The sequence below is a fragment of the Gouania willdenowi genome, chromosome 7 (assembly GCF_900634775.1).
Source record: "Gouania willdenowi chromosome 7, fGouWil2.1, whole genome shotgun sequence".
NCBI lineage: Eukaryota > Metazoa > Chordata > Actinopteri > Blenniiformes > Gobiesocidae > Gouania > Gouania willdenowi.
Window position 1 is genome coordinate 19,669,617 of NC_041050.1, and position 116,357 is coordinate 19,785,973.

Sequence of the window (116,357 nt, forward strand, 5' to 3'; positions counted from 1 at the left end):
TGGCAAAGAAATTAACAGCTGCTTTCAAGCTTTCTACCAATCTTTATATGAATCAGATGTTGAACCTAACTCTGAAACCCTGATGCATACGTTTCTGTCAGCTGTCAATCTTCCTCAAGCTTCCCAGTCCCAGAAGGATTTGCTGAACAGGCCCATTTTACGTGGGGAAGTTTTGTGTGCTATTAATGATATGCAAAACAACAAGGCCTAAATTCTGGCCTAACCCCAGAATTTTTTTAAACTTTCCAGAACCCGTTGGTCGATCCTCTACTTAAAGTGTTGTCTTATTCATTTGAATCTGGCCATCTCCCAGACACGATGATGGATACCGACATCTCGTTAATTCTGAAAAAGGGCTGACCACCGGAGGATTGCTCTTCATATAGGCCAATTGCTCTACTCGATGTGGACAGAACGCTTATTATGAAAATTATGGCGACTCGATTAGAAAAAATTCTTCCAGACCTCATCTCAGTTGACCAAACTGGTTTCATTCTAGGCAGAAATTCCTGTAATAATATTAGAAGGTTGCTGAACCTCATCCAGTTTAGCAGCGGTTTGAAGGCTAAAGCTATTGTGGTCTCACTTGATGCAGAAAAGGCTTTTGATAGGGTTGAGTGGCCTTATCTACTGAGTGTACTGTCCAAATTCGACCTGGGGGATAACTTTATTAAATGGATTTCTCTTTTATATGACTCCTCGAGCATCAGTTTTTACAAATGGCTGGAAGTCACCGACATTTCTGGTTGGGTGTGGCACCTGTCAGGGATGTCCTATCTCTCCGCTTTTGTTTGCTCTTGCAATAGAGCCTTTGGTGGAGGCGATACGGAGCAATCCTTTGGTTACAGGTATCAATATAGGTCCCTTTAAACATATAATTTCGCTTTACGCTGATGACATTTTGTTATTCATAAGCAACCCTGAAGTTTCCATCTCAAATGTTATCGAGATCATTGAAACTTTCGGGCGGTTCTCAGGCTATAAAATTAATTACACCAAATCAGAGGCTATGCCCCTGACTCATAATAATTGTTGGACATCAGTTAGCTCTGCCCCTTTCCGATGGTCCTCTTCTGGGTTTGTCTATTTGAGTATACATATTACTCCGTCCCTCTCTGGTCATTATAAAGCAAACTTTCTGCCTTTAATCCGCAGAATTGAAGACGATCTGTCACGCTGGACCTCCCTCCCATTGTCCTTTCTGGGTAGAATTAATATTTTTAAAATGAACATACTCCCTCGGCTGATTTATGTTTTTCAAATGATCCCATTTCTTCTGACTAGAAAATCGATTTCTATTCTAAACAGTTCATTGACTTCCTTTTTGTGGAAGAATAAACGAGCTAGATTGAAACTACAGAAGCTACAGCTTTGGTCTGGATTTGCCCAATATTAAATACTACCAACTGGCTTGCCTGGGCAGGTATCTTTGGGAATGGGTTAGAAATGACTCCAAATCTACATGGCTGAATTTAGAAGCTGCCCCCCTGGACCAAATCCCTCTGTAATATTTTATATGTTTCTAAAAAATGGGTTTCAGAAAGAATGAAGGGCAATTTCCTCCTCCTGAACACTTTGAAGGTATGGAGAGCCATTAGGAAGATAGAGGCTCAGGAAGACTGTCTTTCTACTCTTACCCCCATTTATCTAAATCCAGACTTTCCTCCTGGCATTGTAGATTCTGCATTCTCTCCCTGGACAGACAACGGTATCTGCATCATAGCAGACTTAATGGCTATTGGTATTATTAAAACTTTTGACCAGCTCAAGGTTCAGTTTAGCCTTCCCACCACACACTTTTTCCGGTATCTACAGGTTCAGAGCTTTGTCTCCTCAAAAAAAAGGCTACATTCAGGGGGGGTTTCTCAATCTTCTGTAGAAGAAGTACTGCAGGATCCCACCGCTAGAAAATTAATAACCAGGTTTTATAATGCTCTTTGTCCACGAGCAGAGGGTGTGAGCCCTCTGAAGTCACTATGGGAGGCTGATCTTGGTACAATAATCTGGGATGATGAGTGGAGGCATGTCTGGCTGGACTCCTCTGGTTGTCTGTCCACTAACAAGGTTAAGGAAATGCAGTTCAAAATTATTTACAGGCTTCAAATTACACCACTGTTATGGAATAGATTAAATCCTAATTTTTCAAAATATTGTAATAAATGTAAGGTCATTGAGAGGACATTCTTCCACTGTATCTTTGTCCTTTCATTAAAATGTTTTGGGAAAATGTATGTAAAGAAATTTCTGTAATATTTGGTAAAAATTTAGATGTCCTTTTGTTTGGTGCTAGAAGATGCATTTTACTTAAATGGATCTCTGACACACCTCCTCAGCTCTCAATGTGGGTACAAAGTATAATAGAACTCTTACCCCTGGAGGCAATGACCTACTGGCTCAAGGACAAACCCTCTTCATTCTATAAAATATGGGACCCCTTTCTAACTTATGTCGGACTATCGAAAGCACAGACTTTGCGAAGAGGCCTTTACGGTCTTACTTGGACAGATATTCCTAAAGAGGCTCGTTCTCAACCCATTTTCGACCCTTGATCAAGTGGAAAAGCTGTTACTCTTTACTGCCTGAAGTCTTAGCTATGTAGCCATTTTATTTGTAATTTTTTATAATCTCTTGTTATTGTATTAGCATTTACTCTTATTCATGTGTTTTCGTGTTTTTTTTTTTTGTTTTGTTTTGTTGTTTCCTTTCTCCTCCCACATTACGCTTTTGTGATACATGCTTGCTTAATTTTGCATTATGTGGGTTGGTTATAATTTTTACTTTTTCATGCCTGTACTGTTTAAAAGCTGGTAATTGATCTAACTGTTTCTTGCTTTTTGTCTTTAAATTGAAAACTAATAAAGATATCTTTAAAAAAAAAAAAAAATTTCATTATATTCCACTTTTGGATAATGTTCCGGTGCGACAACGCTACCGACGAGTCCCCCCATCAGACTATGAGATGGTCAAAGAGCACATTAACCGCTTGACTCACAGGTGATCAGGGACAGTCCTTATGCATCCCCTATCGTGCTCGTTAAAAAGAAAGACGGCTCCCTCCGAATGTGTGTCGATTACAGGCAGTTAAATTACAAAACAAGAAAGGATGCTTTCACCCTTCCTCGCATTGACGAGTCCCTCGGGTGCCCGCTGGTTCTCCACTTTGGACCTTGCCAGTGGGTATAACCAGGTGCCAGTGACAGAGGTAGATCGGCCTAAAACAGCCTTTTGTATGCTGTTTGGACTTTTCGAGTGGAACCGCATGCCTTTTGGGCTTTGCAATGCTTCACGCACATTCCAGAGACTAATGCAGCGCCTCTTTGGTGATCAACAGTGCCAGTCTTTGCTCTTGTATCTTGATGATATTGTGATTTTCTCCACCACAATGGAACAACACCTAGCAAGGCTAGATTTGGTTCTGGGGCGGCTGCAGCAACAGAACTTGAAAGCAAAACTGGGGAAGTGTGCCTTTTTCCAACCGGAGGTGAGCTACTTGGGCCATGTGATTTCCCACAGGGGTGTCTCCACTGACCCACACAAGGTAGAAGTGGTGGCTAACTGGCAGCCTCCCACTACTGTGGCAGAACTCCGGTCGTTCCTTGGCTTTACCAGTTGTTATCAGCGTTTTGTGGAAGGGTTTGCCAAGTTAGCAGCCCCTCTATACAGGCTTGTGGTTGCACTGGACACGAGGGGGTCCAAAAAGAAGACTAAGCGCATCTTCCATGAGTACTGGACAGATGAGTGTCGCAGTAGTTTTGAGTCACTCAAAACAAAACTGACCACAGCTCCTGCCGACTTCTCCCTCCCGTTTATTCTGGAAGTGGATGCCTCTTATGGGGGGCTTGGAGCCGTTCTGTCGCAGGAACAAGCGGGGCAAGTGAGGCCAATTGCTTATGTCAGCAGAGGTCTTAAGCCCACTGAGCGCAATAGTGCTAATTACAGCTCCATGAAGTTGGAGTTTTTGGCACTTAAGTGGGCCATGACAGAAAAGTTCAGGGAGTATCTGCTGGGCCACAAGTGTTATGTCTATACAGACAATAACCCACTTAGCCACTTGTCTTCTGCAAAACTGGGTGCCACTGAGCAGCGATGGGCAGCCCAGCTAGCTTCATTTGACTTTGAAATCAAGTATTGATCTGGAAGAAGCAATACAAATGCAGATGCCTTATCTCGTCAGCATCCTCCTGAACCGCTGGTCATAGAGGCTATGCTTCCTGGTATAGCAATCCCCAAACCCCTACAACGGGCCTTGCATAGTACCAGGCATCTGGAGGCAAGTCAATCCACTTTTTTTGCTCTGCCCTCCCAGACATCCTCTGAGCTTGTTGCACTTCGACTGCTCGACCCAGTTCTGCGGGAAGTCTGGGCCTTTTGGAAAAGGAAGCAGCGGCCCAACCAGGAGCAGCGCAAATGGCTGAGTAAGCCTGTCTTGTTTGTACTCCAGCAGTGGAACCGCTTGGTTGAAAGGGAGGGAGTCCTCTATAGGAAAATATTCCGCCCTGATGGTGCAGAGACTGTCCCCCAATTGTTGCTTCCTGCTGCCCTGAGAGACGAGGTGTTGACCGAGGTTCACCAAAGGCACGGCCACCAGGGTGTTGAACGGACCCTGGAACTGCTCCGACAGAGGTGTTTTTGGCCAGGCATGTCTGCTGAGGTGGACATTGGTGTCAAACATGTGAGAGATGTCAATGTTAAATGATGTCATGTTAAATACGCCAAAGAAAACCAACCCACTGTTCGCAGCTCCATGGGCCATTTGTTGGCTTCCATGACCAACGAGCTTCTACTGTAGGTCAAGTACTGGTAACAGAGTGGTTCTCAAAGTTTGGGGTCCCCGCCCGGTTGCATTCTGATCAGGGTCGCAACTTTGAGAGCTCTCTCATTCGCCAGTTATGTGCCCTCTACAGCATTGAAAAATCCCGGACAACGCCATACCATCCTGCTGGCAATGACCAGTGTGAACGGTTTAATCGGACCCTTCACAATATGCTCCGAACTGTGTCACACAAACGGGATTGGGGTTCCTGCCTGCCACATCTCCTTTACTCCTATAACACCACACCCCATCAAGCAACTTGAGAATATCCGCACTTTTTAATGTTTGGTCAGGAGCCAAGACTCCCGATTGACTTCTTGCTGGGTTCCTGTAGCTTTGGGTTTTTCGCTGCATTGGTGCCCGTGCTCACTCTCCGTGGTGCTGATGTGCACTTGCCTTCTGTGTGTGACAGCTTTTGAAAACTCTGGGTTACCGCTGTGTACGCCTCTCCTTGCTTCCTGCTGTGCGCTCTCCTTCAGTGCTTGTGAGATCGCCTGAAAGGTATGCTTACGGTGGAATGTGTTTTTAGACCTCACGATTGACGGTACTCCTTTATGGGCTGTTTTATTGTGTAGCTGTGGCTGTGTGCGCCCTCCTCGCTCTCGGCTGCGCCGGAGCGCATCTGCCTTCAGCCTATGACAGGTACACACACCCCATGTCTGCTTCCGCTGTCATTAATTCAAATATTATTTCTAAATAAAGGTTTGTGTGACAGGGTTGTTTATTGGAGTGAGTTTGAGACCGCTGCTGCTTTGCTTTACTTCACGTCGCTGCTCTGCTAAACTGAATATCTGTGGAACTGTGTGTGAGTCCAGCCGCCCTCTTTGTGTCCCCGTGCTGAGGGACTGGACTTCCCTGTGACTCGTTCCGACGTGTACCTAACTCTGACCGGCCCACCACGCCACACCTGTGGCTACCGGTTGGAACTGATTTCACATATCTTTATATAGTATTTAAGTTTAATAGAATTTGATCTGTTTATTTACTCATTTTATAGTTTGTATTTTATTTCTGTCTACATCAACCCATTTAGTGTACTCTTTTTGATATCAAGATGTTATTTCTCTTTTGTAAAATACTTGTTTAACCTCTGGTTTGTTATTTCAGTTGCTGAGAGCCAATAGTGGTGGTCCTGGTGGAGGGTTGTCGTGTGCTGTGCTGTGTAGTGCTTGTTTCTTGTCTCCACGTGTTCCTGAGTGTGTGTGTGTATTTGTCACCTTTTAGGTGAGTATTGTCTTGGAATCTCCCACTTTGAACCATTGTTTCCACGCTGGTAAGCCTCAGCACTGGTCATTGTTGTAAATTTACTTTTGTTTTATAAAGACTGTTTTTAAATATATTTTTGTAATAAACATGTTCAACTGGGAACACGTCTGAAGCTCCTTTAATCAACGGGCCTGAGTGCCTTGGGTTATACACTAATTATTTTCTCTGCAAATAATTAAGTACCCTATGTTCTTTTAAATAGTACTATTTCCTTGGGTGAAACTCCCAAGGTGGCGTTGTCATTACAAATAATATTTCCATTTCGCCACACTACAAAAACAAATCTACAAGTTGACAGACAACCAACAGCTAAGGCCAATGCAAAACCTTTGTGTATCCTGTACCAAAACACACACCAACTTCACAAATGTCCAAACCTCAATAAAATGTCTCTGGAGGATAGAAGGATGTACGTTAGAGACAATAAACTGTGTTACGGATGTTTGAAACAAGGTCACAGTGCTAAAGATTGTCAACGTTGCCTCACCTGTGACACCTGCACGAAAGCACATCCAACCTGCCTACATGACACAAACTACTTCAGAGATCTGAAAGAAGAGAGACATGTGGGTACAGAAAATACAACACAGAACAATACATCAGAATCAGCAGCTGCAACGTCCCTAAATGTTGCCAGAAAAGGGGAATATATCAGCACCTCAATGTTCGTTCCAGTGTGGGTGTCAACAACAGGAAATCCATACAAAGAAAAACTTGTTTACGCTTTACTAGACACTCAGAGTGACACCGTATTTATTGATCATGATTTGAGCTGTGAGTTGCAAGCAGATGTTTGTCCAGTCAAACTTAAACTGACTACCACGATGAGCATAAATGCAGTTGTAAACAGTGGAAGGGTCTCTGGTCTCTGTGTAAGAGGCTACAGCTCTGGGACAGTTCTCCAACTCCCACATGCATACACAAAAGATTATATACCTGCAAACAGAGAACACATTGCAGATGAAGTCCTGCCCCTTCTCAGTTGTGATGTAGGTCTTCTGATTATATGAGTTATAACCATCCTAAAGTGCTAGCACCTAAACAAGTGATACTAGGTGAAGACAATGAACCATATGCTATTCACACAGAACTGGGGTGGAGCATAGTTGGCAACTCAATGTCTTACCTTGAGAATTATATAAAATATAGCAGCCTCTGTCATCGCATTGCTGTAAAAGAGATCCCCCCAGCGACTCCTATGAATGTGATTTGGTGCTTTAGAAAGTGACTTCAAAGAGGTCAGTAGAAGTGACAAAACAGTGTCCCAAGAGGATCTCATCTTCCTACACAAGCTTAAAGAAGGCATAAAGAAAACAGAGCAAGGGCATTACGAAATGCCGTTACCTTTCAAAGAAAGACCACAGTTGCCAGATAACAGACAACTTGCCGAAGCCAGATTAAACCAACTAAAGAAAATATTCAACCGAGATAGCAGATACAAAGAAAATTATGTTAAGTACATGAACGACATCATCAAAAGAGGTGATGCCGAAGAAGTTCAGGATAAGGGACTCCCTGGTGGAACATGGTTCATTCCACATTAGGGATGGAACGATTAATCGTAAGGCAGTTAAAAATCGATTCATAGGTATCACGATTGACATCGATACTTTGAAAATTGAATCGCAGTACTTTTTATATATATTTTTATCCCTTCTTTTGTCCAGCAGTGTACCGGCGGGCGGAATCTGCTACTACTTTCTTTCTGGCCGCCTTCTACTGTTAAACATGTTAATAATTGATTCCTTACCCCTTTAGCAACGAAAGAATATCTGTAATATTACGTGAATATCTTTAAAAGTCACGTTTTTCTATTAGTTCTGTCTGCTAGCATAGCATCTCTTCTTCACTGCACAGAATATCTGCATGCCAACCAACCACTGGGTTACCAGCGCCCTCTGCTGGTCCAAACAAATATCTGATGTAAATCAGTGCAATGACTGTTTTTTTTTTTTGTTTTTTTTAAAGTCCAATTGTTAAGGCACAAAATACATTTTCAGTTACACTTTTAAAAAAAAAAGAACTATTATGCAGTTTTGCATTGTTTACTATAGAACCAGAATTAAAATAACAGGCTTCTTCTTCCTTTGTATTATTCCTTTATTTATTTCATTCAAGATTTATATAATTGTATTGTTTTGAATAGTTTATCAAGTGATTCTTTTGACAATGAAAAATAAAAGGAAAATAATAGTGTTTTCTATTTTCCCCCCAAAAAAATAAATCATCATTTGACTACAGTCCTATTTTGTAAAATAAATCGTGAGAGAATCGTATCGTGAACCCAGTATCGTGAATCGAATTGTATCGGGAGTTGAGTGAATCATTACATCCCTATTCCACATCATAGCATTTATCACCCGAAGAAACCAGACGAGCTTCGTGTGGTATTTGACTGCTCTGCGAAGCACAATGGGACATGCCTCAATGAACATCTTATGACTGGTCCAGACTTGATAATCTAACAGGTGTTCTTGTGCGCTTCAGACAGCACCAAATAGCAGTGATGTGTGACATTGAAAAAATGTTCCACCAGTTTCATGTACAGGAAAATGATCGTAACTATCTCTGTTTCCTTTGGTGGAAAAATGGAGATCTAACCACACAGCCTCAGATGTACAGGATGACCGTACATCTCTTTGGAGCAATTTCTTCACCAGGGTGTGCAAACTACGGATTAAAACATCTGGCCAAATAAAACCACCTTGCATAGCCATCAGGCTCTCAGGTCATAACCAGAGATTTTTATGTGGATGACGGAGTGGCCAGCACAGCGTCAGTGAAAGAATGCATACAACTTACACAAGAAGCACGTGAAGTGTGTGCTAAAGGTGGATTACAGCTACACAAGTTCATATCAAATAGCAAAGCCGTTCTAAACAGCATACGAACATCAGAACATGCGGCAGGCATAAAAACAAAGGACCTTACATTTGGTGATACTCAAACAGAGCGAGCTTTAGGTATTCATTGGAACATCGAAAAGGACTGCTTTACATTCAAAGTCACACTGAAAGATCAACCTCCTACACGACGTGGGGTACTGTCTACTGTTGCAGCTATATACTGTATGACCCTCTTGGATTTGCTGCTCCTTACCTCCTCAGTGGGAAGAAAATTCTGCAAGAGATGTGTCATCAAGGCACCAGCTGGAATGACCCACTATCTGATCATCTTAAGCCACGGTGGGAGCAATGGAGAAAAGATCTTGTCAATCTTGAGAAATTGCAAGTAGCCAGATGTTATGCACCCGCTAAATTTGGAGCAGTCGTGAAAAAGGAACTGCATAACTTCTCGGATGCAAGCATTGCTGGATATGGACAGTGTTCATACCTAAGACTAATTAAAAGTCTCTCAATCATCAGTTCTGGCCTACTCATTTCGACCTGATGCTACAAGAGGCTTTTGTTTTATCCAAAGCAGTGTTTATACAAGGGCAGTTGGGGTAGGCTGGATTCGAACCACTGACCCTCTGACTACAAGCCAGCTTCCTTAAAGGAGACATATAATGCTTTTAAATCCTTCCTTTTTACATATAAATCATACAGTTGTGGTCGTTGAACTAGTTAAACTGGTTCAATGCTTAGCACTAACAGCAGCTCCTCTTATCAGCCACAACCAACATCTACAGCTTCAAATACGCCAATGAGAGTCATGGCTCACTCTGAAGAGGCCCTTTAAGGTGTGCAAGGAACAGCATCTCACCATTCTCCACCACTCCATCCGTGACACCTCCAACACAGTCCTGACAGTGAGCCCTGCTTCTATCAAAGTCTACCTCAACCGACCCATCCGTGCACAGTGATGTTAAAGGTGGTAAAGATTCTCATTCACCATGGCAAGCGAGTCATTGAAGCCCATGCCATCCTAGACGACGGCTCGGAGAGAACGATCGTCTTATCGCCAGTCCTTCAGTCCCTCAAGCTTTCTGGGGTGCCAGAAACACTTCCCATCCAGACAATACACCAGAATGTAAATTGATTAGAAGGCATGACAGTCTCCTTCGAAGTTTCCCCGCTTTCAAGGCCCAATGAGAGGTACCACATATCCAATGCATTCTCTGCTGATGGTCTATGCTTTGCAGAGCACAACTACCCAATCGCTGCTCTACAGCAGGCTCACAGACAACTACGAGGCATCCCACTTCAAGCAATCGACCATGTGCATCCACTAAGCCTCATTGTTTCGGACATGTGTCACCTCATTACTCCCATCCAGCCAATCATCCAAGGCCCCCTAGAAGGTCCAGTTGCTATTTGTACACGCCTTGGTTGGTGTCTCCAAGGACCAATGACTCCTATCTAGAGCCCTCACAGTGCAACCCAATGCCTGCACATCATTACAGTTGCCACCAACACAGAGTTGCTCTAGCACGTACAGCATCTTTGGCAACTTGACATCTTACCATACTGTGAGAGGATGGTCACCAGGTCAAAGCTCGACCAGCAAGCCCTCAACCTTCTCCAAACATCTACGGTTAGAGTGGATACAGGAGGCATTCAACGCTACGCCACACCACTCCTCCGCCGCTCTCCACTCACGATTCTCCAAGCACCCAAAGAAGCAGCACTACCAAGTCTTCGCAACACTGAACGTTGACTTGTCAAGGATCTACTGTTCTGAGATTAAAAAGCTAGAGTCAGCGAGCTACGTAGCGAATATCTCATCTGAAGACGCACACAAGTCTACTGAGTCCTGGTACAACCATAGCGTGCACCACAACGGCAAGGATTGCATAGTCTTTAACTGCTCCTTTCAATACAAAGGTCAAACATGAACGAGGAACTCCTCCCAGGACCTACCCTTGGGCCAACATTGTTGGGGGTGCTCCTGAGATTTCGCCAACACAGTGTGGCCATCAGTGGTGACATTCGAAGTATGTTTCACCAAGTACTTCTACTAGCTGCAGACAAACCTATTATGCGCTTGTGGAGAAACATGCAGCGAGTGGAGGAACCCATCATCTACTAGTGGCAAGTCCTTCCCTTTGGGACCACATGCAGTGTATGCTGTGCAACTTATGCATTGCAACACCATGTCCAAGGCTCCCAAGTCGACCATCCCGGTATCACCGAAGTTGTGACCCAGGCCTTCTATGTTGATAGCTGCCTTTACGGCACATCAGATCCAGCCCACACTGAGGCTGTCAAATGATGGACTGAGGAAACTTCTTGCGGAAGGTGGTTTCGAGATCAGGCAATGGGCAAGTAATCTGCCGTCAGTTATTGAACACTTATCCACAGAAGCTAGATCTGTCAGCAGCGAACGGTGGCTGTCCCGAGATAGTGCTGACCTGGACGAGCCTACATTAGGCCTGCAGTGGAATTGCCTTGATGACACCATGGGTTATCGTCAATGCCCTTCAGAGCCTCTTCAACCTACACTGAGGAACTTTTACAAGATGCTCGCAAGCCAGTATGACCCATTAGGGTTTGTCATACCGTTTCCAACCCGAACCAAAGTTCTCATCCAGGACATTTGGAAGCAAGACCTAAGCTGGGACGATCCTATTGAGCATCAACAGATTAAAGAGCAGTGGCTTGCCTGGTTTAAAGAGCTTTCCTACCTCCTTCATGTGCAATTTCCCAGAGCCTATGCACCTCCAAATGCGGATACTTCGACAGCAACCAGACAGCTCTGTGTGTTCTGTGATGCCTCAGAAAGAGCCTATGGCTCAGTCGCCTACCTGAGTATGACTGACAAGCAAGGTAACCACATCGCATTGCTTCTAGCCTGTTCAAGAGTAAGCCCCAAGGAATGCCTCTCTATGCCTTGGCTTGAGCTCAGCGCAGCACTAACTGGTGCACAACTCGTAAAACTGATAGAGTCAGAACTCACTATCTCGATCCTTCAAGTCATATGTTGGTTCAATTCCACCACTGTCCTTCATTGGCTGCAATCTGAGTCATGTGGGTACAAGGTTTTTGTTGGTATGCGGGTAGCAGAAATTCAGACACTGACCAACCCCACAAGCTGGAGGTACGTTGACTCACCTCGCAACCCTGCAGACCATATTACTAGGGGTCTTACCCTTAAGGAGCTGCAGAGTCATTGACAGTGGAGATCTGGTCCTTCCTTCCTACTATCTGAAACTCCAGAACGGTGGCCAACTATGCCCAGCGCTGCTGCAGAAACTGATAAAAGTGAGCTCAAAAAGAGTGCCTTCATAGGAGTTGTTCAATCACCATCTTCCTCCCAACTACCTGAAGCCAGTCAGTTCCATACATGGACAGAACTTGTTCGAGCCACTATGCAGTCCCATCACGGGGCGGCTACCGCTGATCCTTCAGACTTCATCACAGCTGAAAGGCTGAATCCTTTCCTGCAGAAGTTAAAGCATTAAAGACACTCAGTCCAGTACCTTCTGGCATCAGGCTTGGTTCCCTCACTCCAGAGTATGAGACAGCAACTGGCCTCATCCGTGTCGGGGGCAGGCTTTGGCAAGCAGTTGATCTGGAAACTGAAACAATTCACCCAATCGTTCTTGATTCTAGACATCCTACCACTAAACTGCTTATTAGGGAATGTGACGAAAGGCTCCATCATCCAGGTACAGAGCAGAATTACGATGTCAGTATTGGATCCTGAGGAGGCGTGAGGCAATTCGCAAACACCAGTACAGCTGCCGTGAGTGCCAGTTTTGGCGTGCTAAGCCTCAAAATCCAAGAATGGCAGACCTCTCACTTGCTCGACTGTGGCTCTACAAACCTCCATTTACTCTGCTGGAGTGGACTGTTTCGGCTCATTCCTGGTGAAGATCGCCAAGAGAAGAGGTGGGGCGTTCTATTCAAAAGATGTTTGCACATCGACCTCCTCGAAAGTCTGGATTCCGATGCCTTCCTACTCGGTCTTCGCCGCTTTATAGCACGTCGAGGCAAACCATTCGAGATACTTTGCGACAATGGTACAAATTTCACCAGTGGTTGTCGTGAGTTACAAGAACCCTTTCAAACTATGAGTCTAAAGCTCCAAGAACAGCTTGCAGAGCAGAACATCAGGTTTTGGTTTAATCCTCCAGCTGCTCCCCACTTCGGAGGGATGTGGGAGAGGGAGATCAGATCAGTGAAGGCTTCCCTAACCCGGGGCTTCTACTGGATACGTCTCCGCAGCCCCATGGCACCGATCTGGTATTTCACCGCTGTCCGCCGTCCGGTAATTCACACAGGTTACGTTTGGAGTGCGCCGCGGTGTTCTCCGTTTGAACGACTGTGACGTCACGAGACAGAGCAGTTCTCACGATATTTATATAATCACGCGAGAACGCAGTTAAATGTATGTCTTATAAACACAACAATAAACAGATAAACAGGTCAGTGTTCCTAACGGAGGAGAACTAGAAGGTTGGACTCTGGATTTGTCATAGACACAGCCAACAGAGAAGAGATAAAACTGCACCAGTAAAACACGAACTAAATCAAAGTTGCTGCAGTTTACAGTGTAGTTACAGTATGAGAGGAATCAATATAGTGGATGTGAATTTGTTTTTGCACATTATGACGTTTTGGTGATGTATTTACTTGAAATATAATCTGAAGTGTTTTATATTGAAAAGTAACCCGATATTTTATTGCGGAGTACGTGCTTAATTTCCTGTTTAGCTTCATTTGCTCTGTGCTGATTGATGCGTCGTGCTCCGGTGTCCGCCAGAAATAGAAGCCCTGCGTATATCTGGCGCAGGGCACCGGACTACCGCATCTGGGAAGGAGCTGACATGCACCGCAGCGGACCCAGTGGAAATTATCTCATAGACTAAAATGGAAACCTATCAGCTCCGGTGACGCGGCGGTGACGTTCTGCAGCGGAGCCGCATCCAGTGGAAATTGGGGGTAAGAGTTATCTTAAAAGAGCAAGTTGTCCCGGAGCCAGTCCTACGCACCATGCTCACTGAAGTAGAAGGCATCATGAATGCCAAGCCACATGGGTGCGTCTCGGCCGACATAGCAGATCCTGATCCCGTAACACCGAACATGCTACTCATGGGTCGCAGAGATTCTTCTCTTCCACAAGCCCTCTACGACAACGAAGACCTGTTGGGGAGGCGCCAATGGAGACACAGTCAGGTGCTCGTCAATAACTTCTGGTCTTCCTTCACCCGCCAGTACCTTCCGGGCCTACAAGATCGTCAGAAGTGGACGACCAAGGTGAAGGAGCTCCGTGTTGGACTGGTGGTCCTCATTGTCGATCCACAGTTCCCAAGAGCATCCTGGCCATCCTGGGTATCGTGACTGAGACTTTTCCTGTCCAGATGGTCGGGTACATACAGCTTCTATTAAGGTGAAATCAAAGATCTACACCCGTCCGGTCGTTCGGTTGATCCCTCTTCCTCAGTTGGCTGAGGAAGAAGATGGTACTCCAGGCAGTCTTCCCGGGGATGTACAATTATCCTGACTGACAATTGGGGGCGGCTGTGTTGGGAAGACTGGGGGGAACTCATGTTTGTTTGTGTTTCTACATGTGCCTCTTTAAGTGTTGCACATTGTTCCATGTCCTGTTCTGACAGAGCTACCATGTGTGCGTCATCTGTTCTAAAGTAAGTTAATTTACTGTTTAAATGTTCTTAATTTACCTTTGAACATATATTGCTGATGTCTGTGTATATTTTGCTGACACTGACTGCTGTTTGGACAGACATATTGCTTTAATTAGTGGTTTATTCAGGCCTGTCCGCTGACATCTGAGCTAATGCTAACTTAGCATAGGATTGCTGCAGTGCTTGTTCAGGCTGTTGATAAAGCTTAGTTTCTTCTTGGCATATGTGCATGTGTAGGCTGCTAATGTAGCTTGGTTTCTGCTGGATAAATGTTGTGTTCTTATGTTTATCTTTGTTATTATCTTGCTAATTCATTCTCACATTCTTATATTTCTAGACCACACACATATACAAATACATATGCACCTACATGAAAGTATATACGCTGTCATTCTGGAACAATCAGCTGTAATCATTAAAGAAGCATGCTTAAATCATCTAGTCCTGATTCTCTGACCGGAATCTCCAGTCCATCCTGGCCCCTCCAACCAGTGTTATTTAATTAATTAAAGTGGGAAATACTACAACGTCATGTTCACGTATTTTGTCTAATCCCAGCCTTCCCAACCCTAATACCTAAAGCGGGATTAACTGAAGCTGAATAAACTGGTTTTCCATGTAAACGTCAGTTCGAGAATTGCTATTTCCATTTAAACACGAAGCAGAACACTTTAATTCCGAATTATTTAATACAGAATAACTCATTCTGAATTAAAAAAAACATTGTGTCACTGTGGCCAGTGACACAATGTACTACCCTTTAGTGGTGAGCAAGTCCATTACATGACCAGTCTCCCTGCTCTCGCATAGACCTATTTCACAGTTTCATGGTAATTCATATGTTGTATTAGTGCTTTATGTTCAATCAATAAATGCTTGGTAGATTTATTTTCACTGAAAATTCCAGTAGGCTAATTAATTAAGTAAATCTAGTGATCATTCTGAATACAATGTTTTCTTGTGTGCTTACAGATTATTAATCTTTTTTTTAAATTTTGTTTTAGTTTATTCCTCAACAGTGTAGGTATAATTCAGTGACAAATTTCACTGTATGGCTACATTGTATATGGCATTACATTATTATGTTTTTACCATGGCTTCAGGTAAAATGTCTGAAGGGGTAAAGGAATGTGAAAAGTTTGGGAACCACTGCTCTACGGCATAATTGATCCTGTGTCAATAATTTACAAGAAAGGCCAGTGTTTTATTGAGCATTATTATGAAATGTTTGTCCAAAAATACAGCCTAAAAAACCACGAGGAACGTTATCCTATTTTATTTTATTTTTTTAATTGATTGATATAAAAAAAAATTAAAAAAATCATGTACCCCTAAGGCAGGGGACGCCAACCTGCGGCTCTGGAGCCTCATGTGGCTCTTTGACTCTTTTGGCTCCCTATAGCTTTCAAAAATATTGAAATAAAAATGTATTTTCTTACAGAGGGTATTATGATTAATGATTTTGACACCAAATAAAATCACAATATAACAATTTGTCAACCTAAAAATAAATCACATTGTGCAAAAACTTCCACCTTCCTAGTTCACCTCCTGAAACATCTACAGACCATTAACTTTTCCTGCACCTGTGGTTAATCTTAAATTTTAAATCCCTGGTAAGATAACTAAATCAACTAAAAGACTATCCTGGAAGTAAATATACATTTGAATTGTGTGGGGACAGATTCATTTAACTGCCAACATGCCAGCTGAGCTAAATATGCTTGATATGTGGCAAGAAATTAGCAAGTGTTGACTGACATTATGTGTTATCAAATTCAAGTTTGTTTATTGTTTTTTTTTTTGTAGCCCTTCGATTAAATTATCTAAAAAGAATATTCTTTACATAACATTATCCAATATAATTTTAACTGTATAGAATTTTAAACACTATGTTGTCTTCATTAAAACAGGTACTTTTTTCGGCTCCAGGAGGACTTTAATCCAGGTGAGATGAGGCAAAATGGCTCTTTTGGGAGTAAATCCCTGCTCTAGAGGTACGTGTTACCTTTGGTGCGCGAAACTACAGTGATTGTCAATGTTCCGAGTGACAGTGAACGCAGCTTGTCTGAAGTCCCACCGCGCATGTGCAGAACACAGAAGAGCGTGCTGGCGCCAAACGACTGTGTGCTCTTATGTTTATGTTCAGATTATTTAGCTCATCGTAGACAGCGGCTTCTTTGTTGGCACTAACAGTTCAGAACGACGGCATTCTGCCACTAAAGGAGTAGCTCGTTGTTACATGCTACCGTTCATGTCTCTGTAGCGCTGAGTCAAAAGTCAGGATGCCTTTACTGACCATAAAGGGGGTGACGGTGGATTTCCCCTTTCCTCCCTACGACTGTCAGACAAAATACATGGAAAAAGTGATGGAATGTCTGCAAGGGGTAAGAAGCATCGGGAACATGTAACTGTGACAGACTGAGTTGTGTTGTTTTTGTTGTGTTGTCCTGTTAAACTTTGACATAACGTCACTTGTTCGTTTTTTTTCTAACCTGTGGTGTGTAACAGATGATGCTGACCACCATTACCATAATGCCCTTACTGTGCATATACCCACTCCTACACACTTAATTACATAATAATGTAATGTCATGTACAACGTAACCCTACAGCACAAACCTGGCCCTTTAGACCAGTGGTTCCCAACCGTTCTTTTCTTGTGGACCTTGTTCTTGAGTACCCCCCGTCACTCATACGTGTTCATGACTCTCCAAATGTAGAACATAACACAACTGAATATTCAACACAAGTCATTTTATTTCATTTCTTTAAATTGAACAGTTAATATTCAGGCATTATCTTATTTACCTCAAATTAAACATAAAATGACGTTGCCTTCAAGGCAAAACAAATGATAAATATAAGATTATAGAAAACGTTTGTATGATTAATACTGTATTATTAATACTAACATATTATGATTATGATTATATTGTTATTAAAAAATAATAAAGTTGAAATGAGAAAAAAAAAAAGTAATAAATAAATACAAAACAAATAATTGACTTACCTGTGTCATATATAACTTATGACATTTACCACAAAAGGAGCTTCTTTGACAATGTCTCTTTTAAACAGGCATTTCAACTTTAAAAACAAGTCATAGCGCACACGTACCATTTTACTGACGAACTTATGAAATGACTGAGAATATTTTTTATTATCTCAGAAATAAATTCTTAATTTTTCCAAGTGCCCCCTGCAATGTGCTCACGTACCCCTAGGGGAACATGGACCCCTGGTTGAGAAACACTGCTTTAGACCATCAATATCGGTTTGCAAGAGACAGTTAAAAAAAACAGAAAAAACGAATTATTGTTCAGATTACTAAATAATTCAGTTGTTGATAAATCAGCTAGGATATCTCAGATATCTAAATGCACAAATTCAATGTATATTCCACAATATTTGGAGAATCGCAATTTTCCCATGACTGCAGTCATTTTAAATTTTAAATTGTTTTAAAAAAAAAAAATCAAATTTTCTGCAATTATTTAACACAATTTCCACAAATTAAATTAAAATTGGTCACAAAATTAATTAAATTTGAAAGAGCAAATCCTGCAGGAACTTACTGCTTGGATATTGTTGGTGCCATACATACTTTATGTCTGATTTATATGTTGTGTAAAGTACAAACTAGGGTACATCAATCAATAGTACCCCCCATGACAGTTTGTGTACCCTTGGAGGTACCCGTACCCCAGTTTGGAAACCTAGGCCCTATTTTATGTTACCCTGCTTCTAAAAGCAGCCGTAGACCACTGTAACACAGAGCATGGTCAGCAAACAGGCACATTTAAGTATTACTCAGCATTGCTTAATGCGTTAACCAGCCTGGTAGTTTGAAAAGTCCATTCTGAATAATGAAGCCTGACTAATAAATCCAGAAGTAATGTGCAGTGGAAGCCATCATTGTGGCATATTTACTGAAGAATCAATATATAAATTATTTCGTTAATGTGTGATATATTAAATGACATTTAATTGCTTGCACACAGTTAAACACGATAAGCAGATTGGCGTTTTACTGGTGAGCGAATGATTGAGAAAACTTGTATAATTTTACAATTGATTTCTTCGCACAACCAGCCAACACTCTGACCCAGCCACTTGATAAATGATGCACCAGTTGAATTTAAACATTACTAAAGGCACTAATATTTTAGTGTAGTCTTTATTTGAGGGGACAACGCATAGAGACATTAAGATCATAAAAGACAAAGATGTTCTACACCAGAGTATAGCTAAACAGCTAGTTTCCATCTGTTGTCCCTGGTTACCTGTATAAAACATGCAATAACATGCAATAAATTACAATGGTTAAAAAAAAATGTTCAAGAACAGTCAATTAAGAACACTCAGAATGTGCACTGACACTGACCCACGCACACACACGTACAACATCACACCTGTACATTACATCCACACCTCTCATTTACAGCAACACACCTGGACAATAGATTCTATCATTATTTATAAACACTAACCACAAGTTCAATACAGTACATTTCATAAAATACACGTTAATCCCATTCATGAATATATACACATCACCGGTAAGTTGTAATGTGGTTCAAACATAGTGTCCACAACTTTTACTAATGTTCAACTTCATTGGTGCACATAATGTGAGTGTTACTCAAGTGAAGGGCTTTACTGTCCCTTAACGAAACAAAACAAGAGAGTGTCTATTCGTACGGCAGCCGTAGGGACAACCCCCAGTGCTATTTGTACGTTTACTGAAGTACAAGTACGTAGTGTCTTTGGGGTTAGGGTTAGATTATGTGTGAATATCACAACAATTGATAAATACGTAGCATGTCCGTAACATACAGAAATACAAGTATGTAGTGTCTTAGTCACGTGACCTAAACTGGCCAATGACGGGCGCTACGTTTGGATAGAATGTTGGTATATAGATACGGCCACCATACAAGTAGCCACTGCCAAAAAAACTACATTCCTTTAACCATGCAGGATAAACAAAGTTTCATCTTTATGTGATGATATATCTTGGTAAACATGCACTATTTGTGTTGAATGACAAATGAAGGAGTCTGATGACATACTTGATGATGGACAGAGGTACACGAGGATTGGTCCAAGAGAAGCTGGAGAGGAGCAAAAGAGCCATACGTTGCTCAAGGAGTGCATGATGCAAACCCCTTTTATGCTCCTAGATATCCCTAGATAAAAATTAATCAAACCAGAAAGTATTTAATTTTCACCACAATTACATCATATTCAGATTGCTTTAATGTTTCCATCACTAGTAGTAAATGCTCATTGTGCCAAATAGTGACCCAAAGCTTCTTCTGTCTATAATCATGATGAACAGATAGAAGCACCAGTTATTTATTTCTAAACAGCTGGCCTTGTCAGATTATAACTGTCACTAAACATGAATATATTTGTTTATTGTTTATTTGTATTGAAGCTCTTTGCTTGAATGTTTTAGAGGCAAAATGGAGTTCTGGAGAGTCCCACAGGAACTGGGAAAACCTTGTGCCTGCTGTGTGCCACCTTGGCCTGGAGGCAGTGCTTTAAGGACACCATCTCTGCACGCAAGATATCTGAGAGGCTGGGGGAGGGGGAGATGTTCCCAAACACCCCACTCTCATCATGGGGCACAGCTTCCACTGACGGTGACAAACAAAGTGGGTCAATGCAGGAACACGTTCACTGTCTAATGTCAGCAACACACACAACACACGGTGGTTCTAAGCCATCAGGAAACAGCAGCAGAGTAAAAAAAAAAAGATGAAAATGCTGTAAATTACTTTTTACGGACAAGCCTGCTAAGGATCTTCCTGAGCTCGTGTTATTCACAAATGACCATATGATCCCTGACGTCGCCAGCCCCATGGTGCAATTGTAAACATGTCTATTCAGCATTGCTTAATGTACGACTAAAGAAAAATCTAGGGATTGACCGATATTGATTTTTTAGGGCCAATGCCGATACCGATTTTTTTTTTTTTTTTTTTTCCATCAGCCTTAGCCGATGAGCCGATATTTGGAGCCGATACTAGTTTTGCTCCCTCAATTTACATCATAAAAATTACACAATGATGATGACAAATGGTACAAGTTTTAATTTAAAAAAAAAAAAAAAGAAAATGAACAAATAATAAAAACGGTATGCAGAACAAGTAAAAAATAGTGAGACATTTCATGAAATATTATGAAAGAGAACTGTTCGTCCTTGTCCTGAAAATAGCTTTGACAAAAGTTGGCCTGACTTAAGTTATAATTTATTAACAGGATTATTGAGTATAAAGATATATAATTATACTATTACACAGCATAGCCATGCATGCTGATGAATAGTTGACTTAACTGGCGTACCGTGGTTTTGTATGAAGTAAAGATTGACAATGACTTGAGATATTTGCTAAATGTTTTAATGTTTTAGTGACAATATTATGTTTTTCTGCAACAAGCAGTGGCTGAAATAACAGGTCATTTATTTTATATAATTTTAAAAGACGACGTAACATTTAAAAAAAAAAATAACAGCAAAGCATAACAACAGGTTCTGTTTTTTTTTTTTTTTTTTCAAAAAGGCTGTACTTGAATTAAATTAACAGTAGCATAACCAACTTAGCATCTGCATTGCTTCATCCCATGGAATTCAATTCAGAGGGTCCAGCTGATAGTGGGGTCTCCTAACCCTCTTCCCCTGGTCAGGGGTCTGCAACCTTTACTCTACAAGGAACCATTGAACCTCATCTCACCTGGATTAAAGTCCTCCTGTAGCCAAAAAAATACCTTCTCAATGAAGACAATACAGTGAAATACGTTCTATAAAATTTTATAGAATAATGTTTGATTTTATTTATATTGATCATGTAAATGGAAACTTAAAACCAGTTTAAAATGAAATAAAATTAATTGATATCAAGAAATAAAACAGTATCTTGCATCTTCAAATTCTTATGCATCTCAGTTTACATGAACTCAGTGTTATATAAATAAGTATTTTTTTTAGTTAATGTATTTTAAAGGCTACAAAAGGTAACTTGAATTTGATAACACATGACCATATGGTCAACACATGCTAATTGCTAATTTCTTGCCACACATAAAGCATGCATATTTAACCACACAATTAAAATCTCTATTTTCTTCCAGAATAGTGTTTTTGTTAGTTTAGTTATCTTACCACGGATTTAAAACTTAAGGGTAGACACAGTTGCAGGAAAGTTGATGGTCTGTAGATTGAGTCATTGCACAACGTGATTTATTTTAGGTTAACAAAATTGTTATATCTTGATTTTATTTGTCATTAATCATTAATAGCCTCTGTAAAAAAATAACTTTATTTTAATAGTTTTTTTTTTAAAGCTATAGGGAGCCATTGCAAAAGAGTCAAAGGGCCACATTAGGCCCCAGAGCCACAGGTTGCGGACCCCTGCTCTAGGAGAACCACAGCTGAACATCTGTCCTGGCATCATAGTCCATCAGTTTTGGTCCCTCAATGCTGGTTCTGATGAGCGTGTACACTCTGTCACTGAGCTCAGCACGTTCTTCCTTTTTACTGCTGCTCTCATTGTGAATGTGCTCTCAGTGAAGCACTCGTTACATCTGGCTCCGTTTGCGGACCACACACACTCCAAAGGAGCACATTGGTGTTTATACTCTGTGCATTCACCGTTGAATTACCCGCAGCCAAGTTGTGTGAGCGCGCACCGTCTCCTCGGCTCACCCGCTGCGCGGAGCGAGAGAGAGAAAGAAGTGCACTCTGTGGAACGTGACGAAGCGCTCAGCCGCTCCATCCAAAATAATGTCACTCGTACGGATGCGACATATAAAAATTTTCATTGGCACACTCTGAAAATATACTCGCATATGCGACCATTTTGGTCGCAGTCTCTCTCCCTGCTATATGATGTAGTTAAACCCCATGATGATGGATGTGTTTTTTCTTTTTTCTTCCAGGTTACTACACTGATATCCCCAAGATAATTTATGCTTCCAGGACACACTCTCAGCTGGCACAGGTCATCAATGAGTTAAAGAACACGTCATACAGGTAACTTTGTACACACAGTGATATGCATTCCATTAGAAGAATGCGCTAAGGATGGTAGGTCTAAAGCCAAATAATAAAACTTTGTATCTTTGAGTCATTTATATCAACTGTTATCCTTTAGCTACACTAACAGTTTGGGTCAATTTCATTATTGTCAGTCAAAATCAAACTAATAAATGAAAATATTAAATCAGCATCTTAACAGAAAAGTATATCAATTTGAAACGCACACATTTGCAAAATGTAACCTGACACAATCAAAAACCCTGTGTATTCAATGTTCTTGAACACAGTTTCCAGATGTTTCACAAGTAATCCACCGAAACTTTGTCCCACAAACTAAAAATGAATTAATGCTTTTTGACAACATTGTAATGGCAGCAGTTTAAACAAACAATACACTAAACCATTCAGCAAGACTGGAATCTCCCATTTTGTTTGCCTAAATCAGTCTGTCAGGTAAAGATTGGAGAGCTGGTTCACTTTGGCCATCACAACACGTAATATCCCTTTATAGCAGTTGTTCTCAAACTTTTTTGGGTGTTCCTCACTTTAAACGAAAGTGAGCTTTCAAGCTCCACCTCCGCCCATTGCCCCCCAAATGATCCTGACAAATAACATATTTTCAAATATTGAACTAACAAAACAAGTAACGTCATATTTCATAATTAATCAAAAACTAAATTAAACTAATTACCTGCATAAAAAAACAAATGTAAAAGTGCACTAGTCCAAAATACTCAATGCATAAGTCACATTGCTGATGAACTGGTGAATAGAAACATTATTTAAACAAAAATAAATCAAAACAAAAAATGGATGTCACGAAAATCACACATCATCCAGAGGTAGTGTATAATTAATCTACTGGTGCTCCCTGTTTCTTGTGATCAACGTCCATGTGTGTTGACGACTGCCATTAGTGGCTCACGGTATTATGGAATTATAACGTGCAAAATAAATATATTTACTGCCCTCAACAAAGCTGTGTAATGGTTTTTGCAAAAGTGTCAAATCGTAGGAATTTTAACATCTATTGTTCCTCAAACCAGCCTCACAGTCGATAGTCAGTCACCTGATTATTTGGATATTAATTGGACCATAACAACGCAACACAAAACATGAACGTGAGCATCTTTTTACGAGCTAAAACATCCATTGACTGTATGAAAACAGGAGCAGGACCAGAAAACTGCTGACATAAATTCTAAACAGTCCTATTGTGTGAGGAGATTTGGTCCAGGACCTGTGGAGGGAAACCAGGTGCAGTGGACTTCAGTTCTCGCTCTAATTTCCCCATAAATATCCAAATATGTCACAAACAGAACAATATAATTTTTTAAACAGAAAAACGCTGCTTATCTGTATTTCTGTTTTGGTTTTAAGTCAGTAAAACAAAATGACCACACCGTTTATTTGTTATTTTGATTTGGTTTTAAAACGGAAAAACCTGAAGAGTGAAGGGTACAGGGATTCCTTCATGTTCAGCTATTACCTTCAACCTTTTCAACTCAATTCAACTATTTCAACTTTTTCAACCCATTACAACCTTATTGCTAATGTTCAGCTAATGCTAGGTTAGTGTTAATGCTCGGCTAATCCTAACATTAGGCTATGCTAATGCTAGGTTAATGCTAATGTTAATGCAGTGCGACGTGGGCCAGCACCTGCATCCTCACTTGCATTTCCTTCCGGAAATGCAAATACTCTAGTTAATGTTGTTGTCTTGCTGAGGGGGCTGTTTACTCCTGTGCTTCCTACACAGGACAAATGATTCAAAATAGAAGGTTCTCGTGCGTGTCCATTATTCTGATACTTAAACTGACTGTGTCTGTGTGTGATCAGGCCGAAGGTGTGCGTACTGGGCTCGAGAGAACAGTTGTGTATCAATCCAGAGGTCATGCGCCAGGAGAGTCACCATGTAAAGGTCAGCCAAATCCTTCCCACTCTGAAGACGCATAAAAGTCCAGTCAGTGTATGTGCTTTTATAGACAGGTTTCTGTGCAGCGTTATCACGGATATGTGCCCGCAGAAAGCAGGGACATTCTCATTGTTTACAAGTGGAGTCGAATAAAGTAAATGACAAGGAGTAGGTTGTGCTGTTAACTGTACAAACAGTATAAAGGATGGATGGAAATGGTATAATATCCCGAGGGGATCTCATGCGTTTGCCAAAAGATGATGATCATTATGGCTCCAAGTCTGAGCTTTTCCCCCCCCGGTTGCGCACATAACTAGTATTATTTGTATACAATAAACCCGTCTATGGTTGCTGAACAGTGTCAATGCACACATTTATTAGATCACCTTAATGTCCAGAAAACATCTGGATCGTTTGTGGTTATGGATTAAAGCTGCAGTTTGTAGAATCGTGAGATGCTCCACACTCCCCCCTCCCCTCCGGAACAAAAGTTACCGGTCTTCTTGTGGACGCAGAAAACATCTGGATCGTTTGTGGTTATGGATTAAAGCTGCAGTTTGTAGAATCGTGAGATGCTCCACACTCCCCCCTCCCCTCCGGAACAAAAGTTACCGGTCTTCTTGTGGACGCACACGCACACTGGAACTCTTTGCGACTGTTTTCTCCATAGAGACTAGTAACAAATGTGGGGACTTTATCTTGAGTTATTGGAGAGTTTTCTGATGTTTTAGAGACATGAAAGCACGTATCACTCGCTGCTGTGAGGACAGTAACTAGACTCTCAGAGCTGCTCCTCACATGAGCAGCTGTGCCCAGCTGATCAGAGCAGACTCACTCCACATTGCAAATAAATTGGGTCTGTTCTCTCCACCTTAGATAATGTTTCTCTTAGATTTACAAGCTTTGTATCCCATCTGTTATCACTCTCTTTCTCTCTGACTCGGTATGTGGGGCGGACTGCATGCTGACTGAATGCGGATTGCGCGCAGTCCGCCGCGCAAACACAGTTAGAGGAACCTTCGCGGAGTCTGTTCCTCCTGAACATGTTTAAGCCTTGAGAATGTTGCTTCTCCACCTCAGTCTTCCTTTTCCCTCTTGCTTTGCCGTGTAACCGCTGTGCCAAAAGCCGCGTTAGAGACTTCTGTTTGAATATCATTTGAATCCTCTATTCATGTCGAGGCGCTCTCTGATGTTTTTACATCTCTACGTCTTTAATTAGATTTACTATATAATGACTTGTTTTCCAGGTGCACATGTGCAGATCAAAGGTGTCCACCAGATCATGCTTCTACCATAACAATGTTGAAGGTAATGTAACTTTTAGAACTAATGTTCTCATCTCGTTGGTCAGGACCTTAAAGTGTACGTGCATTTGTCTTAGTAGAAAAGGAAAAATGATGTTGTGTTTTTTATTTTGAAGAAGATTTATCAATGCAACTGAATATGGGAAGCCGTTTGAGCATAAACTTTATCAGTGTTCAACCATTATTAAGCTCTACTAGTGCTCTATTTTGGAGTACATGTCCTCAAATTAATTTTACTAGTGCGTAAGTAAACTTTAGTCGAGAAGTAAAAACTGCCACTAATGCTGCTAGTGACGCAAAAAGTGAAAGTTTTTCATTTCAAAGTCTACCTTGTGTTTTTGAAAAGCATCTTTTGGCTTTAGAATATAAAAGTATAAACCTTTGAAATAAACCTTTATTTTGTTGCCCACGGTAATTTTGTGTTAGACAGAATCTAATGTAACGTTTTTATTAGAAGTGTTAAAGTAATGGAATGTTGTTCTTTTTTGTTGTTGTTGGCTATGCTACAGGCATGTAAAAACATCTTCTGTAGAAAAATACACAATAAATATGTGATGTTTATAATGCAGTCATTATATTAGCAGAAATGTAACAATAAAGAACACTCTGGTCACTAGACCTTTTTTGGAGAGATCATGTAATAAATAGTTTAATAACATTACAGTTAATTAAGAGGAATCAAAGAAAACAAACGTATGTTTTCCATATATGCTGCTGAATGTAGTGTTTAGAAGTTTTGTTTTAATTGTGCCGGATCAATTCCTTCTTTCTTTTCTTAGAGAAGAGCACTGACAGAGACTTGACAAGCTCCATTCTTGATGTGGAAGATTTGGTCAAATTTGGCAACAAACAAAAGTAAGATTGCTGTTCTTGTTTCTGCATAGGTTCTAAAACCTTTATTTTCAAAAAGTACTTTTGTGTTTATTTAAAAAGAAAACTTCTGTTGATTTCAATTATTATTAAACCCTATACTTACAGCATTATAGAAGCAAACTCAAGCATGGTAAAGGAAGTAGCAATGACAGACTTGTTGGTTATAGGAATACACTATTCACTTAGCAAATATAACAAAGCAGTTTGAGTTCCAAAAACCTGATTTTTTTCTTTAGAGATGAATAAAGCAGTTGTTGGTTTCTTTAATGTGATGCACAGGCCCAGGGTTCATGCAAGGATTAACACAGGCTTAAAAACATTGAAATCTAATTGTTGGTGCTTAACTCTCACAGCTGTAGTGCTTTAAAAAATAAGTATGCTTAAAATAAAAATACATTTTGTTTTTCACATCCTCATTCATGAATTCAAGCCCCAAGCTGCCTGATATTTAGTAACAAATAAGTTAATACAGTTACAGATATTATCATAACCAAAGCACACATTTTATTCATACAATCTGCATTATTGTGAGCAAAGTGAGAATTTTTAATGAAAACAACATACATTTTTAATGATCTGAAGGATGGGCATCAATAAAAACAAAGTTGTGTCAGGATGATATAATGTCAAAATGAGGTTATGTGTTTAAAGAAGTATTAGTAAAAAAGAAAAAAAAAGTATGCAGTAAAAAGTAATTTCAGACTCATTAGCCAACACAACAGAATTTATTAACACATCTGGCCTTGCTAATTACTGCACAAAAGGTTATCAGGTATAGTAATTCCTACTATTGTATGTTCCAAACTAACATTGGCTCTTAATGTTTGTATGCAGGGTGTGTCCATATTACCTGTCCATTTCCCTCAAACAGCAAGCAGATGTTATTTTTATGCCTTACAACTACATGCTGGATCCAAAGGTGAGTTACTTTAATTCTCTTGGAAAGATGACACAAATGTTGTAGGTAGTTTTATTCCTATCATACGACCCTGAACAAAACTTAAAAAACAAGGGGGAAATGAACAGTTTTGTAATTTTGCATGTTTATTATAACTAGGTAGTAAGGGACAAAAAAAATCAGGCAAATTATTCAAATTGCATTTAGGTTTTTAATCAAAGGCTTTTATTAGTGACACAATCTGACTGGCTTGTCATTTTCTGTCAGTCATTCATTCCATCATGACCCTTAAAGGTAGGGTTGGTGATTTTCGAAAGCTAGCATGATTTTGAATGTAGCTTCACCGACGGCTCCGCCTTTAGTCCCCTCCCCTCTGTGCTCCGTTTCACTCACATGCACGAGCACCGCTGCTCCAGAATCAGACCTCAGCTCATCGCTTGTTGTCTCATTCAGCAGTAAGTAAACACTGAACTTTATCATTACGGTATATATGTTAATAAACGTGACTAAAACGCAGTTTTAAGTCCGTCACCGGTGACACGCTGTGAGTGTGGGCTCGTGCACGTGAGGGGTTGAGAACAAGCAGGGAGACAGGGAGACGTGAAAAGCAGTCTTTTTTCCTTGGTCGAAGTTTTTACAGGTTTACAGCTGCTCCAGATGATAGATTTTCTTTGTTCCTTTTTCAGAGAACATAAGATCTTCATTTCTGTCAGGACATAAAGAAAATTTCAACCAAATACCTTTAAATGGCAAAGCTACAAAGCCTTTATCTGCTTGAATGTGGAAGAATTGTTCAAATGAAGAGGCAACGCCTCTCGTTATGTGCCATCAAAGCTAAGGTTGGAAGTAATTGAGTCATTTTAATTTTCTCCACAAATATGGAAGGTTATCAAATAAAAAGTCAAGTAGTAGAACAGGAGCATCCAATGGTTGTTTATGAAAACATGTTAACTTCCACTCTGTAATCATTAGACGGCCTCTGCGAAACATGATCTCTTCTCTTATTGCTTCACAGAGCCGCAAAGCACACAACATTGATCTGAATGGCGCTGTGGTCATTTTTGACGAAGCTCATAATGTGGTAGGACCAGCTTTTACTTTGTAACATCGGTCAGCTTTAATGTCCATAGGAGGCTTGTAGTTTCAGTTTTTACTAATGACTTTTAAACTAATCAATCAGCCTTAGACCTGCATGTGCTGCTGCTCCAGTTGTCATTGTGTTTGATTTCTATAGGAAAAGACCTGTGAACAATCGACGTCATTCGATCTGACTCCCTATGACTTAGCCTCAGCCATCAGTGCCGTGGACAAGCTGCTCGTGGAGCAGGTCAAAGATGTCGACCAGAAAGACTCTGTGTCCGAAGACTTCAACGTTGAAAACCTCATGGGTTAGGGTTTATTTTGCTATCATCTCAGAGACATACATAAGGGTGCAGGAAGTTGGAGTTAAAGTCCTGTAGTGGAGCAGTACTGCACTTTTTCAATCCGAGGAACATTTTTCATACTTTCATTCTTGTGGGAGAAAATAATCCCCCAGTACTCAGATGATGACTAAGCTCATTGCAGCCTTTTTATTAGCAATTTTCTTTAAAAAAAAGTATTGTTTTTTTGTAAGAAGTTAATCTATTTTAGTATTTAAGTTTTTAAATAAACTCTTAGTAAAAATGTTTGTTCACTATGAATTTATTTTGCTTTGTTGATTTGGTTTAATTAAAAAAAAAAAAAAAAAAAACATTTTTATAAAAACATTAATAACTTAAGCAGTACATTCAATATATTAATACAGAAATATAATGTAAATAAAATGACTGATATTATAAAGGATGATCTGTAAATACAGTTGATGATAAAAGGGAAATTTTGGTGGAACAAAGCTTTGGGTGGATCACTCTAACTACATTTTAGTTTATTTCAACATTAAAAGCCAAAACTGTATCTGTGTGAAGCATCATTAACTTAACAGCGTTATCCCCATTGACTCACTGCATACAACTATGACAGGTTACAGACAACTGTAGACATTCACACACATTTAATTTAAACTCACAGTTTAATCAAAATAACCAACGACACTTGCTTTCAGAATATGCAAATGTTTTTTCATTATTTTCAAATCTTTTCCTCTCTTTCAGATTCTAATATAAGTGTTGAGTCCATCGCTAAAGTCAAACGTAAGTTCTTAGCGATGAACAAATACTATTAAATTTTACGTCTGTGCTACAAACTGCAGTTGGTCTGTTGTCCTCAGGTATTCTGTTGAATCTGGAAGCTGCCATTGATTCCTATGAAGTACGGAGTGACAAAGGCATCACAAAGCCTGGAATGTAAGTCTCTGTAGCTAATTACATACAGTAGAGGTTGGCAACATTTATCACAGCGGGGCCACAAAAATGTGTTTGTTTGATCAGAGGGCCACATGATCTTCATTCATGTCAGCATTTAGAATAATGAGTAATCTGAGCATTGATACAGGAAAGAACAAAGAGTTTTCATAGTCATTTTGTGTGTTTTCCTGTCATTCTGTGTATGTTAGTTGTTGTCTTGCTCGTTGTGATGCATTTTGTGCATTTCTGTTGTGTTATTGTGTGTTTTTCCTGTAAAATATGTTTTTTGGGGCCATATTGTGTATTTGTGCTGCCATTTGGCATTTTTTGGAGTAATTTTGGTGTATTTTTGTTGTTGTTTTGCTTGTTTGTTACTAATGGGGATTTGCAGAGTAATTTTTTCGTGTTTTTTTTCGTCTTTTGGTGTCAATTTCTGTAATTTTGTATATTTTTCTGAGTAATTTTGTGTATGACTGTTGTCATTTTGTCCATTTTTGTAGTAGTTTTCTGTGTATTTGGAGTATTTTCTGTGTTTTTCTTTTGTATTTTATTGTGTTTTCCTGCAATGTTGTAATTCTTTGTCTTTATAATGTAATCTTGCTTCTGTTTGTGTGCTTTTCTGTCATTTTTTACATTAACTTCGGGTGCAGCATAAAATTAGATTGAGGGCTGCATGTGGCCCCCGGGGAGCCAGTTGCCTATTGCCTATACAGCATGTCCTGAGTTCTCGTCTTAAGTTGCAGAAAGATTCCCAACCTTCTAAATTAATGCACCTCTCTGTTTCCACTTTGTTCTGCCTTGCATCTTCACTAGTGTGCTAGCATACTGATTATTCTTTTAGTTTTGTTTAACTCATAAATATTGTTAAAATATTGTTGAATGAAGAGCAACATTTATGTTAAATAAAGCTGTGTAACATGTAACATTTTGTCCAAGGTTCATCTATGAGCTGTTGGAGAGAGCCGGCCTAAAGTACAACAACAAGGCAGCGATCTCTGAAGCCCTGGAGCAGATCATGGGATGCCTTGCAGGAAGTCAGTGTCCCTTAATGTGTTTCCATTTTTTTCAGGCTTTACTTTCCTGTGCTAGGTATATATTACTCATTATTCCTGTAACTCATTATGTGTATCATGTTTTTCATCAGAGCATGGAATATTCCATAATGCAAGTGGACTGCAGAAGCTCAATGACATCATTCAGGTATGTCATGGAGAAATGTAGTTGGTCATAATTAAATAGTGAACTTTGCATTTGCCAAGTTCCCTAAAACGTTTGGAAAAATGTACTGAAGTAAGTGTACCGTGAAGAGCTGATGCTGTTCTCAAAAGGATTGCGCGGAGTTTGCAACACTAATCCGGTGAAAATGAGAGAAAAAAAATGATATTGTGCGATGCACAGAGCATACGCAAACTGAGATATGGATGCAAACTGCTCAGCCGCCACCAGCGCCGGTCTGATTTTAATGAATGTAAATGAGGGAATACTCATTACTTCTGCACAAATTTACCACCTTCGTATGGAATTAAGCCTCGGAGCAAATAGGACCTCATCCGCAAACACCAGCGCTATTTGCCACCGGAAGTTAGAGCAGCGCAGTTACCGCCAAGTGAGATCCGTGCATTAAATCAGTGCAATTTCACCTTTTCTCACTCTTTCCCTCAGTGCAGTGCATTAAGTGAGTCGGTATCAGGGTTGGGGTCAATTACTTTTTTAACTTACAGCTTTGGTCTTCAATTATCTATGTTCAATTACAACTCAATTATGATTACGTTGCCCAGCATTTTTTCCAATTACAATTGAAATTACAATTACTTCTCCCTGAAATTAATTACAATTATGTTCTCAATTACTAAAGTTCAATTACAATTACTGAGCATTTAATAAATGACCCCATAAAACGTAACCTTCCTTTTGTGTTAGCTTTCTGTTAGCATCTCTTATGATAATGGGTCAGTTTGACCCATATCTTGAATCAGCTGTAAAATACACTAAAGGAATATCATCCATCCTTATCCATGAAAACATTGGTATTAATATTTTTGATGTGGGCGTCTGAGCCTTTTTTTCTGTCAGTTTACGTAAATGACAGTTTCTATAAAATGTTCATGCCAATTACAATTACAAAGTCAATTATCTGAACTCAATTACAATTACAACAGCAACATATTTTTCAAGGACAAATTCAATTATAACTACATTACATTACATATAAATGTTCTCAACCCTGGTCGGTATGCCACGGTATGCAGTACCTGCACCCACCTTCCCCAAACCTGCTCATTATTCAGGGGCGTGACTCAGAAAGATGAACCTTGCAGACTAAAGAGGCAAAATGGCAGCTGAAGGGAGGGAGCAGGGAGGAGAGATTCAAGGTAGAAAATGGAAGGGTGGGGAAGAATTGATTATTGTAAAGTGAGAGTGAGATGTAAAGTTGTAGGCATGAGGCTTAGGTATAATGGTGGTGGCTGTGGACAGAGGGAAGGAGTGAGTGGTAATACCTAAAACAGGTATTTGGAATCAACATGTCTAAAGTTAAGCCCACTATGAGTGTTATCCCACAGTCCAAGGCATGCCAGTGCATCGTAGATCCCCCCACCCCCTTCCAAGGGCCCAGCCAGACCGCCACACCGGCATGCGGCGCGTGCAGACTGGAGGTGGTCCATCTCCAGACCTCGGCCTCACCGGGTACCACCCAAGCAGGGGCCATCCCATGCCGCACCCACTGGCATGCAAGAGCGCGGCCCGCGCCACCCACCCCGGAAGACCCCCGCCAGGACCGGCTAAGCCAGCCGGCCAAGCCCGTTGGTCCCCAAGAGCACCCCGCTGGGACCGGTAACCCCCAATTGCAAGCCCCCGGGCGAAGCCCATCGGGGCGCGCCCCCCCACCCCAGCCCACGAACAGCAGGAGGACCGCTCAAGCCCAGACAGTGCAAGGACAGTAGCCCAGGCCCCACCGGACAGCGCAAGCCACAAGGCAATGCCACCCACCGGCACGTGAGCGACCGGCGGCCGCCACCGCAGGAAGGAGGCACTCCAACGGCACCCACCCGGTGCAGAACAGCAGACCCCTAGTAAGGGTGCCCCGGACCCACCCACCGGTCCGCAGATAGCAGGACAGACCTACCAGGCAGCCGACAGCAACCGCAACCACCGGAACAGCTAGCGCCGCCCTCCAGAAAACAGCATCATCTCGAAGCGCCAAGCAACCCCGCCCCAACCCCGTTACAGACGCCAGCACCCACACCGAGGACAGCCCCCAAGGCAACCAGGAGACGAGCACCAAGACACAACTATAGGGAAGAGGCACCCCCATGCCCTGCCGGGCCTACACTGCCCGGAGAGAGCCCACGAAGAGAGCCTCCAGCAACGCCCCCCGAGACCCACTGCCCCACCATGCCCGATGTATTTGCACTCTACACGGTGGCCCATCCATCAACAGAGGGGCCAGGCCCCCACCCGAAAGGCCCAAATATGTGATCCTACCCACCTCCCTGGTGGTCACTTCCCTGTCCCCTGTGTGAATGTGTGTGTGTTTAGTGAATGTATGAGGTGCAATTAAAAGAAAGGGGATGGAGGGGAGCGGTGCTCCCCGTCTAATTTTTGTGTATATATGTGTATGTGGTGCAATAGCTCCGGAGGGTGGAAGTGGTGGTCGCACCCTCCAGGGGGTGGTATGTTGAGGTGCGATTAAAATTGGAGGGATTGGTAGGGCAACTTGAGGTGGGAATGCCACCCCCGTGCCACTACTCAGTAGCACAGGCGGCGGCACCCTTCACCCCAAGCTTCACCATCCAGCCCCCCAAGGGTTGGGTATGGGTGTGTGGTACACCAAGTGAGTGAGCCAGACCAGCTGGGAGTGAAGGGAAGTGTTCATTTAGGAGGCCTGTCTGGTGCAAGCCTGGCCCGTCCACACGGCGAGCCACCGGAGAGGGTAGATGGCGCAGACGGGCACACGGGACAGCGGACCCCAGGGACACGCCGAGCAGCACGGTCGGAGACCCACCCCGCGGCACCCCCCAAACATGTCGGCCCCACGGACCACGGCGGCACCCCCATACCCCAGGCGTGGCCAGGCACCAGCCACACTCCCCAGCAGTCCAGGGGGCGATTCCCACCGCACGTCAGCCCGAAGCCCCCCCCCCCCCCCCCCCCCCCCCCCCCCGCCGCAACAGGGAGTGGCCTGGCCGGAGAGAAGCCCCCGTCTGCAGGGCACCACGATACAGCCCCAGCCCCCATGACAAGAAAGGACATTATCATCCCGCCACCCACCAACCGATAAGTAGGCGAACCCAAGCACCCCCAGCCAGGTGCCGCCAGCAGAGCTCCCCCTCCCCACGGAGGCCACCCCTGGCCACCCACGCGCCGACACGAGACACCCCCCGACGCCAGCACTGCCCGGAGGACGGAGGGCCCCAGGCCACCAGCCCCACCGCGCCAAAGGCAGCGCGGCGCCACACCCAACTGCAGCCAGTTCCCGGGAGGACGGTAGGAGAACGCGCCCAAAACGCCCCACGCAAAGACCCACCCCCGGGGCATCCCCACCGCGGCATAGTGCCCACGGGCCTCGGCGCACCCAGCCAGCAGACCAACCACCCCCGACGCGGATCTGCCAGGGCAAGAACCACAGGCCGCGCCCCCACACACCCACCCAGCACAACTCCAGTGGAGGCCCCTGCATGAGCAAGGCTCCATCCCACCTCCGGCACACGCCACACACCGGCCCACGCGGTCCCCCAGGTGAGCCAAGGGGGAGGGGGGCCCTTGGCCCACCGTGTTAGTGCCCAGACGGGTAGGCGGAGCGACCCACAGCAACACCCCGCCACCCAGCGACCCAGGATGTAATCACCGCCCCCAAGCAGTAGCCACCCCCAGAGCCACCCCCGGGCCAGGAGCCACAAACCCCACCACCCCAGGCCCCTCAAAAGGCCTACTCCCAAGCTAACCCACTGGGTGGACGTCTTAATCTGCTGCTGAAGGAGCTGTTCAGACCGCCCACAATCTGGTGTAGACTTGGGTGAGAGGGATTGTCCATGACAGCACCCAGTTTAGCTAAAACCTTCACCACTGAGTATAGAGGAGAGCTCAGGACAGGACTCCGGCCTTCTTCTGAGGATACGACACCAAAACGACTGCCGGCGCAGGCACTGCGCAAATCGTGGCACCATTAGTGATTGCGTTCCATTATTTGTGGATATGGCTCTTAGTTGTATTTAATTTGATAGTTTTGTCCTAATTTCTCCAGTGCGGATCATGACATTTTGGTTTTAGTTTCTTTGTCCATAAATAAAATGATTTCCTTTCCTTTCATTTGTACTAAATTTTGCAAATCTTTAGGACAGACATGGGCAACTGGCAGCCTGGGGGCCACATGTGGCCCTCAGTCTAATTTTTAGCGTCCCCAAAGCAAATCATCCAAAATTGTAAGAAGTTGAAAGGATTTGTGAAGCCCACAATAATACACTAAATAACTCCTAAAACACAACTCGGCAGCAAAATGCACAAAGTACGCAAAAAATTGAAAAAATAACCGCAACTACTTAAACAAACTGACTACAAAAACACACAAAACAACGCGTTACAGATTAGCTCCAAAGACCCACAAACTGTTAACAAAATTACACAAATCAACAACAATATGCAGAAAATAACAGAAGAATACACACAATTACAACACAAAGATAACACAAACACACAAAATGGCTAAAAACTGACAAAACATCAAAATCAAAGACAAGAAAAAAAAAGATGAAACTCTTTTCCTTCATGTGTTAATGCTGACATGAATGTTGTTGATGTGGCCCTTGGATACAATCCCAGTTTTGTGGCCTCTGCTATATAGAGTTGCCCATCCCTGCTTTAGGACTTGTTATGTAGGTAATTTTTGTTTTCTTGTTGTTTTCCAGCTAGTGTTCTGCGGTGACCAAACAGAAAAAGACAACACGCAGCAGATATCCAATGCAGCTCTTTTCAAGGTTTTTGATGAAAGCTGTATTATCGCCTTTGTTTGCCTTGATTTTAAATTGTGTTAGCTATTGCTAGATTTACGAAAGTTTAACCAAAGGATTTTTGCTGCAATTTAAATTCCTGCCACTGTTTGTTTGGCAACAGGTTCATATTCATAAAGACAACAGCAATCACAAGAGAAATCCAAGCACTGATTTGTGGGCTTCATCATCATCATCATCAAACAAACAAGGTAAATCTTCTTACTATGAAATAAAGTGCTTTGAATGTCTATTTACGATGTGAACTTCATTCATATGTCTTAAGTATTTCTGGTTGAATATTTTTTCTCTACACTATAGGTAACATCCTGAGTTACTGGTGTTTCTCCCCTGGCTTCAGCATGCAGGATCTAATCAATCAAGGTGTTCGCTGCATCATTCTGACCAGTGGCACACTCTCCCCTCTGTCCTCCTTCACATCTGAGATGAGAATGTAGGTTATCTTTTTCACACACGCCTGAAGTAGGACTAATACATCCTCAGTAACATGAGCAAAATTTGTTATATAAATGTCTTCATCCTGTTCTAGTTGAAAATTTAACCAATCACCGATAACTAATGAGTGTCATTTGTCTTGATCAATGTTTCCTGATCCACTAAAAAGATTGAGCTCGTGCAAAATGACAGTTTAACATCGAATTTTGGGTAAATCAGGCCACTGTCTGTTCAGCATTTGACTTCAAGGGTTGGGAAAAACTTGTTACCTCTGAATTAAAGGATTTCAAATAAAAAATAGCTATAACAAAAGAAAACGTCCAATGCATTCAAGGAGTGACTTCCAACCAGGGGTACACATACCCCCTAGTGGTACAGGAGCACATTGCAGGGGTACTCAGAAATATTTATCATTCAATTTAAAAAATAATAGAATGTTCCTAGTTTATTTTTTGGCAATTTTTTTCTTGGACAAATTTAACACAAACTACTTTTAGTTGTTCCAAATAAAATAGCATCCTTGTCATTTATTGAAACAAGATTACAGTAATTTATGCTGTAGAGGGCATTTTATCACACATTATTAGACAATAAGTTATGTTTTACAAAGTAGACAATGTTTACTTATTAATGAAGTAATCACATGAAGGTTTCATTAGTGTTTTTTAAATGCACTGTATTTTCAGTTGATTATTAAGCCATAGGGAACCAATGTTTGAGACACAGGAAGGAGTTCAGCAGAGCTCGCTGGTACACAAAGGAAACGTCATATGACATTATGGAGAGGGTATTTATGATGTGAAGATTTAACAACATTGCAAAGAGGGAACACGGAATTAATAAAATAACTTGGGTCACATCAATTAAATTCACCCTTCAAATTCATCAAAAACCAAAATGTATAGTATTACAGCCTTTACCGTGAAAATTATTGTAGAGCTTTGCTTTTGCACACACTGTTTCAACTAATCATCAAATTCAGTTTTTTGACATAATGTCAGGAACTCATTCCATCTACTGGTACAGATGTGGGGAAGGGTAGGAAGCATTTCAGTAGCATGGAAGGTCATTGAACCCTAATCATCCATTGATTGATAAAAGAAGATTGAAACCATCAGGACTGTTCCTGGACCTAGTCTCCTAGCCATTCTACGCAATTGGGACTTAAAGGCTTGGGCTTTAGTCAGCAAGGTGATTTAAGAACATAAAGGTCACTCTTTGCACATTGTCACTGTGTAGGGAATAGACCCTCCCTGTGGAAAATGGACCCAGGTCAGATTTATGTAACAGTCACTACTTCTGCCAAGAGGCTTTCAGAAACCATTTTGAAGCTACAGTTTATGATGAGTAATAGCTGGGTATTCCATGTGACAGTGAAAGCCCAGAAACGATCTACTCAAACTCAGCCCAAATTATTGCATACCAAATACCAATGTATATTTACAGTTGTGTGCGAAAGTCAGGGCACCCCTTTAAAAACAGCATATTTTATATATTTAAAAAGTTATATTCATATTTACTGTCTCTCTGGTATATGGGGAAAAAAAGACAATATTGTCAGGAAACATTAATGCATAGTTACATTTTATTTTATAAATTGAACAAAATTACAAAAATGAAAAACATAATTTTGGCATGTGCAAAAGTCGGGGCACCCTGAGAGTTTCAAAGTGTCAGATTCTTTTTACAAGCTCAGACCTCTACCAGCTCATTGGTCCTGAAGCATGTGTCAACAATTGTCATTAGGGAGTGCCAGCTGGTGCCAATTTGAGGGTTTCTTAAATACGGCGACTCCACAAACCTTGTACAAACACTCAGCAACCATGGGTTCCTCTAAGAAGCTGTGTAAGACAGAAAAAATGAAAGTAATTGATGCCCACAATGCCGGGGAGGGCTACAAGAAGATAGCAAAGCGTTTTCAGCTTGCAGTTTCCACAGTGCGAGGCATAATTAAGAGATGGCAGGTCAGGGGAACTGTGGAGGTCAAGAAGAGATCTGGAAGACCAAGGAAACTCTCGGAGAGAACAGCTCGTAGTCTGGTCAGAAAGGTAAACCAAAACCCACATTTGACTTCAAAAGACCTCCAGGAAGATTTAGCAGACTCAGGAGTGGTGGTGCACCCTTCCACTGTGCGCCGATACTTGCACAAACAAGACCTTCATGGAAGAGTCTGTAGAAAAAAACCTTATCTACGACCTCATCATAAAATACAACGTCAATAATATGCAACAGAACATCTACAGAAGCCTGATGACTTTTGGAAACAAGTGCTGTGGACTGATGAAGTTAAAATAGAACTCTTTGGCCACAATAAGCAAAGGTATGTTTGGAGAAAAAAAGGAGAAGCATTTCATGAAAAGAACACCTTGCCAACTGTTAAATATGGGGTGGATCCATCATGCTTTGGGGTTGTGTTGCAGCCAGTGGGACAGGAAACATTGCTCGGGTGGAGGGAAGAATGGATTCAATTAAATACCAGCAAATTCTGGAGGCAAATATCACAGCATCTGTAAAAAAGCTAAAGCTGAAAAGAGGATGGCTTCTACAACAGGATAATGATCCTAAACATACCTCCAAATCCACCATGGACTACTTCAAGAAACGCAAGCTGAAGGTTTTGGAATGGCCTTCACAGTCTCCCGACTTAAACATTATCGAAAATCTGTGGGTAGATCTTAAAACAGCTGTGCATGCAAGACGTCCTAGGAATATTGCAGAACTGGAAGCCTTTTGCAAGGAAGAATGGGGAAAAATCCCAAATAATAGAATCCAGAGACTTGTTGTTGGCTATAAGAAGCATTTACAAGCTGTGATATCTGCCAGAGGGGGTGTTACTAAGTACTGAAGGTACTGATGCTGTAGTAGGGTGCCCCGACTTTTGCACATGCCAAAATTATGTTTTTCATTTTTGTAATTTTGTTCAATTTATAAAATAAAATGTAACTATGCATTAATGTTTCCTGACAATATTGTCTTTTTTTCCCATATACCAGAGAGACAGTAAATATGAATATAACTTTTTAAATATATAAAATATGCTGTTTTTAAAGGGGTGCCCTGACTTTCGCACACAACTGTATTTATTTATTAAATTTTTATTCTATACTCTATTTAAAAAAAAAAGCAACAATTGTCTGACAAACACTTCAGAGCTTTTTTCATTGATTTTACTTTAGAAAATTTGAGGTGCTTCTAGAGAACAGCCATGTGATTGAGCGTGACCAGATCTTTGTGAGCATTATCGATCGAGGCCCGGATGGAGTCCACTTAAGTTCAGCATTTGATAGAAGGTTAGTCCTCTCATACTCAATGATTTGTGGTGTCTTTGACTAACTTCTGTTTGACACATATATGCTAACTCAGTGATGCGCAACCATTTTTGGGTTATCACCCCCTTTTTCTACCACAAATTTTGTGATTTTGTTTTTTAGAATTAGGTTTTTTTTCATGCTCGTTATACTGTTGCGGTACAAAGTAGCCAGGATTAGTGCAAAAAGCGCCAATTTTTATTTAATTTTCCCTGATCAGGATATACTGCTACTGCAATATCTTAAAGTGGCCACAGTGAAGATTTGAAACAATGAAAGTATGTATTTTATGTATTATTATTGTCCTTCTCAACTCAACACAATTAATGGGATGGCTGAGCTGTATGTGATGTTTTAATTTGAGAAAGAAGAATACATTTAAAAAATATATATCTTTAATCTATTACTAGACATTTCAGGCAACCCTGTTTCAATTTTACGTGGGGCCCCAACCCTAAGGTTGAAAAACACTGTGTTTGATGCTCACAGAAAGATCCTTCCCAGGAATCAATCCACCGGCCTTTTCTTCTTCTAAACACTGTAATACATACAGTATGTGTAACTCAATGTGACTGAGAGAAGTAGCCAAGTACTAGTGCCAAAGAAATCCTGTGAGTACACTGAGACAATATACAATCTCTGCTCAGAATGGTAAATGGACTTAATTTATGTAGCGCTTTATAACCACAGAGGTCGTCCCAAAGCGCTTCATAATATCAACTCATTCACACTCACTCACCAATGGGGCAGAGCTGCCATGCAAGGCGGTAATTAATCATTGGGAGCAATTTAAGATTCAGTGTCTTGTCCAAAACTTAAAGCCAAGCCTTTAAGTTTTGGACACTGCTCCTCAGGGATGGGTTAAATGCAGAGGACAAATTCCATTAATGTAATAACATTACATGGTCAATTAAAGGCGAAAGCCCCGATTTAATCTTAATCTTAAATTGACGGGCAGCACCACTATTGAACCAATCAACAGAGGATTTATTACATTAGCACACATGTAACACAATAAAAAAACACGCATATCCCTTTGAAAGCAGCGTGCTGGATCAAAAAGGCTAAAGATGCAATGAAAAAAAGTCAGCACAATTGCGTGATTAGCTCCCAATTTTATGTGATTCATGTGATTAACACACATGTACTCAGCATTTTTAGCTCCCATTGAAAGTCATGTTCAACAGCTAGATTATCAAACTGAGTTGTCAATTCAGGAGGGCTTCTGTCATTGGGATACATTGTGTATATTATGTTACATATTGAAGACTGCCAGTGTTTTTTTTGGCTTCACTTCATTCTGTGGTAGCAGTGTTTTAGGTGAACATTTCCTATTCTTTGTTCTAGATTTGTTCCTGAAAATATGGCATCTTTAGGCAACACTGTTGGTAAGACCCTATCATGTCTTGCCTGTCCTACAAACGTTATTTTATCTCCAGCTAAAATGTGTCAATCAAAGCTATTATAATTCACTGAAGGATATGTTTATTGTGGTATGTTATTGTTAATGTTCTCTTGGTACAATTTCCGTTGTGATCTTGTCTGATGTGTTTCTAACCCAGCCAACCTGAGCCGGGTGGTTCCTCATGGTCTTTTAGTGTTTTTCCCTTCCTTCCCTGTAATGGAAAAGACCTTGGACTTTTGGAGAGTAAGTAGGAAATCAACAGTGACATCCGTTTGAGAGATTATATAGGGATTATCATTGTTTAAATGTTGAAATACCGTCTGTAGGGATGCACCGATACCACTTTTTTCCAAATGGATACAATACTGATACTTAGATCTGGATACTTGCTGATCTTGAGTACAGATACCAATACTTCTAATGCAAGAACACACTAAAAATAAAACAATATGCTAAACACAGTGAATTGGGAAACAGGTATTATTTTCTTCTTTATTTGTTAACTTACAACAAATTGTTTATTTTGTGGTGTTAAAAAAAAAAAAAAAAAAAAAATGTAAATGACTGTAAAACTGACTAATAACACTGTGTGCAAATTTCATTCTGAAAACACATGAACCTATAGATGATTTCATTGTGTACAAACATGAGACACGTGACTGACACCCCAAACCAACTTTTTACTGCTGAATACATATGTATTTGGGTATTAAGTAGTGTTGTTGATTGATCCTAGTCCCACTCTTCAGTATTTTATTTTTGCGTATTTAGCTGTAAAATGTCCGGTATACTGGCCACTAAGTGATGAACGCCGACTATTACAACTGCATTTTGCTATTGGCTGAAACGGATTCTTTCAGATTCCCCTGCGTCATCAACTTTCACTGTTGGCCCCGCCCCTCCTATAAAAGTTGAGAGGAGGGAGAGGGTTTCCTTCAATCACAGCCCTCAGTGATTGACAGCCAATAAGGAAGTCCACTGTGTTCTGAGTGCAGTGATGTTTTTGACTCTGTACTTCTATAAAGAGCAGATTCTGGTCTAATCAGAGGGCTCATCAAGCTATGTGTGTATATACAGACACATCTATGCTGTGTGTGTATTCCCGTCTGTTTCTTTTTGATAGCACGCAACCATAAGTCTCGTCTATTCTTCTGAAAAAGGTGCCCACCAGCTGGTATGTTGTAAAATGTAAGTCTTGGATTGTTGGTACTCCTATTTGTGTAATCAACAACGCAACACGATGGCATTTTGTTGTTTTTATACGAAAATAATAGTGTTTCAATCGCGTGCCGATGCTTGTACAATGCAGTTCTCCGGTTGTTTTGCATCGAGTCTGCGTGCGCATTCACTTAATTTAGTATGCTTACGTCACATGAAATGGGTCCAGTCCTTTGACTCAAATGAAATATTAAACTTCAGTCTGCGTGCAATGGTATGTCTCTGAAAGTAGCTTTTTTGGGGAAAGTGAGAGGCGGGTTGTTTGAGATGGAAAGGGTCATTTCTGCATGATCAGCTGTGAGTTTGTTTCTGCTTTTAATCTAAAGCAGCACAGCCCGCATGGACCACCCAGAGGCTGAAGTGTGGAACAAAGTGTGTTCTCCCTGGAGGAGAGGCGGGATAACTTTGAGCTCAGATTTGCATGCATCTCATTCAGCTGGATCAAACACCCTCATTATTCAGGGCCGTGGTTCACTAAGAATAACCTGCCAGAGTGAAGCGGTGGAAGGGGAGCCGGCATGCTCCACAGAAAAATCTCCACGTTGATGCCCGGAATATTGTATCAAGCGAAAACCACTCCTTTTTGTTGTCTTTTTTTAATCGTCTTCACTCATTCACTTGTGCAGCCAGGTTGAACTGTGAGCTTTTACAGAGGCAACTGCAGCGTGAAACTGACAGTTCATAGGCCAACCTGCCTGTCAAACATATGAGTGTGTTTTACATGTGGTAAACTTAATGAAATAATTCAAAAAAATTTAATTTTGAATCTGTGAACATCAGCTGAGAGGACAAGCTTTGCTTAAATACTGCAGGCTGACACAGCTGAACAACACAAATTATGAGCCCCGTGTGGCAAAAACGCAGATGTTTGTGCGTTATCGTAGCACATGCTGTGCTGTGTTCTCCCATAGACTTCCTTACCCGTATCTGTTTAGCTTCCCCTGGCAGCGAATCTCAAGATCTGCGACAGAAATGACAGGCCACCATTGAAAGAAACTGCATGTAATGGGTATCGGTTCTTGGTATCAGTGGACGTTAACGAATACAAGTATATTAGTATTGGCCCGATACCTGTATTGGTATCGTTGCATCTTTAGAAATATCTTTGTTTTACTCATAAAGTGATAATTATATGGTTGTTAAAGTTCCTAATACTACTACCTAATACCTATTTGTAATACTGAATAACCCTAGACTAACACTATCACTTTAAACAAATTATTGAACATGTGTTGTCTACACCAGTAGGATATCACTCGGAGCAACTTCCCCTTCCTTAAAGAGATTTATGTGCTTGTTTGTGCGTACATGTGCTTTCACTAGGCTAATGGTCATGCAGATCGAATTGAAAATGTCAAGCCCATTTTTGTTGAACCCAAAGGCAAGGGGACCTTTACTGAGGTTTGTGTGGTTCTTCCACTTCATGTTTTTATCATTTCCTACGTCACGTTTTTACACATGAGTGGTTTTTCTGATTAAGGATGTCTTTCTCGTCTTTTCTCAGGTTATTGATGGATTTTATGACAAAGTCAATGATCCGTCATCTAAAGGGGGATCTTTTTTTGCTGTATGTCGTGGGAAGGTGAGCGATTGTGTCTATAGATTATAAACATTTAAAGAACTATTGTAGGTACGGCTGGGTGATATGGACCAAAATTCATATCTCTATATTTTTCCCCCACTTAGCGATAGACGACATAAATTTGATATCATTTTTTCCTCAAAATATTTTTACATGGAAAACAGTACTAAGTTAAAGTCACTGAAGGAAAATGTCACAAAGGCCCTTTTATTAATCACCAGCAGGAACAAAATGTGTGAGTAAATTCTGTAGTGGGGCTTCTTTTCAGAGCAGGTCTGATTTGGTGAAAGCAGTTACTAGAACACCGCTTTATCCAGTACTTGGCCCCTTTAAGACTGTCGCAGGAGGGGCCTCGAGTGTGGTGTGTAAACAGAGTGCTGCGAGGTGCTACAAGCGTGGCTTCAAACACAGAGTTTGTGGTGTTACATAGTATAAATAAATGCACGTTTCCTCAAATGTTTCAATGCTTCCCACACTGATAACTGAAGGAGTTTTCACGACATGACTTCTGCACTGTGCCTCCATGTGCATGTCTGTATTTCACCAAACTCAATATTATTAATACAAATTAACATAACATTCTTTTAATGGTAAAGGGCTACTCTCACATCACTGGTTCCTATGTATGTATCTTTCATAAATAAACTTACAAATGGTGCTTTATTTCCTCACTTCTTTTGTACACTTTGAATTGCTAACTGAGCAAAATGACATATAACATCTATATGTATATAAAAAAATAAAGACTAAATGAATCAGCAACTTTTCCTGTGGAATATTAGAAGCCGTTTTCCTATTTTTAAGGTGACATATTGTTCCTTCCAACAGTGATTTTAATTTGTCTGTTGCAGGCTAGTGAAGGTCTGGATTTTGCAGATACCTTTGGTCGAGGTGTGATCATCACTGGTCTTCCATTTCCTCCAAAGTTGGATCCCAAAGTCGTCTTGAAGATGCAATTTTTGGATGAGATGAGCCGAAAGAAAGTTCCTGGGCATAAGGTCAGAGCAGCTGTACTTTAAACGTTGTGTTGTTTTAGTGATTTACACTTGTTTACTTACTGTGTTTGCTTGTGTGTGAAGTACCTATCGGGCCAAGAGTGGTACAGACAGCAGGCGTTCCGCGCTGTCAACCAGGCAATCGGCAGAGTGATTCGCCACAAAGAGGACTTTGGAGCCATATTTCTGTGTGATCAGAGGTCAGATGTCCATTACAAAACTGTCGTGGGTCCTCTTTGCTTTTTACAGTACAATAGAAGTATTAATATAATAATTACTTAATGTTGCTGTATACTTACTATTGTTTTTAAAGAATGAAAAATACAACATTTTGGATTACTAATGGTGTCGAACAAAATTGATTCGGCGATATTACGTCGCGCGATTCTCGGATTGATTCAAAATGCACCCATATCGATTTTTATTTTTTTATTTTTTAACCTTTATTTAACCAGGAAAGTCTTTTCCACTGCAGGAGACACTGTAACTGCACAAAGAAGTGCTCTGAAACCTGGACCATGTTGAACAGCTTGTGTTTTTTCAATAAAATCTAAAAAGAAAGTACTAACTTATACCTCAGTTAAGTTGCATTAAAGTCAAGGTTGGTTTAAAAGCCACAGGCTTTGTTATTTTGTTATTCTTGTATGTTATTTTTTATTTTAAGTTGTTGGCACATGGCATGTTAAAGCCAATGTTTTGAGTGTAAAATATGCCAATAAAATATGTTTCATACATAATGTTCTCATGAAGGAAAACAAGTTTACAGATTAGTTGTTTCTTAAGTCATATACATATATATTAAAAAAAAATCACAATAATCACCTAATACTTTAATATCGGGATATATCCCATCATATCGTGACCTATTTATTGGGATACCAATCGTATCGCTAGATGCCAGGCAATACACACTCTTATGGATGATCTGATAGAATTTTAGAAAGTTAACAAAGCAACACCTGTGTAATCTGCTGAGAAGTCACAGAAAGGAGAAATACATGTAATCTGTGCATACACTGAGCACACACTTTCTCGCTTCAAGCACCAGCAAGTAAAGAAAACACTCAAGCTGCTGGTCGTTACAAACCCATGATGTCTTCAGAGTTGTTGTTATTGACGGTGATTAAGAAGGTTCCCGCCTACAGGTTTAAAAACTCTGACGCCCGGGCTCATCTTCCATCATGGATCAGGCCTTACGTGCGATTATCTGATAGCTTTGGGAATGTGGTTCGAGACGTCTCCCAGTTCTTCAGGGTGGCTCATAAAATGGTAGGTGGCTTTCTTATTGTGCATTATGACACAAAGTGAGTCTGTCCTGACCAACATTTCGACTTCAGCTAAATGTCATCAATAAAATTATTTGTTTATGCACGTTTTGTATGAAGAAATGTAAAGAAAAAGTGTTAAATTCATTGTAACTTGGGGTTCAATAATCAGGGTTAACATTATGGCTGTAATAAAGACTTGAATATTGTGCTTCACCATGGAGACAATTGAGAAAACCTACATGTTGGTTGTCGCAAATCATACAAAGCTGTTTTCCTGTTAATGGTTAAACAATATTCCATCATGGTGAGACAATGGGAATGATGGAACAAGATGCAATAATTATTTTCAAGTTACTTTTATTTAAATATTCTCTATGCTTTGTGACTGTTTATTATTGTTAGAGGCCTGTGGTGGAAAAGAAGGCAGCAACAGAAAGTTGTGAGAACCTGTGTTCATCACAGAGTCGGTTGTCCACTTCCACCTCCTGTTCCTACTCTGAAAGCAAGCACTCCCAGAAGGCCAAGGTGCTCGACTCTCATCTCCCCAGCCTGAAGAGGAGAAGGCTTGGTCTGTGTTTACCTCACATATTGTTCTCAAATGTTTTAATTAATTTTTATTTAACTTGTTTAACCAGGCAAGGACAGATTAAGAACAGTTCTTTTTTTATTACTGTGGTCTGGCAAAATGCAAGGCCTTTTGAAGGGTGCGAAAAAAGATTGAAATGAAAGAAAGAAAATATAAACAATAGATTAAACTAACAAACACTGTATAAAGATATATACAAGACACAGGTAAATTCCGTATACAACACAGCAAAAATGCACTAAACAGCTGGTAGCCATAGGTGAACATTTTTCTTTAAAATGTTCAGTAATAAAAGCTTCAAACACCAGATGGAATTGAGATCATCCAACCTCAATATTGATTCAATAATTGACATAATCCAAGTTAATTAATCACATTTTATCCTGTTACTATTACAGTTAGCGAACAGGTAAACCTAACAGCAACTAAAACAGAAAAGACACAAACTCCTGGAAAATTTTCATACGGACAGCAGGGGCGAATGCTAAGTATGTTTTTACCACAGCAGAGTTGACTAACTAGTGAAAGAAATCATTAAAGAGGAAAAGAAACAGTATCATCATTAGAAAAGGGCAACTTGGCACCACTTGGCCATCTTAAACTCTAAACCTTACCAGATGATTGTTACCTCTTCTCAAACCAAGTTAGTGAAAGATTTTTGTCACTTTTTAAAACGGAAGGTCCATGTCATTAAACTTACCTTCCCACTCTGATCAGCTTTCTAAAGAGTAGCACTGACTAAAGCGAGGTACACTCATGAATTTTCTAAATCTGAAAATATTTATTTAGTCTGTTACAGAGCTCACACTTGAAGATAAAGAATCAGTCATTGAACAGTTTTGATTGTATTGTGTAATGTCAATACAGCACACCACACACAAAACAGTTCTGTCCCACCACTGATCTGGAATCTGTTGCTCAAATGTGTTATAACAAAAACGAAGAAACGCTGAAACACGGCAACAACTGGAAAATGCAACATAGAAGTGGACATGTGAGAGAAGGAAATGATGATGGTTCTGGGACTATGAACTAAGAACTAGAAATAACAAGGGTGTTAGCTTTCTTTTCCCAAGTCAGCTCGCTCCCTGATTGGCTACATTCCATTCTTCACAATTCAGAGTCATCGGTTTTCCTCACACACATGACTATTTTTAGTAGTAAATATTGAACAAGTTTTATATTTATTATTTTTGTCCCTGAGCAATTTCAGAACTGATTAGTGGGACAAATTCACTCTTTGACATGCCTCAGACCACAGGATAATATTATAGGGTAATTTTAGAAAACATAAGATAATCTGGTGTCTGCTGTTCTTGGGCAGGAAGGAGGAAAATCAGGACAGAAATAACCTGATTATGTGTGTACCCTGCTTGAGGTTTTTTTGTTTTTTTTAAAAAAAATATTTCTAACAAACAATATTTTCTAAACATTTGTTATTAACTCCTGTTATCCAAAAGCCAGTTTATATTATTAAACAAATCCAAATATTTAGTTTTTTTCAAATTTAAGTGAAAGACTTGTTATATAGGAATTATGTTACTAGTATCTTAACATCTTATTTCAGGGGATGTAAGCAGTTTGTTTTATGAAATATTTTTAAAAGTCATGTGTCCACTCCACTGGATCTCCTGACATTTAGCCCGTCATTTTTAAAATGAATTTTTTTTTTTCTATTATTATTTTTATTATGAAGAATTAATTTAGTTGTGAATAAAGAACATTAAATATGTCATGCTATCTTAGATTTAACACTCAAGATTTCCTATGTTTATGCTAAGTTGCTGGTTTATTAACCAACCCGGTGCCTTTTTCCTTCATTCTAGAGACACAGGAACCACTGCAGTAACCACAAAGAGAACTTAGTGCGTTGTGTGTTTGTGTTTTTTTCCACGTTGTTTTGTCTCTGGGATCAGATGAACACAGTGGTGCTCGAGGAATGGCCCGAATCTGTGTAGAGTATGAGTGTGAGATGCAGGAGAGTCACAGGAGGCCTGCCAACCTGCTGGATGCTCTGGAGCAAGGTGATCATCCCAGAGGAGAAGAGTGTGAAGCCACTGCAGGAGCAGAGAAGGTGACTGCCTCTATTTAATGAAATGACCTTTAGTTTTCTTTTGAGAGATTGAGACTGTTCTGCTGTTGCTTTTGTCACACTGACAGGATCGTGGAGCCTTTTTACACCTTAAACACTGTTGATTGTTCTGATCTGTTTTCCTTTGAAGGCCAGCCGTTTGTCCACCCTTTCTCTTCAGTATGATAAGAGAATGGACGATGAGCTGCGGGGAGGAAAACGCAAAATCAAGTTGGTACAAGAACAGGTATGTCATGTCTAGAATCTAGAACCTTGAGGTTGGGAATCTTTTTGGGTTCTTTAGATGCTCGATCAGACTAAGGTCCAGGCCATTTACAAACCAAGTCAACATCACAAGCATCCTATTGTGTTCCTACATTTCTGAACAGTGTTTGCTCTGTGTGGTAGGGTAGTATTATTGTGACAGTGTCCACATGGTGTACAACGTGACTGTAGGTTTCCAAGAAACATCTACTGTATGTGCAGTCTGAGGGGCGGATTCACTAAGATCTGAAATAAAGGGTGGTTAACCAGGTGCGTCCCTAAATACTTTGGTGGCGCTGTTTTCTCACTTGCTGTTGGGAATTCACATTGCGTAACATTGCGGCACTAATAGCTGCGCATATATAGACGTGTTGGAGACCGCCCTATTTAAATGAACATTTTGCTCGTTCAACATGGAGAGGTGAGTACGCAGAAGCACAAAATTACATTTGAAGAAGTTCAATTGGGGGCAGGTGGACTTCTCTGTCTGCTGCGCAATCATTTAATAATGTAGAAAATGAAATAAAAAATGAAAACATATATATATATATATTTATTTTATTTTTTTAAAACAAAAACTTCAAAACCTAATTATATTTTTTCCCCCTAATTTATTGTGGCTGTTCCGTCAGGTTTTGTAACTTTGCTCTTATCAGTCCATGAAAAACAGGCAGACTTGGACAGAAACCGTCCTATTGATCTGTTGATGCCATTGATCTGAGTTAATGCACCAACAGAGTCTGTCAATCAGTCAATCAGCACCATTTGAAGATGATCTACTGAGCATCATCCAGCAGGTCTGAGCCCCCGAGCAGAGCTCAGCTGATTCTGGCCTGACGCTCCTGCCATCAACGCGACACGAGAGTTTTGCGGTCAAAACATGGAGAGAAAGACACATGAGCTCATTGGAGTGGTGCATCCGAAACGATATCCATGCAGCTCCGGGCACAGCGACCCTCTGTACCACAGCCACACCAGACTCCACACGTGCCTCCTTCGGTGTCCAGCTTTTTCTTTTTCACACACACTTGTTTTTACTCTGCATTTTCTTATTCAGTGGCTGTTAATATTGACTTTTTTTCATTATTTATCATACTAGAAAGATTAACTGGAGTCTTTTTTTTTTCCATCTTTGCGGTTTTTGTGTCAACATTTACTGCAGGTGATCTCTGAGTGTGTGTTTGCACCTGCTTGTCAATTGGACTATTTTCCGGTGCTAAAACAATCACTGCAAACCGTTCTAGATTTGATGAATTGCATTGCGCATACTGCATTAATTTATTTGCATCTCCTCCTCCCATTTTTTTGCACCCCTTATGAGATCCGCCTACTTCAAATATTCATCAGAGGGAAATGGGTTAAACGGATTGTGGGCGCATTGTGATGCGCAGAAGACGTGCAATCCTGATTCCCTGTGGTGTGTACCCCTTATTAGCGTGTGGAGTGACGTTTGCACACGTTTTAATACCCCTAAACCTTTAGTGAATCCGTCCCTCAAGTAAAGGTGCTTTACTGGAAAATGATCTGAACTTTTAGGAACATCACTTAAGTGAAAGTTTTAAAGGAGCTTATGGTTTGTTTACCTAAAGCTGCAGTATGTAAGGTTTTTTTTGTCATTTGGTCAAATATCCATAATCATCGTTAAGCAAATTGTAATTCAAAGTATTTTGAGTGGACAGTGAATCTCTGCTTCTTCTCTTGGCCCTGTATAAGACATTTAGAAATGTTGTTTTGGGCATTACTATTGGCTGCTCGACTGAAGTCAATGCTCAGTTATGTACCATCGATAGTAAAGTGTAATGGTGGACATTCCAGCAGAATTCTCCATAGCGGTGCCAGGCACAGCGGTTACACGGCAAAGGAAGCGGAAAAATGAAGACCGACTTGGAGAAGCAACAGACTAAAGGCTCAAACATTTTCAGGTGTAACAAACTCACGGAGGTCCCTCTGACTCGGTATGGAGGGTGGACTGCGCGAAATCTGCTTACAGTCCATGTGCAGCCCGCCCCACATACTGACTCAGAGAGGGAGAGTGATAACAGGCGGGACGAATCGCATATAAACCTAAGAGAAGGGTATCCAAGGTGGAGAAGATGGAACAATTAATTTGCAGTGTGGAAGTAGAGTGTCTTTAAAACATCAGAAAACTCTCCAATAACGCAAGATAAAGTCCCTACATTTGCCACTAGTCTCTACGGAGAATAATTTGCAAAGAGCTCCACAGTTGTGCACATTCACGAGGATACCAGTAAGGGACGATAGGTTTCCAAACACGGAGGGGAAGGGGGGGGGCGTGGTTGTTTCTATACAAGATTCACAATTTTACATACTGCAGCTTTAAGTATCTTGGTTTTTATCTGTTTTCATGGAGTGAAAACAATGCCACAGCTTCATCTTAAAGTGAACTGAAACACAAACTACATAACCAAAATCAAACGATGCTCGTATTCCATATGTTTGGATTAGCACAATAGGATCTTCAGTTGGTCTGCCTTTTCCTCTGAAGGATGTTATTGCCAATCTAGGAGATATGTTAATTTTTACATTTTTAATTTCCTTCACACCCCAGCACGGTAGTTCATTGATTTGCACTTCTGCCTCACAACAAGAAAGCCTGAGCGATGGATGAACCATGACTGTTCATAAAGATGTGGTGTAGGTGGAAGCATTACATACAGCCTTCCTTTAATCTGATCAGACATTATTCACAGCCAGTCAAAGAGTAGCTAATTGAGAAGATACTTATAGAAAATGAAATGGTGTAAACCTTTTTTTTTTTCCTTTTTAAAATGTTGTAAAGTAACAGTTTACTGAAAAATAGAATTTTGTCAAACTACATCCATTTTCATTTCTTATTTCCTGTTAATCTTCTGCTATTTTATGTTGAAACAATTTCACTGAACTTGTTTTTGCTCATTTCTCTATTGGTCCTATTCTGAGGGTCATGTCCATTTTTAGTACTGTGTATTCAAATTCTAAACACATTTCTTAAGCATTTTGAGTTACATAAAATAAGTTTTTCCACCCATCTACTTTAGACCCCTCTAATGTTCAGTAGCTTTTCCATTCTTGGGCTTTATATTTTAATAAAAGGTGGATTGAAGCTTTTTGCTTTCCTCATGGCAAAGGAGATGGTCATGGAGCTCAGCGCTTCCTGTATTTGCAATCATTCTGCACGGCTGCCCCACCTGTTTTCATTTCCTGCACCGTTATCAGGAATAAAGAAAGCGTCTCCACTCATTCACCCCAAATATGAAGTAATCCAAACAACTCTGGAAAAAAATTCATAATAACACAGTTAACAAAGACTCCAAATGAAATACACTAATCATAATGAAGATAAGTTTAACTAAAGCTCTCACTGCCTACTGACAATGACAAAGTATGATCTATAGATCATTGGTATCTGGTGAGGCCTGGAAGTGGCCTCACAGAAATGAAATGCATCTGAATTTCCTAAATAATATGAATCAAACTTCCTATTAAATCATGTAATTCTGTTCCTCATCAGTGAGGGGAAACTTGTCTTTTCCCTTGCGGTAACAAATAGTTTTCTGCCAAACATATCAACCGGTTTCACATTAAAGAGCTTATTCCAAGTGTATTCTGGTTTATACAGTGCTGCACGGTGAGTTTAAATGCTGATCCCCTCTCACAAACCCAGGCAATTTTATTACCTCATGCTTTTTAATCCTCTACAAAACTAAATCCATGGAAAATCTGAGACGATACCAAAGTGATCAAGTTATTTCAGGAAGAAGTTGATGCATTTCAGTGTTGGTCTCATTTCTGTTTGTGTTCAAAGATGCCTAGTGTCTCTGTTGAAGATGCGTCAGAGGAGGGTAAAGCTAGCAGGGCTAAAACGTTTCTGGCTGAAATGAAGAAGTCGCTGAGTCAGGTCAGCTTTGATCACATCGTGCAGGCTCTGCAGACCTACAAGAAGACGGACGACCTTGATGTCCTACTCACAGAGACGGCCGTCTTAACTGAGAACCCTAATACTCACAGTCTGCTCCGCGGTAAGAGAAAAGCAAAATACATCATTTACTGCATAGCATTAATAAATAGCTAATTAGGTTGTTCACCACAAATTTAAATAAAAAAAAAAAAAAAAAATCAAAAGACGTCGGTCACAGGAACCTTTTTGCCTCTGCAAAATCATTATACAATCTTAAAGTTTTGTATGAAGTGGTTTGAGAAAGTGATTATTTTTACACTTCTAATGATAAGTGGGAATAATTTGGTTCTAATTTTATTAAGCACAATATTTGACACCATTAAATTAAATATACAACATAATGAAAAGAAAATGTCATCCTGAGTAATAATGACAGTTTTAATTGAGTTGGATGACCAACACAAACACATTTGTTATTCCTAAACTAATCCTAAAGGTAATTTGAAAGAAAATCAATAAATACGCAAATACTTTTTAAAAAAAGAAAAAAATGTGAACAGATTTGCTTAAAAAAACAAATGTTACCATATTTCTTTACAGGTTTTTAAAAAAACAAATGCCTGCAAACCACAGAAAATAGGTTTGTGACCCACTGAGAACCACACATGTATGGTACATGTATGACTACATCAGGCACATCAACACTGCCCTGGCTGACCTCATAGACTAGCAGGTAGTGTCATACCTGTCAAGTTTTGGATTTGAAAATAAGGCAAATTTTCTGGCGCCCACTACGAGCCGTCCCACCTGCCAAACCAAGCTCCAGTATCCCTTATATTTTAATATAGGTGTACAAGAAATCTAAAATAGCCACTTGTCAACCACTTACTAAATAAAATTATGTGATTAGAATCTGATAGGTCGACCTTTATTAACATTGAAATGCTGTGAACATTCCTACTAGGGCTGGGTGATATGAACCAAAACTCATATCTCAATATATTTTCTCAAAATGTTGATATATGATATAAATCTAGATAATTTAATCAAATAAAGTCTGAACAGAAAGACAATTCTGGGTTAAATTTGCTGATTCAAAATGCCACACAGGGACATTTATTAACAAACAGCTACACAACATGTGCACTCATTAATCCATCTAACTGAGCTTTACATGTTGTTCTGAGAAGTAAAAGCAGCGACTCCTAAAACTAGTATTTTGATACATAATAAGCTATTATATATATATATTGATATATGAAATGTTACTGTTTTCTATATCACCAAAATAGAAAACGATACATCTTGAATCTCGATATATCACCCAGCCTTAATTCCTAAATTATAAAACATCCTAAATAAAAACATAAATGTGTATATGAAGCACGTGTGTTTATATAATATACTTACAGTTCATATACAAGTCAACAAGTTGCATATTTACTGTTAATTTCACGTTGCTTGTCTTTAAGTTAGACATTAACATTTTATTTTCATTATATATTTTATTATAATTTTTCATGCTCTCATGTGGTTCTCTGGTATTCACTAATGACTTATTAGACACATTTATTACAGACGTTACATTATTTAACACTTTTTAAAGCAGTGTATATTTGTGGAGCTTGTGATTGGCTGATTTTAGACGTTAAAATCTCAGTTATTAATCTAACAGAACGTGTAAATGTGTCCCATCCTGCTGGTCTTTAGGAAGATAAACTCTCTGTTACATTTTACAACATATTTACAGCATTTCTTTGTTTTTTTTCACCGGAACGTCTTCATTCATCATCTCTGCTCTGTGTTGTTTCCGGGTTTGTTGCCGCTGTCAGCACTAATTTCGCGAGAGCTGCCACCAAGCCAGGCCATTTCAGGTGGCAGTTCTCGCGAGGCTAGTGACGCCGTTCAGTTCAGTAAGGCATCTTTGAATTATTATTACATTAAAATACGGGATATTTACGGGAAAATAATAATACGGGAAGATGGCAGGAAAGAGAGGTAAAATATGGGAGTTTCCCGGCCAAAACGGGATAATTGACAGGTATGGGTAGTATTGCAGGTTATTATGCAGTCCAGTTAGACGCATACCAGGTGGGTGTCCCTAAGCTTTGCAGCAAATTCTGTTCATTGCCATGGCTGGCTGACAGAGTCTCTCATTTGGCAGTTTATGTGAAAATCACAAAGGATTTAGCAGAATGTTGTTAGTTTTCTGGTATAATTGGGACCTGTGGGCTGGTTCTACCTGTAGTAAAGTGTAACTCATTGTTGGCCAAGAGAGAATCAAACAGAGGAAGATGCTTTTTTTTTTTTTTGCTTGTACGTTGAAAATTCAATCAAACAATGGAACAACATGTCACAAAAACAAGACACCAATCAGTAATATCAGTTAAAATGAATAAACTGACAAAAAACATGCTGCCGTGCACTTGCCACAGGTTTTTTCCAGTTTGTTCGCCCTCACCACAAGAAGAGGTTTGATGAGCGATGCCAGGAGCTAACTGGGCAGGGCTGTGGATACAAACCTCATCACTCACTGTCCAAGGATGAGAGGAAAGCAGTGATGCTGCAGAGTGGTGAGAGATATTTATCCTTAAATAAAACACGTATGTGCCTCTGACATAGATGAGGAATGTTAACACCTTCACATTCAGCATTATCAGCACTATTTCATCAGTTCATGTAAACATGGTGGTTTTGGAAAAAAGCGTAGAACCAAATACAAAGACATTCATAGTCTGATTCAGGGTTCTACAACAAAACATTGGGTTGAATTAGAATTAAATAGTAAAATGTTGGAAGCTGAACTTGTTTGGTTTGTTCTTGCCACAGACGGACCAGCTGCTCTTGGTCTGAAGTCATCGTCCACCAGTATCCAGCTCAGCACGCAGCGGCTTAACAAAGGGGGACAACACCTGAGCCAGCAGGGCCTCAAACAACATCAGACTGGTCAGATATTTCCTCTCCTATCAGACACCTTCAATGACTGACTGCATTTTTTGGAAAGGGAAAAAAGACCTTAAGAAATGCAGTTTGTAAAATAACCATGTATTTATTTGACACTTGGCAAACTTACATTTACTTTGGATATAACCTTTTCAAATAAAGTGAAGTGAATATTAGAGGTCGAACGATATTGGATTTTAAAAGGCCGATACCGATTTAAAAAATAAATAAATAAATCAGCCGATATCTAAAGCCGATATTTGAGGCCGATGTACATTTTTTAAAAGCACATTGATTATGAAAGACAATTGAAACACTCATATAAATGTATATATTGGAAATTATATTGAATACACCAATAGAACTCTTAACATTTATTAAACTTTAAATATACCCCGACACAACCATGTTAAAAAAATTACAGGATGGGTAAGTAGCAGTAAAGCATGGCAACAATATACAATGTGCAAGTAGTCGGTTTAAACTAAATACCTGTTTTAGGTAGAACCACTCACTCCTTCCCTCTGTTCACAGCCACCACCATTATACATAAGCGTCACATTTGTCACCATATGCACAACTAAAACATCACATTTCACTCTCACTTTAATATAATCAACTCTTAACCACTCTTTCCATTTCCTACCTTGAGTCTCTCCTCCCTGTTCCCTTCCCCCTCACTTTGCCCTCTGTTCTTATATCCTCCCTATAATAAAGTGATTCTTACCCTTCCTTAGGGAGGGCTGGTAATGTTTTTTTTTTTTTTTTGGCCGATGGCCGACCTTGAAACAAGTCCATATATCGGCCCGATATACAGTATCAGCCAATACAGAATATAAAATCAACAATAACATAGTCAGACTAGTTTTTTTATAAAGTGCAAAAAGTGACATTTCATGTCAGTCTTAAATTAAAACAAGACACAGCTCAGATTTACAATATGGACATGATCTTTTTCAACATTATTAACATGTCTACATTGAGACCTTTGTGTCTTTTTAACTGCAGGAGACACAGTTAATGCCCAAACACTTGGGACAGATGTCGCAGTGATGGAAAGGTTTGCGTTCCCGCCCTCTTCAATATATTGTAATACCACTTGTGACGTATTAGTATCACAATATCTTGTCGTACGATATATCATCCCATAATAATAATATTGACTTGGATTTATAACGCTTTACAGAAACCATTATTAATTCACATTAGTCATACTGGTGGTTGTAAGCTACATTATGGCCACAGCTGCCCTGGGGCATACTGACAGAAGTTGACAAATTGACCACCTCAAAAATTCATGCACGATTCATACGTGGCAGTGTGGGTTAAGTGCCTTGCCCATGGACACAACAACAATGAGTGGGATATTTCTGATCTAGTTCTTTTAATTGAATTGTAGAACTTGTGTTGACAGGCTCTGCTCAGAAGAATGAAGTCCACTCCAACTTTCTTGCTGATGTGAAAAAAGCTCTACCGGCAGAAGAATCTGCTCATCTCTTTAAAGCCATTCACAGCTACAAGAAGACGGACAGCTATGAGCAGCTGGTGAGCACGGTGGTGAGCCTGTTCACTGAGAGGGACGAGAACTTCAGCCTGCTACAGCGTAAGATCATGGGACGGAGCTCATTTTGGCCTTATTTACAGTCTTCTCTCACGGGATCTCAACTAGAGGGTCTGTCTGTTCTACAGGGTTTGGCATGTTTATTCGGCCTCACCATAAGAAGCAGTACAAAGAGATGTTGGATGATTTGATAGGCCAGCAATGCTCTGCTGCAGATGTTCCTGTCAATGAAGATCAGCCAGTTTTAGGTGAAGGTCAGTAAATAATGTTGGATCATCCTTTTCTCTTGGTATTCTATGCGTGTTCAGCATTACATCTACCACTTGTAATGGAAAACTGAACTGCTGTTACATTCTGTTATATGACACACTGAGCAACAAAATGCTAAATAATTACTGAATGAATTAATGTCAAAAGAAGAAAGAGAATATTGCTTTCGTTTTGTCACATTTGATACATTTAAAAGGTTAAGTGTTTATTAAACATTTTTATAGAAGATCATTGGTTTGAAAGTTCAGGAACTGCTCCTTACAAGCAAATTATCTCCTTCAATCATAATTTATGTAGCTTTTTTCTCTTTTAAAATTGAGGAGGCAACTTCTAAAACATTGCGTGTGTCAAACTTTAGGCCAGCAGCACTATCAAGCAGGTAAAATGTGAATTGTCCATTAAGGTTTTAATTATGAAATGTAATTGTGTTGTGAAGCTGCGTGATCTCTTTAAACAACAGGTGTGTGCTCCACTAAGTGTAGAAGTGACAGTGCCAGTGGTGTGTATGTTGTAATAGCGCAGCGGGAATAATAGTAGTGGTTATTGAGCCTCTTAAATGGTGAGTTTATTGTATTGGAGCAAATAAATGTACTTTTCCCATTTGTTTTGGTGCTTCCAACACTGAGGAAGTGGACCATGAGCAGCACCAGGGTATAGTAGCCACTTTGAAATACCTGAAAATAATAATTGCCATTAAGACCCTGTTTACATTCAGACATGTCACTCATAGCCAGGTGAGACTGAATTTCTTAGAAATCAACCTGTGTTCTGCTGAGGCATATCGTCCAGAAAATACAGTATCTGCTCAGGGAATAGTAAAATTATTGCAAAATCTTATAGTCTTTGTGAATTAAACTCACACGTCACACTTTGGGATCAGGGCATCCAGAAATCCAGAGCATTTTTCTATGGCTCATACTGGTTTGCAATAATATTGAATGATAGGATTTTGTCTGTGATCAGACTTTTTCTTCTCTTTCCTTCCTACAAACACTAAAACACATTTTGTATTTTTTATGCATAAATATTTGTGTTTTGTGTATTTCAGCTTCACATTCATCATCTTTGAAGACTCAAAGCAAAATTCATAGTTTCTTCTCAAACAACCAAAGAAAATAAAGTGGTTTCATGAACTAAAGGAGGACGACTGGCAGAAAACACCTACTATCAATTCAAGGAAGGATTCGCTCAAGCTTTGATTTTAAACAGCGTTGTTTTGACTTCACAGTGCTCTTTGTTTAAAAGACATCATGACTTGTTTCTTATGTTTTTTAATTTAAATAAATACATTTACAAGCTCTCACATACTTCCTTTTTCCTCCCCCCAACATCACCATTAAACAGCCTCCAAACCATCACCGATATGCCACTCATGGTCAATGGGTAGAAATTGTTTTCAGAAGAAATTCATGCTTTTCAGACTGGCTAACATGAGAGAACCTAGAGGAGAGACGACAAACTTTGGCCCAAGTCCTCGACTCTCCCAGTGTGAAAGCAGCCTACGTGATATGGTGGGTGTAGTGTTCAACATATCAGTGCTACGGGAAATAGTTGATGATAATTCTTGTTAAATCGTTATATAAATTATATATTTTGTCTGTATCAAGCATACCAAAATGTATTATGTTTGCAGATGACACTTTTTGTGTGTGTGTGTGTGTGTACAGGAGAAGATATATTTGAGTTAAACAATAAGTTATCTTTAAATTAAAATAAAACAAGGTACATTTTTTCAGGTAATAGAACTGTTAAAAATGCAAAACTAATTCCTGTGTTGTTATAGATAGTAAACTGCATTGGAAACCCCATATTGAGAATATTAAAAGTAAATTGCCCAAATCTTTAGGCATACTATATAAACTATGGACCTACTAAACAAAAACAACTTATTTAATATGTATTGTTCTTTGGTTATGTCACACTTAACATATCGTGCAGTGGTGGTGTGAAATGCATGAAAAACTATTATAGATACATAATAAAATTACAAGAAAGTTATTAGAAATATTAAACAGTAGGACATATTGATGCAACTTATACAATATTCAACGAAAAACCTTAATATGGTAGGATAATGTGTATATATATATATACAGTATATATATATATATATATAATGTATTAATATATATAAATGTTCCTAATATAGTATTTAAGACGATCTTCAAAATAAGAGAGAGTAAATATAATTTAAGAGCTCCAAATCCAAGGCTCGGATGGGTCCAGAAAACTATCACTAATTTTTTTGCACATTTTTATTTATTTATTTGAGCGATTCATGAGGATTGCATGGCAAACCTTTGCTTAACAGATTGCCGGGTAATGTAAAAAAAAAAGAAAAGGTTATCCTTCAAATTAAAGTTTTCTTTCCGAATTGTTTGTGTAAATTACTAAAACACAACCTACTCGCGCTGTTTATTTTGGTGTTCTGGACTTTCAGCCAACATCGCGGGATTACAGTGCAGTTATCGCGATAGTTCGGGCACAGCTCATACTCCACCATGGCAGGCGGTAAGTTGGTGCTAGAAGGCAGAGTCAGTGTCAAATGCTTTCTTTTAGGGCTCAGCGTGCTTGTTATACCTTTCATCAAAACCTGCTTTGGAAACCTCGACTGGGTCTTTGATTATTTGACCGAAACACCGGGAAAAATCGCCATTTGTGTCCACATAGCGGTTGTTAACGGCCTCTTGCTAGTATTATACAGAGGACCACTGTACAAGGTAAGCACTGGGGCTACTTAGCACTTCCTGCTAAGCTTCAAATGGTCAAGTTTAGTACAGTTAGTTGGTTTTTAAGCGTGTTATTTATCCCAGACTGTCATAGAGTTGTGTCATTGTGAATAGTATAGTGCAGTGTCGCTAATCTTATATTTATCTAGTGTTAGTGAATCACTCAACTATATGAGTCCTTAATCCTGTAGGCTAAGCAGGAACAGATGGTCAGAGCTAAAACAGGTAAATCTGCACTGGTGAGATGACATTCTATTCACACTGACCTGCTGTAGATCTATGCTGTTCATTTCTATGGCATTCTATTTAGACCTCAGGTTATCAGTTCATAGGTTGGACCAAAAAGTAGGTCACAAATGTGTTTTCAAAGGTTTTTGTTTACACTTTAGTACAGATACAGGTGGAAACCACACAGAAAACATGTACTTTTTTTCATTTGTTTTTATTTGTTTGTTTAGAGCAGGGACAAGAAACTCCAACAGAGAAAACACAAGATGTTCAAAATATTATATACGATCCATGTGCACTTATGATTGCACTAATATTTTACCTTGTCTAAAATGCACTCAATTTCTAGTAAAAGTACTGGTGTTATAAAAAATACTGAAGTAAAACTAAGTGTTGAGTACTAATAACTTTTTTGACCAATGCATGTTGCACCAAGAGCATTAAACTTGATTTATTGTCTAAAATATGTTTCATCACCTTTCTCAGGTGGAAAAATAAAACAGAAATAATACACAAGCATATTTTTTGTAAACAAATGTAGATTTAAACCTGGAAACTAAATGTACAGTCTATGGTGCATATTAAGCTGTTTACACACATTTAGAAGCTTTTAGGCCAAACTTGTAAAACCGTGAAGGGTCACTTTTAACACATGAAAAATAAAAAAAAATGTCATACAAGTATTTGCTGTAAAGTTTCTTATCGCAGTGATTCTTTTGAGATTAGACGTTGATGTCTTTCAGTATTCACAATTTGATGAGGTAATGTAAAGGAAAATTAAGAATTTAATACACTTTACCAAATAGAGACTTTTTCTTAAAGGTAATTGTTAGCTGTTAAAATTATATCTGGTGAGGCTAGACAGTAGGGGTGTGTATTGCCTGGCATCTGGCGATTAGCAGTGTGACGATATCTCAATAAGGTGATATAGCGCAACATTTTTTTCCGCACGATCTATTATCAATATGCACGCGCTAAGTATCAATTTTTTTTATTATTAGTATTATAATGTAATTCATTTTCATTTTATTTTTTCATAGCCTTTTCTGCTTTTTCACTAAAATGTGCAGGTAAGTCTTCACAGAAATGTTGTCACTGTTTTTTTTTGAAGGAACCAATATATTGTTTACTGGAATATTGCACTATAATGGTGTCACTGGTCAGAAAGATCCTGTTTTTTGTTTACAGAAATCACTATTGGAAATACATATTTGTTTACATTGGTATGTTGACACTTATTTACAGAAATGTTGCACTAAAATAGTGTCCCTGTTCATAGGACACTTTTTCAATTTATTGTCTTTCGGAGATGTAAAATAAAATTGTATTTTTTCACTTAATCTTTTTTTTTCTTATGTCATAGATTATCGTAGATTGATTTTTGACCAGTATATCGATAATTGCAGTATTGTCATATTGTGAGATCATCGTTATCGTGAGGTACCCAGAGGTTCCCACCTCTACTGGCGATACGATTCGTATCCCGATACATAGGTAGGGATACGATATGTCCCGATATTAAAGTTTAAGACGATTAATGCGATTTATTTTTAATATATGACTTAACATGCCATGTGCCAACAACTTAAAATAAAAAAATAACATGCAATCTGTCTGTGGCTTTTAAACCAAATTTGACTTTAGCGCAACATGACTTAGTGCAACTTTACTGAGGTATTTGCCTAGAACAACAAATAAATGCAGAAAGATAGTACTGTACTTTTTTTTAGATTTAATTTGAAAAAACACAAGCTGGCTAACAGTAGGTGAGAACCTCTGGGTACCTCACGATACGCGACACAAAGTTCACGATGACGATTATCTCACGATATGACGATACTGCGATCATCAATACATTGGTCAGAAATCTATCTATGATAATCTATGACATAAGAAAAAAAAGATTAAGTGACAAAATACAATTTTATTTTATATTTCTGAAAGACAATAAATTGAAAAAGTGTCCTATGAACAGTGACACTATTTTAGTGCAACATTTCTGTAAATAAGTGTCAACATACCAATGTAAATGAATAAATATCTCCAATAGTGCTTTTTGTAAATAAAAATAGGGTCTTTCTTACCAGTGACACCATTATAGTGCAATATTATAGTAAACAATATATTGGTAACTTCAACAAACAGTGACAACATTTCTGTGAAGACCTACCTGCACATTTTAGTGAAAAAGCAGAAAAGGTTTTGAAAAAAAAAAAAAAGAATTGATACTTAGAGCGAGCATATCGATAATCGATCGTGTGAAATATTGCGATATATTGCCGTATCGAGATATCGTCACACTCCTAGTCAACATGCCCAGGTTTCAGTGCACTTTTTTGTGCAGTTACAATGTCTCCTGCAGTAGAAAATAATTTCTTGGTTCAATAAAGGTTACAAAAAAAAATCAATATGAATGCGATCCAAGAATCGCGCAACGTAATATCGACGAATAGATTTTTTCAACACCCCTAATAGACAGCATAACATGCTTGAGTGTTGGAAGCTGTTACTGCATTTTGTTCATTTGAAGTCCTAATGTCTAGTGCCCTAAAGCCACACCAGTTGAGAATCACTGATTTAGGTGAAATGGAAAGCCAGACATGATCATTCAAAGCTGAATTTGTCCCACGCTGTGTCTGACTACCCCTAATGCATCTTTCTTTACAGACTTCAGGTTAGCATTTGGGCTAGTTAACTGACCGCTTTAACGTTTAGTTTATAGTTGTCATTCTGAACCATTATCATCAGCCCATAACAAGCCACAAATGAAATAAAAGAAAACGTTTGCCCACCTGGTGATAACGTGAGATGATGAGAGAGGAAAGTATCTGTTTCACATTTAATAATTTGGCTTAAACATAGATATTTTGTTTATTGCTACTTTAATGCTGGTAAATACTGAAAAACATTGTGCAGTATTTAACAGAAGTAAAGATCAAATCTTTGCTTTTTACAAATCCACTTCAAAATAAAAGCTCAAAAGCATTTTCACATTCTTTGACCAGGCACATTTTTAATGACCCACTGAAAGCAGGTTTAGGACAATAAGACTTAACCTCCACTCGTTGGTCGGGATCCAAAAGTTGAGAATTTGTCCTTTTATTCCTCCTGAACCTAATAACTAATATTATTATGCCAGTGGTCCTGAATGATTCTGATTGTCTTCATTGTGATCTGGTGATGTATTAGTCAACAATAGTGAAAAGAGTTTCTATCTACTCAAAGATGACTATTTCCTGTGGCTTTGTTTTTTCCAGGTTGCAGTCAGAGCCTGTTTTCTAGGAGTGACTTTTGGCTGTGGCTTGATTCTGAGCTTCTCTGATACCAGCTGGACACATTTTGGCTGGTGTGTATTTCTAACTATTCAAGATACTGCTTTGTACAAATGGCTTTTAATGATCACTTTAACGTACATGTATTTTACTAGGTATGTTAGTGCTTGCAAAGTTTTAGAGTTTTGTGATATTAAGTCTTAGATAGCGATGGCAAAGTGTTATTTAGCTTGTACACCCAACACCTATCTAAAGGAACACGTGTTTAACTTGTACGTGTGCTTCACACAACCTGTATGACTCAGCATCAAGTTGACGTGACAAAGACTAAAAAACTGGGAAGTTAGGGTGTAGTGCGCCCCCACATAGATTGCGCTCTGGGCGGTCGCCCACATTGCCCGTAGCAAAAACCGTCCTTGGCTGAACCACATATTTTACCTCATTTTTTTAGGTGAAATTGTTGAGTATATTTCAGTTTAGTTTATTATTATTTCGTGGACAAACCCCTTTTACAATGAAAGGAGCCGCTTTAGCCTTAGCGGCTAATTTTCTCATACAGACCTCCGTTTTGCTCGCTTCATTGCTGCTAAGTGGCCCCGTGTTGCATGTTTTAGTACGTGTTGCACGTTTGGACACAGTAGTATTTATCGGTTTAAGTTTTAGTTATTCAATAACCGAGAGCATCCCTAGTAAATACTCGGCACAAGCCAGAAAACCTGTAAAACCTTCCTGTGCTGTGTCTCATACACTAACCTGCTCAGTGCTCATCAGTCTGACTAGAGACCGATTCCTTTGTATTCCTTTCAATTAAATACTGTTTAGTGTTAATATGCCACAAGCAGCTCCATCACTTTCTCCCACACATCTGGCATCTAAAATCAGTAGGCTCTGATTGGCTATATCAGATCAGCTGATATTTTCCATTTTATGCAATTAATGTGATCGGCTGTAATGTCTTAATTCGCCGATTGATCAATGGTGTGATGAAACTTTCTGTAGATGCTCCCATTGCATTGATTCATCCGTGTCATTTACACCAAAAGAGTTGTTTGCGCTACGGGACACAGCTCTTTAGTGTTTCACTCGCATTTGTGCACAAACGTGGAAACCTGTGAGCAAACGGCAAAAATGTCTCTCTGTGGGAGCGAAGCAGCTGAGCACCAAACTTCTTCCCCAGTCTACTGGCTCTGAAAGCAGGGGCAACATCCGCTGTCAGTGTCTGTGTGTGTGTTTGTGTGTGCGTGCGCTTGTTTTGTTTATTCAGTCCTAGCATTTTTAAATGTAGAGTCCTAAACCAGAGCAATGCGCTCCCATTTACTTTCACTTTCATGCCGGAGTGTTCTGTCCGTTTCAGGGTGATAGTGGACACAGAAGCATGAGTGTGTGTGTATGCACCCCACTTCATGGAGCTTCTTCTCCAACTCTCTTGTAGTCGACACAGCTGCTGTGCAGGGACTAAATTAAATGGTTTAGCTCACATTTACACCTGCATGTTCTCGGTCTGCATCGCATTTTTAAAAGTGGAGCCATGACGCTCTTGTGTGTGTAGTGTTATGTTCAGGTCCTGCATGGAAATAGCCAATTCTACCACTCCCTCACTGACAAATGGCTCTGTTAGATTTTCCGTGAATCTGTATCTGATAGTATCAAAGGAATTTTGTCGTTACCTAAAAAACAACCCGACTTCATATGATCTGATTGGTGATTGTTTTTTTAAAACTCAGTGATGATTGGTGATCGGCCCATAAATCCTGATCGTGTAAAGCCTAAAAAACAGTAAATTGGTTTTATTATTGATCTCCGGCTGCACATGTCGACCATTGTTCTCGGCAATATTCTTATATTGATATTTACAGAATAAACTAAGTTGGGAGTGGGAGAATCATGTATTAACCAAAATCGAGGCACAGGGTTCAATTAATCATGATTGAAATTTTTGCCATAAATGCCCAGCCTGAGTACCTACATAGCTCAGAATAGACGAGACAATTATCATGGATACACTTAAGATGATGTTCTCTTTGTGCTTTGTTCGTGGTGCTATAAAAGCTTCCTAATCTAGACTTGTTTGCTTTAATATTTGATGACTTTCATTCACTAGTCATGGATAAATGTGTGAAATAATGCTGGTCTTTCTCCAGGTACATGTGCTCTCTCTCCTTCTTCCATTACTCTGAATACTTGGTGACGGCCATCATCAACCCTCGCACTTTGTCGTTGGACTCGTTTCTTCTGAACCACAGTGTGGAGTACACTCTAGCTGCTGTCTCCTCATGGCTGGAGTTCACTGTGGAGAAGCTGATAGTTCCAGGTTGGTCTGTGTGTGTTGCTTTACACAATCAGGATTTTTGGGCCTATCACTGATCAGTGAGTTTTAAAAAAACGATCATTGATCCGATCATATCAATTCAGGTTGTTTTTTTTTAGGTACCGATCAAATTCCTTCAATACTACTGATACAGATTCACGGAAAATCAAATAGTACCATGTTTTGGGGCCTAATTGCATCCTTGTGGCTGTGAGAAAGTGGAAGAGTTGAAGAATTTCCAACTGGACCTGAACATAACATTGCCTCATGGCTCGGCTTTTTAAAATGTGATGCAGACCGAGCACTTGCAAAAAATATAATATTATTAATGTTATATAAAATGAAGTTTCCCATTATTTACTGCATTGTACATCAATGGTCTCCTGCTGTCATGGCATCATTTTTGCAAACGTTGGATTTCTCACCTGAGTTCTAGATGTGTTCCGTTCTATGGTAAGATGTGTTCAGTGTGTTATAAGTGAGTTCTCTCTTTTAGAACTGAAGCAGCTAAGATGGCTGAGCTTGCTGGGTCTCCTGATGGTCCTGTGTGGGGAGTTTCTACGAAAGGCCGCTATGCTGACAGCTGGTTCCAACTTTAACCACATAGTCCAGAATGAGAAGGCTCAGAGCCACGTGCTGATCACCAGTGGGGTCTACTCCTTCTTCAGACACCCGTCCTATGTGGGCTGGTTCTACTGGAGCATAGGAACACAGGTATCATGTCACTGTCTGGGGTGTCATATTGGGGTTTTCATCTTTGATCGTTTGGTAGCTGATGGAACCTTTTCCCCGTGCAGGTCGTGTTGTGTAACCCTGTGTGCATCATGGGCTACACAATAGCCACCTGGCAATTCTTCCGGGAGCGGATAGAGGAAGAGGAGCTTTTCCTCATACACTTCTTTGCTGAGGACTATGTTGAGTACAAGAAGAAGGTCCCCACCGGCCTGCCTTTCATTTCAGGCATTCGGGTCAACTAGTCTCAGGAGCTGGATGTAAGATGTAACCAATGCACTGCAGCAGGTTGAGTGTGATGGGAGTGTCACGTGCCGTGGCAGCTACCACAGAAATGACCACCTGCCACTTACTGAGAGGCTGTAGCTCACAGAGACTACGACAGCGCGCACAGCAGCCAGCAGCTGGACTGCAGCTGTCTACAATCTCCAAAGGAAACCAGTAACAGACCAGATATCCTCTACTGTATTACATGTAACACTTCAGCCACACCCATTGTACTTGTTTCTGTCTGCATGCTCGGTATCTCACTGAACTGCTTTGGGCCACGGACTGTCATATCTCTTCTGAGGTAATAACACTGAAAACTTTTATAGAGACTTTTTATCAGCGCAATCAGAGATTCCCAGTGTTTCCTCACACTTCACTGTCTACAATGTTGTCATTGTCACTGTTAATCATCTCAAACACCTGAAGAAGAACTCACCTGAGCTCAAAGTCAAACCATTCTTGGTAAAAGAGGATCTGTATATCTTTGATTTCACTTTTCTTCATTGATAATCAGGTCTGAGTATGTTTCTGATTCAAATTGGTTCGGGTGCTTTGGTGCTGACTTTGGTTCACCAGGATTTCCCTCAAAGGTTTGTATTTTGTGCCTCCTATCTTCTTTAAGTCATCATCGTCATCATCATCATCACTGTATGCAAGGTATTAGGGTTTTTTCATAAAGGGAGAAAGAGTCCACATGTTACTGCTTTAAGAGCTATTCATATCCATTCTGCTGGATATGAAAATACAAAAACCATATTATTATTATTATTATATATCTCCAGTGCAGCAATCCCACAGGGTGATGGTCCAGTCATGCAGTTTTAAAGGGAATGTTTGGTAGTAGTTGTTAAAAATTACATTGTTTTACAGACATTATAGGGGTACAAATGTTGGCATAACTTGATTGAAAAGGATAGGACAAATTTTACTAAAGGACAACAGTGGGACCAGCTACAGTGGGACATGTAAAAATAACCAAAGCTGAGTATTTGGAGAACTTAACGAGTTGTTTTTCCGCAGAATGAATTGTCTCTATGGCCGCTTTAGGAATCAACAATAGCTTCCAAAACGTATTTGGTTTTTCCAACCATTGCTTCCATAGTCTTAAGCAGCATTTCCAGTAATCAGTGATACTTTCAAAGCTAAACAACAAAAGAATCCCATCTAACAAAAAATGTGTTAATGCCACTGCACGCAGCAAAGTAATCCATGGTTCTCTTCTCTTTCCTGAAACAGTTGCACACAAAATGACAAAAGGTCAAAGTTTGACCTATTCACATTTGGAAAACTACCAACACATGTTATGACGGTCCTGGAATAACATCTGTTCAATCAGATTTGACCCCCACCCCAGCAGAATACCTCCAGCCTTAAAGAAGAAAGTAATAGAAAGCAAGAGGCACCATGTTGTAGCATTACTGGTCAGTGCGCTCAGGTCTGGGACAGTACTAGTATATATTAAAGATGTGTTTGTTAGAGGTGTGTACGTTTCTGATCTGGCAGTCAAACTTGCTATTTCTAGCGTTTCTCACAGTATAAGTGTGAGGGGTGTGATTTTTCTAACTGCAATTGTAGCACGTTTGAGGTGCATAAAAAGAGTTTTGACGGTGTTTCCACTGTGTGACTTGAGTGAGGTGAACGAGCACGACCCATGTTTTTGAACATGTTGCACTTTGTACGGTGCGGTTCATAGCAGGTCTGTCACTGACAGCCTTCGTCTGGTTTAACATGAAGCATTCAAACACAAAGCAGGTTTTCTGAACACTTGAAATAAATAAAGTTGAGAAAGTTACTTAAATCTGTTGTTTTTCATTGTAAACATCCTTAGATGTTTGCGTTGTATCCATGACATTGTATAGGCAGACAGCATCTCCGTCTTTTATGTAGGACTAAAGTGTGAGGTGACAATTCTGCAGTAGAATGCCACTTCTCAAAAACCATGATAGTTTAACCTCTCCAATTGGGTTATTTGTGATCATATTAGTTTTTTTCTTTACATGAAGCTGAAAAGCTTAAAAAACAGCTCAATAATGACAAAAATATATGGACAAATAGTCATTTTTTATAAGATGTTTAAAATTATTCGTATTGCCATTTTAGTGCAAGTAAACAGAACATAATGCCTTTTTGGTTTTATATTTAATTTTTTTATGTTGTTTAACACTAATCATTATTCAAACAACTTTTTTTTTTATAACAATATAATCTATAAAAGCGAGGTGTGTGTGTCTGTCTGTCTGTCTGTCAAATATCTCTGGATGAGAATCAGACTGACCTGAGAGTTTCAACATGGCTGCCGCTTATTCAAAGGTGTGCAATGTCGGATTTGTTTGTTTGGATGCCACAGTGATGATGTCATCAGTTAGAATAATGGAACATTGGTCCCACCTCCAGGGTTGAAAAGTAACAAATTACATTTACTCTAGTTACTGTAGAGTAGCTTTTTTGTATACTTGTAGTTTTTAAAATCTGTATATGCTGCCATGAAATTATTCCAATGTTGAAATATAATTACCAAAAGCCACGAGGATTTTCATACTTCCTACGGGCACTGCACTAGTAATAATAATCATCATCAAAATTTCAAGAAATAACGGCTTCATATATTTCACTTTATGTGTCATGGGTCTATATATCATGCATGGGTTTCACTTTCTAAAAAAAGTGACAAAAAATATGTAACTTTTTGACATTCTAATTTTTTTAGATGTGCCTGAACATTTCTGAGCTCAGTGGTTAGTTCATGTGAATCCATCCGAGATAGATCGTTTGAATCGATGATGCTATGATCGATTTTTACGCATGCGCAGCTCTGGCGCTCCCTTTCTGCTAGCTTCTCCGCCATGGCGCCTAGTGTAAGTGAAATCCCTTACGAAAAATTGTCCTTAAATCATGTTCAGTCAAGTGTGTGAACAAGAAAGACGGTTTAGGGTGAAGTTACACATATTATACAGTAGTTAGGATTGGATTTCAGCTACTAGACTTTGCTCAGAGGGGTTTAAAAGCACTCTTGAATTTTCTTTGGGCCTCCGTCTGTTAGCTAACAGTAGCTCAGTAGCATCGGTAGAAGAAGCTCAGCACGTTGTTCTGTTGGTTTCCTCCGGCATGTGTGTTTCTGTGTTTACTCACACTGTTTGACTGCCAGTGTAAGGTGTAGGGATAACTCTTTAGTTGAGTAATGTACAGCGTGGACACAGTTTTATGTGAAGATGTGGTGTCAAACATGAGGATCGCGATTCCTTTCGAAGCTTCAGTCTGTCCTGGTTAAATATTATTTAATTTTGACAAACTACATTATTAAGCAGCATTTTTAAAACGTTTCAGATCTATGGGATATTTCATGGCTTCTGTCTGTGACCTATAGTAGGAGGACGAGTCTTAATTTGTGGGACATAAACACCACAGTATTAAATCAACATTTTCAGGCTATTTTACACATTGTAGCAGAAATATTTCCAATCTTTTTTACTTTGTAGTTAACATATTATTGACCCTTTCTAGTCAATATCTTCCTTTAAATATATTACAATGAATTGTCATGTTTAAAAGTAAATACAATTTTAAAATAATGGCTTGAATAAACATGTAAATATTTGACAAGTAATCCAAAATATTACGAATGCATTATTTTTGATTTATTTAAACCCCTCACCTGAGCACGTTTAGACTCTTTGGTTAAAAGATAATACTCTCAGTAGTTCAATTTATTTTTTATTTTATTTTTGACCGTCAGTAATTAAGACTTAATAATTCAAAATTACATTTCACACAGATATAATTTGTCCTTTATCTGCCTTTGTATTAATCTGCCCAATGTAGTTTTTATTTCTTTCTTTTTTTCTAAAGTCTAAGTCTAGATAATTTTGTGTAGTTTGGAAAAGAGACGTAAAGGGTGAGGTAGTGCTCATACTGCCTACTCATACTGTAATTATTATTATTATTTACCATTTAATCCAGAGAATTACATTTTTTATGTAGTGATTGAGAAAAGTGATTTATTGATCAATAATTTAGTTTCTATTATTAGCCAAAGTATTTGTAAATTGCAGCCAATAAAACCTAAAATAGAAGAATTCAAAGAGCCACAGTTTGATAAAAGTGTAGGAGGAAGAAAATCTCAAGTGTAATATGATATTTATTACTTTATGTTTGGATAAATATGGTGGACGGTGGTGGTGGTGTAACGATTAAGGAAGGAGGGTCACTGGTTTTTGTGTACGTGTGTTTTCTACTGCTGGAGACATTGTGACTTTTCTTTTGGAGCAGCCTAACTACTGAGCATGTAATTACATAAAAACCTTGACACTCCCAAGCACTAACTTGATGAATATTAACAGTATCAGTTGACCAACTTCAAAAAGTTCCTTACAAATGTGTTGTTTTCTTCATGTTTAGTTTAGTTTTTTCTAACGAAGGTTTTATTTCGTTATTTATTTCAGTTGGAATAATAATAAATCAGTGAATGACTGAATGTCATGTGATGATGTGCATTATTTTTTGGAACTGTGACATATTTCTTGGAGTGTAGGATTCAACTAATGTTTGGGTAAGTTTAAAAAAAAAAAAAATTGTGATAACCGTCACTGTAGAATTGCAATACTAGTAAAATCAGAATTGCAATTTAAATCAAATCGGGATTAAAATGGAATCGTGACAAAATGGTATCGTCCCAGCCCTAGTGTAAATGCGTGATATTGTCCCAAAACATACACATTTTCACAGCCTATAGATTTGGTTTCCAATCACTTATTTTGGTCCTTTTGTATCAACCAAGTGTGTCTGATGAAAATTTTTTATACTTGAATGTTTTTTGTCCCATTAACAGAAGAAGCAGAACACCGGTAAAGGTGGAAAGAAGAAGAAGCAGCTTCTGAAGTTCACACTGGACTGCACCCATCCTGTTGAAGATGGCATCATGGACGCTGCAAACTTTGTAAGTCATCACCACTTGCATTCTTTCCTCCCTCACTCTCTCACACGCTCACTGACTCCTACGATGCAGAGGCTCCAGCTGCGTGAAGTAAAGCTTTAATAGACATTTATGGTGTAACATTTCCACAAATGTGTTTGTAGGAGCAGTTTCTGCAGGAGCGTATTAAAGTGAACGGCAAAGCTGGAAACCTGGGTGGTGGTGTGGTCTCCATTGAGAGGAGCAAAAGCAAAATCACTGTGTCCTCTGAGGTGCCCTTCTCCAAAAGGTAGGAGACCATCACCCTCACTTCATCAATAAATATACTGGAACATTCAACCCTCGGTAGAACAATATCTTACTATTTAAAAACATTAGTGATACAAACTAGTAAAAATCATTTTAATGTAACTATTTAAAGGCTTTTTATATATGACTTTAAGACTGAAAACGTGGTTATTTAATTTTACTTGCATTGATTCGAGTGCAGATCGAGTTCACAACCTGAACCTCAGCAGGTTCAGGTTGTGAGTGCGGTGATTCTACTCTTGATTTATAAACTACTTTCACACATCGGTGGCTCTTATATACTAATAGGGCTGAGCGAAATGGCCTTTTTTAAAAAAAAAAAAACAATATCTCGGTATTTTCAAGCTATATCACGATATACAATATATATCTCAATATTTTGCCCTTGCCTTGAGATGATGCTTTGATGCATAAAATTGAACCAGAATGACAATACTTAATATAAATGAATGGTTTCTCTGTGATGTAATTGGTGTTTTCCCTAACTATTATAGCATAACGTACCTGTTAGTTTCTTTTTTCTAAGGCAAAACCCTTAAAATAAGGTAAAGCCAAATGTCACACAGGGACCTTTTTTAACAGAGGTGCAGAAAACAATATGAAAATGTATTAAACAAATGATGTGCATTTTGTGCACATTTTAAAAACAACTTCAGCTGACCAAAGTGCTCTAGTTTTATTCATATAATAATTAACTATCTGTTACTTATTTATTATTACTGACAATTGTGAATATATCCGATACAGAATATATAACACTTACCACTACTAACACATGCACACACACATGCGCTGTAATGATGGTTTTCTGAGGACTGTCCCTTTAAGGGAGCCATAGTAACGTAAGTTCAGAGTTGAGTCAGACCTGCCTTCTTCCTGATTTGTACTGAGCGCATGGATGAAGTTTAATGTTACTTTTCTGTTACTGTCTCGTCTGAAACGACATAAGCAGTGTTTGATCTTCCTCTGCGTACAATAAACGTGCAGCGTGATGGTAACGAGTTGTTATGAGTTCTGTTTATAATGTTATTGACCCACGGACACCTCTGGATCTCTACAGTGCACACACAGTTTTTTTACTGCGCATTATGCCTGTCATAGACTTTGCTATTATGGGGACCATGTCCATAGCAACATGGTAGGCTACTGCCGTGGTAATCTCGCCCCACTTTCAATAGGCACAGCACGAGTCATTGAAGCTTTCAGCGTGGTTTGTTTCGGCTGCGATCAGAGGGACAGAGAGAGAGAGAGAGAGGCGGGGTTGAGAGGGACAGATAGAGGAGAAAAAGACTTACTGGCGGCTTTACGGAAGAAACTTTTAATGTTACGTGAATTATATCGGTCTTATGATATGGTCCTATGCTTTATCCAGTGATGTTGATAGGTTTTCAATGTAGTGAGTCCCGTGACCCACAGGTGGTGATTTGAGTGGGTCCATGGGAAATTTAATGGGTCCCAAATAAAAAAACATTTATTTCTATTTCTTATATTCTTCTATTTCTTAAATTGTAGTGTTAAACTCTTTTAATGGTGGCATGATATGGCTATAATTAGCAGATATATTCATGTATGTTCAAAATGTATCTGAAATTAAACAAATACAATTTCAAATCTTTATTGCACAACTGTCACAGTGGCAGGTTATAATGCACTTTTGTAGCAACATAAAAGAGCACCAAAATAAATGACTAAAATTTAAATGAAAAAAAAATGGTGTCTGTTGTACAAAAATAAATTATCAATAAAAGTGCTGATTTTAACACAAACAAAACATTCTCATCACCATGACAGAGCCAAAAAATAAATTGTCACCAAAATAAGACCAAAATCTTCTTGTCTGAACATCAACTAAATCAAATGAAATGAGTCAATCACTATGAAACTTATAGCACAAAAATTTAACTTAACTAACACAGTGCAAAGTCTGTTGGGTAAAATAAAATGATGCAGATATGTTTGTGGTGTATTATAAGCAGCTAGTTAACTGGCTGATTGTTGTTGTTGTAGCGGCTAAACTATCATGTACTCCAGGGGATCATGTCTGTGCTGAGTTAAGGCGTAAAAGGGTCCGCTGACGGCTACATTTTTTTTGCTAGTTACTGTGATTTCAAACATAAGTTGTTGTTCACAATGTATCGTACCTAGCAACATCACTGCTTACTACTAAGAAGTTTGTATCTTTGACTTAGGACCCTATAAAATCCGTTTTATTTTTTCCCAAATTCTGTTTTCCATTTTAGTTTTTTTAAAGAAATAATTATCATTTTTTTAAAGAAAAGATTAGTTTTTAAATCCTGTGAGAAAACAAAATAAGTACTAATAAATAAAAAATAAATAAACAAAAATGTATGTCAAAAATTAAGGGAGATATAATTAAAAGGTAGATATAAGTTGTAGTGACATGGATTATTCGAATTGCTCCTTTTTAAATTCATTATATGTCATATAAAGATGTATGAGAATAGCATTAATGTCACCCAATTTCCTCTTAGGGATCAATGGTTTACTGAATCTGATCAGGTTTAATGATTAAGTTTTGATCAACTTTGTTTGAATTAACCTAATTTAAATGATCCTATCTTCTGTAGCTTTGATGAGATGTTGTTAGAATGTAATATTCGTTGCTCCAACGGACTTTTATTTTGTAAACCGGAAGTTCTCACTGAAACTTGATGTACTTGAGGTCGCTTGCTGACTGTGAATAAGTACCTACAAGACACGGACAAAAGGCTGGAATAAGAAGAACTAACAACACGGACTGAGTTATTCTTAGTTAACCAGACACAACAGTTCGAACACTGAGCAGGGGATGATGATTAAAGCTGATCACGTTTTCATGGAGTCCCGCTGCGCTACACGAAAAACGGACGGAGCTTTTAGGGGGAGGGGGGTGCACTTAGCTCATTCAGTGCCAGCCATTTTTGAGCATTTTGACTAATTTTAAAGATCCACAGAATATTTTCTACTATGACTATCTGAAATCTGACACCAGATTCTGAAAGATTGAAGCCTCTACTTTCATGAAAAAAAACATCTGTTTCTGGCTTGTTTCGTTCATTTGTAATCAGAGCAAGTTTTACCCAGATCTTCAGTTTCAGAGCAAAAAGCTGAGAAAACAGCCTTTTTGCAAAAAAAAAAAAAAAAAACCCTGTCAGTGACTTTAAAGTTATTTTTTTTGCTTTAGTGACAACTCTAACATCTGAACATTGTTTCCTTATATATATATACAGTATATATAAAAAAACAAAACAAAACGAAAACACTGAGACAGGGCTTTTGATGGCAAAATTATTATTATTTTGCCATCTGGGTCAGACTTGAATACATTTCTTACTGTATTTTGGCATTCCTCCAACTTTCTCTCCCGTCAGTTTGCACACACGCAACTTCCTCTTCCTCCCGGACATGCAGAGTGTCACTGCTTGCCCCGTTTTTTTATTATTTTATCTCACCATCGCCACATTATCCATGAGTTCCACACACGCTCTGGTTGAGTGTGCGCTGCTGGGAACGTCAACTCTGTACGTAGCGCCATTTTCTGTCTCGTAAACTCCTTTCCTCTCTCTCCCTCTGAGCTCTGCTGAGCATGGATGATCTCTCATCCATAGGTGCGCTGCTACCTCCTACATGTCACCTATTATTTTGCTATCTGGCTCACAGGCTGGGGGTATTTTGTACCCCCCCACCCGCCATCTTCATGGCACAGTTGGTCACTACAACACCCCACAGCTTAGATATTGATGAGGGACCTCCGCCAAGGTGTTTTCTAGTAATCCCCGTGAAAAAAACGCAAATGACGAGTTATCTCGTCAATGACACTGAGCGTTTGGATTTGAAATGACGAGTTATCTCATCAATGGCACTGAGTGAGTTAATAAGCGGTCCCAGGTAACATTTTGAAATGAAATTCGCGTTAACTTGCTAGTTGTTATTGTAGCGGCTAAACTAGCATGTACACAAGGGGATCAAGTTAATGCGTAAAGGGGTCCGCTGACGGCTCGGTTTTTTTTGCTAGTTACTGTGGTTTTAAACATAAGTTGTTGTTCACGATGTGTCATTTTTCATGGGAAAAATGAGGTGCGATCCTGGGACTCATGGATAGTGGATTTACTGTGTCCATTTACATTTTTATGCATCAGGGACGCAGGACGCGTACCTAGCAACATCACTGTATATCTCCTAAATAAATATATCAATATTTATTAAAAACTCTATATTATATATATTATATATTGCCCAGCCTTATATACTAAGATTGTTTGCTTCTAAACATGTGCTGGTGAAGCTTTGATACTTGTACAAGTATGTGTTTATCTTAATGATGGTCACCATGTACCATCCATCATTAATGGATTAGTATACATTATTAGTATACTAATAATGTAATTAGTATACATATTAAATTCATATTCCTCTAGATCAGAAGCTGATCATTAGCTCCACATTAAAGTCTCTTTACACCAGTTTTGACATCTTATTCTATGAAAGAAATCATGCTGATATCATTAATGAAAGTTCCAAACGATGCTCAGTTTGTCCGGCATCTTTAATTTAACATCGAAATTCCTCAGCAGTCTGACGTGAGCTCAGGAGCGATTTATCAAAAACACACGGAAGTTTGATTTGTGGAGAAGTTCACTTTGAAATATGTTCTGCTTCAAGGATTCATTCAGCCTTATTGATTATCAGGCTGAGTGCTCCACAGCTGCTTAATTTCTTCCAACCTGGCAACACACACACACAATCCATAGCCAGTGATTAACAACGTCCAGGCTTTAAAGTTTACACACTAACTGATGACAGACGTTTGTTGCATATTCAGACAAATATAATACAGAGAGAGCAGAGCGTGTGTGCGGCGCTGTTTGTTCATATTTTTTTGTTTTTACGCTGTTTTTTAATGTGATAGCAGCAAACATCCAGTCTGTAGTAGGATAATACCAGTGTAGCAACACTGACTGAAGAATATACCAGTAAATTATGAATATGTCCATCGTACTTAATGTATGTGGATGTCGTACAATTCAGGTTCCCTTAATTTTCACAAACCAGTCTTTGAAGTGTCACTAAACCCAAATGTTTAGGCTGACGTGCACTAGGCTGGAAAAAAACCCAAAAAGCTTTAATAAAACTCTGACAGCAGACAAACAAGACACAGGTTCATGTAGCTGGACTGTGCACAACATTACTACTAATACAAGCACACACAACGCCTGACATGACACTCACCAACACACACAGCTCTCCAGACACTACAGCAGACAACTAACCCTGCACGGGCAATCGGCTCCAGACGTACACACCAACTCACACACACACACGTACCAATGAGACAACACACAGCGACAAGGAGTCATACACACCTAAAGCCAGAGACAGTTCCTATCTCAGTTTTTGGGCCACACTTTTGGTTCGGTACGTGTTTTGCGCATATAGAAAACATTTTTCTCTCCCAAAAATATCTCTTCATTTTACATGTCACGAAAAACTGCATTTCACAGTAAACAAATGTATTACTGGTGTACTTAATAATATAAAATTTTTATTTAAGGTAATAATATTTTGAAATGGTAAATTGCCTCTTAGTTCCTGACTACTGTACAGTAATACAAAAACGTAAACAAACATTTTCAAATGTTAGTGTGTCTGTGCTTTGACTACTTGTATACAGCAGTAGTATAAAAATAGAGCTAAACAATTTCTAAAGAAACAGTGTGGGTGTGTTTAACATTTCTTGCTACGCAGTCAGTGCATGGTGAGCTTTTGTGGTTAAAAGTAACAACTTCCCAAAGGAGGCGGGACATCCCGCTGATTGACACTGACTGAGGTTTACAGTGTGAGCAAAGCAGCCTCTGTGGTCCCAGTCCGTCTGATTCACTGACTGCATTTACAATATTTGCGGCGTTATCTGTGTGTGGTCATATTTGGCCGCCTCAATTTCCACTCACTCACTACATTTCTCAATTCTTCTGCCAAGTGTGCACTTGTGTGCATGGCTTTCATTCAGGGGCGGAGCCTCTTGTGCTGCACTTTTCATCTGCCATTCCGACATATAGTAGACATCACATTTAAGTAACCATTGTCCAGGAGGTCCAACTATCCATGGCCAATGCAAGGCTTTGTGTTTGAGCCAAATCACTTTCAATGGCTTTGTCATAGAAACTGGAAATAACAAAGTCTCCTTCTGATCATAGATCAGATTTTAGCATCTAGTGGGATCCATAAAACTGTAGATTTAGAGATTCAATTTTTTATGAAGGCTGTGACCTTTGGCGTATAAATGTTTTAATAACCGTTTTATGAATGACAGCTGGATTATGTTGGGACTCCCAACAACAAATAAATTAGGCAAGTTGTTTTTATTCTTACTGGCGTCCACTAGGGTGAACAGGTTTGTAGTGAGTTCTCAGTGACACTGAACCATGTGTTAGTCCCAGTGCAGTTAGTGATGTATGTTGTAGTTATGAGTTTGTGACTGTGTAAATATTTGACTACTAGGAATGAACAGAAATGAACTGCAGTTCACATGGTAGTTTAATTAGACTACCGCTTAATAAATATCAATATGTAACATACTCAGGTATTTGTCCTTTACAATGTACGCGTGTACACTAAACACATGATGCTGCACCATCAATGATTTACTGATTCCACTGAACTCAGCACCTGTTTTTCTCCTGTTTGTTGATTTTTAGATATTTGAAGTATCTGACCAAGAAGTACCTGAAGAAGAACAATCTTCGTGACTGGCTGCGCGTCGTTGCTAACACCAAGGAAAGCTATGAACTGCGCTACTTCCAGATCAATCAGGATGAAGAGGAAGAGGAAGATGAAGATTAAACTTCCAGTTCTGATTATGTACATCAAAATAAATTTTTACATTACAAAAGCTAGTCTGTGGAAATATCTGAGTCGGCCTGCTGGTCTAATCCAGACGTACAGAGAATCTAATTTATGGGAGGATTCTTCTCGGTATTCATTGTGTAAATCACCTTACAGTCCGGGTTTAGGTTTTATCTAAGCACTGAAATTCGCTTTAAAATGTAATTTATTGCAATTTTCAAAAAGTTAATTTTTCTCCTTTAGAGCCACTTAATCAAACTGAGCAGCTTGTACCATAGCTAGACGTCCTAATTGTTTAGTTCTGATCCATGACTACTGACCTATTTTGTGTGTTACTATTACACTAATGCTGACTGAAGCCCATTCAACCTCTTATCACAGGAGTGAACAATGCAGGGCCAGTGTCCTGTTCCCAATAGTTGGCTCATAAACCAGCTCTGCAGAACACCTGAGCAGCAGAGATTTTATTTAGTATGCAAACCATAACCATTAGAGCTCTGTTATGAAACTTCAGATAACAGACACGAGGATCATGACAGCATTTAAGTCCTAGTTATCTCGTCCAGTGGAGACTGACCAATTGTGGTTGAATTGAACTTGCTTTAGAAAAGTAATTTAATGGAATGAAAGGGGACCTGACTTTAAAACCACATTTGCTTTTGGTGCTCACAGACCATTTCCTATGAAAATGATTCTTTATAGTAGGCTAATGTAGCTTGGATCATTAGTGAAGATAATCTTTTTGGATGATGTGTGATTGCCTGAATTGATCACATGATTAGAATGATAATAGGTCTCAGGTAACAATAGCATTAGTGTGAGAGATTATAGAATTATTGGAAAAAAATACATTTTAAGTCAATTTAACATTTATGGAATGCAAAGCACCACCTACATGGGTCATATTTACAAATAAAAGGCTTAATTTTTGTTAAAGCTAAAAATACATTTTGCTAGATGGAGAAAATCAAAACACCGGCTTTAGAAATCATACACAGCCTCAAACAGGCTTTTCCACCAAGGAGCATGGACTTTTATTGCTGAATATGTCAAAGGCAGACAGAAAACAGTTTTCATGAACATTTTATTTTTTAATGAAAAATGTAACCCAATGAAAAGTAATTAAAAAAAAAAAAAAAAACACAAAGATAACACCATAGCGTACCCCCCCCCCCTCCCCGACAAGGCCATGCCTTCTTTTTTTAAGCCCACAGCAAAATGCAAAGACCCAGAGCAGCAGTGCAATGCTAGCTCTGACCAGTTTGGGATATCGCTTTAAGCAATGAAAATTTGGAATCATTAGAATGTCAACTTTATCAAAAGCAGGAGCTTCAGTGGTCAGAAGACGTGAATTGAGCAATGACTCAAACATTGAAAGTTTAGGGAATGTAACATTGAGTCACCAACTCAGAACACAGCACTCCACTTCCTGATTGTAAACTATGGCAGCTGAGTGCATTCACACACTCACTGCCAAATCAACTAATCAGCAAAAAGACTTCCATATCCTGGACAGACACAGAAAAGGCACAGGTATGGAGTGTTGGTGTGTAAAAAAGCCCTCAGTAAGAAACACCCGAGGGTCTGCTGTAGCACCCGTAAACTGAACAAATACTGCCACATGGACACGAGAAGAAAAAACAAAGACTGTGGTAGGAATGGACAAAGGATTGAAAGCAGACTGTGCAAGGTGTGAAGTGTGAAAATCACAGGAAGTGAACATATTGACCATTAATCAGGACAGCTGGAGCATCCACAGCACCTTTCTGTCTCCAGTCCACCCACTGTAAGATTAACTGGTTTGCTGGTTGTTGGATGTTTAGATAACTCAACCATCCCAGTGCAGTGACCAGCAGTGTGGGTCTGCTGAGCAGCGCTGGTCTGACACCAGTGAAAAAGGTTGAGCTAGGACTTCTGGAGGCCAATCAGATTGTTCGGGGGTTGTACTCAGGCAGCTTTTTCAATCGCTCCTCCTCCTGCTGAGTGTCCTGTCTGGCAATGATCAGAGAGTGAGAGTATCCCATCTCCACCTGAACGCACCACAAACGGCTCATGTTAGCACATCACATTCATCTCAGCTTAGAGGGAAGAACTGCTGAGTCAACACAAGAAGAAATGAGTAGATACCTAAAGCTGGACATGATTGTCTTTAAGCATGGTCCATTATTTAAACACGTATAAACACTTAAACGGACAGAGCAGAGATGGCTTTCAGGGTTTAATCATTTCTAAATGTAAGCATAAGAGATAATCAATGATTAGTGAACTGAACAAAGCCCTACATATTAATTTATATCACAATGTCATTACATTGATCAACACTAGGTGGTAGTGACTGCACATGCTATTATAGTATTAATCAAATTAGGGATACACCAAAATAAAAAAAATTATTGGCAAAAACTGAAAATGAGAAAACCATGGCCTCCGAAAAGCCAAACATGGAAATAAATGATTCTGCCAATTATTAGTAGCATTTAATTTATGGCTATGAATGTGTACTAACCTCACTAAAATGTAAACCTTGCAACTGCATTATATAACACTAACATTCCAACAATGCTCAATATAAAATAACATGTTTAACTTGACTTTATTCATGGACATTAAATAATAATGTGCAGGCCTATAACTGACTGGGCTGCTGAAAAATTGAAAAATAAATCCTCTCAATAAATTAATCATAAATCTAGTCCGATAAGTTACAGCATTTTCACCAAAAAGTATACAAAGAAAAAAAACAGTTATGGTTAATCCACAGTGTCATTGTGTCGTTCACCTGCTCAACGTAGACGCCATCCAAGGTCTTCACCTCCTGAGCAGTGGTGGAGGACTTGGGTTTATTGTCTCCGTATCCCTAACGCACAAAGTAACATCTAACTTCAGACATCACAGCTTTACTGAACAATAGCTTTCTACCGTATTCTTATCTTTATGTGAGAATAATTATTCTACTGCAACACATGAACATTCTGATGAAGGGTAAACAGGGTCTTACCAGCTCTCCACAGGTGGGTGAGGGGCCCCAGCTGATCGTGCTCTCATCTGCTGCAATGATGATGCTGCTCTTCCTGTTCCAGGAACACATTTATTACCAGTTGATCAGGACAGAGCAATGGTTTCTGTTTATACGTTGGCTTATCAGGAGCTAGGGCTGCCTTTAAAAACCTGTTAAAATCCATTTCATTACACTTTTCAAAGCACACTCAGCATTATGAGTTAAAGTGTGAGGTTGCTTTAAGAGATTTGACAATGTGTGCTTCACTGTGTGCAGAGTCGTCTTATGAATAGTTGAGGGTTAACGGCTTTAGAGAAGGACTACAGGTCAAATATACAGTTGTTCCACCCATTATTGCCATGTGCTTTTAAGGAGTTACCATTATACCTAGTTGGTAATTAAATAACCATGGTGTTAGGGTTAGTGAATGACTTAGATTAACCCAGATCACTGGAATGCATCCAAACTACCAGTACTAGTGACCAATACCAGCATCAACACAAAACCTCCACTCCATCTCCTGAGACGGGAATCAACAGCAGTGTGATGCGATGCATAATAACTATAACAGAGGTGGGACGATACAGAACTCACAATATGATAATACAATAATGGCCTCATGCTAAAGATTCGTTAAAATTATTTGGGAAGTAAAAAAGAAAAATTGCAACTATGGTTTTAACGATTAATATGTATGAACTTGTTAAATATTGGGACAGATGTAGTAGGGATGGAAAGGTATGCTTCACCCCCAGCCCCCTTCACTCTGTCACAATACCACTTGTACCTATTGATGATAGATCTTAATGCTTTAATATCTCAATATATTGTTGCACGATGTATCGTCCCACCTATACTAATAATCTCAGAGTGCACCATTACATATTAAGCCTTCACTCAGCTGTTTACAGTAACACATCTGTTTATATCTGTGTTGGAACTCATGTCATAGGAAACAGGGATTGAACCCTTACCCGCAAGCCAGACTGCGGATCTTCCAGCCACATAGATCCTGCACTGATTTAGGGTACATGGTGGAATCTCTGGAAGTGTTGGTGACTCCCCAGAAAAACAATCCTCCTGCAACACAAAAACAAACTTGTGAGACGATGAATTCAAGTACAGCATCAGGGAATAACAAAAAAACAGTTACTCATGTCCTAGCACTTGGTGTTTAGTATTAATAAAACAATTACTACAGATAATAGCTATAGACAGTTCAAGTGATGCGCAATGACAAATATTTGCATACCCATTTCACTGAGAGCAAAGGAACACTGGTAGCCGGTGTAAATCTGAGCAGCTCCACGTCCAGGGAAATCAAAGAGTTTGACGAGGCGAGGAACCATCTCATCCTTCTGCTCAGTGTGACCCAGACGGCCGTAGCCACCAAAACCCCAGCTGAACACCCGCTTCTGGGAATCCAGCACCAGCTACACCATCATTCACAGGATAAACAGTGTTAGAGGACAGTGAAGAACTGCAGATAGCCTTTTGAGGAGTCAATCATTCTAACCGTGTGGTTTGCTCCACATGCTACATCTCTGACCACCACATTAGGAACAGGCATGATTTGGCCATCCTTTGACTTCTCGATGAAGATAGCAACACGGCGAGGGATGAGCTCACAGTCATACTCGATGCGCTGAGCGCGGGCAATGAACTTCCCGTCACTGTTGTGGCCTTTCACAAAACAAAAAGAGTCAGACACACTGTACAGGTTACATAAAAAGAAAAGATCATTTAAAGAGAACTTTAGTCGACAAATTTAAATAATACAGGCTTTGATTCAGAATTATTTCTGAATCTCCATATACAGTACATATATATTTAGGCATCTGTATTGGTACACAGCAGAGCTGCCAACACAACGACAATGTATGGTCTGGGTCCCCTCACCCCCAGTGTGACTGTTAACCGGAGCAGTAGACAGTCCGCTCGATACACTTTTATACTTTGTTTACGAGTTTCCTATGTTTATATTGGATAATAAAGGGCACGTACTGTACCAAACACACATGGTTTGGTACAGTACGTAAGTAATAATCCAGAAATAAATTACATTTTAAGATGCTTAAAAGACATTAAACATTTTTCTGTGACCGGAAGATAAACAAGGGCTTTTTAATGCTAATTTGTAACAATAACACAGCCACAACCCCCTAGCGGCAGGGCGGCCAATCGCCGAGCGAGGCGTTCCCTCCACGCAGAAGTACAAGGGCCAACCTCCGCGTCACGTTGACGGCATGCCCCTGACGCTGAACCTTAAACCAGGCTTAACACAGAATGCTGTAGACCTACCAAGTTGTCCATACTCTGGGCAGCCGAAAGAGTACAAGTTTCCTTTGCAGTCCACCACCATGCTGAATTCAGCGCCACATGCAACTTTCACCAATGGCTGACCATTGTAGGAAATCTAGAAAACAAAATCAATGAAGAATGCTGAAAGAAATCCCTACAATTATACAATGAGGACTGCAGTGAGGGTAGACTGTGGGTGAGGCACTCTAAATATTACTGTTCTAGAACTGATAGATCCATGGAGCAATGGCAGATCAGAAGAAATACAACAAATTAAAGGGAATGATCAGGTTTGGTTTTGTTGAGCTGGTGATCCAAGTGTTGGCTTTTTAAAAAATTGCATCTTAATTAAACAAACTTAATAGTCTGAAAATAGAAATGCAACAGACTCATTGTCCCACATATTGAATCAAGAGTAGATTACACATCAAAACAATCATTTAGCAGCAGGCTTACTGGTGCTGGGCTGAGTACTGCATCAGTCTGGTTTCCTTGGCCGAGTTGGCCTAGTTTGTTCTCACCAAAAGAGTACACTGTGCCGTCCTCTGAGGAGACAGAAGAACATAACGCCAAACAATGATTTCAGTCGCTCCTTATTCAATTGGTCTCATAACTAAAGCCATTTTTCCTTTCAACACACATAATCAGCTGTTAGTGTGTAAAATAAAACCAAGGCTTCAGTTATAACAGATGGTGACCAGCCTACCTGTAAGTGCTAAGGTGTGGTTGCGTCCACACGCTGCAGACACAATGACTTGCTCGGCCAGGACCTCAATCAGCTTGGGAGCCTCTAATCGTTTGGTGTCACCATGACCTAACTGCCCTTTGTCATTTCGACCTGCGTTGGAAGGAGAGTTGTTTAAAGTGATTAAATGAAAAGCTGCACAAAGCTAGAAATGGAACCATCCACTGTGTTACATACCCCAGCTCCACAGCTTGCCCTCTGTGGTCATGAGGAGACTATGTGCAGCGCAGGAGCCAGACACCACACAGCTAACCTGCACATCATTCAGACAGCCGTAGCGGTGAGGACCCCACAGATTCTGACCCAGGTTGCGGAATGCAGCTGAGAATCCATAGATAACACAAAAACAGATCATTACTAGCTGTAAACACGGATATGCCAACCAGTCTTAGCTACTTCCAAATCTAGGTCATGAACAGCAAGATGAAAAGATCTGAGGATTTAAAAAGCCCTTACTGAGCAGCTCTGCAGGCTTGTTTTCTGTTAAATCTAGATTATTGTATCATCTGAAAAATAACTAAGGATTCATGAAAATGTTTGCACCAACAACTACATTAGTTATTACCTTTTAGAAATGGGTATCTGTAAGTTAGCTGTGATGTAATTCATAAGCCCCAACCTCTGACCAGAAGCAGAACAAGCTAATTAAAACTAAAAAACATTTTAATAGTTTACTAGTAATTGATAATCATTTAGTGAACTAGTCAGCATTGTAATCCAGCTTTCTCCGTAGGCAGTAGACACTCAGGACTTGTGGTCAAATGGTGTACATCTCTTAAACAATGTAAATAAACTAGACATGACATTTTCTTTGATGCCAATTGTAATTTTATCCTTTTTTTTCCATTTAGATTTAAAATAATGAATAAAAAAACTTGACATATTTCTGTACCACCCACCCCTACTTTCAGTTGAACTGACTGATTCTAATTTTCATGAAGGCTTGAGAGTCAGTGTCTTCTCCTAACAGAGGGTAAAAAAGGTAAAGCACAGGGAAAAAATGAATTAATTTACTTAAAATAACAAATCACAATGATTAGCTTGGACACATCAATTGAATTATTTGTAAAGATGCAAAGAACATTTGTGATAATTGAGAAATTTGGTGGCCTTGATGGTGGAATCTAAATCAGAATAAAAAAAAATATCTGATTTTAAAAGCATTGCAGTATCTGCCTAATTTAATAGTGAAACATGCTGTAAACTATTTGAATCTGAAAAAAGCTGCAGCTTTACTTTTTAGAAAATAAAAATAGCCATGCCAACTTTTGCGTTAAAAAAATGCTCAGCCTTCCTAATACGTTATCTATGCTCTCGCAGACTCAACACCTCACTCATCTGCACTTGTCTTTGTCTGCACAGCTGCTCCTGCTAACAACCCAACCCCCAGCCAGTCTCAACAAAGACGATTTATCAGAGTACTAGAGTATTGAGTTAAGAAAGAACAAGGCAGAGACTGCTCACTGCCTCAGGCATCAGCATGCATGCATATGAATAGGCATTACTGTCACAATCAATTAAACTACCCTCAGCAGACTGCTACGCCCATGATCCTGTGCAGCACAGATACATATGTAATGACAGCTCTTGCATGGCTCTTCTATAAACTTCATTTTCCATCAATGTTCAACAGAAAATCTTGCTCACTCCCCTAATGATTGGTCATTGATTATCTCAGTCTAACATTCAAAGCTCATGTGCCAGGAATATTAAACACGCAGGGACCCAAAAAAGTCCTGAATGAACTTATAGAGTTAAAACAACGTAGCCCTTTCCAATCAAACAAGTAAAATTCTTAAAAATATGAAGAATTAAAATCCATAATTCAGGCCAAAAGCAACACTGTTGCTACACCAAAAGCCAGGAACGAAGGTTGCCAGTAAATTGCAAATGGGTAAATTTGTGAGATCATACAAAAATAATTAATCATTTAATAAACTGATAGACTGTTTCTATTCACTATGGGTGCAGTCTATGGTTCAATGACTCCAGGAAAGCCTGTGAAAGGGTTGGAACATGATGCATTCACACAGATCAGTAAGACTACATCATAACGTACACAATATTTGTATTTTATATTAAGGATCAACCAATAATTGGCACGATCGATAATATCAGACAAAATTGGGCATCTTTATAATAATTGTATGCATCGTTTTTTTCCACAGATACTGTAGCTGATAAAATATGTTTATTTTAAAATGCCTTCCTTACACAATCTTATACAGCCGTCAGACTCTGCCTAAAGTCACCACTCTTGGTTTAAGGTCTTTTATCACACATCAGTGTACAAAAAAAACAAACTATACTGTATTCAAGCTAATCCCAGATTGTGAATTTTACACCAAAATTACATTTTTACAGGAAAAGAACAGATTCTAAATATCGGTGTCCTTTATTACCAATAATCAGTATCGGTCCTGAATAAAACCACATCGTCGACCCTTATTTTGCATAGCCAATATTATCTTACTGGACCCTCGCCACTTTGTTTATAGTAGTGCAGCATGCGTTTTTGCTGCGTCTCTCAGCATTACAAACAGCGTACAACACCTTAAGTTTCTTTTAATGAATATTTTAAAAAATTTGGAAGCTTGACAAGAAAAAACCCTTTTTGTCCAATGTAATCATGCAACACCAAGACAACAGAAAAACATATAGAACTGGATTATTGCTCCTGAAAGGATAAAATAACTTATTACTCTTCGTAATAAGTTTAAAAAATACCCTTTTTTTTAAGTGATGAATAAAATTATTGAACTCATTGTTTGCACTGATGAAGTTACATGCTCATTCCCTCGTTCAATATTTAATTTGAACCTAAATCATGTTTTTTTTCCAGTCTGTCTCCGCTTTACTAAAGTTGACCTTCCCTGCTAAGAAACAGCCACCGACTCATCTCAATGTTAGAAAACACTGACAGCTTCAAGGTTGGCAGTGTAAGATGCAAGTTTAGGTATTCAAAATGATTTCTATTTACTTACTAAAGTAAATTTTACTATATAAATTATATTACATATGATCGATTAATACAACAGTGTCAGGTAAACACAGGGGCCAGCTGAAACAGGAAGAAGCACTGTAACATGCCAAGGAGGAAGGAGAGAGATGAGAGAACAAGTGGATAACATGTAGAGGAGAACCAAGATCAAGGCTCCTTGCTCTACATTGGTCTTTGCGTGTCTAGGTCAGGGTATTACTTGGAGTCACAGCTGTGGAAGATGTGCGTCTTGTTTTTCCAAAATGAAATGGTATTCCTGTTAATTTACTTCCTGTTTGTTACATTTCTGTTATTAAATGACTGATTTGCTCAAAAGAAACATTCCCTCCAACTCTGCTTCTCTGACTAATCTCAGTTTTGAAGAAATATCCGAGTCATTTTAATTTTGCTTACAAGCGCCATCACTTGTCTTTCACGCAGTGTAACTTTTACCAGTGATTAACATTTAGTTTCATGCTTTTTATAATGCATCAATCAACTAAAACATTATGGCCTCCTATATCAATCAATCAATCAATAAAACCTAAGCCCAAATGGGCAGCAGAATTGTCCATATTGTCTCAGTACATGTTGTATTGTCTAGTTAACCTCCTTACACTTCTCAGTTTTTCTTGCACTGTGACTAGACACAAATCTTCAGATATTACACAACATATTCCACCAAATGAGAAGCCAAAGAGATGTAAAAGGTCACAAAAAAAATGGTTGGCTTTTAGAAATGCTTGAGATATGTTAGGTTTGAGACATCAATGGATCTACCTTGTTGTTTGGGAACCTCCTTTCTTCCAATTAAATCCCAGTTTGTTGCTCCAAAGATGAGGAGTTGTCCTTTAACTTTAGGGCACTCAAGTTTCTGTGGAACAGAAAAGGATTTCAAAAAGGTATCACAACAAAGGCAAAACTCAGGTAAAGCAGAAGAACTGAGCCACAACGGTGGCTGTATTCTGATTGGGGAAAATGTAATGTAAATTACATTCAATGTACAGTTTAAAAAGGTTTACTAAAGGGGACATACTGTGAAAAATTCACGTTTGCAGTTTTTTTCATCACATATGAGATAGCTTCAGTGTCCACCAGCACACAAAATGTGAAATAAAACCATCAAGTCGTTTGTGGTCTGTAAGTCTTAGTTACAACACAGAGAAAATGGCTATGTTTCAAATTTTATCCATTTGTGACATCACAAATAGGTAAAATACACTCCCCTCCACTGGTAACTTCACCCTTGGACTCCCTGTCCTATCGCTGATCTGACGTGTTTGTGACACAATCGACGCAAATTATCACCTTAAATGCACTATTCCTGTAGTGAGAAGAGGAGGAGGAGAAAGTGAGTGTGGGTGACTTATAGACAGTAGGGGTGGGAACCTCTGGGTACCTCACGATACGTGATACACAGCTCACAATAACGATTATCTCACTATATGACATATAAGAAATCTATCTATGATAATCTATGACATAAGAAGAAAAAAAAGATTAAGCGTATAATACAATTTTTATTTTATATTTCTGAAAGACAATAAATTGAAAAAGTGTCCTATGAACAGTGACACTATTTTAGTGCAACATTTATGTAAATAAGTGTCAACATACCAATGTAAACAAACAAGTTTCTCCAATATTGCTTTCTGTAAACAAAAAATAGTGTCTTTCTGACCAGTGACACCATTATAGTGCAATATTATAGTAAACAAAATATTGGTTCCTTCAACAAACAGTTACAAAATTTCTGTGAAAACCTACCTGCACATTTTAGTGAAAAAGCAGAAAAGGTTTAGAAAATAATAAAGTAAATCTTAAATCCAAAAAAAAAAAAAAATTTAAAAAAAATTAAAAATCGATACTTAGCTCGAGCATATCGATAATCAATAGTGCAAAAAAAAACAAAAAAACATAACTAAATATCGCAATATATCGCCATATCGTCACACACACCTAATAGACAGTGCCACTTTTACAGTTTAAATGATCAACTTACAGAGTTACTAAAGGATGAGTTCACTCAGAATATAGGCTTATTCAATTATTATTATTAATTTTGCCCAGGTATGTTGAGGAGCGGGAGGGACAGGCTGCTGTCTCGACTTACTCTACACCCTAGGTTCCCAAAGTGGGGTACGGGTATCCCAGGGGTATGCAATGTGTCATAGGGGGTACGTGAATAGAAATAAAAAAAACATTGATTAATGTACCCAAATTTGTACTTTACAATGTATAGCTCATACATAAAGTATGTAAGGCCCCAACAATATCCAAGCAATAAGTGATATCAGTCCCTGCAGGATTTTCTCTTTCAAATTTCATCAATTTTGAGACCAATTATTATTTAATTTGGGGAAATTATGTTAAATAATTGCAGGAAAGTTTACTTCTTTGAACAATTTGAAATTTAAAATGACTGGAGTTATGGGAAAAAAAAGCATGGGAAAACTGTGATTCTCCAAATATAGTGGAATATACATTGAATTTGTGTATTTAGATATCTGAGATATCCTAGCTGATTTATCTACAACTGAATTATTTGGTAATCTGGACAATAATTTGTTTTTTCTGTCTCTAACTTTCTCCTGCAGGTCTAAAGGGTTAGATTTGTGCTGTAGGGCTACATTGTATATGACATTACATTATTATGTTATTAAGTGTGCAGGAGTAGGGGGTACATGGCTTCATATTCAATGTCTGAAGGGGTACGGGACTGTGAAAAGTTTGGGAACCACTGCTCTACACACAGTGAACAGGGCAGGGAAGGGGGAGGTCTATGCAAATCCAGGGATACACCCCAAAACAGCAATGTCACAGAACTAGTTTTTACAGGGTATTAAACCTTTCTGTTGCTTAGTTAATGTTATGTTTTGACATAAACACCAGCACAGATATGTAATGTAGAGCACAGGAAACTGTTTTAAAAGGTGAAAATTTTTTCATAATATGTCCCCTTTAATTTTATTCAAATCTCTCCATTTTTGTGCAGGATCTTTCCTATTCTTAGTGTGTGCTGACATTAAAGCTGCACTACCTGATTGTGGAACCATGACAGAGGGACATGGCTGCATTTGAACCGTAAATCCCGTCCCCCATTCTGATTGTCCCTCCCAGTCTCCCCTTCTCACTTAAGTGTACGAAATTGCGCACGAGAGCTGAACGTGCACTACCGGTAAAACACGTTGCCACACAAAAGGATGCACACAAAATATAGGAAAATTGAACATTAGATTACCTGTCTAAAAGGAAAACAGCCACTTGCGCGTCCAAAATTAGTCCAAGACTGAAAACAAGTTTGCGTCGTGCTTCATTATATATCACAACAGCCAATGAGGAGGCTCCTTTGTGGGCTCTGCTCACCCCTCCTTTCTCTAAATCCTGTGATTGGAGCTGGAGGGGGTGACCGCCAAGACTTTGTCTTCTGGGGTTTTATTAACTAAAATAATTAATTATAAGGCACAGACAGCACGTAGACGTGCAATTTTTTCAGAAATTATTACTTTTACAATATACTATATGATGCTAATAAGATTTTTTTTTATTAAAGAAAATCGAGTAACCCAGCTTTAAGGCACTTCTATTATGGATAGCAGCACCTGCGGCCAATCAAACTTGAAGCACTTTTTGCACTTACTAAGGGTTTTCTTTCTATATCAATTCTTGCTAGTGTTGTACTTCGCTTTGGATAAAAGCATCCACTTAATGAAATTGTAGAATAAAATACTAGCTTAGAAAATCTAAACAAAAATCAAGGGGAAAAAAGAAAACCAGGCCATTCTCATTAGAAAGCTGTGGAGCCAGACTCACTATTTTCTCTTTGACATCATCAGCCACAGTGACTGGCTGCAGACCTGCTCTGGCTGCTGGTTTGCCAGGTTTCTTGTTGTTCTCCTGCTCAAAGTCAAACTCATCATCACTGCTGAAGTCCCTCTCTTTTCTTTTTCCACTTGTCCTCTTCTTCTTCACCCCACCGTTCCCTGATACGTCTGTTACCTTCTTACGTGGCATCTTTCAATGGGATATAGATTCTGTAGAGAAGGGCAGTAAAAACTTTTTATGAGTGATGATGATGATGATAATACAGTGAGTTGTACAGCAAAGTTATCCACCCCTGTCTTTTTGTTGGGAGACTGCATGTTCTGTTAAAGTTTATATCAATTTCTTCCTCTCAGTTAAAAACATTGACAAAGACGTCTAGTCATACATAAAAAGGTAAACCTTTAGTTAAATAGAAGTTTGTCCCCGGGCACTAACCAGCTGGTGATAAACATGAATTACTTAACCCTACAAGCCTAAAGTAGGCTAACATAAGTAAAAGATACAACACTGTTTCTAACCGACGTGTCCAGCATTACATAAAGACTGTGTTGAGGTTGGTTTTTTTTAATGTCTAATGTCGGTTTTGTGAGGAACAGTGGGACGCAGAGAGAAGCCGTCACACCGGTGTAGCTAGCAGCTAGCTTCATAGCTTCATTAAGCTCCGTCGCTCTTTGTTCGCATAATGCTCGGACAGCAGGCTAACAGACGTGCTAACACACGGCATGTCATTCCATACACTGAGCCTACGGTCGTGTAAGTGAGTCCAACTTTAACGCAAGTCCCGTTTTAAATGCCGTGTGTTGGAAACCGGCGAGAAATTCACTTTGTGAGTTTTTGACGAGGTTAATGAAGCTAACACTACAGTATGCTAACACTGTGAATAAAGGCACAGGTATAGTTACATAAAACGATGCTGCAACAACACAAAAAACTTTTAGCCACAACATTTTTACTTTAACGTGTCTTCAGTTAAAGGTATAAGTCGAGTGAATTATAGCAAGAGATAGTTGTGAAAATGATAAAGCTGAAAATAAATCATGTACCGGTGATTTCCTGAGTCGGCAGCGCTCTGTCCGTCTGTGGTTTGATTGATTTGAACAAAAGACGCTGCAGTCTGCTTTCACACCACGTGGTCTGCATTTAGCATTCATACAGGAAATTACACACACACACACACACACACACACACACACACACACACACACACACACACACACACACACACACACACACACTTCATGATTATTAGACATGAACTAAAACTTTATTCATAAAACTTTATTAAACACCAATGGCAAATAACATAAAAAAGGCACAAAATGTTTTTTTTTTTTAAAACCACACACATACAATAACAAAAACAAGCAGGGTTAGCACTAAAATAAAACTAAAAGGTTTACTGTTAGACATCAATACAACTCCAATAAGACGACTACATAAAGACAAGACTTCATTACAGCTACAAAAAAATAGCAACACCAAAAAAAAATAAAAATTAAAACTGCACAAACCATATGAAACAACCAAAATAAAACAGAACTCCCAACAAAAAAAAGAAAGAAAAAAACCCCCAAATCCCATAAAACTAGATCTACTACATAAATATAAATTTGAATACATAAAAAATGAAACTATGTCAACACTGTAAGAAAATACATGATTAAATTAAGACCTATACAGATGTGAACTTAAAAAAAAACTAAAATGAGCCAAAAACAATTGGTGATTGAAATAAACAGATCCTCACTAAATATTTTATAATCTTAAAAAGGAGCGAGTCCCTGGTTAACCTGGTGTTGGTAAATAATGGTTTCCAGAGCAGAGATGCTTAGCTCAAAGGCACTTGGTCTGGAAACCAGCTGCTCTCACTCACTGCATAGACAGAGTTGGTACCATCAGGGCTCAGATAGCTACAACTGGATGAGCACGAACAGAAGATGCATGAATGATGATGGGCTTGCCCTCTCACAGGAATGCTATTTGTGAGTTTTTGCATGATTTATTCCTGAAAGTTCAGCATAACCATGAAAAAATGTGATTCAATGAGTGTATGTGTTCAGTCGTTTCTCCCAGGTTTCTCTAAGCAGCAGGAAAAGGAAAAACTCTTGAGACAATGTGGGACAGTGAAAAACACAACCTGCAAACACCCTGATTCCCCACAATGGATCACCGTTTTACCACCTTAACTAAATCATCCCCAGGAAGTCATTCTTTTCACATTTTATTAATTTTATTGAATACCAGATCAACACTTTGGGGTAATATTTTGCTGTTGCTTTCCACAAATAAAAGCTAACTTTATCATTGATGTTTCATTGTAAACAATACTCAACACAAAAAATGTAAAAAATAAAATAAAATAAAACAACTTTACGTGAGTTATTTATCTTTCCTTCTATCCATTTTCTGACCTACTTGCTCCCTTTCAGGGTGGCGGGGATCTGCTGCGGCCCATTTTCAGCATACCTACAATAATGTTGTAGGTATGTGTGTTTAAATTATAAGCAACAAGGAAACATTTCACAAATGAGGAATAAAATACCTTGTACTTCATGATGTTTTTATTGTAAACACTGACATTTACCTGCTGGTAATTTAATCCAAACAACACCACCGTAGGCTACATAGTAATAGTCACTAAAGAGTGACCCCATGTGTGCAGAGTGTTACGAGGCCTCAAGGAAAACTGGTCTCATGTCATGGGTTGAGTTAGCAGAAGAATTGGCCTTTCATGCTCAAATGTTTATCATGTACAATAAAAAATAACTTCTTTGCTTTCTGGCCTGACCCCAGAAAGGTCCTTGAGGTTGGCAAATAAAGTCAGGGGACTCCAATGACATTATACTAATTTATAGTAATTGTTAAGGTGTCATTAATGTTCCAGTCCAACATGACTAGAACAATGGAAAATGCCTTCAAGCAATTCATTGAAATTATCATAGACATTTAAAGTGTTATGTCATGGGATGCTTCGAGTGACGGAAAAGCAGTTTGTAGAACAGGTTTTAAATAAGACGTCTGAACAAAAGGAGACTTTGTTCTGTTAACTGGATGTCCTCAAACCACATTGACAACATACTGGCATCTATGGTGAGCTGTTTCTAGTCCCTATTAATAAAAATGTTTTAAGATGGGGAAAATGCAAAACATCTAAAATAATGCAGCAATCACAAATAGCCTACCTAAGCATAAAAAACGAAACAGCGTTTGCATTAATGTGGAAACAATAATAACTACTACTAGTAAGTATATGGATTACAGAGAATGATATTTCATGGAATAAGAAGAAATACTGTATTTACAGCAACCTAAACAAACCAAGAATAACAATCATAGCTAAATTGAACTCATCTGGTACCAATTATTCTATTACTCACCGGTAGGTGTATTTTAGTCACTTCCAGACCATGTAGTTCACAATTAAATCTTTAGTGGTGCCTTGTCTAATTTATACAATCTCATATTTAAAAGTTGAAATGAATAATAAGATAATTTTCTCTGCAAAATCTGCATCAGAATTGTGTAACAAAAGATACTCAGAAAAAATATCTAAACATATGCTTTACATTTAGGGGTGAACATTGTAATTCTTACTTACGTGAAATGAACTGCAGATTTAAAACGATTGCACATATTTATGACCTGTGTTATCCAGCTATACACTATGAATTACAACAATCAAATGTTAGTGAGAGGTCAAATACTATCTTTGTAGTTGACTGCTTGGTCAGTAATGTTTTAATACAGCTATAAAAGTCAATGATTTATAATAAACAACTATTTGTATAAACAGCATAAATAACACAACAGTTATTACACAAGAAAATAAGGAGTACATTAAAAAAAAAACTAAAGATATAATTTGTTTCCACTAGTCTTTGACAGTTAATAATTATCTGATGACTTGTTCAGTTAACTCGTCAAATGTAGATTGATATGATTTGATTCAGCATTGCACTGTTTAAAACAGCAGAAATGCATGACTATATTATTTCACTGATGTACAAGAAAAACACCCATACAACTTTACAAAAGAGGTTTAACCTGTTTAGGGATATTAATTCTTATTTCATCAATTTTTAATAGATGTTGAAACTGCAAAATGAAAATGCAATGTGCTCGATAAATACACCTTTCACCAATTTATACACTGTTGACAACATGCTAATTGCGACACTCAAGCAATATCATACACAAGGTCATGCTGTTGTGCTGAAATATCACCACTAGTGTGATTTCAGCACAACAGCGCGACCTCAAGTGTGATATTGCTTTTATACAACAGTTCTACAAGTGCATGTTATGAGTTAACAGTAATTCATTGCTGTCTTAAAAAATTGCACTTCTTGTAGTGTTGACCTCGGACAGCATGTGCAGACAAAGTAAAAAAAAAAAGTTAACAGTCATAAGTGACATGAGATTATGATTTGTTTGTTTATTAAAAGTGTCTATTTGTACGGTTGCCGTACAGAACCCCCGGTGCTATTGTTACGGTTACCTAAGTACAAGTACGTAGCATCTTTGGGTTAGGGTTAGGTTATAACCCAATATCGAAACAATTTCTAGGTTTAGGGTTAGGGTTAGGTTTATGGTAAGATTTAGTCTTAGTCACGCGACCTAAACTGACCAATGACTGACCTATCACGTGACCTAAACTGGCCAATGACTGACCTATCACGTGACCTAAACTGGCCAAAAAGCGCTGCGTACGGATAGAATGTCGGTATATGGATACGGCAACCGTACGAATAGCCATTGCCTTGTTTATTTAATAATTTGGTTCCGCCAACAAAAATAGTTCTATAAGTGGAGAGCACACAGTATACTGCAGTGTAGTTAGCCCAAGATGAAACATAATTAACGGTATTTAGATCAGCTATACAGCGGAGTGACATGATCCATAAGAAGTCCTGGTGCTGTTGTTACCATATATCAGTACTCTTGGAATATCTGTTGTCCAATCAAATTACTTTGTCGGAACAAATTGTTGTATAATTATTAATAACCCTTAGTTCCCATGGCAACTGAGGTTACTAGAGCTGGTGGTTACAAGTGTTTGTTAGAGGTCAGGAGCAGATCTGGTTTGAGTCCGCTGCCCCCTGATTTGGTAAGGAATTCCCATCTCCGCCCTGTAGTCCTCCAGTCACTGAGGGCTCCATCTGAGCTTCCACGGACAGGCCGGCCTTGTCTTTGGGTGGCTGCGGTGGAGTTCGGTTCATCCCAGAGGAGTGAAGGGACACCGGTGTGGTGGCGTTCTCACTGAGGCTCTGCACTGTCACTGATGACTGGCACAGAGATACATATGTAAGGCAAAGCCATGAAATAAATAGACATTTAAAACATTTACAGAAGACTTTTCTTTATACTGCCCAAACACAAAATGTTCATCAAATTGTAGAACTTTCTGTTATTTTAGGTCCTGCCTGATCAGACCATCTCTGAAATCAATTTGCACATAAGGTGATGGTAGGCTATCTGCATATTTACACTCTGAATGAACGTTCACTTACAGGCAGCCATAACATTATGACCACCCTAGACTCTTTTACTTCCAGTAGGTTGTAGGGTTATGATGATGATATATTGTCCCATAAATTACTGCTGATTGACAATAATTTTGCCAACATTTTTTTAGTATTTTGAACACGAGAGTGATGAGAGGTGCAAACTGCTTCAAAGACCACCTATTGACCTAATAAAAGCTACATTGGACAGAATGAATGTCAAAAGTAGCCTTTACAATGAGCAAAAACTACAGCAAGAATGAACGAACCTTCTAAACACGCTGAATCTAGAAAAACTGAAAGATGATGAGGTTAGGCAGGATTTTGAGAAACAACTAGACAGCACTCTGATAAAAACAAGAACAATGACAAGACAAAAATGCAGGACGACTGGGAACATCTGAATTCAACAAACTATGAGACTGCAAGAAGTGTCCTGGGAACGCCTAAAAGAAAACATCTGAATGAGTTTGATGAAGATGACATACAATTATGAAGCCTCCCAATGATAGCAAGAGCCAAAAAACAAAACTACAGTGCAATACAAGACCAAATAGTAGTTGTTGGTGGAGGAACATATAGAAAACTGCAAAAAAACACATCCGACAGTTGAAAACAGACTGGTAGGAAGGGAAAGGAAAACCTACAATCGTATCCTAATCGTATCTTACCCCATTTCTTTTGGCCAGGTTTAAAAGGTGATGTGACTAGGTTTTGTCGGTCATGCCACGCCAGTGGAAACGTCAGGTTTGTGGTAAGCCGAATCAGGTGATTCCTCCGGCTCCTCTGCATCCCATCCCAGTGTTATGTGAACCGTTCGAGAACATAATCATTGATTGTGTAGGGCCACTCCCAAAATCGAAGTCTGGGCACCAATACCCGTTGACTTTGATGTGCGCCGCGCCGCGCAACCCAGAAGTGATACCACTCCTCACGCTTAGGACTAAAGCGATCATTAACGCTTTAATCAGATTTTTTTCAACATTTGGGTTGTCAAAATCCATTCAAACAGACCAAGGCTCAAATTTTCTGTCTTAACTTTTCGCTCAGGTCCTAAAATCACTTTCCATTAAACACAATACATCCAGCGCAGATCATCCACAGTCACAGCGCGCACTCAAATATTTTCACCAAACGTTAAAATCAATGTTGAGGAAATTTTGTTTGGAAACAGGGAAAGAGTGGGACGATGGGTTACCATTTCTTCTTTTAGCTAAAAAAGTGTTGTCTCTCCTTCTAATTCCCGGGTTCAGCCCTTCAGGCTAAGTTTTGTGGTCCGTATGAAGTGGATAAAAAATTAAGTGACACTGATAATGTTATTCACACCCTAGACCGTCGTAGAAAGTCCCGCATGTGTGTCACATTATTATGCTGAAGCCATATTTCGCCCGTTCTTCTGCTAGGACTTTGTCCGTACCTCCAAATGTCGTGTCAACTGTTACACAGGTACCCCAGACCCAATATTATTCGGAGAGCGATGGCTTGCATCTCAGCCATATGGAGCCTTGCTCTCGCCTCCAAAATTCAGACTCCCTAAAAAATATAGAGGCCAGTTTAAATCATTTAGACAGTTGATCTTGCAGAGATATTTGTCAACTGATCAAACACTACTTGCCTCTTTTCTCTGATACTCCCTCATGGCACATGACATTGACATTGATGTGGGGAGCCATACCCCCATTAAACAGCATGCCTACCGGGTTAACCCCACCAAACGTTCACTAATGGAGAAGGAGGTTGAATATTTGTTGGAGAATAAGTTAGCTGTGTCCAGCGCTAGTGCGTGGAGTGCCCCATGTATTCTTGTGCCAAAAGGAGACAAAACACCTCGCTTTTGTACCGATTTTTGAAAATTAAATAATATTACAAAGGCAGACTCCTATCCTTTGCCAGGGATGGAGGATTGAGTGGACCGTGTGGACTCAGCTAAATTTGTTCGATTTACTTAAGGGGTACTGGCAAGTTCCTCTGATGCCTCGCGCTTCGGAGAGCTCAGCTTTTGTCACACCTGACAGGTTTTTACAGTACGCAGTGATGCCGTTCGGCCTGAGGAATGCACCTGCCACCTTCCAACGCCTAATGCATTAGGTATTGGGTGGTGTCAAAAATTGCGAGGTGTACTTGGATGACATTGTGGCGTATTCCAACACGTGGGCCGAGCACTTGAAAATCCTACACGTCATTTTTGGAAGGTTGAAGCAGGCCTCATTAACATTAAACCTGGTCAAAAGTGATTTTGGTCATGCGACGGTAACCTATTTAGGAAAACAGGTGGGCCAGGCTGATAAAGTCCAGGCTTTTTTTAGTTTCCCCATTCCTCAGAATAGCTGTGAGCTTCGCCATTTTCTGGGCATGGGTGGCTATTATAGAGGTTTTGTAAAAACGTTGATCCTCTCACCAGCCTTACCAGCCCCTCAAAACCGTTTGTGTGGTCTCCTGCCTGTCAAGCAGCTTTTGAGTCTGGTAAAGCTCTTCGGTGCATTGCACCAGTTCTGACTGCTCCTGACTTTGAGCGCCCCTTCAAGCTGGAGGTAGAACTGTGGTGGTCTACACCGACCGCAACCCACTCGTGTTCTTGGCTCGGATGAGAAATTCCAACCAGAGACTGATGAGGTGGTTCCTGTGATTTCAGTGTTTTAATTTAAACATTTTACATAAAAAAGGTACTGAAAATGTGTTTGCTGATGTCCTGTCAAGAATGTAGACCACTTTCTGGGATCAAACATTTTGGGGGAAATGTTTGATTTTGGGAAGAGGGGTGTTACGCCCTCGCCGTATTATTTAGTGTTCAGTTTGTGCTCTTGTTGTTTGTTTGCTGCTTGGGTTGTGTTTCTGTGACAGAGTGGGGCGTCCTCTCTTAATGGAACAGCTTCGATGAAACTACCCAGGATTGGCTGCCAGCAGGAGGATTGGCTGAGGAGGATGTCACCACATTCAAAAAGCCAGCACTGTCAGTTCGGGGTTCACCGACCTTGACAGCAGCAGTATCACTTTTTGTCCGTATGAAAACTCTGTCTCCGAATCCATTTGTACTTTTGTGATCCCCATTTGTGAAGTGAATATTATTTTGGTTAAGCTTGTCACCTGTATATATAGTGCACTTTATTTCCCTTCTTATATGGTCTGAGTTCTGTGCAGTTTTCTGTTTCTTAGCATATTCTTGTTTATTGTATTTTGTAGCTGCTGGGCAGGCCTCTTTTTGTTCAGGAATAAATTTGTGTTAATTTTTGGAACCCATTGTCGGTGGTTTTTGTAGTTTTATTTAGATTACGTTTTTATGTTGCGTCCTGGAGCTCCTAGACTGGGGCGTAACAACTTTACTATAACAACATGCTGACAAGAACAACATGAAAGCTCTCTATACTCTGACTGAAAGAGGTTTGTGGACCCTATAAAAGAGGCACAACCGTGCTGACTGCATGTGTTGCTCATGTCCCAGGTCCAATAGGCCACACTGCTCTTGAGAAAGCCACTCAGCAATGTGTTATGTCATGTTTAGATGCAGTAGCATGTGTTACAGCAATTATTATATTAATCATCATATCATCAAATGTGTGTTCATTTACATGTGTTTATGCACAATGACTGCATTATTCTATCTCAGTAACGCAACTAGGACAAGGACACATGGATGGCCAATGTTACTCTTCTGATAAAGAAACTGTTGGAGTTGGGATGAGTCAGCCTTATCAAATGGACTAGAACCAGCTCACAGAAACTTTGGGCTAGTTAGAGAAAAAAAAACCTATATATCTGTGTGTGCTATCCGGGGAACGGGAAGACAGAGAGAGCCTTTCATAAAAACTGGTGTATATGCTTTTTTTGACATTTCTTTCCTCTCTGGGGAACAGGACTTTGTCTCTGTATTTTTTAATTGCATCATCCTTTTATATTTCATAAATTATTTTTCTATAAAGCCGCCTCAGCGTGGAGTTCATCACACAGGGCAAACGTTATGGGTTTAACCAGAGGATATCTGAAAACCGGCCACGACACTTGCTTTGAAAAGTTGCCAGATGCAGTGATTATCATAAAGAATGAAAAATGACGTGACAATTTAAATCACAAGTATAGATGACTGAGGTTAAAAAGATTGCTGTTTAACATTATAGTCAAAATAAATGAGTCGAGGAAATCCACCGTTGTCCAAATCAGCAAGAAACAAAGTAGGATGGACTGTGGAAACTACAGAGGAATCTCTCTGCTATCAATTGCTAGAAAGATATTTGCATGCATCTTGCTGAATAGACTAAAGAAACACACTTGTCGAAATGAAATTTTGCACTAGCAGGAGCACAGTTGATGAAGTTTGTTAATGTGAACAAGTCACTTCATAATGGCCTTGGTGACTCTCGGACATGGTTCCTCCAAATAATTTAAAGTCATCAATTGTAAAGCAAGGCTGTGCACTCACACACTAACACTGTTCTCACTGAATTTCATTGCCTTTGAAGGAGGTGAAAAAGGTATCAAGATCCAAACTAAACATGACGCTGACCATTTCAATATGGCCCAATAGACCGATTGCATAACCACCATATTGGATTTTGACTGGCGCAAGGGATTGTGGGTGGTGTGTGCTCCGGGCTTCCAGGACACGGTCTGACAGCAGCAGTCGGTCATGTCAGCTCTCCCCTCTTTCTTTCTCCTTTTAGTATTTTTTACCTGTTTTAGACTTGTTTCGTGTTTTTTCTTTATATGGGTCAAATCCTGATGTGTTTGTGTACACAGAAAGCCAACTTTTATTACTTTAGTGTCCAGCTACAGTCGTGGCTCCATTGTCTACACCAGGGACCAGCTGTTAGCTCTGCGCGGCCCTGCTCTCCTCAATGCGGTCAAGCCAGAGATTCCAGTGGAAATTCGGAGGAGAAGAAGAGGCTGCAGTGCAGGACGTAAGATTCAGGAGAGGAAACGGAGGTAGTGACCATGTTTACTGTCGTTCGGGAACGTCCGTTCCATCTCCAACAAGACGGACGAGATCACAGCGCTGGCCAGGCTGCAGAAGGAGTACAGGGAATGAAGCCTCATGTGTTTTATGAAGACCTGGCTGGATGGACGGACACCAGAATCTGTTATCTCCCAGGAAGGGCTGGTAAGAAGAGAGGAGGAGCTTCTGTTCCGGATCCATGCTGGCTCTGGGCTCGCTGGCAGCCTATTTGGCGCGGCTCTGGCCGTCTGCTGGACGTGGGCCTTTGCTCCTCTGCTGGGATCAAGAGGGCCCTCCGCTCAGGGGGTTTGGAGCTAGGGCGTGGGAGGGTGGGTGTTAGTGGGGGGCCTTGGGGTTTGGGGTTTGGGTCGGAGGCGGGATGAGCTGGGTCCTCGTCTCCTTGGGGATTTCTCGGGTGTGTATGTGGAGGGCGATGACTGCCTCTTGGCTTGGGTGCTTGGGGGCATTTGGGGGGCAGCTCAGTTGTGGTGGGGGGGGTGGCCTGGGGCTCCTTGGCCCCTGCCCTTTTTGCTGGCGTGGCTGCATCTTGAGCCTGAGGCGGCGCTTGGGTTCACAGAAGCGGTTCTTGCACTAACATTGGTCATGGATACACTGGTATACTGTATCTTGGGTTGTGGGAACCTTAGACACGTTGATCCTAAATACCAGTTTTAGGTATAACTACTCACTCCTTCCCTCTGTTCACGGCCACCACCATTATACCTAAGCTCCACACTTGCCACCAGGCTGGCTGAACTGGTTACACAACACAATAAGCACAATATTCACAACTATAACATCACATCGTACTCTCACAATAAAGCAGTTAACCCTTTCCATTTCCTACCCTGACTCCCTCTTCCTTGTCCTTATAATACTGTTAGATATACATTTTTTAAATCATAACAAAAGAAGACACGTGCCAGCCTAGGGAGGAGAAACACTAGATAACAACATAGAATAAAATAAAAATGCTGAGAAAACTATGTTTGAGGCCCAGAAGTGAGCCGACCCTGACGCCCACAGCTGTGCATTAGATGAGTGTCTGTTTCTCCTATTGTCTTGATATTGTTGTTGATTCATTTTCTGTTCATCTCTAATAAATTGATTGCCTGATTCAGTAAAGCAAAACCTCTGACTATGTCTCTCTGTGTGTAATCTCAGGTACTGTATACAAGAGTATCTCAAAACTCTAACAGCACCTTATCATTCATTTGCACCTTGTTATTTGGTTTATTATTATTATTATTAGTGCTTTTTTCATCCATTGTTATTAGTACTGATTCTTTAAATGTATTTAAATGCTGCTCTTTGCCTTTCTAATTACCCCACGGGGATAAATAAAGTTTTTTCTGATTCTGATTCTGTGTGAGGTGCTCTTTGCAGATACCAGTGCGTTAGTGGTACATGCAGTAGTTCAGAAGACATACAGATCTCCGTACACCGCTTTTCTCAAACTCCAGCTCCTTTCAATCTAAAGACAAACATAGAACAATAAAGAACCTGCCAGAACCTGAGCTAGATATCATCATCATCAAGAGGAAGGGTTTCGTGAAGTGCAAAGACTTAAGGTATGGTAACTGGGAAACAATATCTGATTAGTGCGTTTTTTGTCGACAATAACTTCAACAAAAGCTCTTTTTGCCGACCCTTTGTTTCGCAACTACTTTGTTTTGATTGACATGTTTTGATGGCAGCCAGATTAACATTTTTAGAATGCTTTGTCTCTTTTTTCATTCTAACTTTTATCCTGGACCATCTTTTGCTGCTTCTAACACAATTGTCACCAGTCACAATGTTAAGGCTGATGAAGTATCACATTTTCATCACATAAAATTAAAACTAACACATTTTCTGAGCATTTTGAAGAATCAAACTAAAGATCAAGACTGACGAGCCACTGTTCAGATTCTTGAAAGAAATCTATAAAGAAGAACTCAACTAAGTCAATTGGAAATTGTCTGGCTTTGAAAAGACATGTTTCAAAATTATACAGAAAGCAGAGAGCCTGTTACTCTAAGTTGTAATTCTAATTGAGTATTCATAAACTATAAGAAAGACCTTCTTCAGCAGAAAACAGGACCCTTTTAACTTACAGTGCCCACTGACACCAGGCTACCTGCCACCATCTTCTTCTTTTTGGTCATGCTGGGATTCCAATGACAAACCAGACTGTCATTCTGCACACTGTAGTTCCTATGGCCAATCAGCCAGTATGTGTTCATTTTACCTTTTCCCTAGCAGGACACAAACACAAAAGAAAAACATCATTTATGTCCCTTAGTTATACTTAGTTTTTGTAAAAAAAAAAAAAAAAATTTGAACTAGATAATTTTTTTCTAAGCTTAAAATATGTCCAAATTTGTCTGAAACTTAGTTGTCTTAAATTCCAGCAGTGAAATTTAGAAGTAAAAACCAACTGACTGAGTCTTGGTGTTTTGCTTCGATGACTGAGGAGCACAGGTAAAGTGTGTTTGAGAATGTATTTATTCATGTCGTCAATCACTGTCATGATAACTGACCTATAGCCAAAAGGAATAAACAAGCAACCATGATCACCTGTTTAAAAGACAGAACCACCTTAAATGTGCAGTGAACCTGAGAATATGCATTTACTTCAATTTCATTTGCCAATTTTCTATCAACCCCAATTTTGTCATACCTTTGTATGAAGCATATTTAATCACTCCTTGATGAGACACAAACATGCTCAGTGTTGGGGTCTCACTCAACACCTAAAGGGTACCTGTACTATTCATATATATAATACAAAAAAATGTTTAATGTATTACCACTAAATAAAATAATTGCACATTTATTTAAACACATTCGAAGTACTTTTTTTGGCAAGATTTTATACCAAAATACAATCAATGGGGAGCAGCCATTTATGAGCTAAAGTTGTTCTTCCTCTACAGCAAGGTTTTTAAACCTCTGTTTTGTGACCCCATGAGGGTGTCACCTGGAATTAAAATTGGGTCGCTTGAAATGTCTAGTAATCGATTAAAAAAAAAAAAAAAAAAAAAAATACTGATTGAAATTATATTTTAAATGTTTTTCAAAATAATATTTTTTTTTTCAGATTAACACATGACACACAGAATAAATTGTATTAAGTACTTAAAACTTTCTCAAGTTCTTACTAGATAAATAATAAATGAACACACTTGTTTTCGCAGCAGCAACTTGCAGGAACATTTCAAAAACAATTATTTGCATTTTTAAAATTAGGTGATTGTAAGTTGCAAAACTTGTTATATTAACATAAGACGCTTCATAAGTCATTTAACAACCCAATTCTTCTGAAAGGAGGTGGTAAATATTGGTGTCAAAATGCTGGGCAACACATCAGCAATCACTTACCTTGACCTCAATCTCTCCACGAAGTTGCAGCTCGTAGGCGTTGTCTTTGATCAGAGCCAAGTACGTCTCTGAACTGGCGTGGATTTTCTGAGCTGACAAAGACAAGCAACACTACAGATACTGCCAAATCTAAAATGCATACACAAAGTGGACAAGAAATGTATTTGGGAAAAACCTTTCAGCAACAGTAGTAACAGTGTACACATGAAGTGCCCTCCTTTACCATGAAACCCTTACTACACTGCTCTTTTTTCTTTTGATTATTTACGACACATTTATCTATAAAAGCAAGGAACATCTGTGTGCGTGCGTGTGTGTGTTTGTGGAGCGAATATCTCCCTGACGCAGTGTCTGATCAACTTGAAACTTTGTCAACGGCTTGCACATACCCCGAGTGTGTGCATCTGTAATTTTGGAGTCATTTGGTCATTCCAAAACCAATTTAAAACTCATTTGAAATGACCAAACATTATTTTAGAACACTGATGATGTCATCAACAGTGATGTCATTGGTATTCTATTCTATGCTAATGCTAATGCTAAGCTAATGCAGTGCGACGCAGTCTGTACACGATAACTTGAAAAGTTACGAATGGATTTTGATGAAATTTTCAGGAAATTTTGATAATGGGTCAAGGAACAGCTGATTAACTTTTGGTGATGTTCTGGCTACCAAAAGAAAATATATAGATATACTGTATATATCCCATTAATTTCCCATCCACACTGTGGAACTCCTGTTAATGTCAATATGAATACATACCTCTGACGGGCACTGTACGAGTTTGAAAAATTAACTGATTACATTTTGATCAAGCTGTTTTAAATTCTGTGTATCAGGTTTCATTCTATGGAATTTATGTGTACATACGCAGGCTTGTGGACTCCATTCTAGAGGCAGTGTTGACTGTATCTCCAAAAAGACAGTATCTTGGCATCTTGTATCCAACAATGCCTGCCACGCAGGGACCTGAGGAGGAACAGGAGAATTGATGCTCAATTCCCTTGGATTTAAAATCACTCAGTGTATCAGGAATACTCTCCAGTAGATGTATTTATGTTGCTCCAACTACTGGTAAACTTTTTTACTCACATCTCTTAATCATTCATCCCTCTCTCCTACACATTTAAAAAAAAATTGAAACCATTTTTTCTTATTACCATTTATTTTTTGCATTACCATCTACTAGTTGTCACAACAGGAAGTTTCAACTCACATGTAAAATCGATCACAAGCTCACAATTATCTGTAGCACAAGGTTCTAAACATATTAAATCCAAATTTTCATTCCACCCTACATTCACCCACATCCATTAACACACATAGCACCATACAACAACTTTATTGTTGCAATTAGAATACACTGGAGTTTGGAAAGAGATCTAAATGTTTATGTATTAAGCAAGGTCATAATCCAAAAACGTGTATATTAGGTCAACTGGAGTCTCTAAATTGCTAAGTAGGAGTGAATGTACCAAGTCCGCAACCCCACATCACGCCCAATGTGTGCTGGAAATAGGCACCAGCAGAGCAACAGGAAGTGCATGAAGAAGCGGAAATAGAAAATGGATGGACGAAATGCTTCCAGTGAAGGCAAGACACAGCTACACATTTATAAAGTGGATGTCCTGTTCCTCAACATCACAAAGTAGCTCCATATTGGACAGGGATAAACATTGCTGAGGGTTTGATAGTTAATTCAAGTTTCCTTGAGCAAAAATCACGAAGGGACACAATATCAGAGTAGGACTTTTCTCATTTACTTTTTTTTAGCCATAAACATTTCATCACATGTGATTTATAGTCAATGTTTTATTTTCCTTCAAACAATTATTGTAAATAAGTAGCTAGGCAGCATGTGTAATGAATTAGCTTAAAGATATAAATGATATTAACACTTTCAGATGTATCTTTCTCACAAACACTAACATAATATAAAGCTTCATTGCACGAGTCCAACATTGAAAGCTCGGGCAAAAGTGGGCAATTCAAAGGAACTGTTTACGTCACAAACCACGAGCTCCTCTCACCTGTGTGGATGCCAGCTCTGAGCTGGAGCCTCTCATTGGGCATGTGAGGGATGGACACCTGCCTGACAGCTGCTACTAGATCCAATGCCATCTTGGCGATCTCGTCCGCATGTTTGTCTCCGTTCCTCACAGGCAGGCCACTCACCACCATGTAAGCATCTCCAATCGTCTCCACCTGGTTTAATAATTAGTTATTTAGAGTTTTCCTAATGCAGAACTAATAAAATAATAATCTTGCCTTGGAGGAATATGCCAAAGTCCGGACCTCAAATTTTCTTTTATGAACTGTTTCAATGAACTGTACTCATTTCATTTTAAATGTAAAAAAGAACACACCAAAAAAAAAAAAAAAAAAAATAGGAGGGAAATTGTTTGGACTAAACAAAAAAAAAAAAAAATCATTGAAATCTTGACGAGCACAAAATTCAGATACAGTTATTTACATCATAAATGTGCACGTTAAATCAGTCATACTTTCTGTAAAAGTGGTGAGACTCAACCAAGACGTTAAACAACAATTCTAATTCACATTTCTAAACTAGTAATCACTCAGAGAGTGCAGACCTCCACAAAGCTCCAAATATCCTCTTTGCCAGATATTAGCAGTTATCTGGATCATGACCATTCACACTTCAAAGCACTGGTTCTTAACCTGGGATCAGTTGAACCCCGGGGGGTTCATTGTTTTAGTCTCAGGGGTTCAGCAGATTACATTAAAAATGTCGTACACAAAATACATTTCCATCTATCCATCCACCTTTTGCCTCCTATCCATGGTCGGGTCCATGATAAACTATTTTATTAAAAGAAAAGATATGATAACAATGCTAAATTATTGATTTACAAAAATAAATAAAATGAAAAGTGTTTTGAACAAAGCAAAAAAAATCAAACCAGGCCTATATGTGTGTTAAAATAAAATATATACTTATGTTTTGTTCAAATATATATATTTTTTCAATTAAAGGGTCTTGTGAATGCACTGATGATGCATTCACTAAACACTTAATGGACTGCAGGCTTCGATGCCTCCAATATGGTTAAGAATCACTGCTTTAAAGGCTTGTAAGACTGTGGCATTATGTTCATAACAGAAAGTGAACTGGAACGACTAATACGCAAAGCCACCAGCAGGTTGTGTTGTAGAAACAGCTCAAAAAGATTTATCAACTTTTCAAACTGATCCAGAATCACTAGTGTTGTGTTCAAGACCGCACTATCCGAGACCAAGACTTGCCCGAGACCAGAATGCACCGAGACCAAGACAAGACCAAGACTTTCGGGAGCCGAGACCGAGTCAAGAACAAGACCGAGACAAGCCGAGACCGAGACCAAGACCATAAACACTATTTTTTTCAATTTAAAAAAATCTATAAATAAATAAAATTCTGACAAGGTTCGACAGTTAAAAAACATTCTCTCTTTAATTTTAGTTTATTTTAAATACATTTGACAGAGAAAAAAGGTGCCTGCAAAAAATTAACTAAAATATTAAAACTACTACTGCTACTGATAAATTCACAATTATTCTACATATTTGCAAACAATATTTTTATGTCAGCTGAATGTACAGCAAGTGTTTAAAAGCATTTCAATCAAGAAATAATGATTATTGATTCTGATTCTTTGAGTTGTGCAGGTCAACATGTCACAGAGTTCATAAGATAATTTTTTTGTTTGAAAAAATCCTTTACACAGGTTATTTTTATTAATTCACTTAGTTGATATAGTTTAATTTGGTTGCTGTAATGTAACTAGGATATTCAATTAACAAAGGTTTCCAACTGTAACTATAAAAGTGAATCTTTCTGAAATAAAACTACAAACAAGTTGTCATCAGTGTAAAAACATAGAGCTACAGGTAGATGTGAAACTAAATAAAACAAACTCAAACCCTGGAAAAGTCATGTGACAAATCAATCAATTGTTCTTGTTGAGAATTATTATTATTATTCTGGATACAGTGGAAACAGAAACTATAAAACAATATTATATTGTGAACCTGTTTATATTGTAGGGAACATATTATATACATAAATGTAATTGGAGTCTAAAGCCACAAAACAAACACCACTTTAAAAAGAAAATAGACTAATATAAGACCTCTTTACAGTTATTTGACTCATTCTATGCTAGTGCAACTCTGCAGCGATGACGCGCTGGTGACAACATAAACCAAGATGGCGGCGGCCCGGACTACAGCCGACATTATGTAATAAAGCCTTAAAAGACATGGATATAATGAAAAGAGTGGATGGACAGAGGCATAAACATGCAGACTTTCACACGGACACACACGGACTTATTAAACACACACGGACCTCAGTAAACACGGTAAAGGCTTCACCGCTCGGCTGGCACTAGGACCCAGAAGCAGAGTAAGTGTGTCCCCTATCCAGCCTTCACAGGCTGTAATATCATCAGTTTATCATTTTACCAGTTATTAGAGCTACTGTCTTTACCAGGGAGATAATATTTATTACTGGTGATTGTTTTCTGGAGTTTTACTGGGATTTTTACCGGTGATTAGTTCATATCTCCCTTGCGCTCCGCGGTCCAAACTGACACCGTAGCCACACACGTATGAATGTGTCACACACGTCACTCAGTCACATTAAGGAAGGTTGCGGTCATTATACGGGGTGGATTAAAAAATGAATAAAGGATTGTTTTATCTCGTTCTTCTCCGTGTTATTATCACATTATAAAAAAGTTTAAAAATAGCAGGAATTAGTGCTGGTCTCGAACGGTCTTGACCGAAATTCCCGAGTCCGGGCAGCCCGAGTCCGAGACAAGACCGAGTCAAAATGCTTCAGAGTCCGAGACAAGACCAAGACCTTTAAAATTTGGTCTCGAGACCGGCCTCGAGACCAAGACCGGTCTTGACCACCACAACACTAAGAATCAGTATATTGATCCGGATCATCCCGGAAATCTAATCACTTTTTCCTCGTCCCATTTAGGATATTTCCTAAAAAAAAAAGTATTATAATCTGTTTATCAGTTTTTGAGTTCGACTGTTCTCAGACAAAGACAACAATAAAAGAATAAGTATAATGAACCAGATCATCCCCAAAATCTAATCACTTGTTCTATATCCCATTTTCTATATTTCCTGAAATGTGGTCGGGAAAATATTTTAACATGACAATTTGTAACTATTTAGGCCATTTACAATGATCAAATAATCAAAAACTGCACAGATATTTTCTTCCAGGTGAATTATTTTAATCTGTATTGAAATTCATCAGTTAATATTCCAAGTCCAGCACAAACTACGACAGACAAATAAAGAAATTATTGTACAACATTATCAAGCAACATGGAGTCAGCATTCTTAAAGTCCATACAATTGAAGAAGTTCAAATGAAACAATGAGTTTAAGGATCCTATTTTAACAACACAAAAAACAGTGTGCAGTCAGAAAATACAGGTGGCAAGTGTTGGTTTTAATTCTCCCTGTCTCTTTAAGGGATTTACTTTAATTAAACAATATTTAATATAGTCATTTGTAATTGGGATGTTACTGGAAATTTTTTTTAAAAAATCACCAAGGAAAGTCATAATTATGAGAAAGAAAGTCATAATTATGAGTTAGTAAAGTCATAATTATGAGAAAGAAAGTCATAATTATGAGTTAGTAAAGTCATAATTATGAGATAGGAAGTCATAATTTTGAGAAACAAAGTCATAATTATGAGCTAGTAAAGTCATCATTATGAGATAAAAAGTCATTATTATGAGTTAGTAAAGTCATAATTATGAGATTTGTTGTTGAATAAACCGTGCTACATCAGTTTTATCCTTTCGATGCTAGAGCCTCTTATTGCTTAGTATCTTTTCAAGGGTGCGTTTACTCAGCACATTTCTATGTGAATTTGCAAGAAAACAAAGTATTTCATCATTTGTAAAGTCTTTGATAGTCTTCTCAGCACGTGAGCTGCTGTAAATGTGTTAAAGTATCTCATAATTATGACTTTACTTTCTCATAATTATGACTTTCCGTGATGATGATTTTTTTTTTTTTTTTTCTTTTTGTGGCAGAAACGGGTTTCCATATTACTGAGACATTAGAAACTAAATTAGCAAGTATTTTTCAAAATGTGAAATCAACAAAAGCCAACTCAAGCCTTCCTTTGGGAGTCTTACCTTATAGACATCATAGGAGTCAATGCGCGTGTCAAAACATATGTAGAGGTTGTTCAGCATTTCTACAACTTGCAAAGGAGTACAAGTCGCAGAGATAGAAGTGAAGCCCACAATGTCTGAGAAAAAAATGGTCACCTGCAAGAAAAAAGTATCTGTTAATTCGGAACATCAAATACAGACTTTTAAAGGGATTTAACTCTTTCTGTTGAATTTAATCAAATTCAAGACATTATATGGTCCAATAAAAAAGAGTAGGAATTGGTTAGTGAAGTGGATCTCCTCCCTTAAAATTGTTACGGCAGATACTGAAACCACGATGGATAACTGTAGTCCTTGATTTTACAGTTTACATTTGACTGACTGACTGTAACCTGTTGTACATTTTATTAAGGTCTTTTTTATGTTGTTTTTTGCTTGTTGTTTTGACAGAAATTATTAAACAACTGCACGTTGATTGAGGGAAGAGAAGTGTGTATTTTTTCTTTCCATAATGTTTCAGATTTAGCCCCAATCTATAGCAAATCTCAGTTTTCTGTTCAGTGATAGCCCCTTAATCCTGCATGGAGGGCTTTAGGAACAGCTGCTTAAATATCCTCTTCAATGAGCATGCTACGTTTTTCACCAGGATAACTCGTTTTATCTCCCAATGAATATGGAACAGGGCAATTATAGGTAATTACGCCAACAATAGCAACAAAGCCAGCAAAGTTACATATTCATTCAGCATGTTTGCAGGGAGAATGTCTTCAAAACAGCACCCCACAGTTCTCCAAGCACAGGATGTCTTCTCTAGATAGACAATCCTAGACAGTAGTCATGTTTTAGGTTTTAAACAAATAAGTTACAAAGAAATGCCTGTAGCTCATCAGATATAACGTCGAAATCAGCATTATGTTACCAGGCAATAGTGTAAAAAACAGTAGTTGTTTTTAACATTGATACACAAAATAACACTTTTAAAGAATCAAAACCACACTTTGACTACAAAGAAAACAACAATGCTCCAGTTTTTAGCCAAGCCTAACCTTCAAGTCCCAAGAAAGTCTAAATAAAGAACTCCAGGTGAGAAACAAACACTCTACAAGTCATTGCCAACAAACATTAAGCAAAGGCATTTCAACTTATGTTCCAAAAAATATCTTGTAAACAAAAATTCCCCATAAAATATTTAAGTCTTGTCCAGAGTAACAAACAAAGCCCCATAATTCAACACCCGCAAACTCCTGCTTCTCTGTACAGGACAGCCAAATATTGAAGATGCATGAACAGCAACCACTTTAAAGCCCAGGAAATACTTCAACCAATGGAAGACTTAGTTGAATGTTGGTCCCATTCTCCCTGGGTAGCCTGTATGCTTTTTTTGGTTTATCCTCCTCTTTTCTCTTGTATCTGGTGTATCCACTGTTAGACCTGTGGTTTAAAAGCAGAATATGGTGTATCTGCTGTTGAACCTGTGATTGATTGGTGAATAATCTTGGATGTACCTTGACTTTTTAACCCACAGTAAATTATTACACAGTATTAATTTGACTTATTGAAATTGTATCACTGCTACAACTTGAAGTGTGACGATTTCTCAATACGGCGATATATCGCGCTGTTTTTCCGCACGATCGATTATTGATATGCTCCAGCTAAGTATCAATTTTTTATTTTTTTTCAAAACCTTTTCTGCTTTCTTCACAGAAATTTTGTCACTGTTTGTTGAAGGAACCAATATATTGTTTACTGGACAATTCCACTATAATGGCATCACCGGCAGGGGCGGATCTACTGGGGTGGCATAGGGTGGCAGATGCCACCTCAAAACAAAGTCTTGCACCCCTGCTGCCACCCTAATTTGTACACATGGGCACTCAACTATATACGTTCCGACCTGTAATGCCCCGCTGCCGCTTCCTGACTGCGGAGTCAACGTTCTAAAACACCAACAAAAAAGACGCGGAAGTATCGTGAGAGCGGCACGGAAATGTGTTGTTTACATTGGCACACGAGTGGAAAGAGGTAAAAACATAGCTGCCAACACTGACGCATTTGCTGTGAGCAGTGAGCACACATTTGTATCAGAAAAAAAGTAATTCCAAAACAGAGTAACAGCCCTGGACTCTCTCTCCCCTCCCTCCCTCCCTCTGTGACTGACGTTCCACTGCCTTCAGACATCGGTGAGTGTTTGTGCACATGCAGGTTTTGCTCGTTTGAGTGTTTTTTGTGCTGCAGCTTGTGCGTTCACAGATTGTGTAGGTTTGAGTGTGTGTGCTGAATGTGCACTCATTTGGGGAGCATATGTATGTGCAGCATCATAATCCGTGTACCCTTCGTTCTTTGGTTATTCCATTTTAAAACCAAATCAAAATAACAAATAAACGATGTGGTTATTTCATCATAAGCCCCTTTAAATAACTTTTTATACTTAGTTATATAACAGTGTGGCACCATAAACATTTCAATGTTAAAAGAATAATAATAATAACAACATGCCAGTGACACTTTTTCTCCATCTGCTTACAGTTTGTTACAGTGAAAACAACTGATTTAAAGCCATATTTTTGTAAAATTAAAAACATATTGCACCGTAGTAATTTAAATAAAACTACCAGACACTTTTTTATCACTCACACAATTCCAAGTCTTACACTTTGTTAAATGTTACACAATGGTTCTTCAATGTGATGAATGTGACAATTATCCTGTTTATTTTCATGGACAGAAGCTGTTTTTCTGTGTGGATGTTATAGTCTCCACTGCAGTAAATATTAACAGTGTCCAGCTATTGGTTAGGAGGTTCATGTCCATTGACTTCTGTCTATAAATTAATGTCTGTCAAAGAAAACATGGTGAATATACTTTGTGAATCTCACAGAAATGAAGAGGATATAATCACTGTGCTTGTTAAGCAGCACTGATATGTGTCCATGTTTACAGAAAAGTTGATAATACCAGCACTGAAATGAGTATTTTCTGCATTAATTTTGTTTTTAATGATTTAAAGTTAATTTGCACAAAAATTAACTATATTTTGATGAAGTAATATTTTGTATCAGTCTTCCCTTAAAGACTTAAACATAACACAAGGACATGTGACTAGTGGTCAGTGTGTGTTAAGAAGAGTCACTGTTGCAGTGGCTCTTCTTAATTGCAAATACTGCACAGGCTCATTTTAACCATGCCATAAAACTGCATTCAGACTTCTTATATTGTGCTGAATACACGTGGCTGTCATTCACGTGAAAATGATTGACAATGTTTTGTAATTCCTGTGAAATGGATTCAGTTCAGTAGATAAATTCTGAATTTCTTCAGTCACAGTTATCTTGATATATCGTGGATTAATTTTCCTGCAATATATTGATTATCGCGATAATATCGTTATCACGGGCAAAAAAATATCACGATATATCGCATCGCAAAGTATGTGACGATACCCGGCCCTATAATTCAGTATGCTTTATGTATGTCTGCTATATGTTGCCACCTCTAAAAAAAATTCCTGCCCCCCTCCTGCCACCCCATTGATGTTTTTCTAGATTCGCCCCTGGTCACTGGTAAGAAAGACCCTATTTTTTGTTCACAGAAAGTATGATTGGAGATACTTATTCGTTTACATTGGTATGTTGACACTTATTTACAGATTTTTTCACTAAAATAGTGTCACTGTTCATAGGACACTTTTTCAATTTATTGTCTTTCAGAGATATAAAATAAATATTGTATTTTTTCACTTAATCTTTTTAATTTTTTTGTTGTTATGTCATAGATTATCGTAGATTGATTTCTGACCAATATATAAATAATCGCAGTATCGTCATATTGTGAGATAATCGTTATCGTGAGCGTTGTATCGTGTATTGTATCGTGAGCTACCCAGAGGTTCCCACCCCTAGCTACAACCCCACAATACCTGCTTACACCCAAAACCAGCTTTTCCAATAATCATCTTGCTCAGCCTTTATGTACTTTGGAATTACCAAACCCATTTTTTTGTCTATACAAGAATCTAGTAGCAGAAACAAAATCAACTATTTGTGAAATACACTACTTTTCGTTCTTGTTGAATAGATAGCACAGTTGAAAATAATAATTTAGGTGGATATTAAAGGAAAGATCAAGGACATGCCATATGATGCTCCTGTGTGTCTTTACCAACCTTTTCATAGC

At 39.1% G+C, this 116,357-nt stretch overlaps 5 protein-coding genes across 5 annotated transcripts in view; 3 read left to right on the forward strand and 2 right to left on the reverse strand.

Moving 5' to 3' along the window:
• The first annotated feature begins 16,702 nt into the window (after positions 1-16,702).
• On the forward strand, positions 16,703-59,082 carry rtel1 (regulator of telomere elongation helicase 1). Its single transcript, XM_028453480.1, has 33 exons — positions 16,703-16,996; positions 20,074-20,272; positions 22,557-22,650; positions 24,496-24,577; positions 25,819-25,879; positions 26,655-26,730; positions 27,583-27,667; positions 28,662-28,727; positions 28,881-29,034; positions 29,779-29,817; positions 29,895-29,970; positions 30,907-31,004; positions 31,115-31,170; positions 35,874-35,942; positions 36,079-36,166; positions 36,276-36,408; positions 39,587-39,700; positions 41,066-41,106; positions 41,281-41,366; positions 43,665-43,742; positions 43,846-43,923; positions 44,775-44,921; positions 45,003-45,118; positions 46,064-46,187; positions 46,589-46,754; positions 48,689-48,846; positions 48,995-49,090; positions 52,913-53,126; positions 55,441-55,578; positions 55,835-55,951; positions 57,363-57,551; positions 57,638-57,763; positions 58,828-59,082. The coding sequence occupies exons 1-33, from the start codon at positions 16,895-16,897 to the stop codon at positions 58,896-58,898; spliced, it is 3,537 nt and encodes a 1,178-aa protein (XP_028309281.1). The 5' UTR covers positions 16,703-16,894; the 3' UTR covers positions 58,899-59,082.
• A 1,172-nt stretch (positions 59,083-60,254) lies between these two features.
• Positions 60,255-69,110, forward strand: icmt (isoprenylcysteine carboxyl methyltransferase). Its single transcript, XM_028453205.1, has 5 exons — positions 60,255-60,499; positions 63,994-64,082; positions 66,150-66,319; positions 66,813-67,030; positions 67,114-69,110. The coding sequence occupies exons 1-5, from the start codon at positions 60,281-60,283 to the stop codon at positions 67,291-67,293; spliced, it is 876 nt and encodes a 291-aa protein (XP_028309006.1). The 5' UTR covers positions 60,255-60,280; the 3' UTR covers positions 67,294-69,110.
• A 1,011-nt stretch (positions 69,111-70,121) lies between these two features.
• On the forward strand, positions 70,122-79,429 carry LOC114467565 (60S ribosomal protein L22). The gene is made up of 4 exons (XM_028453965.1): positions 70,122-70,173; positions 72,144-72,251; positions 72,392-72,516; positions 79,232-79,429. Exons 1-4 carry the CDS (start codon positions 70,162-70,164, stop codon positions 79,374-79,376), a joined length of 390 nt encoding a protein of 129 aa, XP_028309766.1. The 5' UTR covers positions 70,122-70,161; the 3' UTR covers positions 79,377-79,429.
• Positions 79,430-80,539: 1,110 nt separating this feature from the next.
• Positions 80,540-93,422, reverse strand: rcc2 (regulator of chromosome condensation 2). Its single transcript, XM_028453848.1, has 13 exons — positions 93,272-93,422; positions 92,217-92,437; positions 89,184-89,277; positions 85,601-85,744; positions 85,385-85,516; positions 85,135-85,223; positions 84,679-84,793; positions 83,894-84,060; positions 83,630-83,810; positions 83,352-83,457; positions 82,378-82,450; positions 82,159-82,236; positions 80,540-81,409 (listed from the first exon to the last, which is right to left on the reverse strand). The coding sequence occupies exons 2-13, from the start codon at positions 92,415-92,417 to the stop codon at positions 81,305-81,307; spliced, it is 1,485 nt and encodes a 494-aa protein (XP_028309649.1). The 5' UTR covers positions 92,418-92,437; positions 93,272-93,422; the 3' UTR covers positions 80,540-81,304.
• An 11,735-nt stretch (positions 93,423-105,157) lies between these two features.
• The window catches only part of LOC114466684 (atrial natriuretic peptide receptor 1), an 11,354-nt gene continuing 154 nt past the window's right edge, over positions 105,158-116,357 (reverse strand). Inside the window, exons 1-6 of the mRNA XM_028452321.1 lie at positions 116,347-116,357; positions 112,203-112,337; positions 108,054-108,228; positions 106,894-106,992; positions 106,023-106,114; positions 105,158-105,181 (exon numbers count right to left, since the gene is read on the reverse strand). The exon at positions 116,347-116,357 is cut by the window's right edge and continues 154 nt beyond it. Coding sequence (XP_028308122.1) covers positions 105,158-105,181; positions 106,023-106,114; positions 106,894-106,992; positions 108,054-108,228; positions 112,203-112,337; positions 116,347-116,357 — 536 coding nt within the window. The remainder of the gene's footprint in view (positions 105,182-106,022; positions 106,115-106,893; positions 106,993-108,053; positions 108,229-112,202; positions 112,338-116,346) is intronic.

Excerpts from the sequence above, each read along its gene's own strand:
- rtel1 (XM_028453480.1), top strand. The coding sequence starts at position 16,895 with ATGCCTTTACTGACCATAAAGGGGGTGACGGTGGATTTCCCCTTTCCT. Across the intron at positions 16,997-20,073 it reads TGATGGAATGTCTGCAAGGG|AGGCAAAATGGAGTTCTGGA; the intron begins GTAAGAAGCATC and ends TGAATGTTTTAG. Across the intron at positions 35,943-36,078 it reads CCAATGCAGCTCTTTTCAAG|GTTCATATTCATAAAGACAA; the intron begins GTTTTTGATGAA and ends GTTTGGCAACAG.
- icmt (XM_028453205.1), top strand. The coding sequence starts at position 60,281 with ATGGCAGGCGGTAAGTTGGTGCTAGAAGGCAGAGTCAGTGTCAAATGC. Across the intron at positions 66,320-66,812 it reads GGAGAAGCTGATAGTTCCAG|AACTGAAGCAGCTAAGATGG; the intron begins GTTGGTCTGTGT and ends TCTCTCTTTTAG. Across the intron at positions 67,031-67,113 it reads ACTGGAGCATAGGAACACAG|GTCGTGTTGTGTAACCCTGT; the intron begins GTATCATGTCAC and ends TTCCCCGTGCAG.
- LOC114467565 (XM_028453965.1), top strand. Across the intron at positions 72,252-72,391 it reads TCATGGACGCTGCAAACTTT|GAGCAGTTTCTGCAGGAGCG; the intron begins GTAAGTCATCAC and ends ATGTGTTTGTAG. Across the intron at positions 72,517-79,231 it reads GAGGTGCCCTTCTCCAAAAG|ATATTTGAAGTATCTGACCA; the intron begins GTAGGAGACCAT and ends GTTGATTTTTAG.
- rcc2 (XM_028453848.1), bottom strand. The coding sequence starts at position 92,417 with ATGCCACGTAAGAAGGTAACAGACGTATCAGGGAACGGTGGGGTGAAG. Across the intron at positions 84,794-85,134 it reads CAGTACTCAGCCCAGCACCA|ATTTCCTACAATGGTCAGCC; the intron begins GTAAGCCTGCTG and ends TTTGTTTTCTAG. Across the intron at positions 83,458-83,629 it reads CTTTGCTCTCAGTGAAATGG|GAGGATTGTTTTTCTGGGGA; the intron begins GTATGCAAATAT and ends TTTGTGTTGCAG.